The 143584-nt window shown below is 43.7% G+C and overlaps 3 protein-coding genes across 6 annotated transcripts; 1 reads left to right on the top strand and 2 right to left on the bottom strand.

The window, feature by feature from the left end:
* Positions 1-25148: 25148 nt before the first annotated feature.
* WDR18 (WD repeat domain 18) lies at positions 25149-101541 on the bottom strand. 2 transcript variants are annotated; one of them, XM_070944019.1, is made up of 10 exons: positions 101263-101541; positions 92577-92687; positions 66650-66783; positions 65540-65681; positions 62064-62207; positions 59374-59438; positions 57943-58067; positions 41342-41508; positions 28693-28761; positions 25149-27330 (listed from the first exon to the last, which is right to left on the bottom strand). In XM_070944019.1, the coding sequence occupies exons 1-10, from the start codon at positions 101536-101538 to the stop codon at positions 27202-27204; spliced, it is 1362 nt and encodes a 453-aa protein (XP_070800120.1). In that variant the 5' UTR covers positions 101539-101541; the 3' UTR covers positions 25149-27201. The 2 variants fall into 2 exon arrangements, 1 of the variants encoding a protein (XP_070800120.1); XR_011600409.1 differs by lacking the exons at positions 25149-27330; positions 28693-28761; positions 41342-41508; ... (4 more) ...; positions 92577-92687; positions 101263-101541 and adding an exon at positions 80481-83738 and having other exon boundaries at positions 66716-66783.
* Positions 101542-102754: 1213 nt separating this feature from the next.
* On the bottom strand, positions 102755-112684 carry KXD1 (KxDL motif containing 1). Its single transcript, XM_070931816.1, has 5 exons — positions 112486-112684; positions 109608-109721; positions 107793-107945; positions 106727-106773; positions 102755-104431 (listed from the first exon to the last, which is right to left on the bottom strand). The coding sequence occupies exons 2-5, from the start codon at positions 109700-109702 to the stop codon at positions 104205-104207; spliced, it is 522 nt and encodes a 173-aa protein (XP_070787917.1). The 5' UTR covers positions 109703-109721; positions 112486-112684; the 3' UTR covers positions 102755-104204.
* A 211-nt stretch (positions 112685-112895) lies between these two features.
* Positions 112896-142474, top strand: FKBP8 (FKBP prolyl isomerase 8). Of its 3 annotated transcripts, XM_070943996.1 has the most exons (10): positions 112901-112984; positions 127070-127218; positions 127653-127960; positions 129586-129755; positions 131753-131841; positions 133612-133829; positions 134699-134871; positions 135938-136015; positions 138872-139009; positions 141239-142474. In XM_070943996.1, the coding sequence occupies exons 3-10, from the start codon at positions 127681-127683 to the stop codon at positions 141323-141325; spliced, it is 1233 nt and encodes a 410-aa protein (XP_070800097.1). In that variant the 5' UTR covers positions 112901-112984; positions 127070-127218; positions 127653-127680; the 3' UTR covers positions 141326-142474. The 3 variants fall into 3 exon arrangements, with proteins under 3 accessions (XP_070800090.1, XP_070800097.1, XP_070800104.1); XM_070943989.1 differs by lacking the exon at positions 127070-127218 and having other exon boundaries at positions 112896-112984; XM_070944003.1 differs by lacking the exons at positions 112901-112984; positions 127070-127218 and adding an exon at positions 117631-117665.
* The last annotated feature ends 1110 nt before the right edge of the window (positions 142475-143584 follow it).

The following is a 143584-nucleotide window of genomic DNA, read 5'->3' as shown; positions in this document are numbered from 1 at the left end:
AATGCCAGTTTGAGGTAAAACCATCATAAAATGTGGTCACACAACCGCGGGAACATCACAAACATCTGTAAACGTGAGCCAGCTGTTGAGTGCCCAGCATGCAGTCATGTGACTATGTAGGTGGGTGGGGCGGCCATTGGAATGTCAGAACTGGGAATTTCATAAGTACCCCCAGGTAGATCCATTCTAACTCTGAACGGTCACTAAGCATAAATGGAAGACTACCTGGATTTTTTAAAAATCTGACTTTGTGAATACCCTGAAAGAGTCTCGGGGGGCCTCCAGGCAGTGGTGAAATCCAATTTTTTTTACTACCGGTTCTGTGGGCGTGGCTTGGTGGCCGTGGCAGGGGAAGGATACTGCAAAATCTCCATTCCCATCTCATTCTGGGGCCAGCCAGAGGTGGTATTTGCCGGTTCTCCGAACTGCTCAAAATTTCCGCTACCGGTTCTCCAGAACCTGCCAGAACCTGCTGGATTTCACCCCTGCCTCCAGGGGTCCCCATTCCCTACATTTTGAGAACTACCGTTGTAGAGCAATGCTGAGCGTTCCCATCTGCTTCCCTCTGTGGGGTTCAGAAGCAGGTGATTGACCAGTTGCTAAATTAAATTGTGTTTAATCTTGCAAATGAAACTCAGCGTGTGTGTTTTCAAATGAGTCTTGAGATCCCGGTAAGAACATGGATAATTCTGTGATGTTTTCTAAGCACGTTTCCAGAAGCGACTTGCCCTTGCTGTCTTCTTTCTAGGGCTGAGCGAGAGGGACTGGCTCAAGGTCACCCAGAGCTGGCTATTGTGCCTAGGGCGGGATTAAAACTTGCAATCTCTCAGCTTCCAGTCCAATGCTTTGAATCACTACCACTAAACAGGCTCAGAACACCAAGAATAGAGTTATATTATCTACTTCTGAATGCGAGCACCTGGGGGGGGGACCATGTTGCTTTGCCCCTCTGATTTATGGAACTTCCTGGAAGCATCGAGGCAGCATATGGAGAATTCTGATTTTTCTGTAGCACTTTTAAATATTTTACAAATGCTTTCAAATTACTTCAGTTAATGGATAATACCTGGAGAGCTCCTGGAGATTATCAAAGCCAACTCCTTCATCAACCTACAAAAAGAATCTTAAACAACATTTTTCATGGCTTGCCTCTTTGACAGGATAAGACTGAGGAGAAAAACACAGTGAAGTCAAATGTTGCTAATCACATGCTGGCAAATTAAGTCTGAATATTATTTCAGAAATTCTTCTAGTTAAATGCCAGAATTTCTCAAATGAGGGGCGGGGGGGGGCAAGCTTCTCAAAAAGCAAACATATATTTTTCTTCAACATCTTAAAGGCTAGAAAGATAGAGAAAAACCGTACCAATTGTCTTATTGCTGAATTTTGCATCCATATCTTTCAGATATTTATGACACAGTCAAAGACTGAAGACCGAACCAAGGAGGGTTGTAACTACATGACTTTGTTCGGAAGTTTCTTATTTTGTGGTGGTGGTTCAGTGGTTAAGATGCTGGGCTTGTTGGCTAGAAAGCTGGCAGCCCAGGTTCGAGACCCTGAGTTCCACATGATTGGGTGAGCTCCTAAACTCACTCCAGCTCCTGTTTTTTTATTTTTTTTTATTTATATGCCGCCCTTCTCCGGAGACTCAGGGCAGCTTACAATGCGTTAGGCAATAGCCTTCATACTTTTGTATATTTATACAAAGTCACCTTATTGCCCCCACAAACTGGGTCCTCATTTAACCTACCTTAGAAAGGATGGAAGGCTGAGTCAACCTTGAGCCTGGTGAGATTCAAACTTACAGTAATTGCAGACAGCTGGTGTTAATCACAATGCTTTAATCTGCTGAGCTACCAGGCTCTTCTGTTAACCTAACAGTCCGAAAGCATGCAAATGCAAATAGATAAATAGGTACCAATTTGGTGGGAAGGTAACAATGCTCTGTGATGTCATGCTGGTCACATGATCGCAGAAATGTCTTCGGACAGTGCTGGCTCAATGGCTTTGAAATGGTGATGAGCAGCGTCCCCTAGAGTTGGCAACAACTACCAGAATAAAATCCTTTAACAGAATAACACAGTTGGAAGAGACCTTCAAGGTCTTCTAGTCCAATCGCCTGCTCAGGCAGGAAATGCTATACCATTGATGGCGAACCTTTTCAGCATCGTGTGCCCAAACCGGAACATGCCCCGGAAACTCAAAGACCAGCCACCTGGTCTTCTGGTTTCCAGCATGCACATGGGCACCAGCCAGCTGGTCTTTGGGTTTCCGGGGCTCCAGCACGTGCGAAGATCAGCTGGCTGGCACACATACATGTGCCAGAAACCAAAAGATCAGGTGGCCAGAACACAGGCCCACAGAGAGGGCTCTGTGTGCCACCTCTGGCAGTCATGCCATAGGTTCGCCATCATGGCTCTATACCATTTCAGCCAATGGTTGTCCAATCTCCAAACAAGGTTGAAGAAGTGCCTGTGAGACTTGGAGAGCGCCAGAGAATCAATGAGAGAGAGAGAGAGACAGAGACAGAGACAGAGACAGAGACAGAGACAGAGAAAGATGAGAGAGAGAGAGCGGGGAGAGAGAGGAGAGAGAAAGAGAGATGAGAGAAGACAGACAGAGGGTGAGAGAGAAAAAGAAAGAGATGAGAGACAGACAAAGAGAGAGGGAGAGAGGAGAGAGAGAAAGAAATGAGAGAGAAAGAGATGAGAGGGAGGGAGAGAGAGAGAGAAAGAGAGATGAGAGAGAAAAAGATGAGAAAGAGAGACAGAAAAAGAGGGGAGGAGAGAGAGAGAGAAAGAGAGATGAGAGAGAAAAAGATGAGAAAGAGAGAGAGACAGAAAAAGAGGGGAGGAGAGAGAGAGAGAGATAAAGAGAGATTTTTCTTTCTTTCTTAGACCAAACTAAGTGCCTGAAGGACCCCATCCCGTCAGCAAGTGGCACACTGGATTCATATTAGTGGTCCGCAGGATTTAAAATTATGAATTTAGTGGTCCCTGAGGTCCGAAAGCTTTGGAGAATAGTTTGACTCCCTCTTCTCTGTGGCAACCCCTGAGATATTGGAATACTGCTATCATGTCACCCCTAGTCCTCCATTAAACTAGACATACCCACTTCCAGCAACCAACAACCTAAACCTAATCTCGTGTAGCTTCTTCTCCGGTAATATCACACTACTAACAAGAGCATACAAAACATTTGCTAGACCAAGTCTTGAATACAGCTCATCTGTCTGGAACCCGCACTGCATATTGGACATTAATACAATTGAGAGAGTCCAGAGATATTTCACGAGAAGAGTCCTCCATTCCTCTACCAGCAATAAAATACCTTATGCCACCAGACTTGAAATTCTGGGCTTAGAAAACTTAGAAGTACGCCGCCTTCGGTATGACCTAAGCATAGCTCATAAAATTATCTGCTACAATGTCCTACCTGTCAATGACTATTTCAGCTTCAACCACAACAATACAGGAGCACACAATAGATACAAACTTAAAGTGAACCATTCCAAACTCGATTGTAGAAAATATGACTTCAGCAACAGAGTGGTCAATGCCTGGAATACACTACCTGACTCTGTGGTTTCATCCCAAACCCCCCAAAATTTTAACCTAATACTATCTACTGTTGACCTCACCCCATTCCTAAGAGGTCCGTAAGGGGCATGCATAAGAGCACCAGCGTGCCTACCGTCCCTGTCCTAATGTTTCCTCTATTTATATCTATTTTATGTATCCAATCTATGTTTATTATCTATACTTACTATCTAATACGTTCTTGACAAATAAAATAAAAATAAAAATCCCTCTCACAGTAATTACTATTGTGCCAGGTACCACCTATACTATACCTGTGCATTTTGTTTTTCTTGCCTAAAAACCTTACTTTTTTCACCATTGAATTTCATTTTGTTAGATAGTGCCTTCTGTATCTTAAGCCTATCTTCTGGGTTATTGACTATTCCTGCTAACTTGGTGTCATCTGCAAATTTGATGTGTTCCCCATCTATCCTCTTGTCCAAATCATTGATGAAGATGTTGAAGAATACTGGGCTTAAAACAGAGCCTTGGGGGCACCTCACTGCATATTTCCCTCCATGTAGATGCAGTTCCATTGAGGACTACACATTGAGTGAGGTTGGTCAGCCAGTTATGAATCCATCTGGTGGTGATGCTGTCCAACTCACATTTTTCTATCTTATCAAGTAGTAGGTTATGTCTACTTTATCAAATGCTTTACTGAAGTCCAAGTAAATTATATCCTCAGCATTTCTTTACCTTCTGCTAATGTATTTTTTTTTCTTGTGCTTGTGTTTCCTACATTATGCCACATTTTTTCATTCCTTTACTTATTATCTTTATTTCACATCTTTCCTTCCACATTCTTTCATGCATGCCAATCTTAAATCTTTGCATTAGATGGAGAAAAGGGAGGGAAATAAACTGCAGCCTATAGGAGGAAGGATAAAAGCTATTTTGCATCCTTAATCACCAGCTGCTACAGATAGAAGAGGTGATGGGGATGTCCTGTAATATACAGGTAGTTCTCAATTTACAACCACAACTGGGAAAAACATTTCTGATGCTAAGCACAGTGGTTGTTAAGTGAATCGAGCCTAATTTTGCTGGGAAAGCCGAGAAAGTCACATATAGCTGGGAAAGTCACATATGTGGCTCACATGACCTTAGGATGCTGCAACCCTTGTAAATACAGGTTGCCAACTGCCTGAATTTTGATCACGTGATCCTGGGGTTGTTGTGACGGTCATTAGTGTGAGGACTGCAAGTAATTTTTTTCAGTGTCATTATAACTTTGAATGGTTGCTAAATGAATGATTGTAATTCAAGGATGACCTCCATAACGAATTTCCTTTCTTGCCATGGCCTTTAGGTTCTCTGAGAATAATTATCTAAGGAGAATCCTTATCTCACTTCCCTGGATGAAATACTTTCAAATTCTGTGAACAATGAAGTATAAGACAGACAGGTACCGTATTTTTCGGAGTATAAGACGCACCGGAGTAACTAACGCAGCTTAGTTTTTGGGGAGGAAAATAGGAAAAAACAAATCTGCCTGCCAGGTATTCATCTACCACCAATAGCCTCCCACCGACCAGTACGCTTCCATAGAGAGGGGCTCCTCTGGGTGCCGTCGGCCAAACAATGTCGACTGGCGGCCCCCAGGGGGAGAGCCTTCTCTGTGGGGGACCTACTATCTGGAACGAGCTCCCCCCAGAGATACGGAGGATCCCAGATCTGCGTACCTTCCGTCGCGCGCTCAAGACTTTCTTATTTCATCAATCCGGCCTGACCTAAGTCTTTTCCCTTTTTAAATAGAAATGTTAAATTTGGTTTTAAATTATTGGGGTTTTAAATTTGTTCAGCCAAATTATTTAATTCGTTTTAGTCTATTTTAAATTTTGTATTTATATGTTTTATTCTATGGCTGTTCACTGCCCTGAGTCCTTCGGGAGTAGGGCGGTATACAAATTCAATAAAATAAAATAAAATAAAATAAATAAAATCTGGCTAGCATCCTTAGTCTGGTCAGCTTCAGCACATTAGTTTGCTGGTTTTTTATCCCCTGCTTGGGGATAAAAAACATCTTCTAAGGCACAGCTGAGAGGAAGCAGCAATGAGAAAAGCAGGCAAAGCAATGGGGGAGATTGCTTCACTCGGCTAGCACCTAGTTAGGGCTGGAAAAAAGCTTCTAAAGAACAGCTGAGAGTCGGAGCAAAGCATGGAGATCGCTTCACTCACTAGCGCCTCATTAAAGCACAGTGGAGAGTCCAGGGAGCAGGCAAAGCTGGTAAGATCGCTGGCTAGTGCCTCGCTAGCGATTCGTTAGGGCTGAAAAAAGCTTTGAAAAAGCTACATTCAGAGTATAAGATGCATCCAAATTTTCAGCCTCTTTTAGGGGGGAAAAAGGTGTGTCTTATACTCTGAAAAATATGGTAATCTTACAGTAAAACAAAAGGAGGCATGCTTTCTGAGCCTTGATAAAAGCGTAAATGCTCAAATAAAATATTCTGATTCCATATCATAAAAATATTCTTACACGGGTTAGAAACCTTAATTTGTTTGAAGGCTACATTCTTTTGAAATTGGGATTTCCATACATTTTTATCCTGAATTGGAATATGTACATGGAATTGTCGAGCAAAAAGATGCTGGCTGATAAAAGAGAATTTAGGTTAAATATTAGAAGGAATTTCTTTGTGAGGTGAAGAGTTGCAATTGCGTGCATAGTATGAATTCTTTTGAAGTAGAAAGTAGTGGATTCTTTTTTCTTGAAGATCTTTAACCAGAGTTTGGATGTCCACCAACCACAAAGGCCGGGGCAGCGAGTGTCCTATGTCAGCAAATAGCTGGATTAGATGATCTTTAGAGTTTCCTTCTCACTGTGTGATTGTATAAACACATTCGGCATTTGCTGTTAGAGCTCCTGGTCTATTTTTCTATCTATCGTGAACTCATCAATTTTATTAGATGTAACCCCCTTTTATTTTTACACTAAAAATCCTCTTATTTTTTTATAAAGCCCTCTGCTTTATTTAAACACGGGCGAATAAAAGCTAGTGGAAACCGATTGCCATTTGAAGAATTAATGTCCGTGAAGGACAGCATATTTCAGCTTTCTGGTGTTTACCTTGAAAGCATCCCAAATTGTTTTTCAGACATTGGGGATGGCAGAGATCCAAAAGTCGTGGAGAGAAGCAGCCTGAAGGGAGATGAGAGGCCCTTTCAAAGGTTCCAAAACATCTCAAGGATGATAAAATAAATTAGAAAGAGGGGAAACTCTACTGACTTCGGAGGGAGGAGCAAATCCCAAATTTCTGATCCATGAAACTGAATGAATGGTCATGGGCCAATATTTTTTCAACCAAGCTCATAGAGCTTATTATTATTATTATTATTATTATTATTATTATTATTATTATTATTTATTTATTTATTTATTTATTTATTTATTTATTTATTTTTATCCAGTCTTTATTATTCATGTAGAAGATGTCAGGGTTTCAAGTAATAGACCCATAGCAAGCAAAACTCCAAGGCAATTGGATTCCTCAAAAGGGTAGCTTTATTGGAAATATCATATTGACACATATCTGGTGAAAACCGACTCTGAGGGTTCCCGAGGATTTCACCTACCATATTTTTCGGAGTATAAGATGCACCGGAGTATACGACGCACCTTAGTTTTTGGGGAGGAAAATAAGAAAAAAACTGATTGGCAGGTGGATCTGCCTCCCAGAATACCCCCAATCAGCTGTTCCTTGAGGTGAATTTTAGCAACAGGTTCCTTGGTTGTGAGCTCTGTGCCTTGCTCTTTTTTTTTTTTTTTTTTTGCTTTTTTTTCTGCCTCTGAAAGCCTCCAAAACAGAGCTTCAGAAAAAAAGCCTCTGAAGCTCTGTTTTTGGGCTTTTTTTCTGAAGCTCTGTTTCGGGGCTTCTTTTCTGAAGCTTCGTTTCTGAGGCTTTTTTCAGCCTCTGAAACCTCAGTTTGAGAAGCTGGGCAAGGCTACATTCAGAGTATAAGACTCACCCAGATTTTCACCCTCTTTTGGTGGTGGTGGGGGAAAGGTGCGTCTTATACTCCAAAAAATATGGTAATTAAAAGCAACCCTTTTTCACTTTCTCAAAATGATCAGTAACATGGTCCAATCACAGCTCCGTCTGGTAACATCACTCCTCCTTCCAGGGACCAGGTGTGAGAATGTCCTTGGTTCTCAAGAGAAAGTATTTTGTTTTGGCTACAAAGTTCCAACTATCTCAATTCCCTCCTCCCTATCCCTCAGCTCCAGTGTGGCAGCACTGAAGCTCCAAAATGGCTTCAGTCAGGTCAGCTTCAAGGTTGACAGAAGACAGTGAAGATACCTAATGCTCATTCCTCCTCTTCCTGTTTTCCCCACAGCAACAACCCTGTGAGGTAGGTTGGGTTGAGAAGAGAGGGACTGGCCCAGTCACCCAGCTGGCTTACATACCTATAGCAGGTAGATGTGAGTCTTTTGGTGATTGGCCCACAGTCACCCAGTCAGCTTTCATGCCTAAGGTGGGAGTAGAACTTACCGTCTCCTGGTGATTGGCCCAAAGACACTCAGCCAGTTTTTTGTGTTCCAGGCAGGACTAGAACTTATCGTCTCTTGGTGATTGGCCCAAAGTCACCCAGTCAGCTTTCATGCCTAAGGCAGGAGTAGACCTCACTCCTGGTGATTGGCTCAAAGATATTCAGCCAGTTTTCATGCCCCAGGTGGGACTAGAACTTACCGTCTCTTGGTGATTGGCCCACAGTCACCCAGTCAGCTTTCATGCCTAAGGTGGGAGTAGACTTCACAGTCTCCTGGTGATTGGCTCAAAAACATTCAGCCAGTTTTCATGGCCCAGGCAGGACTAGAACTTACCGTCTCTTGGTGATTGGCCCAAAGTCACCCAGTCGGCTTTCATGCCTAAGGCGGGAGTAGACTTCACAGTCTCCTGGTGATTGGCTCAAAAACATTCAGCCAGTTTTCATGGCCCAGGCAGGACTAGAACTTACCGTCTCTTGGTGATTGGCCCAAAGTCACCCAGTCGGCTTTCATGCCTAAGGCGGGAGTAGACTTCACAGTCTCCTGGTGATTGGCTCAAAAACATTCAGCCAGTTTTCATGGCCCAGGCGGGACTAGAACTTACCGTCTCTTGGTGATTGGTCCAAAGTCACCTAGTTGGCTTTCATGCCTAATGCAAGAGTAGAATTCATAGTCCTCAGCGTCTGAACAGAATAGAATAAGAGAGTTGGAAGGGACCTCGGAGATCTTCTAGTCCAGCCCCCTGCTCAAGCAGGAGACCCTATACGATTTCAGACAAATGGTTGTCCAATTTCTTCTTAAAAACTTTCAGTGTCGGAGCACCCACAACTTCTGGAGGCAAATCATTCCACCCACGTGTGTCCATGTCAAAAAAGTCAAGATGGCTACATGTACATGTGCAAAAAAGGTAGGTCCTTCGTTTGGTTGGCTGCAGCCACTATTTTATTCCCCCTGCGCCATCTTGTGGCTTGATGTAAGGTGCCCGCTGCAAATGACATAAAACAAAGAAACTGCAAAAGGCAATGATTCTTGCAACTGATTTGGAGAGAGGAAAATTCCAAAGATGCTAAATTTATGTTCAGTAATTTCAGTGGCAGCATCATCCACAAAATGGCAAACTTCCCTTTGCAATGAGATCTAGAGCCTTGCTTTTATTTTATTTTTTTTAAAAAAAAGATGCATGCTGGTTCTTTTTCCTGGGTCAAGAAAAGTTTACAATATTTTTAAAAGTTTCTTTTTGTCCTTCCTGTATTCTGAATGCCACCTTTGAACCAATCCTTTTTAGAAGAAGAAGAGCACAGTGGATATTTTAAATGCCACTTTGAACAGCTCCTTTAGAAATACAGTAGGCTAAAACTTTTCTTAATTAAGGTGACGCTTGATCTGTTCCATTGATGAATCCTCATTAAGCTGGAAAACTTTTAACAAGGGGGCTGTTCTGTGTTCTGCTTGATTAGGAGTGGGTGTTAACTTTGATAAACTAACAAACAAAGACCAAGACTGTTCAATGTCTTCATAAAGGGACAACTGACCCTATTTTCCAAAGCACAGGAAGGCAAAACAAGAAGCAATGGTTGGAAACTAACCAAGGAGAGAAGCAACCTAGAACTAAGGAGAAATTACCTGACAGTGAGAACAATTAATCAGTGGAATGACTTGACTCCAGAAGTTGTGAATGCTCCAACACTGGAAGGTTTTAAGAAGAGATGGGACAACCACTTGTCTCAACTGGTATAGGGTTTCCTATCTGAGCAGGGGATTGGAAGAATAGAGTAGAGTAGAGTAGAGTAGAGTAGAGTAAAATAGAGAGTTGAAAGGGACCTTGGAGGTCTTCTCTTCCAACCCTCTGCTCAGACAGGAAGCCCTATATACCCTTTCAGACAAATGGTTGTCCGATCTCTTCTTAAAAACCTCCAGTGTTGGAGCATTCACAACTTCTGGAGGCAAGTTGTTCCACTGATCAATTGTTCTAACTGTCAGGAAATTTCTCCTTAGTTCTAGGTTGCTTCTCTCCTTGATTAGTTTCCACCCATTGCTTCTTGTCCTGCCCTCAGGTGCTTTGGAGAATAGCTTGACTCTCTCTTCTTTGTGGCAGCCCCTGAGATATTGGGAGACTGCTATCATGTCTCCCCTAGTCCTTCTTTTCATTAAACCAGACATACCCAGTTCCAGCAACCGTTCTTCATATGTTTTAGCCTCCAGTCCCCTAATCATCTTTGTTGCTCTTCTCTGCCCTCTTACTAGAGAGTCTCAACATCTTTTTTACATTGTGGTGACCAAAACTGGATGCAGTATTCCAAGTGTGGTCTTATGAAGGCATTATAAAGTGGTACTAACACTTCACGTGATCTTGATTCTATCCCTCTGTTAATGCAGCCTAGAACTGTGTTGGGTTTTGGCAGCTGCAGCAGACTTCTGACTCAATTGAATTGAATTGAATTCAAATCTTTATTGTCAGTGCACAACATATGTACAATGAGATGACAGTCATATTTAAGTGACTGTCTAGAAGACCTCCAAGATACCTTCCAACTCTGATGATGTTCTGCGTTCTATGTTGTTCTAAGAGAATGGAGGACATGCACAACTGAGTGACATAGTTTAATATCTTCCCCAATGGCATGATTAAAATATCCAATTTTGGAAAATCAATGAGTCCAAGTTTTAAGAATTGTAAACCAGGGGTGAAATGCTCCCGGTTTGGACTGGCTCGGGCGAGTAGATAGCGATGGTGGTGGGCACTTCGGAGAACCAGTAGCAAAAATCCCTCCCCCCCCCCAGCCTCCAGCTTGCTTACCTTAGCTGCTGGTCGCAATGCCTGCCTTGCTTCACTTGCTCCCTGCAATCCATTGCATCAGCAAGCAACTGAATCTCCCTGCCTGCAATCAAGCTCATCGGTGAGCAGCTCTATCTGCCTGCTTTGCTGGCTGAGGAATTTTGGGAGTTGAAGTCCACAAGTCTTAAAGTTGCCAAGGTTGGAGACCCCCGTTCTATTGGGTAAGTTTTTTTCCCCTTTGGGAGCTTTAAAAGAAATAATTAATTGGGGTTTTTTTTAGTTGTTCTTTTTTTAGACCTAGCCATTTAAAGTTTAGGAAGTTTTAAATTTAGCTGTTTTTATATAAAAATAAAAATAAAATAAAATAATATTTGTGCAGCTTTCTGAGATTTTGTGTGTTTCTGTAGTATTTCACTCTAACGACACAAACACACAAAATCTCACAAAGCTGTATGTGGAATTTTGTGTGTAAAGTGTGAAAGTTGGTTTTTTGGGCTTTTTGTGGCTGTGTGAGGTTCCTGTTTGTTGCAGGGGCCATTTTGGGTCTAGCACAGCTGCTTTTACATTGTGGGTGAGCCAGTTGTGTTGTGTTGTGTTTTGTAGGTTAAAAGAGGGCAAAGAAGTGACATGAACTTGGCCACGCCCACCTGACCAACAAACCACGCCCACCCAGTCACCTTAACACCAAGCCCCGCCCACTAATTAAGCCACGCCCACAGAACCGGTAGCAAACATTTTTAGATTTCACCCGTTGTAAACATATCTCTCATAGTTTAACAATGAAGTCAATACATCAGAAAATAATCTTAAAGAATATTTTTAAAAGGTTGGATATTAAATAACTTTCTTGGCATTGCAAAAAATGGCAGGACTCGATACAATTTGGTCTTGTCTAGCCATTGTCCCGTTTTGGCTTAATTTAATACCTAAAGATGTAAGTGCAATATTGCATTACACTCCTAAAATATGGAATATGAAATTTGATGAAGAACTTGGCACTCAGCGAGGAGAACTATTGGATATAGATGGAAAGAAATTTGTTTCCCCTGCGTTAAAAAGTGGATTCAAAATATGTTTTTGTTACGAAGGTTGGATGTTTTTATATTTTATATTCCACAAATAAGATGGAACATTTTTCCAAATGGTATCTATTTAATAAGCTTAAGGATTGAATTAATCCTATAGTGATATTATACAGCTCTTCTTTCCTCTCTTTTTCCTTTTCTACTCTGTGTTTTCACTTTAATCACCAACATATATAGGGGTTGTTTTTTTTGTACAATTGCTGCAATTTTTATTGTACTGTACACCACAAATCATACTTCATACATACACATGTACCATACATACATATATTTAAACATAAATAAACGGAAGAAGCCTTCATCCTGCAGTAGGATAGACAATGGCTAAAATGAGGAGGAGGTTGATATATATAAATATATAAAAGGAATTGATGTATCTGATCAATATACCAATTGCAGCTCTACCTGGAGCAAGGACTAATTCACAGTGTGATTACTACAGCTAGGCTTTGACTTAGAAGCAGTTGCTTAGCGACCATTTGAAGGTATGATGGACCTAATGGGGCCTACTTATGACCCAGTTTCAAAGTGTTGAGACTCTGGAAAGAGTGCAGAGAAGAGCAACAAAGATGATTAGGGGACTGGAGGCTAAAACATATGAAGAACGATTGGTGGAATTGGATATGTCTCAGTGGTGGGTTTCAAATTTTTTTACTACCGGTTCTGTGGGTGTGGCTTGGTGTGCATGGCAGGGGAAGGATACTGTAAACTCTCCATTCCCACCCCACTCCAAGGGAAGGATACTGTAAAATCTTCATAGAGCCTTGGTGGCGCAGCAGACTAAAGCACTGTTAAGTAACACCAGTCGCCTGCAATTACTGCGAGTTCAAATCTCACCAGGCTCAAGGTTGACTCAGCCTTCCTTCCATCCTTTCGAGGTAGGTAAAATGAGGACCCGGTTTGTGGGGGCAATAAGCTGACTTTGTATAAAAAAGAACACCGCTTGGGGGAGGGGGGCGAAAGCTCTACTAAGCAGGTATATACAAAAGTATGAAGGTTATTGCTTAACACATTGTAAGCCACCCTGAGTCTCCAGAAAAGGGTGGCATATAAATCAAACCAATAAAATAAATAAATAAATCCCCATTTCCTCCCAATCAGCTGGGACTTGGGAGGCAGAGAATACATGGGGGTGGGGCCAGTCAGAATTTTTACTACCTGTTCTCCGAACCACTCAAAATTTCCGCTACCGGTTCTCCAGAACTGGTCAGAATCTGCTGAAACCCACCTCTGATATGTCTAGTTTAATGAAAATGACTAGGGGAGACATGATAGCAGTGTTCAGATATCTCAGGGGTTGCCACAAAGAAGAGAGAGTCAAGCTATTCTCTAAAGCACCTGAAGGCAAGACAAGAAGCAATGGATGCAAACTTATCAAGGAGAGAAGCAACCTAGAAGTAAGGAGAAATTTCCTGACGGTTAGAACAATTAACCAGTGGAACAACTTGCCTCCAGAAGTTGTGAATGCTCCAACACTGGAAGTTTTTAAGAAGAGATCGGACAACCATTTGTCTGAAATGGTATATAAGGCTTCCTGTCTGAGCAGGGGGAACCAAGTTACCTTTCCACTCTGCTACTCTGTTATTCTGATAAATCCTACAGGGCTTTGACACTTAGGTACCTTCAGAGCTGTCATTTGCAGTAAGACTCAGTCCATCCAACTTCTCGGTCAAACTCACCTCACAGGATTGTTGTGAGAAGGAATATTGTGTGTGTGTTTGCCACCTTGAGTTATTTATAAAAATAATAATCTCTTCTGGATAGTATTTGATGGGCAAAGTCTATGTATTTTTGTTGTTTTGTGCAGCTGTGATTACTTTTTTCCTAACTCCATTTATTTCAAGTCTTCATCTTTTATTAATTTATTTTGGAAATAGTTGATATGAAAATTTATAATGGAGGTTTTAATTACATTACAGTAAAACTGTTTTAACTGGCAGGAAGTCTGATTAGATTAGAGCATTACAATAGATTATGGCCTCATGTGCATAAATAACCCAAAGGCAGAAGTGTGATTAAAGAGGATCTTAATTTTATTTTTAATTTTATTTTCTCTTCTTAAGATAAGACCCAAAACCCAACAACTTCCAGTGATAAAAATAAGGATTACAAGTAACTGTGATGAAAAATTTCCTAGCCTACTGGTATTTCCCTCAGTGGAAAAGGGCTTTAAAAAACGTATTAGGATTTTTTAAAATATATGGTACAAAACAGATACACACTTTATTTTTAACATGGCACTTGACTTACGACTGCAATTGGGACCAGAATTTCCGTTGCTAAGCAAGGCAGTTGTTGATTGAATCATGCCTGATTTCATTATCTTTTTTTGCCACTTCGTTAAGTGAATTATTGCAGTTGTTATGTCAATCAGGCAGTCATTAAGCGAATCCAGCTTCCCCCATTGACTTTGCTTGTCGGAATCAGTCTGGTAAGGTTGTCAATAGCAATCATGTGACCCGGTGATACTGCAACTGTCGCATGTACATGCCAGTTGCCAAGCATTTAAATTTTGATCATGTGACTATGGGGTTTTAAGTGTGAGGACTGGTTGCAAGATGCTTTTTTTTCAGAGCCATTGCAACTTCAAACAGTTGCTAAACAAATGATTGTAAGTCGAGGACTAAGTCTTCGGCTTTCGACCACATTTGAGTCCAACATTTCTATTGTTAAGCGAGACATTTGTTGAGGGAATTTTGCAGTTGTGGGTTCCTCCCGGTTCAGCCCAGTTCTCCCAAGCCAGTAGCAGTGACGATATGATGTCACCGAACCAGTTCTGCCCCCCCCCGCATCCCCCACCACCCACCACCCCCGTTATTCTTACCTTTTATTTGGCCCCACCCCCAATCTATTGCTGCCTCCTGAGTCCCAGCTGATGGCTAAAGGGAAAAAAAGTGTTTAAACTGTTGCCGCGGGGCTTCAAAGGGCCGCCCTACAGCTGATCAGTGTTAAAAGAAAACAAATGAGTAGACTGGTGCCTGCAAAAATACATGGGTAGATCGGTACAGCTCTGCAAGCAGTTAAAAGCCTGGTAGACCAGTACCTCTGCTAAATCCTAAATAATTGTCACATGACCATCAAGCCACACCCACAAAATAAGCCACGCCCACAGAACTGGTAGTAAAAAAATTTAGAACCCACCCCTGGTTATAAGTCAATTTTTTCAGTGCCATTGTAACTTCGGTCACTAAATGAACTTTTCTAAGTCAAGACTACCTGAACTTCTGAGTTATTGGTCTTAGGGCTGGAATTTCTCTTTGTTGAGTGTCTATATTTGTGATGACCCGGGACAAGGCATGAAAGTCACACAGCCAGCTGAGAATTCAAACTCACCTTTAATGCTCCAAATGTCCTTTCAAATGTTCCCACGTTCTTGGCAAGTCCCAGAACAGGGGTGTCAAACTTGATTTCATTGAGGGCCGCATCAGGGTTGTGTTTGACCTCGGGGGGCCGGCGTGGGCGTGGCTGGGGTGGGCGTTTGACACAGGCTCAAGATGCATTTTCCCCCCCTTTGCATTCAAAACAGTTGTTCCAGACAAAGGTAGATTTACTTTCTGGCACAAATAGTCTCAATTCCATAATGTAAAGACATGTAGAGTCCCCAGCTGCTATAGGGCTTGACTCTTTTGTATAGGAGCAGATCTGAATATGTGCATAATATTGTCAGAACAGAGATGTTCAAAAGCCTAAAAACCATTTTGGCCGGAAGAGGCACTGTGGCAGTGGTGGGTTGCCCCGGTTTGGACCGGTTCGCAAGAACCGGTAGTAAAACCAGTGGGAGGCCCCACCCACCGCCCCGGATGTTGTCGTCGTCGATCTGCGCAGAAGCAAGGCGTGTGCACGAGTGACACGAGCATGCGCACGATCCCATTGCAAACCGGTAGTAAAGGTAAGTAGAACCCACCCCTGCACTGTGGGCCAGTTCTTTGATAATTCCAGGCCGGCCCCGTGGGCCAGATCTAAGCAACCCATGGGCCGCATCCGGCCCACGGGCCTTGAGTTTGACATCCCTGTCCCAGAGCAAAGCGCATACCTACCCACATACGTAGCAGTCTCTGGCTGTGCCCAGTCCAGCAAAACAAAGGAACAGGGAAATGAGTCCACGAAATAAGGAACAAACAATGAGTCCACAAAGTCAGGAACAAGGCACCGAGAGCACAAGTAAGGAAGAAGCAAGCAGTCCTGCAAACTCCAAATATCTGTACCGGCACACCAAACTCTACCAATTCAGTGTTTGTTCCTGACAAATGCCCCTCCCCACAGCGTCTCCTTAAATCTCAGTCCCCTCAGGTATGCTTTGTGAAGAGGGGCAGGTTGCTCTCCTCCCGAGTTGTCGGTCAGCCTGCGCTGTTCCTGCCTTCTCTCCACTCTCCATGCTCGGGATCAGGAGGGGGTGGTCCTTGTTCATCGCCTGAGCTCTGCCGCTCCTCCTGTCCACTGTTTGCCCTCTCTCGATCATCCTCCCTGCTAACAAGCCATCCCAATCCTGAGGGGCCCTGGGGCTGCCTCGGCCTGCTCCTCCCCACATTCCTCTGAAGCCAGTGAAGCCGCCCCCTCGATCTCTCTGGCTTTAGCTCTGGCTCGTCCTCCTCTGCAGATTCAGGCTCCAACGGGGGCATGACAATATTCTTGACATAATTCCTTTCTTGACACAACCACACACACACATACTTACTTCCATTTCTTTTTTCTTTTTTTTAATAAAACAAACTCTCTAATGAAGAAGACGGTGAGGCTGTTTCAACCCTCTTCCCAGGTAGCACCGAAACTCTGGATCACAGGTGGCAAGTTCATCTTCGAGAAACCTTCAAGACCAACTTCTGCCACCAATAGCCTCCCACAGGCCAGTTCGCTCCCACAGAGAGGGTCTCCTCAGGGTGCCATCGGCCAAGTTATGTCGGCTGGCGACACCCAGGGGGAGGGCCTTCTCTGTGGGAGCCCCAGCCCTGTGGAATGAACTGCCCCCGGAAATTCGTAAGATCTCCGACCTCCAGGTATTTCGCTGTGCACTGAAGACCCTGTTGTTCCGCCAGGCCGGGCTATCAATATAACAATTTTAAATTGGGGTATTTTAAATTTTTGGGGTTTTAAATTCAGCCAAATTTATTTAATAATTTTAAATTTTTAATTTATGTTTGTCTTGTGTTTTTAAATAGGCTGTACACCGCCCTGAGTCCTTCGGGAGAAGGGCGGTATAGAAATAAAATTATACTTAATTATACTTATACTTAGAAGATTTTTAAATACGGAGACTATAGGCGAGACTATGCGAAATGACATTCCCTAGAGTGGCAGGGGGCTGGATTGGATGATCTTTGAGGTATCTTTCATCCTGATAATATCATAAAGGTTTGGGAAGCAAAAAAGAGTCACCCGCTTCCAAAAAGAAAAGAAAAGAAAAAAAAAAGACATAATGTTGGTACAGCAGCCCTGGGAATTTGCCTTAACCAAAAATTAGCAACAAGGCCAAATAAGCTATTAAGCAAATTCTCAAGATGGATAGTTTATCTGCCCAGGGGCTGGCAGTTAATTAAGGAAATTGATTGTGGCCGGGACGGATCCCCCCTTCAGCTTTTTTGGCATCTTTAAATAAGCCAGGAAAATACCGTGCAAACCATTAAAAATGACTCAGGTTTATCCGGAGTGGATGTGGTGAGGAGAGGGAAGGAAGGAGGGAGGGACACTGGGATTAGTGAGTGTTGCTCGTCAGGCAAGAAGACTTCACATTAGCCGAAACGAAGGCCTCACCCCCTCCGAGCTGCAATGCATGGTGCATCCTTCACCTTCACTGCCTTGGCATCTTAAAGTGAGATTGATCAGGTATCCTTGAGTTGTGTGGAAGGAAGAGGGACTAGGACAGTGTTGTCTCCGTCAGAGATTCCTGCCTTTCCTGTCTCTGGTGTACGAAGACAGGACATCATTTCTCAAGTCCTGTCAGCTGAAGGGAAGTTATTATAGAAGTAAATGATGCTGCAGAAAATAGAAGGAAAGGCACCTTCGACTCAAGATTGGTTCCTGCTTCCTCTATTCCTCAACCTTGGCAACTCTTTAAGATGGGTGGACTTCAACTCCCAGAATTCCCCAGCCCAAGGAATTCTGGGAATTGAAGTCCACCCATCTTAAGACTTGCCAAGGTTGAGCAACAGTGCTCTTAATGCAATCTTTTGGGCAAGGTGGCTTGCCATTTAGGCTTTGTAAGGTAAAGGTAAAGGTTCCCCTCGCATGTATGTGCTAGTCGTTCCCGACTCTAGAGGGCGGTGCTCTTCTCCGTTTCAAAGCCAAAGAGTGCTCCAATGGCTACACCTGTCCATCAACTCCTATTTATTTATTTATTATTTATTTATTAATCAAATTTCTATACTGCCCTACTCCCGAAGGACTCAGGGAGGTGAACAGCCAAGATAAAATACAGATAATACAAATATTAAAAAATCCCTTAAAATTATTAAATATTTTAGCCGAAACACAGATTAAAACACCCAATTCATAAAATCACACGAATTAAAATTTAAAAGAGGAGAGTTAGGCCAGGCCAGCCTGCTGAAATAAAAAAGTTTTGAGAGCACGATGAAACGTGCGCAGGTCCGGGATCCTCCGTATCTCTGGGGGGAGCTCGTTCCAGATGGTAGGTGCCCCCACAGAGAAGGCTCTCCCCCTGGGGGCCACCAGTCGACACTGTTTGGCCGACGGCACCCTGAGAAGCCCCTCTCTATGGGAGCGTACTGGTCGGTGAGAGGCTATTGGTAGCAGAAGGCGGTCTTGTAAATACCCCGGTCCGATGCCATGGAGCGCTCTAAAGGTGGTAACCAATAACCTTGAAGCACACCTGGAAGACCACTGGGAGCCAGTGCAGCTCGCGCAGGAGGAGGGTCACATGGGAGCGCCACGTCGCTCCCATAACCACCCGCGCAGCCACATTCTGGACCAGCTGGAGCCTCCGGGTGCTCCTCAAGGGGAGCCCCATGTGATCCCCCTTTTAATAAAAGCCCACCAGCTTCATGCCTCTCAGGAAACTAACATGCTGGTTGGAAAGGCAATACAGTAGCCTTCCATCCCTCTGCTCTATGAGAAAGGTATTCTTTTGCAGGCGAATTGCATGCTGCCCAAAGTAACTTGGCCTGCTAAATCTCAAGGAATACGCGTGTCAGTATTCTCTCCCTGCTATGAACTGGCTGTTTTCAGATCTAGGGTAGAGATTGTGAAACCCAGACTTAGAGATTACAGCAGGGAATTGGTGCAAACCAATATATAGGCTGATGTTCAGTCCAGAAGAAGAGAAAACTGCGGAGAAATATGACAGCTGTCTTCAAGTGTCTCTCATGTAGCAGACAGGGCAAAATCATTCAGAGTTGTTCCAGAAGGCAAGAAAAGAAGCAGGATGTTTCAATTTACTGCATAAGGAAATAGATTGGACATCAGGAAAAAAAATTCCTAAAACTTAAAAAGAATTGTTTCATACAGGAAGTCCTCAGTTTACAACCATTTGTTTAGGGACTGTTTGAAGTTACAACAGCACTGAAAAAGTGACTTGTGATTGTTGCAGCATCCCCCATGGCCACGTGATCAAAATTTGGATGATTGGCAACTGGCATGTTTTTATTGTGGTTGCTGTGTCCTGGAGTCGTGTGATCAGCTTTTGTGACCGTCTGACAAGCAAATTCAATGTGGAAGCCAGATTCACTTTAGCAACCATCTTACCAACTTACCAACCATCCAGTGATTCACTTAACAACTGTGACAAGAAAGGTCAATAAAAAGGAGCAAAACTCACTTAACAACTGTCTTGCTTAGCAATGGAAATGTGGGGTTCAATTGTGGTCAGAAGCCGAGGACTATCTGTAATGAAACAGGCTGTTTTGGGAGATGTAGGATATTCCTCCGCTGGAAAGATTTAAATCGAGGCTGGACAGCCTTCCACCAGAAATATTATAGTAATGGCAGAGCGTTGGACTAGATGACCTCTAGAGTTCCTTCCAATGAAACTATGACTCTGCTATTTGCACAGATCTGAAGATGGATAAGGCTTTTTTTTTTTTTTTTTTTTTTTTTGCTAGAGGAATGTTTCGGCAGCTTAAAGAGGCATGGACTTCGATTCCCAGAATTCCTCTGCCAACCTGACTCCCGGGGGAATTCTGGGAATTGAAGTCCATGCCTCTTAAAAGTTGCCAAGGTTGAAAAACTCTGTGCTGGAACATCACTTTTAAAAGTTTGCTTCTTTGGCCATTTGGGAATCCAGGGTATCTGGACTTCTATTTCATATAGATGTTAAAGAGCCTCCCACACCAGCTCCTAGACGGAACACACAACAAAGGAGAAGCGACAGTTATTAAGCTAAAAGCATTATCTAAAGATCTTGGCTTTCGAATAGGGCTTGTGGCTCAGACATTTTGGATTATTAAACGACACTTTAAATCAAACAGGTTTTCCTTTGGGGGCTGTAATCTGGACAGCTCTGCTACTTTGCCTTAAAATTGGCGGAGGTACTGTCTGGGTGTGTCAGGGAACACAATTTCTTGTGGGTGGTGGGATTGCTGAGAGACTGCCTAGCCAGAGGTGGGATTCAGACGATTAGGACCAGTTCCGGCGAACTGCATGCTAATTTTACATCTGGTTCACTGAACCAGTAGTTGTAAGGACTGGCTGGCCACGCCCACCCCTCCCCTCCTAGGAGTCTCCACGCGACCCATTTTGGATGCCAGGTAAGTGCAGGGCCCACACGGAGGCTCTGGGAGGGCGAAAAAACGGGCTTCCCAGAAGTTCTGGAGGTCCGGAAATGGATCCGTTTCCGACCTCTGGAGCCCGGGGGTGACCATTTTTGCCCTCACGGAGGTGCAAGAAAAGCCTCTGGAGCCTGGGGAGGGTAAAAACGCCCCTCACCGTGGTGCAGGAGGCCGAGTAGGCCACACCCACCATGGCCACGCCCACTCACTGGGCAGAGAACCAGTTGCTAAAATTTTTGAATCCCACCCGTGTGCCTAGCTCAGTTTCTGTCTCACTTTATCCTAAATCAGAGTTTCTCAACCTTGTTAAGTTTAAGAAGGGTGGACTTTGCTGGCTGGGGAATTTTGGGAGTTGAAGTCCACCCCTCCTAAAGTGGCCAAGGTTGAGAAACACTGTCCTAAACAAATCAAAGTAGGCTTAAGTTTCTCTTCCTTGCTTCCATTTCTGCAAATGCCCCTTAATTCTTGCTTATTCTTTCCGTTTGCAAGATTAGCTCTACCTTCCTTCACAATAACCGCTTAAGGCCCAGCAGATTTTCTGACTGAGGCAGCCACAGTCCTCTGCCCAATAGCAATAGCACTTAGACTTATATACCGCTTCACAGTACTTTACAGCCCTCTTTAAGCGGTTTACAGAGTCAGCCTATTGCCCCCAACAATCTGGCTCATTTTACCCACCTCAGAAGGATGGAAGCAGGGGGGGCGGCTGGGGGTTCCGGGAGAATCTTTAGCTAAGATTCTGTGCAGTTCAGAGAACCCCCAAATCCCACTCCTGGCTGGCCCCACCCACCTCTCCCAGGAGTCCCCACGCGGCCCGTTTTGGGTGCAGGTAAGTGCATGGTGCATGCGGAGGCTCGGGGAGGGCGAAAAACGGGTATACCGGAAGTTCAGGAAGGCTGGAAATGGGCCTGTTTCCAGCCTTCAGAGCCTGGGGAGGTTGTTTTCGCCCTCCCGGAGGCCCGACAACAGCCACACATCTCCCCCCCCCCCACCATGGTGCAGGTGGCTGACTAGGCCACACCCATAGCCACACCCACCCAGCAACCGGGCAGAGTGCCCCTTGCTAAAATTTTGGAAGGCCATCCCTGGATGGAAGGCTCAGTCAACTTTGAGCCGGTGAGACTCGAACTGCCAAACTGCAGGCAGTCGGCAGTCAGCAGAAATAGCCCGTTTTTAACTCTTGCCCCTTGTTAGAAGTTGGATTGTAATAAATTACCTTTGCAATCCTTTCTTCTCCTTACAGAGATCGGGTTTCCTTGCTTCTTAAGGTGGGCTTCCCTCCCCAGTGGTGGGTTGCCCCCGGTTCAGACCGATTTGCAAGAACTGGTATTAAAACCAGTGGGAGGCTCCGCCTACCGACCCCGACGTCATCAGAGAGTTTCTGCGCATGCGGCCCCGTTGCGAACCGGTACCCTGCTATTCTTTCAGCTTCTTTTCCCTCGGGACACACGTCATGTCCCCCTCCTTTCCCAGGGGATATCAGTGTCCCTTCATTCTCTGCTTGCAGGAGATAAGAGGATTTTTGAGATAAATCTGGTTCTTAAGTTATAGTAGCAAGTATGTCACCTCCGCTCCCTCCTTCTATAGTCCCGCATTTGGGGGGGGGGGCTACTCAGTAGGCTAGGCCGAGGCGTCATGGATTTCCTGCCTCAGTAACCTTGTTAAGTTCTCATTTTGAAAGTGCAAAGCAGAATAAATGCTTCAGGCATCATCTTTGCTTTCAAGGACCTCTCCGAGTCCAACAGCATCTTAGAATATTTTTTTTTTAAAAAAGTGTTAGCCTTAGTTCAGGATTTCATTTTTCTGAGAGATGGGCTTTCTTAGCGTTTGTCCTGCTTAGCTGTGTGATTCTAGCTGCACTTGTTTGTTCTTACCTGCGAGCGTATCCGTACATGATGTAACAAAGGTTTTTTTTTTCTTTTTAAAAAAACCTGGCTTGTTGCAGAACCCCACAGTGATTTGGGCTGAGTGACGGGTCCAAGGTCACCCAGCTGGTTTCTTCTGGTGAAATCTCCAGCTAGACTGGAGGGAGGTGTTAAGAGTGGGCCGAGTTTAGAGTCCTTGCACTGCAGAAAGCTGCAGCAGAGGCCAGGCATCCCCAGAATCCTTGCCCAAGCCTTATTCCCTTCCCAAGGGAATCCAGTCAATCTGGAGATATTCTTGTAACACAAGCAACTATCAATGAATCTTCTGCTTGAGACTATTCATTAGTAGTTCTTGTTGCTTGTGCCTGACACGGCTCTACGGAAGAAACTAGAATTTGGGGGTCTCCTGCTTAGAATCTGGTATCTTTCGGCATAAACCATACTGACTAAAACTATCCACCTATTTATCCACCCATCCACCTGATGGCATTACCTAGTTTGGTAATGAAAGGTCAGCAAGAAAACAAGCTCAGAGAGCATTGTGGACCCCAGTTCAACCCTGAACGTCAAATATTCAAAAAATAAATTTGGAATGGGTGGAAATCAATCTCACGGGCTTCCCTGCTGTTAACTGTATTTTGGGAGTGGCCAGAACCCCCCCCCAAGTATAAAACCATAAAAACCCCTTTCCAAATCTATGGCAACCTTGAGAGAGTAACTGCAATTCCCAAATGTGCCCAAATTAAAGACAGTCCTTCATCGAGCCCCTCGTATTTTTTTCAGCATAGACCTTTCTAGGTCTATTAAGAAAATGACCTAGCTGTCTTCAAACAACCAATATTCAGGGGGTATACTGCCCCTTAACATGGGGTCTTCATATATAAGCCATCATGTTAATATTGCCCGATGCCTTCCTCTCCCCAATTAATGTCTTAAAAAAATATTCAAGGAGCTCAGGATAGCCCTGGACCTCCTTTTCTTTCGCTGCGAACTGAAGACGTGGCTCTTCCGTCAAATAACTTGATCTGCTAGGGGTTGCACAAACTGTAATAATTTTAAATATGGTTTTAAGGGGTTTTTAACTTGTTTTACTATTTTGTGATTTGCATTATTGATTGTTGTTGTAAGCCGCCCTGAGTCCTTCGGGAGAATGGCGGCATATAAATCGCAAAAATAAATAAATAAATAAATAAATAAATAAATAAATAAATAAATAAATAAATAAATAAATGAAAGAAAGAAACAAGAGGACCCCAAAGTTGAAAACAGGAATAACCAGGAAAAAAAATCAAATTAAAAGGCAGCACTAATTTTCACATGAAGTAAAGCAAAATAGGTGGGAGGAGGAAGATCATGCTGTGATTGGCGAGAGTCAATCTCCGGGTTTCTTAAAAGGCATTGTAACAATCGTCTCGTACCTACTACTGCAAGTCACGTAAATAACAACTGAACTACCTGGGTAAATAGTTTGAAGGGCTCTAAGGCAGCATTCTAATATTCCCATAAAGACAAGAGCTCTGCAAAGGGAGCATGCTTTGCATGTAGAATATCCCAAGGGATATTCTTCCCAAGGGAAGGAGGAATTCTGAGTCAGAGCCACCGTCTGTTTCTCAAGACACCAGGCAGGGCAAATTGCCCTGTCAGATACACGGCGGCTTCCAACATTCCTGGCTCTGATGAAGCAATGCTGCAGAATTCTCGTAGAAACCCAAAGTGAAAATGCAGGTTCCATCATTCCACTAAAAATGGAAGGCAAGAGATGGGATTCTTAGCTGCCTGGTAGATCTTCTTGGGTCTGTGACAATTCGCCACGGCCAACTCGCTGCAGGACAACTCACTGCGGGACAAGAGTTACATGAATATCAAAGAAATGGTGGAACAGAATCGTTAAAGAAAGGATGCAAAAGGAGAGACAGATGCGAACGGCAAAAATTAAAATAGTTTTTATTTTATTTAAAATAACTAAATAGAATCGTTAAATTGTCCTGCAGAGTGTTATCCCATGGCGAGTTATCCTGTGGCTAGCTGGCCACGGCGAGTTGTCCTGCGGTGAGTTGTCCACGATGAGTTATCCTGCGGCGAGCTGGCCACGATGAGTTCTCCTGCAGTGAGTTGGCCGCAGTAAGCTGTCCCATTCCCAGTCTTCTGACCCAAGCCATGCTGGCAAGGCAGAGGTTAAGGAGGGTCCATTTATGGCTCACTTATTGCAGTCACAAATGACCCACCTTCCATCAGGTCAGCCGGCCCCCAGCCCCGGCCCACTGCCAGATGGCCCTGGGACCGCCTTGTCCTCAGCCCTTGGACTCTCAACTCTCGTTTGGGAGACGACCGTGTCCTCTCCTTCGGATTCCGGTTCCAATTCCTCCTCCTCCTCTGAACCAGGATCTAACAAGAGCCATGATACTAAATTCCCTGCCTTGATAAAAAAACGTGGCACTGGAGTGGGAAAGGGGAGGGGGACGGGGAACAGGCAGCTACGACTGAAAAAGGGACCTTGCTGTCTTGACCAAGAGCTGTGGGAGTTTCATCCCCTGCTGTTTAAGGCAGTGTTTCTCAACCTTGGTAGCTTGAAGATGGGTGGACTTCAACTCCCAGAATCCCCCAGCCAGCAGCGCTGGCTGGGGGATTCTGGGAGTTGAAGTCCACCCATCTTCAAGCTACCAAGGTTGAGAAACACTGGTTTAAGGCGAGCTTCTTGTCTCCTTCGGAGGCCTCGTCTTCTTTTATGCATGGCTAGGAAATGAAGGGGACAAGAACGCTGGCCCTGCTAAGCAGAACGAATAGCTGCAGTTCAAAACAAATGGAATTATGTTGCCTTCCTTATGCCAGATGTCTCCATCAATATCGCAGGCTGCCAATTTGGAGCAATCGAGCCTTGAAAAGGGTAAAGTCATCATCTGGGTCTGGGAGAAACAAGCCGAGGACCAGGGGTTTTCCCTCCTCCTCCTCCTCCTCCACCACCACCAAGGGCTTGCTAAGGACAACTTTCTGCTTCTCGTCTCCCTCCCACGCAGAGCGTCAAAGCTGATTTCACTTTCTATGCAATTAAAGAGAAATCCCTGCCTTTTCTTCAGTTTGCAAAAAAATAAATAAAATAAAATAAAATAAAATAAAGCCAATTGTTCTTGGGCAACGATTTATGGTTGCAGTTCGTGCTTGGCAGGACCCAACTTCTTTCCGGCCAGATGTTGCTGGGAAAATTCAGCAACAGGCCATATGGTAAAGGAAAGAAGCGATTTGCTCTTTCTCCACGGAGCAATGCTGCTCCTGAACATGTGGCCTACAATGTTTGCTCTCGTTTTTTAGGCCCCATTAATAAGATCGCAAAAATCAGCTCGCTGGATCCATTATCGCCATCTAGAATTACCCGCTCGATAGCCTAAGAAGTCTGTCAACAGGGCTGAACAGCCACACTCCTTCTATTTGCGGCTTGCGATTGGTGTTCTGAGATGGACTGTTTCCTGAAGGTGAACATTTCACTTAATTGTCATTCCACTTAAGCCCAGCAGCCTCCTTTCCACTGGTGTTCAGCAGATGCTCTGGAAGCCTCCCAAACAGGACACAGTAATAGAACCATTTGCTAGGAGACAGACAATATTATTAAAGGGGATGGGGTGGAGGGGTGGGAATCAAATACTTGTGTTAACAGTTTTTGTTTCGGAGTTTTGTTTTTTTAAAAAAAGTGTAATACAACAAACAACAATTTGGCTGAAGACAGAACCAGAGGGGTATTTTTCCTCTAAAGAAAAAGAATTAAACTAGATAACCCAATGTAAATCTGCTACATGGCAAATGCATCCTGAGGCTGGTGCTGAAGCCTGCAACTGTACGGAAGCCAAAGGAGCTGGCTTGAAAGAAGCCTAACTAGACATCCGGTTGGCTAAAGATCTGTGCATAAGTTGGTAGAATGATGGACCAGACAAAAAGTCCTGCAATTCTTCTGCAGGAAGAGTAGCAGGTCAGTTAAAAAGACCCATTTTTTTTTTTTGCTGATCTGTGACCTTTTTCCTTATCATGCCAGCTCAACTTTGCAGGGAAGGTTTTCCCACCATTTCCAAATGAGGAAAACATGATCTTCCCCATCTCTCCCATTTTTTTTCCCCCAGCAGGATCTTGAGGATAGGAAGCCTCTGTGCTCAGTTCCAGCTACACAGGTCATTCTTCATGATAGTCAATTGTCCCTCTCCCTGGCCAGTTACAATGAGGGCACACTATTGTGTGTGATGCCTTCGAAGCCCATGGTTGTCTTCAATCCCCAGAAGTTCCCAAGTACAAGAGGAATTCTAAAAGCAGCCACGTGATTTCCGACTGGAGAAAAGGGGGTGGTGGCATCTTGAAGAAGATCTACAGCTGGTTCTGTTTGAGGAATGAAAGGACCTTGTAGGATGGAAGAAGCTGCACTGTAAAAGAAAGAGTCATAGTTTTTCCCTTCTGGATTATTCTCCTTCCATACCGTGTGCTGTTACCCATAAAGATATTTTTTGGGGGGGTAGGGCTCCACCCAAAACACCTAGATGCTAGAGACTTCCATGTCCAGCCCTGAAGTTAGACATGGTTACGAGAGGGTATCTCTGCAACCGTATAAGTTCCCATCTAACATTGCCATGGAGGAAATGGCTGTGTCCAAGATGAATCCCGACTGGCTTGTCTCTCCTTCCACCGCTAGCTGGGCTTCAGAAGCTGTTCTATTTGGGTGAGGTGATGATAGAGCTGGAGAAGTCGAAGAGATTCTTGTTGATCTTCCGCAGGGTGTTGACTTCCTCCTCCAGTTCTGTCACCTGAATTTTCAGTTGCTCTTGGTCGCCCATCAAATTCTATGACGAGAGAACAAACCATAAGAATCTAGAAAGGGGACATGGGGGAACCTACTCGGGTGGGTTTCAAAAATTTTAGCAAGGGGTTCTCTGCTTGGTTGCTGGGTGGGCGTGGCCATAGTGGGCGTGGCGGGGGGGGCAATTTTGCCCTCCCTGGGCTCTGGAGGCTTTCATCGAGCCTCCAGGAGGGCAAAAATGGCCTCCCCAGGTTCTGGAGGCCCTTTGGAGGCCGGTAACAGGCCTGTTTCTGGCCTTCCCGAGCCTCCGTGCGCGCCCTGCACTTACCTGCACCCAAAACAGACCACGTGGGGACTCCTGGAAGGGGCGGATTGGGGTGGGGGTGGCCAGCCAGGAGTGGGATTTGGGGGTTCTCCGAACTGCACAGAATCTTAGCTAGAGCTTCTCCCAAACCCCTGCGAACCCCCAGCAGCCCACTCCTGGACCTACCTAGGTCTTTCTGCATCTCAACAACATTAAGATGGGTAGACTTCAATTCTCAAAATTCTAGGGAATTCTGGGCTTTGAAGTTCACCCATCCTAAAGTTAATGGGATGGAAAAGGTGTGACTTACCAGCGGTAGGATTAAGATCTGGAAGAATTGGGTCAATTTTGCTATTTTAAGGCCAAGAAAATTACCAGATTTTTAATGGTTAAAAAAAATGCCTTCCCTTGTGTGGTCAAGGGAAGAAAAAGCAATTGTTTATACAGGTAGCCCTCAACTGAGCCCAAAATTTATGTTGCTAAATGAGAAATTTCTGAAGTGAGTTTGTTCCATTTTATGACTTTTCTCGCCTCAGGTGTTTTGGGATCTGTAAGGGCAACAAAACAGGTGAGGAAATTCTGCAGCCACCTACCCAGGTCCCAACCTCCTGAGGCCAAAGCGTAGGTTAAAACGAATGACTTTTCCCAATGTACTTGAGTGCTCTTTCGTGACACAGATAATAAGTAGTCCTCAACTTACAACCGTAATGGAGACTGCCCATACCGGTCGTAAATCAGGTTGCTCCCAATGACTGACCCAATGTTGCAATCTTTGCGTGGCGGTTATTAAATGAAATCTGCAGGACTGGGTTTTTGCCGACAACAAATTTCAGCAAAAATGCCACGAAAGTTGGACACGTAGTTGCGGGACACTGCGAACAGCTGATTGCTGAGAGTGCCTGCAATGCAGTCATGTGACTTCTGCGCGTGCGTGATCCAGTTCTGTTGTCACTATTCCCGGGGAGGCCTGTGGGACCTTTGACCAGTTGCTAAGCGACTGGTCATAAATTGAGGACTACTTGTATTGCGAAGCAGGTTTGCACTGGGTCCCGACACTTCTGTGGGGTTGCAGGCAGGAGGGTGGATGCCAGGGTGCCTCACCTTTTCTCTCGTTGAGCACATCTGGAGATATAAGCGCTCTGTTCTCTCCAGGTAACTCTCTCCCGAACCCTGTGGAAGAAGGAAGAGAAGAAGAAGAGAGGCATCAAAGGGTTAAGCCTCCGTAGAGATGCTTCAGCTGAGCTTTGCCGAAGGGAGCCTGAAGTCAAAGCTGCGAACATGTTTTACAATGAAGCCTGGCGAAAGGAACAAGTGATCTCTAAGTAGCTCTTGACAAAATGGTGACACTAAGGAATGGATCATCTCTTAATGGACAGCTGGGTTTTAGAATTCAGGAAAGGAAAGATTAACCAGGAGGAAAAGTCACAAATGGGTTTTATCAAGAAGGCTTTCTTCAGAATATGAGCTCACAGGGTAAGTGAGACTGAACACAACAGACAAGGTTAATGAGGGGGTCCTTAGTGCTCTCTGAGCTTGCTTGTTTTCTTACAAATGTTTCACTACCCTAACTAGGTAACATCACGCCGTGGTGGCGCAGTGGTTGAAGAGCAGTACTGCAGGCTAATTCTGCTGACTGCCAGCTGCCTGCAATTTGGCAATTCGAATCTCAGCAGGCTCAAGGTTGACTCAGCCTTCCATCCTTCCAAGGTGGGTAAAATGAGGAGCCAAATTGTTGGGGACAATAAGCTGACTCTGTAAAACCGCTTAGAGTAAAGCACTGGGACCAGAAGTTGGCAAACAGGCCGTTTTCGGCTTCCGGAGGACCTCCAGGGGGTGGGTGGGGAAGGCCGTTTTCATGCTCCCCAGACTCCTAGAGAGGCTCTGGAGGCTGGGGACAGCAAAAAACAGGCCTTCCGGTCCCACCGGAAGTTGGCAAAGGGGCCGTTCTGGCCTCTGGGGGGCCTCTGGAGGGGTAGGGAAGGCTGTTTTTGCCCTCCCCAGACTGCTAGAAAGGCTCTGGAGACAGGTAAGAGAGAAAAACAGGCTTGCCGGGCCATCGCGTGCCAGAAGCGGGGTGAGCAGGTGGTGGGGTGCTTAGAATTATGGGTATGGGCACACGCCCCCCACCCCCCCCCCTTCTTCAGCTTCTTGCACGAGAAATGAAACATCTTCAAAGAAAAACTAGAAAGTCCAGCTGCCTCTTGAAAAAGCACCTTTGGGACAACCAGGACCTGGATGACTGAGACTCTCCATAGACATTCAGGGTTGAACTCTTGGGTTCTTGGTGCCCTCTGAGCTTATTTTTTTTTTTTAATTTGATTTATATGCCGCCCTTCTCCGGAGACTCAGCTTACAATGCGCTAAGCAATAGCCTTCATCCTTTTGTATATTTATACAAAGTCAGCTTATTGCCCCCACAACTGGGTCCTCAATTTACCTACCTTAGAAAGGATGGAAGGCTGAGTCAACCTTGAGCCTAGGCGAGATTCGAACCTGCAGTAATTGCAGGCAGCTGGTCTTAATAACAGGGTGCTTTAGACCACTGTACTACCAGGGCTCCACTGTACTACCAAAACAACCAAGTTGTTTTCTTGCCGAGGTTTCTCTACCAGGCGAGGGAACCTCTAAGTGTGAAGGAGAGGGGTGTGTGGTGGTGTTTCAAATGGTGATGTTATTTTGCCCAATAATGAAATTTCTGCTGAAAGGACCACAACGACACACACTTTATTACTGTATATAACCTCAGACAAATTTACCAAAAAAGGGAATCATGAGTTGGGTGGGATCCAGAGGTTGGCTGCTGCCGGTTCACACTGGTTCAAGCAAACCGATAGTTAAGATTCTGCGCAGTTTGGCAAACCAGCAAATCCCATCACTGGCTGGTCCCGCCCCCACTCATTTTTTGGCTTGTTTCGGCCCGGAAAACGCCCCCCAAAACAGGACGAAAAATGGGTTGGGCCAGCCAGTGGTGGAATTAGCCCCAACCAATTGAATCCTACCTCTGCCTTTGAGACGAGTGGCTGGGAGGCGGGGCTGGGTATGATAAGTGACATCACCTGCCAAGTCACATGACCAACGGCCACGCCTACCCAGTCAGAGAACCGGTTGTTAAGTTATTCAAGTCCCACCACTGGTGGGATCTGATCCAGCTAGCCAAGGCTCTTCCTTAGACTTTGGAACACTTTTTCTGTGGCTAAACCCAAACAGCTACAGGTAGTCCTCGACTTACAACCACAACTGAGCCCAAAATTTCTGTTGCTAAGTGAGACATTTGTTAAGTGATTGTTTTGCTCCATTTTACAATTGTTCTTGCCACAACTATTAAGTGAACCACTGCAGGTGCTAAAGTGAACCACTTAACACAGCTGTTAAGTGAATTTAATGGCTTCCCCATTGACTCTGATCGTCAGAAAGTGGCAAAAGGGGATCAGGTGACCCTGGGATGCTGCAACTCGTCATAAATACGAGTCAGTTGCCCAGCGTTTCAATTTTGATCAGGTGACCACAGGGATGTCGCTTCCGTCATGTGAAAAACAGTCATGAGTCACTTTTCCCCCCCAATGCCCCTGTAACTTCAAATGGTCACTAAATGAACCGTTGTAAGTCAAGGACAACCTGTAATTGGCCAGATTGTGGATAATTTGAATTATCCTCAATTGCAAGTGGGAAGAAAGGAGTCCAGAAGAAAAGAGGCTGCCCTTCAAGCCGTCTTCCATATTTGCAGCAGGGACCAAAGAAAGTCGACATCCCTGAGAAGGAGAGAAGGACACCCCCCACTCTCCCCCCCCCCCTTTGCACCCCAGTGAACGACAGCAATTCATCAGGAACTCCAGACACGCAACCTTGAGAGCTGCTGCCGTTCGAGTTTGGGAGCCGACATGGCGCTGATAAAAGGAGACAGCCGATCTTTATCTCTCGCAGGCTGGCTCCTGGGATCTGCAGAAGCAATCGGGCCCTCCAGCTTCCTCTTAGAAGACCCAGCAATTGGTATTATTGCGGTGTCTTCCAAGATGAAGACAGAACACCACCGAGGTCTCCCTCCCTCCCTCCTTCCCTCTCTTATGAGCCACGGGGAAACAGCACCAGCAACTTTGCTGCAATCTACACTTTATGGACAAAAACAAGCAGAATTGGGACCCCCCCCCCCCCCGTTTTTTCAAAAACCTTTCCGTGATCCGCAGCCAAAAAAAAAAAGCTAATACGATCCTGGGTTGTATAAACAAGAGGCATAGAAATCAAAAATCACGTGAAGTATGAGCACAGCTGTATAAAGCTTTAGTAAGGCCACACCTGGAATACTTGCATCCAGTTTTGGACACCAGATTTTAAAAAAAAGATGTCGAGGCTTTGGAAAAAGTGCAAAGAAGAGCAGCTAAGATGATTAAAGGCCTGGAGACTAAAACATCTGTGCCCTCAGGGTCACCTGAGTAATGCTGCTGGTTCCTGTGACCCCACTATCCTGTCAGAGCTGAAGAAGCTTCTTGGATGAGGAGTGAAATGTCTTCAAGCAAGTCCAGTTATTGCCTCCTCAAAAAGCACCTTTGGGACAACCATGACCTGGATGACTGAGAATCTCTACAATAGTCCAGGGATATTCCAATAACAAAGTCTTCTTACCAGTTGTTGTAGTCATACACAATAAACAGTTGCAAACAGTAGCAAACACAGCAAATAGCAGTAACGATCAATAATGGTCAGCAAAGATCAGCAGAGAGTAGCAGAGAGAGACTAACCAGGTTTCAAGCTCCCTCTTAAGGACACTGGCTACAGAGCTAACCAATCAGGACACAGTATGATGCAATGCAGCAATAAAGCTATATTGAGGTTTATATATTGCCAACCCAACAAGTGAGTAAATTATCATTTCCTAACAGACTTCATGGAAAAAGATGTTACTCTGGACATACAAAAGAAACTACCTGATGTCTTAATAATTAAAAGGATAAAGAAGCAACAAGAACGGCTGCAGGATTTGGGTTTGGCTAGTCTAGAGAAAAGACGGACTAGGGGTGACATGATAGCAATATTCCAGTATTTGAGAGGCTGCCACAAAGAAGAGGGGGTCAATTTATTTTCCAAAGCACCCGAGGGCAGGACAAGAAACTATGAATGGAAGCTAATCAAGGAGAGAAGCAACCTGGAACTGAGGAGAAACTTCCTAACAGTGAGGACAATTAACCAGTGGAACAGCTTGACTTCAGAAATTGTGGGTGCTTCATCACTGGAGGTTTTTAAGAAAAGACTGGACAATCATTTCCCTGAAATGGTAGGATCTCCTGCTTGAGCAGGGGGCTGAACTAGAAGATCTCTGAGGTTCCTTCCAGCTCTGTTCTGATTGACCCCCATGCCAGAGGACTCAATCTCAGGGTTGCCCTGAAAAGGGGTTTGATTGATACATGGTCTAGGAATTGACAGACAGCCCCAGTTAACACTGTTGTGGCCCGTCAGCAGCCTGTGCAGCTAGTAACTGATTCAGACAGCGAGGAGGCTGGTGTGGTGCTGCGCCAGTAGCCTGTGCAGCTGGCACTCGAGTCAGACAATGAGGAGGCTGGAGAAGATGTGGTGCCAGAGGCGGGGATTCAGCCAGGGCCTTCAGAACCTCCAGAAGCTCCCTTAAGTGAAGAGGACGAAGAAGAGAAGCCTCTTCTCAATGCACAGGTGCACAGAGCTGCCAAAAGGCAAGAGTGGCTCCTCAGGAGGAGGTCTCCTCGAGAGTAAGGCTTGGGGCTAATTGGCCACTCCTTTAGCCTATTTAAGGAGGAATGCCGACTGAAGCAATTTGCAGGGAACAACTTCATTCACATACCTTCGTGTCTTGTCTTGCTTATCTTATCAGCTTCCTGCAAATTGCTTCTGGGCTTTCTGCCAATCCTAGTAAGATTACGATTATTTGTTCTTTGGATTCTTGTAGGCTGTTAAGAAAGTTAATTAACAGCTTTTGTTTGAAAAAGACTGATTTAATTTAGTAAACTAAGGTTTGTACAGACTTTGTGTGTGCTGCGTTCTTTGGGTCCGTAGCTGGGGCAGAACAGTTTAGCAATTGCAATCAAAGTTACACTGGCACTGAAAAAAGTGGTGTAAGATCAGTCCTCGTACTTATGACCATTGTAGCATCCCACGGTCACATGATCAAAACTCGGGTGCTCGGTAACAGGCATTTACAATAGTTGCAGCATCCAGAGATCATGTGATCACCATTTGCGAACCTCCCAGCTGGCTTCCCACAAGCAAAGCCAGTGAAGGAATTAACAACTGCCTGATTCACTCAACAACTGTGGCAAAAAGGTTGTAAAAGCAGGCGTGACTCACTTAACAACAGAATTTCTGGTCCCAGTTGTAGTCATAAGTCAAGGACTACCTGTATTGATCCCAGTACACAAGAAACCCACCCTTATCTAGCCTCTTGCTCAGAGAGATTTCTGATGAAGCCAGTGACACATTCCCCTCCTAGACCCACATTACACACCCCAATACACACCTTAAACGACACCCCTCATGACTCAGCCTTTATGCTGAGGTACAAAAAGTACTGCACAATAATAGTACGTTCATAAATTAATTAAGTTTGTGCCCAAGAAACTTTGGGTTGGCTGTGCAATAGGAATACCCATGTTTCTTTTTTTTGTGTGTGTGTGTGGAAAATGTTTTTGAATCCTTTGAATTGCTTCCCTGTTGCTGGTGACAAATGCATCTTTGCTTGTCCGGCTAATGCTAATGGAAGCCCTTGCAAGCTCATCTGGTAAGATGTTGTCAAAGATTACATAGAACTCTTGATCCATTTAGCCGGCTATGATTTATTTATTTTTTTAAAAAAAGCAACGGACCATTTCTGAGTCTTCCCTACTTGGTTCTTTAATAAATGTGGTCAGTTGATAACGGTATGTGATGGAATTCTTCAGCCCAGCCTGGAAAAAGAGATTTGAGTCGTCTATGAGCTTCATCTTCACACGATTGTTATAGGGCTGTGATGGCGAATCTGTGGCACGCGTGCCACAGGTGACATGCGTAGCCATATCGGTGGGACCGCGAGCTCAGCTCCGGCCCCATCAGAAGTAGGGAAACAAGTTGTTTCCTGTCTCCGGAGAGCCTCGGGGGGTGGTGGGGAAGGCCCGTTTTTCTCTCTCCCCAGCCTCCAGAGCCTTTCTAGGAGCCTGGGGAGGGCGAAAACAACCTCCCCCACCCCCTGGAGGCCAGAAACGGCCCATTTGCCAACTTCCGGTGGGATCTCAGCCAGCTTTGCTCAATTCAGGGAGTTGAAGTTCACAAGTCTTAATCGCCAAGACTGGACACCCCTGGGTTAGGTGAAAGCGGTGAAAAGGGGTCTTGGGTTGTTGGTTTGAGCTCCGAGCTTGGCAATTTGGTTGCAAACGTTTCGTCACCATTCGAGGAGACATCGTCAGTGGGCTTTGAATTGTGCTCGTCAGTCAGAACACTGGCCTTTAAATACCTGTTTTATGTGATGGAAATTAGCATGAATGTTGCTTGTACAGCTGCTTCTGGGTAGGGGTCTTCTCTTTTTTCCTGGGGGGGGGCAGTTCATTGATTGGATGCTCATCCATTTAGTTTTAGAGGCTCCAGTATCCCGGGAGTTTAGCTGCCTGCTGAACCTTCTGCCTATTTGTCACAATTCTTCCTTGCCATCACAATGGAGACTGCCTAGCCGACTTCACCACCTCCCAGGGGACACTCTCTAATTCTCTTTCAAAGTTGTCTACCTAGCATCTCAAGGCAACGAGTCTCACAAATTAATTGCCCGTTTGTGCAACGACAAAGGGCTCTTATGTCTCTCCCTAACCTATAATCTGTGGATTTGATTTTACGATCTCCCCTCCAATTCTAGTTATACGAGAGGAGGGGGGGAACCCACAGAGAACCCTACCTACTTCTTCCCGCACCGTGCATAATTGTACCATAAATAAATCATAATAATACATACATTTATTCATAAACTTTATTTATAGGCTGCCGTAATTCAACATATATAATCCTCTAGTAAGCCAGCCTTTTGTCTTCCTGGTGCTTTCCTGAATAATGCTGGGCTGGATTCAGTTCCCATCATCCCCGGCTCTGTGGGCTGGGGATGAAGGGAACTGAAGGATAACGCAGTAAACCCAAGGACTGCCGGAGGGAGATTGCCCAGTGCTTTCTGTCAATCCTAGACCTCTCGATATTGAAAATACTGTGGCGGCTGTCCTTGGCCGCAAGGCACCTATTTTCTTCTATAAAATGCTCTATTCACCCTACCTTTCATTCCCCAACCCCCCCTCCCCCCAACGGTCTCTTTTCCTTTCTTAAAACATCATTATCGGTGGCATCGGATCTGGAGTGTGAGGAGCATTATTAAATTGGAGTTATCACTTATGAATGCAGAGGAAGGCTGGAAAAGGGGACGGGGAAGTTCTCACATTTCGGAAAAGAACAGATTTTTAATATCGGGCTTGAGCACAGAGAAGAGGGGAGGGGGGCGCGTGGCAGCACAATGGTCTCTTTGGGAGCCACAGGCAATCTGGGGTTTTTTTGAGGTCATACCTCTCTCTGAGATTCTTTGGATTGGAAAAATCAGAAGCCCTCGTGCATTCAGGACTTGGGACCTATAGGTGGTATAACCTATACCACCTCCGCGCTTTCCGAAAGGCCCTGAAGACTTATTTATTCCAGCAAGCTGGCCTAGCTTAAAATGGTTTTAATGGGGTTTTTAAATTTTCGATTTTATTGATTCTGGGTTTTAAATTGGGAACTTTTTGATTTTGTAGATCTGGGATTTTAAATTGGAAATGCCGATGGTTTAATTTATTTTTAGTTTTTTCTTAACTTTTGTATTATATGTGTTTTAAGTTTGGCTGTTCACCGCCCTGAGTCCCCTTGGGGAGAAGGGCGGTATACAAGTTGAATTAATAATAATAATAATAATAATAATAATAATAATAATAATAATAATGAAGATAAGCAGCAAGAAAAAATCACAAAGTACCGAGATTTGCAAATTGAAGTTGAGCGACTGTGGAAAAAGAAATCGTGTGTTGTCCCGATTGTAATTGGAGCCCTCGGAGCAATACCCAAAGGGCTACCCCGCTATTTAGAAATTCTAAATTTGCCGGACTTGAACATTTTGACTCTACAAAAAACCACCTTACTCGGAACAGCTTACATCCTCCGACGATACCTTAACAGTTCCTAGGTCCTTGGTTAGGACTCGAGCTGCTGAGCTATTAACCAGCCTCAAAGGCTGTGAATCTCACTAAAGATTAACCAATAAATAATAATAATAATAATAATAATAATAATAATAATAATAATAATAATAATAATAAGGCATGGGTCTCCAACCTTGGCAACTTTAAGCCTGGCGGACTTCAACTCCCAGCAAAGCTGGCTGGGGAATTCTGGGAATTGAAGTCCATCAGGCTTAAAAGTTGCCAAGGTTGGATACCCCTGGTATAAAGGGCCATCCTAAACTTCTCCAGGTTGGAAGGCCACTTGATTGCCACAACTGGCATCTAAGTCTGCTCTGGAAATGGTTGATGGCCCCACAAAGAGCCACGCAGATGCCACCTGGGACTGGGTGTTGAGCAAGCACCTGGATGAGGTATGAAAGACTTGATTGTGTATGGAGATTCTCAATCATCCAAGTCATGGTTGTCCCAAAGGTGCTTTTTCCATAAAGGCAACTGGATTTTCTTAGGTTTTTTTTTTTTTCTTGAAAATGTTTTCGCTTCTTGGATGAGAAGCGAAACGTATTCAAGGAAAAAAAAAAAAAAAACAACCCAAGAAAATCCAGTTGCCTTTTGGAAAAAGCACCTTTGGGTAAAGATTTGGCAGCTTCTGGTTTACCTCCTGCCATAATGTTCATAAAGGTAAAGGCAAAGCTTCCCCTGGCACAAATCTGCCAGTTGTTCCCGACTCTAGGGGGCGGTGCTCATCTCTGTTTCAAAGCCGAAGAGCCAGCGCTGTCCGAAGACGTCTCCGTGGTCATGTGGCCGCCATAACTAAATGCCAAAGGCGCACAGAACGCTGTTACCTTCCCACCAAAGATGGTCCCTATTTTTCTACTTGCACTTTTTATGTGCTTTTCAACTGCTAGGTTGGAAGAAGCTGGGACAAATAACGAGCTCACCCCGTTACGTAGCACTAGGGATTCGAACCGCTGAACTGCCGACCTTTCGATCGACAAGTTCAGCGTCTTAGCCACTGAGGCACCGCAGTCCCTTTACCCACATATGTACGGCCCCAAACCAAAGATTTTTATTCGCTTAACTTTGAAGCTGACATACCATGCCCGACAGGAGCTGCAGCTTGATGACTGCCAGGAATATAAATCCTTCCATTCTCCGCCGTTCAGTCAGAGCTGAGGAAGCTTCTTGGATGAAAAGTGAAACGTCTTCAAGGGAAAAACAAAGCCCAGTTGCCTTTTGAAAAAGCGCTTTTGGGACAACCTGGACGACTGAGAATCTCCACAGACAATCAAGTCTTTCACACCTCATCCAGGTGCTTGCTCAACACCCAGTCCCAGGTGGCATCTGCGTGGCTATATCAGCAACTTCTTTTGCTGGACGTATACTGTAGCCGTGTCCCAAAGATGCTTTTTCAGGAGGCAACTGGACTTTCTGGTTTTTCTTTTGAAGACGATTCACTTCTCATCCAAGAAGCTTCTTCGGCTCTGACTGGAGGACGGTGGGGGATGGAAGGATTTATACTCCTTGCAGACAGCTGGTCATTTGCGTTCTTTGAGAGAGTCGCTGAGGCCACTTGGAGGTTTGTTTGTGTCCTCAGGGTCACCTGAGTGGTGCAAACAGGGGTGGAGCCTTCTTGGCTGCCCTGTGTCCCTTCACTGTTGAAAACAGGCGTAGGCTGTTGGGGATGAGTCTGTGCTGTCTGCATGACCTGGATGACTGAGAATCTCCATAGACACTACAGCCATGTGATAAGAGCCGAGGAGGCACAGTGGTTAGAGTGCAGTACTGCAGGCTACTTCGGCTGACTGCCGGCTGACTGCAATTTGGCAGTTTGAATCTCACCAGGCTCAAGGTTGACTCAGCCTTCCATCCTTCCAAGATGGGTAAAATGAGGACCCAGATTGTTGGGGGCAATACGTTGACTCTGTAAAGCGCTTAGAGAGGGCTGTAAAAGCACTATGAAGCAGTATATAAGTCTAAGTGCTATTGCTAATGTATGTGAACCCAGGGAAATGCACATTTGAGTTGTGGAAGTGCCAACCGTAACGCAACCTCGTTCCACCCTGTGGGCATCTCCTTTATTCAAATGTACATTTTTTTCCCTGGGATTATGTGGCACCAGGAGAGATCAGGAACAAATCGAGAGGTACAGCGTGCACCTTTTTGATTTCAAACCCAAAGCACTGCATGTCCTTAAGTTAATGCTTCAAACTGGCTTTAGAGTCCTTGTATCCTCCACTCTCCCCCATGAGAGTTAGCTCTGTCAATCTCATTGGAGGTGGGGAATGGGGGAGGCAAGAGACAAATAGGAGAGAAATCAGATGAAAGGGCTCTTGAAGGGGAAAAGAAGCAGATGGATGGACAAGAGGCCTTTGCAGTGAGTGATATTGAATAAGGTAAAGGTAAAGGTTTCCCTGCACATGCGTGCTGGACGTTTCCGGCTTTAGAGGGTAGTGCTCATCTCCGTTTCAAAGTCGAAGAGCCAGCGTTGTCCGAAAACGTCTCTGTGGTCATATGGCTGGCATGACTAAACGCCAAAGGCGCATGGAATGCTGTTACCTTCCCACCAAAGTGGTCCCTATTTTTCTACTTGCATTTTTTACGTGCTTCCGAACTGCTAGGTTGGCAGAAGCTGGGACCAGTAACGGGAGCTCACTCCGTTATGCGGCGCTAGCGATTCAAACCGCTGAACTGCCGACCTTTCGATCGACAAGCTCAGCATCTTAGCCACTGAGCCACCGTGTCCCTGTTGATATTGAATAGATCTATGCAAAGAAGGATGGACTATCCCCTCTTCGTGGTGCTTCTTTCCTCCTTCACCCTCAGGCTCAAGAGGAGGAAATCTATTCCACTGCTTCCTATTGGGCAGATTCCACCAAAGGCCACGGCACAGAGCAGTGGTGGCAAGGAAAGAGATATTGTAGGTTGTCATAAACTCATATAATCTGGCATCAGGAGTGTCACAGCAGCCAGCTGGAGGCCTCTGTGGAGGGCATGAGAGCCCCAGCCCCAGCAACCAGGCATTTGCTGGTCAGCCATCTCTTCTCTCTTAGATTCTGACGTTACAGAAACAGGTGCAGGGAGAGCTTTCCTTTGTGGATTCACCCAATCCCTCCTTAAAGACCGATGCAAAAATGAGAAAGGGGAATTTTTTTTTTTTCAGAGAAGTGGTCACTACAATATTGTTGAGGCTGTTTTTTTTTAAAAAAAAAATCCTCTAGATGTCCTAATCAGAGATAATATGTACTTAATTGTGCTTTGTTTTGCTTTTTAGTACTAACAGTGTACTTTGTTCCGTTCCACCTTGTCTCCTTTTCAAAGCCTGCTCTTCAACAAGACCGTAGCATTGATTTCAAGAACAAGATAATGCCGACTTTGTTGTTTAACATTAGAGACCCTGCTTTCGCGCATAGCCATGGGCTGTCGATGCGACCGCTTCAAATTCCGGACAAGCAAACCTGAAGCTGGTGAATGCAGATTTTCTGCACTCTGCCTGAAGCGTTTGTTGATACAGAATGACAAAACGAATATACACATCCGAGTTTTTCAAGCTGTGTTTCACTAAGGGCAAACAACAACAACAACAACAACAGCAAACCCCCAAAGAAAACCCACTCAAATCCAGCTAATTTTCTATCACTAGTATTTTATCTTTTGATCAGGGAGATTTTTGTTTTTTAACTAACAGGTTCTGGGGCTTTTACAAGTTTGAAAACCCCTCACATAAATAATCTCTTCAATCCTTGCAACTCCACCAGAGGAGTAGTTAAGTGAAAGTTAAACATGAATATGGAGTTATCTACTCTTTGCTATATACATTGGTCAGTAACAGTAACAGAGTTGGAAGGGACCTGTTCTGTCCCAGCTACAGACCCCAAAGAACGCAGCACACACAAAGTCTGTACAAACCTTAGTTTACTAAATTAAATAAGGGTTTTTTCCCAAACAAAGGTTGTTAATTAACTTTCTTAACAGCCTACAAAAATCCAAAGAATAAATAATCGTAATCTTACTATGATTGGCAGAAAGCCCAGAAGCAATTTGCAAAGAATGAAGATCAAGGCACGAAGGAGAGTGAACAAGTTGTTCCCTGCAAATTGCTTCAGTCGGTGAAAGCGCCACTTATTTATCACGGCTCTGGATTAAATGGTGTCCTCCTCTGTGCCACCCGATTTCCATTTACAGCTCATCCTAAAACACACACCTGTGGTCAAGTGCATGTCTGCCAAATTCAATTCCGAACATTTACGATCCTTCCCAGCGCAGTGAGCATGGGGTTCATTTCAAATCCCAAGAAACGCAGGTGTGGCGGCGGTGAAGTTTCAGCTTATTACTGCTTTAGTGCCCGTCAAGAGGATATAACTCATACCGATGCTCACAGCCCTTTTCTCATCCCCAGAGGAAGAACTACACCAGAACATTTAGCTAGGCCTGTTTCAGATCTGCATCACACCACCAGGGACTAGCCATCTGCTCAGGCTGCTCCCGCTTTGGCTGGAAGAATAAATGTCTCACACACCCCGCATATGTCTGGCCCAATTCATCTCCCGCCAATTCCTTCTGCTTCGTTTCCTTACCTTCTGATGGAGCCCCAGACACAGCGTCAGCCCCTCACTGGCAGAGTTTTCCATGCTCTCTGTGCTGTGAAGATGCCGGCTGAATTTGGGCAGTGGGATGCGAGGCTTGCTGTCTGGATTCAGCATGTTGGCAGGTGCCAGGATGATGAAAGCATTTGTGATCGGACCTACCGGAGCAGAAGGAATGGGTTACATGTAGGGTGCATACGCAGCTAGTAAGAACAACAGCTTTTGTGGAACATAAAACCTTGTGCGATAATAAATGGTTAGCCTGAGACACCCCAAGAGGCTGTTGTTTCTGCTGCAGAAGATAAACATGGCTTCCCTTTAGGAAAGAACTGATTAGCACAACTCAATATCCTTCCATTGCGGTGCTTAAATTCTTGCACTCCAAACAAACCACAGCTGCAACTGGACTCTTAAGCATCTCTTACCAAACGAGCCCGTTTACCAGGGAGGATTAATTTGCTTGGCTAATCTAGTGATGTTTGCCTGATCTCCAAAAAAAGAAAAAAAGAAAAAAAAAAGAAAAAGACAGACGTAGCTGCTATTAAGCAATTAAGGCTTTTAAAAGAGGTTGAAAGATCTCTGGCTGGCCTAAAGCCAAATTTATTTGGGCTCAAACCTAAATACCGTTTGGGAAATTTACAGGAAACCCCAGAAATCTCAGGTGGATCAGCAAATTGGGGGGGGAAAAAACACCAAATAAACAACTAAAAAGAAGTCAGTGGCAAACCATTTTGTACAGCTGCCAAGAAAATGACATGCCTGTGTCCATATAATCAAGAGGAATCAAGCTTGATTCTGAGATTTTTACCTTCCTTTCGGCTCAAAAAAGAATCCTTCCCAAGGATCTTCCCCAACTCTTTTATTGTAGGCCTTCCTGCATGCAGAGTAAGTATTTCAGTGTTTCACCGTCTTGGGGTTAAATTCTGCTGCAGGCATCCATAGACTTGGATGTCAATACACAGAGAGCTGTCTGTCTATTTGTGTTTAGGGCTCACAAGATGCAGTTCAATATTCAGTCATGGATTTCAAGGCACCAAGAGTGAAGCCGTTAATAGACAGCTTGACTTGTCAGGCAGAAAATGACAAAGCTCTGAAAGGCCCAGAAAACAGAGCCTTGTGGGTATTATGTTGGAAATAGGACCTCGAGACACACACAGGTATGCTTATTCGCCTAAAACTCTTCTTACCTGCTCAGTCTTTTGGAAGGGAAGCTTTATGGATGTCTGAAAATGCCCTGTACACTTGTCCTGGTATTTAGTACTGTGCTTTTTTTTTTTTACTGTTGCTATTGCTACCTTTAAAAAAAACAATTGTTGTGCGACATTGCTCGTACACATTATTGTACCTTGTTGTGTTCAACAGTGTGCTGTTTGTTTTCAATTTAGCTAACAAGTGAATTCACCTGTTATGTTTTATCGCTAAGGACCTCAACAGGCCACACATGGGCATTTAAACACCAAGCTCTTATTTTTAAAGGCTGCATGATGGATTGAAGGAGGAAAGAGGAAGAGGGCTGTTTAACCCACATTTTTGGGACAGTTACACAACAGGCCAAGAGAATTTACCCAAGTATGTACTGTGGATTAAAGCTCTCACTATACCCCATATTGACTTGAGGAGGATGGGAGCTGTAGTCCAGCGTACCTGGAAGAGTCCAAACCGAGGTTGACTATCATTTTGTAGGGGGTAGAGTCATCAAAGAGGCTTCCCCCCACCCCACCCCCAATACATTGGAATGATTTATTTTTCTATTTATTGCAATTATCTACCTTCTCTCTAAGATAAGAGTTCTCCAATCTTGGCAACCTTAAGACACGTGCTGGTTGGGGAATTCTGGGAGCTGGAAGTCCACACATCTTAAGGTTGCCAAGGTTGGGAAACCCTGCTCTAAGAGACCAAAAGAAATCTTCCCTATTTTTATTTCCAAAGCAACCTTGCAAGAGATCCAAGAAAACTCCATGGTCAGATGTAAGGATCTGTGCTCTTAGTGCTCTCTGGTTGTTTTCTTGCAGACGTTTCATTACCCAAGTAGGTAATGTCTTCTGTGCTAGACAAGAGTTGAGTTTAATCTGTTTATATACAGCGGCTTGCCCTGTCAGTATCCTAGACCAAGCGAAGCTAGAGTATTCTTGGAAGGTTGGTATTCAGACAAATTAACCACCAATAGGCACATACAGATAAACAACATTTACACACCATTCAATAGAGAAATCAAAAAGCTAAAAAGGAAACCAAAAGACCTAAACACCTCCCAGCCAGCAATCAACACCAGGGATTAACACCATGATTAATACCAGACCAACAATCAAACAGTGAACACTAGCCAATCAAGGAACTTCCAAGTAGAAAACAACACCTCAGCCGACACTGACAGTGGGCAATTCACTGTATATAAACAGAGAACAAATCCCACTCCTTTCTAGCGCTGATGATGTTATCTAGTTGGGTAGCAAGACATCTGCAAGAAAACAACTAAGCTCAGAGAGCACCAAAGACTCCACTGTTGAACCCTGAGCTACAAATATTCTCTTCTGTTGGTATAAAATGATTTGAATCTAACTCTCTCCTGTTCAAGTCGTGCTCCCTCCTGTTTTATACGGGAGCCAAAAATAGTTCTATGTCAAGTTTTTCATCTGTCAGCCTGCCTCTCCTTTGAATCAGGTGTTGGAACAATCGCTCAGTTCAGACTGAGCTGTCAGGAAGTGGCACTCTTTCAAAATTGTTGCAAATTGAATGCATTTTCCCCTTTACAGGGGAAGAGCAAGATTAAAAGACAATCCTGCTGCTAACAAGATGACTAGGTGGCACACTTATCCCGACCATAATTTGCACCTGCCCAATTCTGCTATTGAATTTTGAAGCCGGAGCACCCACTGACAAAGCAGAATAGCCAATTATATAAGAAGTAATGGGTTCTACAAGCTCTGCCTAGATTGATGTCCCAAATTGCACCGGGGTTGAACTATCCAAAGCCAGGACTCCCTCCTGCCTATATGAGTATTATTTTCTTCCCAATTTACTGTTCAGTTAGGTGTCCAAAGCTAACCAGGAGGAAAGATCCCCCTACGAGATCTCCCTGGAGCACCTGGATGTAATACTGAATTATGGCCTTGCTAGCATCCCCTGAGCAAGGCATCCATCATTGTGACTTTTGTAGCTGCCCACGGTGATGATGCCTCTTCCCCCTTCACCAGAGTTAATGAATGCTTTAATTACAGCATTTACCCACACAGCTGTTGGCTGCTGTTAGCATTTCCCTTGGCCTTAATTCACACTTACTCTCACATACAAGTACACTCAAGGCAACGGGTGATAAGGAAGATCCAGGAATGGCCTGGTGGGCAAGCAGAATGGGGTTAGTACTGGAAGAATTTAGCCCTGAGAAGATCATAGTCCTCTGTCAAGTAAACAGTTTCTTCACTTCTGCCTGCCACACTTCCCTTCCAGCCAGCCACTGGGACAAACACCAGAATGACCCCCAATTCTAAAGAAAATGTCTGAGAATGCCAGTTTAAGTGCTTATTCATAGTGGTTGAAAACTGCCAATCTCTCGCCTTTCCTCGTCTTTTCTCAAGACCAAAACTACTCTGCTCCTTTAATCATTGCTCATAGGATTTAATTTCCTGCTTGCCTCCCTGTTCTAGTTTCTTGAATCTTGCATAAAATGTGGGGCCTCGAATTCTGAGCAGTCAAAGTGGGGTCTGGCCAACTCCAAAGAAAGTGGAATGATGATTTCTCATGATTTGGGGATTAAACTTATGCTGATGTATGATGTATCCTAAAATTGCATTTGAACTTCTTGATGTTCTAAGTATACCTACTGCATTGATATTTATGGGCTGATAATCTGAGACAAACCTACCTTCTCAACGCTTATTTTTTGTGATATGTTTACATAAAGTAATGCTCCCACCCAATCTTATCAATGACTTTGATGTTAAAGTTTAGTAGGCACTGATAAAGTTTACAGATGACAAAAAAATGCAAAGCATGGCCAATACTTTAGATAAGAGAGAGGGGATGTTAAAACATCTAGAAAGTAGTGGGGCTAAAATGAAGAGAATTTAACAAGGAGAAATGCATCTACGTCTAAAAGGGAAAAGGACGAGGCACCTACGATCTACAAAGACCTAACTAAGCATGGTAGTAAAATATGTGAAAAATTTGGGGTGCTTTCGTTAACCACAAATTAAACATGAGCTACCAGTGGAATCGCTAGAAAGGCAAAGCCAATCTTGCCTTTAACAGGAACCTGTTAATAGGAATCCAGAGACCAAATCATGGAAAATAAATTGTTCCCTTCTGCCCTGATTTGGTTAGATGTTTTGGAGAATTGTACTCAATTCTGGCCAACACGGTTCAACAAGGGACGCAAGTTCAGATGAGGGCTACCACGCCGGAGAAGGATCTAGAAACCAAGTGCTTTGAGGGACAATTAAAGGAACTGGGAAAGTTTGGCCTACAGAAAAGATGACTAAGAGGAAATACGATGGCAGTCTTCATATATCTGAAGGGCTCACACTGAAGGAAGAGTGGACGTATTCCTTATTGCCCCAGCAGGCAGGATCAGAACTAATAGATTATAACCACAAAGAAGAGAATTCAAGATGGACATCAGGACCAATTTCCTGGCTTTGAGCTGTCAAGCCAGTGAAACACGCTGCCCACATGCCATGGCAATTTTTTCTTCACTAGAACTCTTCAAATGGAAGCTGGTTGTCTGTCAGAGATGCTGTGCTGGACTTCGCACTAAGCAGGAAGGTGGACTAGATCAGGGATCTCCAACCTTGGCAATTTTAAGACTTGGGGACTTCAACTCCCAGAATTCCTCAGCCAGCAATTCTGGGAGTTGAAGTCCACAAGTCTTAAAGTTGCCAAGGTTGGAGACCTCTGGACTAGATCAGTATTTCTCAACCTCAGCAAGTTGCTGGACCGACTGGGGAATTTCGGAAGTTGAGGTTTTAAAGTTGCTGAGGTTGAGAAATACAGATTGGGATCACCTCTATGGTCAGTCCAAGTCTGATTTTATGACTTTAAGAATCAGCAATAACTTATGACTTATAATACGCCTAATTACAGCTCTTCCTGGCTCTGAGTTCTATGGATAAGGTGACATTAGATACCCGAATAGGTTTCACATAAGGATATTTAATTTGCCTATAGGGCTCTTTTCTTCCCAAAATCTTTATCTTTTCCGTTTGTCTGTGAACAAATGCTTTTTTTTTTCCCCTTGGAAATTTTCTAGACCTGATTCATTAATATTCTGTTTCATTCCATTCCAGCCTTGGACCCCAATTCTCATCAATCTTGAGCACAGTGCTTCAGGAGGATAGCAAATATAGTCCCAACAGCTGAGGATCATGAGCATCTGGCCAAGCTTGATATTAATTAATAACTTTGTCATTGTATACAGTATACCCATACAACGAAATTCACTTAACACCCAAAGACCAGGTCCAACACACATAACAATCCCCAAACACACTCCCATTAACCACAATTCCCCACCCCTAAACCACCCAAACATCCACACAACAGACCAAGTAATGCTGTCCAACAGCTCACCAATAGTGGCCCTTTAGTTTGTTGTTGAGTGCAATTATAGCTCTGGGGTAAAAACTATTCAGAAAATGTGTGGTCTGAGTTTTAATTGTTCTGTATCTTCTGCCAGAAGGCAACAGTCCAAAAAGATTGTAAGCAGGATGGGAAGAGTCTCTGAGAATGTTATGCAACTTCCTCAAACAAGCGAGATTTGAAGATGTTGTCCAGGGCTAGTAGCTGGAGCCTGATGATATTCTGGGCAGTTTTAATGATTCTCTGTAGAGCATTTTTGTCCGCTACAGAGCTGCCCCCATACGATGCAAGAATGCCGTATGTCAGGACACTCTCAATGGTGCTGCGATAGTAGGACACAAGTAGACGCCAAGATAGATTTATCTTCCTGAGCATTCTCAGGAAGTACAGCCTCTTCTGTATGGCTCTCACCATATTAGGATGAGAGTTGAGCCCCTTATAACGGCGGTCCCTAACCTTTCTGGCTCCATGGTCTGGCAGTGGTGGGGGAGATAGGATGGTTTCGCGTGTGCCAGCCACTTGCACAAAGTGAGTTTCACGTGTTCGTTGTGTGGCCCAGTTCCCAACGGGCCACGGATTGGTGCTGGGCTGCGGACTGAGGGTTGGGGACCCTGCTTTATAGCATTTGACCTGTAGTAGCACTGAATGTCTTTTTCTGGATACGTTCTTTTCCTATTCATACTAGTTTTAATGCTGTAAAATGCCTCCCAGTGCCTTTATGGAGTTAGGCGGCCTTCTAAGTGTAATAAATAAAAAATGAACAAATCAGCAGGCGTCCCGGCAACCTTCGGAAGCTGGAAAAAAATGCAACGCTGAGGACCCCTCCTGATTTTTAAGTAAACTGCCTGTTTGGAAAGAGAATAATCCAGAACATTGACTTAAGTAAGGGGACTATGGGGAGATTGCTCTGCAATCTAATATGCAGGACCTATAGCCTGCAAGTAACTGAACTAAGCAGAGAAGTGGAAGAATAATTCATTTGACTTTTATAGCAATGGCATTTAGGCTTATATACCGCCTGATTATACTTTACAGCACTCACTGGGCAGTTTAAAATGTCAGCATTGTTTGCATATTGCCCCCCAAAATCTGGGTCCTCGTTTTACCAACCTGGGAAGGATGGAAGGCTTCCCAGTCCCATCAGGATCGAATTTCAGGCTGTGCGAAGAGTTTGCCTGCAATACTGCATTTCACCACTAGACCTCTATTTGATTATTTAGTCCTGACTTATTATCAGGGGTGAAATCCAGCAGGTACTGACAGGTTCTGGAGAACCGGTAGTGGAAATTTTGAATAGTTCAGAGAACCAGCAAATATCACCTCTGGCTGGCCCCAGAGCGGGGTGGGAATTGAGTTTTTGCAATATCTTTCCCCCAGGAGTAGGGAGGGAATGGGGATTTTGCAGTATCCTTCCCCTGCCACGCCCATCAAGCCATGCTCACAGTAAAAAAAACTTGGATTTCACCAGTGCTTATTATGGTACTTTATAAGTAATTCAAGACAAGAAATCTGCACAATACCCCTTCCTCCTTCTATTTTCCACACAATAAGAACCCTATGAGGTGGGTAGGGCTGAGAGAGACCATTCCAAAGTCAACCAGCCAGTTTTCATGTCTAAGGCAAAACTACAATTCACCGTCTCCTGGTTTCTTGGTCAGCACCCAAACCATTACACCAAACTGTCCCTAGACCAGAGCGGAACAAAGTCCCTTCCAGAAAATCAGCAAATTGGTATCCATGCGGTGAGCATTTTGAACTTACAGAACTTTGGGTCTTTTTAATTCAGTAACTTCTCATGGCCTTAGTTTCAGTGCAGGAAATAGAAATGACTAGAAATCATCTTCTTTTAATGACCCCATAATCCCTTGTGGGGTGGAGTCTGGGCAACTGAATGGAGCTAGCGGAGTGTTTTAATGGCCGGATGCCCTTCCTGTCACCAATGTGGAATTTTGTTCAGCAGATATATTCTCAGTATGCCCAGAGAGAGAAATATCTGCCTCTACCAAGGATCGAACTCACAACCTCCTGATTGTGAAGTGAGAGCTCCACCTCTAGGCCACTGCACCACTCCATAAAAATGAATAGAAATGTTTGCCCTAAATTGAACACAGGGCATGGTAAGTATTGATAGCAACTGATTAGAAATCCTACAGTTTCACTACCGCTAGTCTTAGCTGACAATTATCTTTCATTATGGACAAAGGTGGTTGTAGAGCAAAAATTAAGGCCAGAGGCATTTTTACAATCCGTAGATCACATCCAGTCCTTTTCCTGTCCTTGTCTGGCTAGCGGTTGGTGGTGGTGGGGCCAGCAGTGCATGGGGAGGGGGCAGTAGCAGTGCCCTCCACAAAACCCCCCGTTTCTTAGGTGACCCCCTTGGGAAAATTACCGTAACTGCCCACCTCTGCTGTAAATTCTGTATTCATATTATGTCCAGGCCAAAAAGTTAGTGTTACAAAGACTGGATAACTGAATTACCAATCGGAAGTCAACTCATTCATTCTTTCAATATTCCTGGTGTAGGCAAGACTTAGGCTTCCTGAGAAGCTGCCTGGTGTTTGTACATCATTATTTCCTCCAGCTGTAGGAAAGGATTTATCAGTGCCAGACAGAACATTCGTCCACCTGTGCTACTATTTGGCAGAGTTGCCAATATTTCCCAATCTCAATGCCATTTGCCCTTGTCATTCTGGGGAAATCAAATCAATTCAGCATGTCTTTATTTTATGATAACTTTTACAAGGATCTTCGAAACGACATCCTAACTCCTCTTTTACTAAGTGCACTGGTAGAACGGATGGTTTTTACACCCACGTTACACCTCCAGACTCAAAATAGTGAAATCACTTTAACGCGGTAACCACATTTTTGTTGTGGTTGCAGCACTTAAAACGGGGCGATACTTGACAATCAAATCTCCTCTGACAGTCCTTTCTCTTTCCTTTTGTCTGATTTCATTTGGCCGTTTCTACTGCTGATCCGGGATCATAAATTAAGAAATTGATTTGATATGAATCTAAATGTATTTCTTTTTCCCCGCTACAAGCAAATGCTCAAACCCAGCCTGCGCTTATTAAATAAACCTTAAGATAGATCTGTTAGGAGCCTGGTGGAAGAAAATACTATCAGACCTGGGAGTTATGTATTAAAATGACAGGCCCTGCAGCTAAGCTTTGAGGCATCTTATTAGCACTGTCTGGATTTTCTTCTTCTTTTTTTTCCTGCTTAAGAGGAATTTTTTTTTTTTTTGGACTCCTGTCCTGCAAGAACAGCCTCTAAGACCGAAAGCCGATGCTGAAGAAGGCTGGGAGGCATTCAGCAAATGTGAAACAGAAGCAGCCAAGTGGCTCTTTGAGGGACAGGGGTGGGAGGGATTTCCAAGAAGGCACGCAGATCTCCAAGGAAAGAGATATCACTGCCAGAGCTGTCACTGGCAGCTTCTTATCTCATGTTCTGCTAGGTTGAGATAAAGAATGTTAATAGCGTGACTTCCTAGGGGAGTGACAATAGCAAGCAATTGCCAGCCCGGGTGGAAGAGGCTTCTGCAGCAAACAGAAGTGGAGGGAAGTAATTAGACCCTGCAACAGGGAAACAGTTTTGTTAGGAACCAAGGAAAGCAAAGCTTCCTTGACCCCATTAAATTAAAAAAAAAAACACACCAAAATCCCTACGAGGCAGTTAACTAGCTTGGTTCAGAACAGCACGACCTGCTTCGCACTGGAGCAAAACCTCACAGCAAGTTCGTAGATTCCCACTCGGATGAAAGGGTCAGGGAGGGAGTGACCCGTGCCAGCTGTTAGGAGGCTGGGCCCAGCCAAAGTAAAGTTAATAAATAAATGGAAGGGGTAGGGAAGTAATTCAATGGAGGGACAAGCTAGGACCCAAGTACATGTTCAATTTATATCACTGCAGCAGCTATCCGATGTATCTTTTCATCTTTTTTTGAATCAGAAAATGGACTAAAGTTCCATTATGTGCAGAGTTTGTTATCTGTTTCTGAGCTGAAGGACGTCCCCACTTCAGCGTAAAAGCAGCTCTGAGCTGGAAGGAAGAGAGTCCACGGGAGCTGAGTGGCTAATACATTTCAATAAATAAAAATAAATAATTTGAAAAGAACAATAAATTTTAGAAGGCCGTGATGGTAGTCCTTGGTTTACAACCAACTGGTTGCTTAGCGGCCGTTTAAAAGTTCTGACAGATCTACCTGAGGGGATAGTTATGACCTGGATGCAAAGTTCTGACAGTCACCCCCCCCCCCATCACGTGTCAGCCACATTTACGGCCATTTGTAGCTCCATGACCACATTTTACAACTTTTCACTTGAAAATTGGCACCTATTTCAGGGTTTTGGCGAACCACTGGTTCGCTTAATGACTGTGGCGTTCGCTTAACAACCGCGGATTTGCTTAACGGCCATGTTGATTTTACTTAACAACCGCCACAAAAAAAGATTGTATTTTTATGAGTGTGTCAAGTTACAACCGTGATGGGCAGATTCCACTACGGTCGTAACTCAAGGACTATCTGTAATGCATTACCTGTAGAAAGGTACAATAAGAACTAAAAAGAAAGCCTTCACTGGCCTGAATTTCTATCGAGCCGAGTTTCAAACCATGTAGGAATAGAGCATGGTTAGTCTATGGCAGTGATGACGAACGCCAGAGGTGGCACGCAGCTCCCTTTCTGTGGGAACGCGAGCCGTTGCCCCAGCACAACTCCACCGTGCATGCGTGTGCACCTCCCACTGAGTCTTTGGGTCTCTGCCGCACATGCGGGGGGGGGAGGGTGCACGGGTGGGGCACATGCGGGGGTGCACATGCATGCACGGGGACAGAGGCATGAGCTCCTGCATGGGCTGCATGCATGGGCGGGGCACATGCAGGGGCATGAGTGCATGCACGGGGGGCAGGGCGCATTCAGGGGGCACAGGTACATGCACGGGGCACATTCACAGGGAGTGCGCACTCATTGCAATTTGGGGGGTTTGCACGTGTGCATTGGGCACTCGGTCTGGAAAAGTTTAGCCATCACTGGTCTATGGGGAAAAACATCAGGAGGGGTCTGGTAAGAGTTTTTTTCTGACTAACACATTTTATAAAAAAGCATAAGCATTCGTGAACAACTGCCAGACTTTCTTTGATCTATTTTCCTAAAGTGACCGGCTAAATGCCTCCAGGTATCCTGTGAAGCATCAGATGTTCCTTCTGAATGGTTAATTATCACAGATGATTACCAAAGATCCTCTCTTCCCCATGGATTCTATCTAAACCAGAGGCCTTCAAACTTGGCAGCTTTAAGACTTGTGGACTTCAACTCCCAGAATTCTCCAGCCAGCATAGCTGGCTAGAGAATTCTGGGAGTTTATTTATTTATTAGTTCGATTTATATGCTGCCCTTCTCCAGAGACTCAGGGCGGATTACAATGCATTAAACAATAGCCTTCATACTTTTGTATATACCTGCTTAGTAGGGCTTTCGGGGGCCCCCCAAGCAGTGTTCTATTTTATACAAAGTCAGTTTATTGCCCTCACAAACCGGGTCCTAATTTTACCTCCCTTGAAAGGATGGAAGGCTGAGTCAACCTTGTGCCTGGTGAGATTTGAACTCGCAGTAATTGCAGGCAGCTGGCAGCTAAGTGCTACTTTAACAGCAGCAGTTTAGTCTGCTGCGCCACCAGGAAGCAGTCCACAAGTCTTAAAGCTGCCAAGTTTGAAAACCTCTGATCTAAACTCTACTTTAAAACCTTTTTAGTATCCACTACGATAATATTAACATTGAGCTGTTCACAGCTTGTTTCCCCCCCGCCTCCACCACTGATTATGAAGCTGTTTTCAAATCAAAATAAATACCTACTAAATACAGGTAGTCCTCAACTTACAACGGTTTGTTTAGTGACTGAAGTTACAATGGCACTGAAAAAGTGACTTATGACCGTTTCTCACACTTAACGACCGTTGCAGCATCCTTATGGTCGCGTGATCAAAATTCAAACACTTGGGCAACTGATTCATATTTATGACGGTTGCAGTGTCCCGGGATCACGTGATTCCCTTTTGCGACCTTCTGACAAAAGTCAATGGGGAAGCCTGATTCACTTAACAGCCTAACATAACAACTGCACTGATTCAATTAACCACCGTGGCAAGGAAGGTGGTAAAATGGGGCAAAATTCATTTAACAATTGTCTTGCTTAGCAACAGAAATTTTGGGCTCAATTGTGGCCGTTTGTTGAGGAGTACCTGTACCCTCTAGGCCCGTGATGGCGAACCTATGGCACGCATGCCACCTGTGGCACACGGAGCCACATCTGTGGGCACGCGAGCGTTGCTCTAGCTCAGCTCCGGCACACATGCACGTGCTGGCCACCTGATTTTCAGGCCTTCTGGGCCCACCAGAAGTCGGCAAATGGGCCATTTCTGGCCTCTGGAGGGCCTCCGGGGGGTGCAGAAGGCCATTTTCGCCCTCCCCAGGCCCCAAGAAAGGCTCTGGAGCCTGGGGAGACCGAAAAAACGGGCCTACCAGGCCCACTGTGCTATCATGTGCCAAAAGCGGGTGTTAAGGTTAGGGGCTAGCGCGTGAGCGGTCGCGCGCACATGCACAGGGTGGTGGGATGCATTGAATTATGGGTGTGGGCACACATGCGTGTGACCCCCCCCACACTTCCCCCGCTTGTGGCACGCAACGGCAAAAAGGTTCGCCATCACTGCTCTAGGCATTTGCCTTGAACTCAGTATCTGGGTTCGGTACCCTGGTTTCTGTTCTTTTGTGGCGATTTTATAAATGTCCTTCCGCTTCCCTCATTTGTAACCCACCTTAGAAACATCTGAATCCAAGAACGGCGAACATAAATTTAGTAGAGCACATCGGAAAAATGTTCTCTGTGGCAGATATATAAAAACCTTTATCACGTTGACTGAATTTTGTCATTTTTTATACGGAGGGAAAAAAATCTCAAATGCTCAATTTGCACAAAGAGTATTATTGGTTGTAGATCATTTTGGATCCCTCCCATCCCCAGCTCTACTATCTCTCCCTTGCTTGCTTGCCGGCTTCTGACAAAGCAAACTCAATGTGGGAAGGCAGATTTGCTTAACAACTACAAGATTCACTTAACTGCAAAAAGGCCGTACATTGGATGCAACTCTCTTAACAACCACCTCGTTTAGCCATGAAGCATTCCAAAACTACATCCTAGAATGGTGTTTCTCAAGGACAGATAGTCCTCGACTTACGACTTCAATTGAGCAAAAAAAAATTCTGCTGGTGAAACCTTGTTAAGTGGCTTTTGCCCCATTTTATGGGGCACGACTTATCACAGCCGTTAAAATGAACCACTGTAATGATTAACTTAGTAACATGGTTGTTAAGTGAATCTGGCTTTGCCATTGACTTTGCTTGTCAGAAGGGTAGCAAAAGAGGAACACATGACCTCAGGACACTGCAACCGTCGTAAGAAAGGGTCAGTTGTCAAGTGTCTGAATTTTGATCACATGACCATGGGGATGCTGCAACGGTTGTAAGTGTAAAAAACAGTCATAAGTCGCTAAATAAACTGTTGTAAGTCAAGGACTACCTGTAATGATGGTCCATCCTTCTTAAAGTGTGGGAATGCGGTAGCCATGGTGTATGTGTAGACCAGTCTAGCTGGTTGGAACACATATGCGGAGCTTGGCTATGGAAGAAGAGTAAAATGGGAAAAGCGGGTTCAGCTAGATGATCACTGAAGGGCCCTTTCTCTCTTTGTTCATAATATTGTAGAACATAAACTGTGTAACAATCCCTTTGAACTAACATTCCTGACAACTGATCTCTGGTAATGGGGCCTCTCAGTTGGCAGGTGATGGGATGCTGGGAACGAAGCCAAATATGATAACATAGCAAGAGTTAAGTTTTGTTTCTGCCTTAGGTATCGCTTTCCTAGAATTCATGTGATTTACTGTAATATGGTAGGATATGAAAGTTATGTCCAGATATGGAGAAAATCCTTTGTATCACGGATGTAATATGAGAATGTATAGCTGTAATCATGCCTTCTGATACGCCCAATACCCTTGTTTAATAAAAGAGAGGTCTGGAGTCAGCTCGAGGCTCTCTCATCCCGAGAAACACTTGTCCTGTGTCTTCTCTAATCTGAACTCCTCATGGGGAGCCCGCCAGATGATTGCAACATTAAACTTGCCAAGATTGAGAACTACTGCCCTGGAAGAAATGTTATGTGGGCAGTTTTACAACTTCAAGCGAGCGATACGGCCTTTTTATACAAACAGAACTTCTACCGCGGTTTACATTGTGTGTTTAGCTAACTACCAAGCCATTCAGCACGATGAAGAATTTATGGTATCAAGTCCCATTATGATATTTAAGATTCAGCCATGCAAATTTTATATCCCTTTTGCTAACTTAATGTTTTAAGCCTTGCTTAGGCCGTTCAGAACATCCAAAATAAAGAGGAGTTGTAAATCATATTGCGATGGTAATGAACTGAAAAATACCAGTCTGCTTTCAAGGGAAGTTTGGGGAAATGAAGGTTTGATGCAACAATGGAGCTCTGATGCAGCAACTTGCATAACAGCGACTTGGATCCCTGCCCAGCCCCACCCAGGCTCAAAGTGAAGGAAATTTCCCAAGGAAAATTTTCAATCAAATTTGAGGGGAATTTCTCAAACCTATCTTCAGAAGAACCATCAAAGTTCATTATCTAGGGGTACACAAAAGGCTTACCCTTTTTTAAGCCTTACAACTGGTACAAATTCTTTTGAACCTGGCAGGGTAGCCAGAGCCAGAATGAGCCAGAATTGTAGGGCAAGGTTACAAATATGAATGAGAGCTGAATGCAATGAAATTTCATTTTAATGTATGTTGATTAGTGTACATTTAAAGTGACAATAAAATTCTATTTTCTATTATTTTCTATTTTCTATTTTCTATTTTCTATATTCTATTCTATTCTATTCTATTCTATTCTATTCTATTCTATTCTATTCTATTCTATTCTATTCTATTCTATTCTATTCTATTCTATTCTATTCTATTCTATTCTATTCTAAATATGCTGGGTGGCAGTTTAGAAGCAAAAAGAAAATTGGAACCCTGACATTGGGTTGAAAACAATAAAAATTGTAAGCCCGATTACAGGTTGTCCTCAACTTCCAACAATTCATTTAGTGACCGTTCAAAGTTACAACATCACTGAAAAAAAGCGACGTATGACTGGTTTTTCACTCTTACCACCGCTGCAGCATGCCTATGATCATGTGATCAAAATTCAGACGCTTGGCAATTGACCCATATTTATGACAGTAGCAGTGTCACTTTTTCTAACCTTCAGACTAGCAAAGTCAGTGGGAAAGCCAGATTCACTTAACAACTGTGTTACTAATTTAACAAGTGCAGTGATTCACTTAACAGCTGCGGCAAGAAAGGTCGTAAAATGGGGCAAAAGCCACTCACCATAGCAATAAAACTTTTGGGCTCAATTGTGGTTGTAAGACGAGAACTAACTACCCTGTTTCCCCGAAAATAAGACATCCCCTGATAACAAAGAGCCTGGTGGCGCAGCAGACTAATAGCCTGTTATTAACATCCAGCTGCCTGCAATTACTGCATGTTCGAATCTCCCCAGGCTCAAGGTTGACTCAGCCTTCCATCCTTTCAAAGGTAGGTAAATTGAGGACCCAGTTTGTGGGGGTAATAAGCTGACTTTGTATAAATATACAAAAGTATGAAGGCTATTGCTTAACGCATTGTAAGCTACCCTGAGTCTCCGGAGAAGGGCGGCATATAAATCAAATAAAAAATAAAAATAAAAAAAATAAGCCCAATCGGGCGCTAAAGTAAGCCTCCCCCTGAAAATAAGGCCTCCCCAAAAATATTTAAACGCAGAGCTGGAAATCAGTTAAGAAGGCAAGAGGAGCCCCATCTTGTTCCACGTGCCCCAAAATAATAAGACCTCCCCAAAAATAAGGCCAAGCGCTTATTTCAGGGTTGAAAAATATGTAAGTCAGGGTCTTATTTTCAGGGAAATACGGTACCTGTATTTATACTCTACAGCCTATACTAATGATCCAAAGAAACTCACCCCCTTGGGAGATTTAATCAAAACTGTGCTTACTGACTGCATTTAAAGACTACATTTACTTCTTTAAAAGCAACTTAGGCAAGAATTTTTTTTTTTTTTTTAATTTGATTTATATGCCGCCCTTCTCCGAAGACTCAGGGCGGCTTACAATGTGCTCAGCAATAGCCTTCATCCTTTTGTATATTTATACAAAGTCAGCTTATTGCCCCCACAAATTGGGTCCTCATTTCACCTACCTTAGAAAGGATGGAAGGCTGAGTCAACCTTGAGCCTTGGCGAGATTCGAACCCTGCAGTAATTGCAGGCAGCTGGTTTTAATAACCAGCTTAATAACCAGCTTAATAACAGGGTGCCTTAAACCCCTGTACTACCAAGGCTCTGAATGAAGCTGACTTGCTTGTTTGTTTATATATAAAAAAAAGTGACTTGCAGCCTGATGACTAAAAGCTTGATATATTTCAGGAGTACAAATTTTCTGGTATGCAATTCTTTCATACTTAATTATAAACCATGCAACCATACTCCTATGTTTTGCTTATGATTCAAAGGAAGATTCTGAAGATGGAGAGCTACATTTCTGTACGATCCAGATTCAGTAATAGGTTAAAAGATTAAGCTACTTCTATGTTAATTATTGTTATACAATCATTTATAATATTTTATGGAGCCATGTTGATGCAGTGGCTAGAATGCAGTACTGCAGGCTACGTCTGCTGCCTGCCGGCTGCCTGCAATTTAACAGTTCGAATCTCACCAGGCTCAAGGTTGACTCAGACTTCAGTTCCATTAGGGTGCCAGTATGAGATATTTTAGCAAAAGCTTCATGTTTTGAGCTTCCAGGTTTAAAATTTTCCTTTTCTTTTCCAATCCTTTCTTAAGAGCCAGCAGTTTCCCTTCTCCCACTAGGTAAGTTAAATATCTATACAGACAGGTACAGACCTTTGTAATTTACGGTGCGGAGACATTGTTTGCTCTGGATGTCCCACAGCCGAACTGTTTCATCATGCGAGCCAGAGAGCAGAAGGCTTCCATCGGTGGAGACGGAGAGACATGTCACCTGATTCCTACGGAAAGAACAAGACAGGGGCTTTACTTGAGGTTCTTCAATGTTTTCACAAGTGGTGCTTTCAAGAGAGGATTTGGGTCAAGATGTCCATGCTCTTGCTCAGCAGAACAAGGGGAAGGTCCTACTTCTTCAACATCTACAGTAAGTTGAAAAACAAATCATACACTTCACACTCTGAAGGGGACCCCCTCTTCCTGAATGGTCATACACATAGTCCTCATTTAAAGACTGCCTCATTCAGTTGACTGTCTGCAGTTGCAACAGTGAGGAAGAAGTAACTTTATGACCTTTGCAGGTCTGCAAAGCGAAAGAAATTCAGTCAGTTCTTCTCTCTCAGCCCAAATAGTGATGTCACAGTGAAAATGCTGGACTAAGAGCAGGGAAGGGAACTCCCTGGGGGATTCTGGGCCAGATGCTCTCCCTCAGCCCTTGTTGTGGTCCGCCAGCAGCCTGCGGAGCTGGCAGCGGAGTTGGACAGCGATGAGGCTGAGGAAGTACAGGGGCCAGTCCTGGAGGCTGGGGAAGGCCCGGATGAGGGCACTGCGTCGGAGGCAGAGATGGGACCAGGGACATCGGGGAGGCTGACAGTAGAAAGGCAGAAGAACAGGAGGAGCCTGTTCCTACTGCATGTATGAGAAGAGCTGCCAGAAGGCAAGAGCAGCTACAGCAAAGAGGACAACTCGGGAGTAGGGCCAAGAGATGATTGGCCCCTCCCATAAGGTTAAAAGACCAGCAACAGCTCTTGGGCTCTTTGTCAGAAAACAACATTGATAGATTTGTTTCTTGTCTTGCTGCATTTATTTCTTGTCGGCGTCTTCTGCTTCTGAACTTTTGCCAAGAAAAGCCTTTGGCAGGTTGCCTAATTAGACCAAGGTTGGTGATAAGGCTGAAGAATTGTGTTATGAAGAATTTGTTTTGAATTAGTTTGAACTTCATTGAGAATGAGTTAATTCTCAGCTGTTCCAATAAAGTCTGTTTGTTTTCAAACTGATTGCGTCTGATAATATCTACTTGGGCCTGGGTCACAACAAGAGCCAGTTCAGGTGGGCGGGCTCACCCGCGATTTCTGCTATCGGTTCAGGCAAACCGATCCAAACCGGCTGAGTACCACCTCTGATACTCAGCTCAAGAACCCATCTGAGACTCTTAAACACTTGAAAAATGTCAGCGGTATGATTTTTAATTGGGGTCTTGCTATTTTGGGATTATGTCAGACGTACATTCTTGCAGTAGGGAGCTGTGCTGGCCCAGGCTAATTCCAGTTGTGCCAGTTCAAGAAAGGAACAGAAAAGCGAGACGCTCACCTATGTCCTTTGAAGATCTTTCCGTTCTCCTGCTCAGACTGAAAACCTCTTTCTCTTTGCACAGGCTGAAAGGAAGGGGGGAAATTATATTTTAATGCACCATTCTGGATAATTAAACAGGAATGAAAGATTGAGGACGCTCCTTCCAAGTTAATAATCCACTATATTCCTTATATTTTACTCAGGCAGTAGTACTTTGGTAGAGAGACTTTCCCTTTATCTGTTACCTAAATACTTTTAAACTGGAGGTACTCAGGATCTTCCACTGAACTTTGGTTGCTAGAAGGAAACAGAGATCTGCTGTTGAAATTCACACCCAAATGTCTTTGGCATTTGAGGTACTGTAACCTTAAGGGTGCCCACCAACATTACTTTCCTCTCTGAAAATCAATTTATATTCCGTCCAGGTAGGAGAAGGAAAGTGTTCTGTCAAGATAGAATTAAGGTCATCTCTGGAAAACGAAAAGTAGCAGGCTATGGAAGAAGCAATGGCCCTTAAAAACCAAATCAAATCCGGAGGTGGTTTTGTTCCTTCTAACCCAATTAGGAGAAAGCGGGATTTGGGGGTGACTTGTGCTATTGAGCTGATCTGCAGGAACACAAAGTCCAAAAGACAACAGCGCTACGCTCCAGTCACATTTTAATGAGGTATATTGTATTGGTTAATGATGGCTTCCTTTCTCCTTTTCTTTGGTGGCCTGCTTAGAGCCCCATGGCTTCTGTTCGGTGGCCGTATTAATAAGAAACTAATGGGAAGAAAGCATGGGCCATACAGATCTGACTTTCCATTCCTGACTTAACAGATTCAGCAGACCCACAAAATGTGGCGTTTTTTATTCACAATGTAAGGAAGGACCTTCTGTTTCCTTTATAGCAATAGCAATAGCACTTAGACTTATATACCACTTCATAAGCCCTCTCTAAGCGGTTTTACAGAGTCAGTATATTGTCCCCAACAATCTGGGTCTTCATTTTATCGACCTCGGAAGGATGGAAGCCTGAGTCAATCTTGAGCCGTTCAGGATCGAACTCCCGGCAGTGGGCAGAGTTAGCCTGCAATACTGTTTTCTAACCACTGCATGTTCTGCCCCAGCTACAGACCCCAAAGAACGCAGCACACACAAAGTCCGTACAAACCTTAGTTTACTAATTAAGGACTACTAATGAGCTTTCTTAGTAGTTGTTCGAACGCAAGTACAGTTTAAATCAGTCTTTTCTGAACAAGGGCTGTTAATTTAATTTCATTAACAGCCGACAAGAATCCAAAGAATAATAACTCAATTCTGAGGCAGAGTATTTCAGATAACCATAATCTTACTGTGGTTGGCAGAATGCCCAGAAGCAGTTTGCAGGAAAACTGACAAGAGATAAACAAGAGCCGAATCAAACGTTTCTGGAATCAAGACACGAAGGAATATGAACGAAGTTGTTTCCTGCAAATTGCATCAGTCGTCATCCTTCCTTAAATAGGCTAGGGGAGTGGCCAATTAGCCCTAAGCCTTACTCTCGAGAAGACCTCCTCCTGAGGAGCCACTCCTGCCTTTTAACAGCTCTGCGTGCTCATGAATCGAGAAGAGGCTCCTCCTCTTCCTCCTCTTCACTTATGGGAGCTTCTGGAGGTTCTGAAGGCCCTGGCTGAATCCCTGCCTCTGGCACCACATCTTCTTTAGCCTCCTCATTGTCTGACTCGAGCGTCAGCTGCACAGGCTGCTAGCGCAGCACCACACCAGCCTACTTGCTGTCGGAATCAGCTACTAACTGCACAGGCCGCTGACGGGCCACAACACTGCACCACCACAGCTTATATTAGCATGGAAAGCTTTTGTGGACTGCTGTGTAAATCAGTAACTGTCAATGTGCTTATTCATGAGTGCCAAAATATAGGAGAATGTTTGTACGGTTGCCTCAGGACCTTAGAAATCATTAATATTTTAAAAGATTTTTTAAAAAAATGCTTGAAACCTGGCAAAGGTATAAATCATGTAAGACCGCACTCCTCACCTCAAGTTCAAGTAGACCTTGATTTACGATCGTAAATGAGCCTGAAATTACAGTCCTAAGTCATTGTGATCATAGCTCAACGCATCGTGTGACCGGATTCAAAGTTATAACCATTTTTATGGCCATTAAGTGAACACCATGGTTGTTAAGCAAATCTAGTTCCCCCAATGTACATTTTTTTTTTTTTGCTGGAATCTAAATGCTGGGAAATAGCTAAAAATGTCGCAAATTGTGATCACATGACTGCAGGATGCTGCAAACTGCTGTAAAGATGAGCTGGTTGCCAATCGCCCAAAATGCGATCATATGACTGGGTGTGTGTGTGTGTGTGTGTGTGTGTGTACAGCATAATTCCAAAACTGGATCATAAGTCACTCTGGGGAGACCCATTGTAACTTTGAATGGTTAAGAAATCAGTCTCAGGTCAAGGACTATCTGTATCATGAGATTTATAAAGCAAGAAGAGAGGAAAAAATTTCACAGGGTTTGGTAATCCTGTGAGGTTTGGACCATTTGTTCATTTAATTTTACTTTTTTATATTTTTGCATCCATGCATCAATAGACTCCCTGAATATCTATTCTAGATTTCTATAGAACACAATGATCCTAAAAGGTCTGAGATTCCATCCCATTGCACTGCCCAAGGCACCTGTGATGCTTACGAGATACTGCGCAAAATGGGACCTACCCAGGAGCAGAGGTCAACCTGGAAGATGGAACCATCCAGCCCGCCACAGAACATGTGGTATTCCGCAAGGTCGAGGGTCACCGACATGATGCTCACATCGAAGACGACAGAGAGGAGAAGGTTCCCGGAGGAGATCTCCCACAACTGAGAATGGGAAAAGGTGCAGATTAAAATCCAGATTTTAGCTGTAATGCTACAAAATTAAACCTGGGGCCAGTCTAGGAATATGACATGCGTTACATATCATTAGCCCCCGACCTTTGCTCTTTCCGCCATGGCCTGAAAACGTGGCTATTTCACCTGGCCGCTTTGGACTGATGGGGGTTTTAATAGAATTTTAACTGGGTTTTTATTGAATTTTTGTTAATTTTAACCTGGATTTTTGTTTTGTTTCAATTGTTGTGAGCCGCCCCGAGTCCATTGGAGATAGGGCGGCATACAAGTTCCATTAATAAATTAGCAGTACAGTGGGATTTTTACATAGGGAGAGAAAGCTCTTCTTTTCAGAGATTCTAGAAAAAGGTTCGGGAAGCAAGAAGAAAAGATGAAATCTTATAAATGCATCTTCCCCAACCTGGCATTGATCCACACACTATTCCTTCCCCTGAAATTAAGCCCACGTGTTGAGCACAGAGCTTTCTGCTGTTCTTTGTCCTCGCTTGTGCCTTATAATCCAGATGGAATTTTATGTGACCCAACCTTGGGGGGAAACAGCCGCAGCTTCAGTTAGACAGGCTGAGGGCTCACTGGTACTGCCAATTGTATAAAAGCTTGGAAGGAAACCTGGGATATCCGAAGGAGTACCAAGTCACTTTAAGCTTTGAGCTACTTTGCATACAGGCAATCCTCGTTGAACGGCCACTCGTTTGGTGACCGTTCCATGTTGAGATGGTGCTGAATGAGGGGTATTTATGACAAATCCTCATAGTTGCGGCTGTTTGCAAAATCCCTCGTTGCAAGTCAGGCGCTTGGAGACCGGCTTTAAATTATGACATTGCAGCGTCCCAGGATCATGTGATTGTCATTTTTAAAACCTCCACTTCCAGCTTCCATCAAGCAAAGTCAATAGGGAAGCCAGCAGGAGGTTAGAAATGGTGATTACACCTCCAGGAAATGCTGTGGGATTTGCTTAACGATGGCAATTGGGATGGCTGGAACTATCATTGTAAATTGGCCACAGTCACATGAAGCTGTGCCTTACAACTGCGTTGCTTAGTGACAGAGTTCCCAATCCCAATTACTGTGGTTAAATGAGGACCTGCTGCCCCGTGAGAACTGTAGTTGTTGAAAGTTGTACAGTCCCAAAGGTGCTTTTTTTCAAGAGGCAACTGAACTTTCTGGTTTTTCTTTGAAGACGTTTCGCTTCTCATCCAAGAAGCTTCTTCAGCTCTGACTGGAGGGTGGGGAAAAAAACTGACTGGACGGTGGGTTTTCCCCCCACCATCCAGTCAGAGCTGAAGAAGCTTCTTGGATGAGAAGCGAAACGTCTTCAAAGAAAAACCAGAAAGTCCAGTTGCCTCTTGAAAAAAGCATCTTTGGGACAACCATCATCTGGATGACTGAGAATCTTCATAGACACTTGTAGACTGTCCGTAACACAGAACAGTAATAGGCACCATGACTGTGAAAGGTTACCAGCTTTGAGCTCAGGGGTTCATTTTTCCTACATTCCAGCTAAATGCCAAAGATATGGTGCTCTTTTTTTTCCCAGTCCTTGAATCGGGGACATCCAGCATTTAACTCAACTGTCTCTTTTCCCAATTTTTTTTTGCTCTCCTGGTATCCTGAGACTAATTAGAATACATAGTTATTTTACAATACGTTCAGTTCCACGACCCATTTCTGAACTGTGTTATACATAGGACAGAAAAAAATCCATGTTGAAAACAGGCTCTAAATTATAGCCGGGGGGGGGGGGGGGGGTTGGGGGGGATTATATTGCCCCCTCCCTCCCCAGCAGGATGTGTGTCCAGAAACGTTTAGAAAAGCATTAGGAAAGGATTTGTTATATGTAAACAAAAGGTTTCCATTTCCAGACCTACTAAGTATACCAGCAGAAATGAATATGCATAGGTACATATTTGCCAAGCAGTGGTTATGATTTCCTACCTTAAAAAGGATTCGGCATGAACAAAGCAATTCATTTCCCTAGCCGTGTGCAAAATTATGCAATCCGGTTTGGGAACATTCCATTTTTCTCCTAAAACAGATTGAACTGCCTTTTCTGCATATAGTTTGCTGTTTTTCAAAAAAAAAAATGGCTCTTTAGGAACAGTACATTATTTGTGCTGTCCTGGTCAAATTCAATTGCAGAGAAACACTGTAACAGTTTAACTGGAGAATTTTTGAAGAAAATCAGAACATCCCAAGGAACTATTTGCACAAAACTATAATGCAGCTAGTCCTCAGCTAATGACCACAATTGAGCCCAACATTTCTGTGGCTAAGCGAAACAGTTGTTCAATGAGTTTTGCCCCATTTAACAACCTTTCTTGCCACGGTTGTTAAGCGAATCACTGCAGTTGTTAATCTAGGAACACAGTTGTTAAGTAAATCTGGCTTCCCCATTGACTTTGCTCGTCAGAAAGTCGCAAAAGGTGATCACATGATACCAGGACACTGCAACTGTCATAAATATGAACCAGTTGTCAGATATCCAAATTCTGATCTTTTGACCAAGGGGATCCTGCAACAGTCATAAGTGTGAAAAACAGTCATGTCACTTTTTTCAATGCCGTTGTCAACCCTGAAGCTGACCTGACCGAAGCCATCTTGGGAGCTTCAGTGTTGCCATACTGGAGATGAGGGATAGGGAGGGGGGGGGATTAGAGATAGCTGGGATTTTGTAGCCAAAATAAAATACTTTCTCTTGGGAACCAAGGACATTCTCACACCTGGCCGGAGGAAGGAGAAGCGATGTCAACAGGCAACCAGACAGCGCCTTGATTGGACCATGTGACTGATGGTTTGGGGAGGGGGAAAAACTTTTACTTTTAATTAGGTGAAAACCGTGGGAAACTTCAGAGTCGGTTTTTACCAGCCTGTGCCAATATGACAAATCAAATAAAACTATTCTTTGAGGAATCTACCTGCCTCTGAGTTTTGTTTGCTGTGGGTATGTTACTTGGAACCTTGACAGCTGTATCTTTGAACGGTCGCTAAACTAATGGTTATAGGTTGAGAACTATCTATCACCATCATCTTTTTTTAACAACCCCATAATCCCTTGCGGGGTGGAGTCTGGGCAACTGAATGGAGCTAGCAGAGTGTTTTAATGGCTGGATGCCTTTCCTGTCACCAATGCGGAGTTTTGTTCAGCAGATATATTCTTGGTGTGCCCAGAGAGAGAAATATCTACCTTTACCTAAGATCAAACTCACAACCTCCTGATTGTGAGGCGAGAGCTCCACCTCTAGGCCACCGTACCACTCCAAGTTGAGAACTATCTATGCTGCTTCCAAATTGAATATTTGTACCTTTGCTGTTTGGTCCAAAGAGCCTGTGGCAGCTCTGGCCAAGGGGCCACCAACACCGCAGCAGAGATCTGTGATGGGAAGGCTGTGCCGTGACCACACGTGGCGGGGCTCAGGGCTTTGGCCGTGTTCCACCTGTAGCACACTGAGAAATGATTCAGTTTTAACACAATAAATAGGAAAGTTGTACGCAAGGATGGATTTGGAGCTGCAAACATGCACTCCATTTAACCGCTAAAGCAATAATGCTAAAAATGAGTGTTAGGGAATTTAGGTGGGAATCAATTGAGCAGATAATTACAGGCTGCCCATTTTATTTGCAGCTTTTTTTTTTTTTTGATAAAGTCTAAATCTTTAGGCTTCTTCTTCTTCCAGTTGTCTCTACCTTCCATTTTAGATCAACGTATCAAAATCCGACTAAAGGAAGAAAAGGAAGTTTGTCAGCTTCCTGCGGACACTGAATAATATCAGAATTCATTCACTGGGGTGTGTTTGGGGAAATTTTTCCCATCCACAAGAATCTTTCCTTTTTTTCCTGACCTTAAGAGGCTTTTATGTTATGCTTTTTAGCCAAAGCAAGCAGCCTTACTTTCATCTGTGACACATGCCACTGAGGATGCTAACTAAAGAGAAGATTCTGTAGAGGTATCCCCTAACATCCTGGCCCGTAACACTCTCCCTAAATATCAGTATAAAAATGGCATTCTTGTCTTTTTGCAAAACTTGTTCAATTCTACAAAGTTTTTCGATCAAGGTATATGGCCTTATTGTTTAAACTACCAAGGAGATAATGTGATTTTGATGAATCCAAACTTAAAGGTACTTCTTTAAAACAAATATTAATAATTAAGTAATCCATAATTAAAAGTAATTTAACTTAAAGCTTAACTAGGACATCGTTTAGCTGGACATATTTGTGAAGATAATACAAAAGGGTTGTCAAGGATCTCTTCCTGCACAAAAGCGGAACATACCTCCTCTAAAGCTCAGAACACTCCCAATATGTTAAAAGTTGGTGCCCAAAATAATATTCTCATGCAGGAGCACTGGTAAATGCAGTGATGCTGACCTTGTGGGCAGAATCGGGAAGTGGGAGGCCATTTCGATTCATACCTGTATAGGCTCCAGACTATGACAAGACAGTCTTTGGCTCCAGAGAGAAAATGGCTGCTGTCGTCCGTGAAGGCCAAGCAGCTTAAGTCCTGATAATGTCGATTCAGGATAGCAAGTAGATTCCCACTAGATACCTGTAGCCAAAAAAAAAAAAAAAAGAGCAGGAATAGAAATAAAGAGATGAAACAGAAGGTCTGGAACTTCTCCTTCAAGTGAACAGGTCTATATATCTCTAAAATTCTGATACCGTTAACATTTAACTGTGTGAAATTTTGCACCATAGGGCAAGAGTATTTCAGCCACGGTACCTCAAAAGGTACCTAACCTACAGAATGCATCCAAAAATCCAGGACCTGAGACTCAAGTGGAATTGAAATTTGGCAAATTTTATACAATATTTTATGACATAAAAATTATCACAAAACAATTTATGACGTATCACAAAATGTCTTATTAACATTCCCCGTGCTGATGTTTGAGTGTGCGTGTGTGCAAATAAATGATAGACAGATAGACAGAGTGAGTGAGTAACATAATTCAATATGGGCTATTTTCAAGGCAGAGACATCTCTGAATATATCCCAAAATTTTAAAGATTTTTTTCCAGTGAAGTCGGTATATTAGAAGCTCTGCCATTGCTGAAGGCTTTGAGGAATCTAGTAAGGAAACAAAATAATCAAAATGGGTTGTTTCCAAGGCAGAGACGCCTCTGAATATCCTCCAGAATTTATTTATTTAACACATTTATATAGCTGCTCATCTTTCAACTAACTTCGGGCGGCTCCAATCAAAAGTTAACATATAAAATCATATGAAAAGGGGGAAAGGGGGGGGGGGAAATGAAAAAAGTGTTATTATATAAATGTACATTAATGATGATATATGCATAACCAGTAAAATAGAAAAGAAATTGAAAGGAAAATGCATGTAAATAGAAAATCAGAGTTGTTTGAACACTATCTTGAAAATATATTGAATTGAAAAGAAAAACAACCGAGAGAGAATGGAGAGAGGAGTAGAGGGATAGAAAGGAAGAAGAGGAAAGAAGAGAGGAAAGGAGAGAGAGGGATAGAAGAAAGGGGAAAGGAGAGGAAGAAAGAGAGGGGAAACAAGAGTAGGAGAGAAGTTTAGAAAGGGAGGAAGAGGGGAGGAGTGGAGGAGGACAGAAGAAAGTGGAAAAGAATAGAAGAAGGGAGGGAAGGGGAAGAGGGGAGAAGGAGAGGAAGGGTTGTTGTGAAATACGGAAGATATGGAATGGAAGACAAGCAACCCCGAGTATACTTTAAAATTTTAGGAGGAAGACTGAACAAATATGAAAATCAAAAGATAATATCTATGATTAATAATGGCTAAGAGATTGTACATTTGTGTATGTTTATGAGAAATGAAAATAAAAAACTTTCAAAAAAAATCATATCAAAACTGTAAAATCAATGATTAATAAAACATTAACAGTAACTTTAGGAAGTTTTACTTCACAGAAAGAGTAGTGGAAGGTTGGTAACAAATCCCAGAGGAGGTAATGGGTCAATCATCAGTACCTGAGTTTAAACATGCTTCGGATAAACACAGGTCCATCATCCCACAAAAAATAAACAAACAACAATAATAAAATAAATAATACATCTGTAACACCATCAAAGAGGGATACGGTGGCTCAGTGGCTAAGACACTGAGCTTGTCAATCGAAAGTTCGGCAGTTCAGCAGTTCGAATCCCTAGTGCCGCGTAACGGGGTGAGCTCCCGTTACTTGTCCCAGCTTCTGCCAACCTAGCAGTTCGAAAGCACGTAAAAAATGCAAGTAGAAAAATAGGGACCACCTTTGGTGGGAAGGTAACAGTGTTCCGTGTGCCTTTGGCGTTTAGTCATGCCGGCCACATGACCACGGAGACGTATTCGGACAGCGCTGGCTCTTTGGCTTTGAAACGGAGATGAACACTGCCCCCTAGAGTCGGGAACGACTAGCACATATGTGCGAGGGGAACTTTTACCTTTACCTAACACCATCAAACATCCATATCTGCCTATCGCAGGTCTTTGGGAAGGACTTGAAAGGCAGACAAAAATGTCAAATCCAGCCTGAACATCTGGCTGACTGTGCAGTGGACCATAAAATTAATAATTAAAAATGAATTAGTTAATTAATTAAAAAGAAAACAAAAACAAAAACTCAAAGGGCAGACTAGATGGACCACTGGGTCTTTTCCTGACATCAGTTTTCTATGTTTCTATTAAAACAACAAAAACCTGGCACCAAATCAAAACTTCTAACATGCATTTTTCTAGCCTTATCCCAGGCCTTGGGGGGGAAAGCCAGATTTTTTTTAAAAAAAGAAAACTTTTCCAGGGAAGGCAATACATCTTTTATTCATGCGGATAAACAAAAACCAAACGTAATTAGTCTCAACAAACCTGGTTCTGGCCAAGGAATTCGAATTTGCTGTATATTAGGAAACAAACGGTTGTCTATGACAACCAGCCACTCCCAAACCCCTACTATTTACGGTATTTTTCGGAGTATAAGACTCACCTACCTTTTTTGGTGAGGAAAAGAAGAAAAAGAAATCTGAGCAATTTTGCCTCCTTGCAACAAACAGCGAACAGCCTGCTTTACTTTCATTTTCGTTTTCAGCATAGCTTGATTAGCACAAGGGGGGAAAAAATCTGCTCCAGCAATTTACTTCTTTGCAGCAAGCAGCAGAGCCCTGCGCAAAACAGCTGAAAGCAAATCAGCTGAGTGTTGGGAGGCCGATCCAATCAACTTGTGCTAATTAGGTTGTGCTGAAGCTGAAAGGAGCTGTTTTTTCTTGTTATTTGCTTGCAAGGAGGTAACTGCTGCGAGGCAGAGGCAAAAAGGGTAAGGGCCAGTGGGTGGGCAGGGCTACATTCGGTGTATAAGATGCACCTAAATTTTCACCCCCTTTTGGGGGGGGGAAGTGCGTCTTATACTCTGAAAAATATGGTATTTCCCAGCCAGGGAAGGCCTGGCTTGTGTCCATGTCTGCTTTTCCCTGAGAGCCGGCTTATTGTTTTCCTTTGCTCTCCTCTCCTTTCCTCTCTGCACATACGCGCATCTGGGATGGGTCCCATCTGTTCCTCCCTCTCACTTAGCACAGGCCCCGAAGACAGCTGCCTCTCCACCTGGGGGAGGACGGAAGGCCCCAGCTCTGCCTCTGCCTCTGATGCTGTTTCCTTATCAAAGCCTTCCAAAGGCTCCGAAGCTGGCCCAGGCTCACCCTCAACCTCCTCCTCTACCTCTGCTGGCAGCCTAAGGGCCACAACACAATGGCTCACACGGTTCTCTAGTACAGGGGTCAGCAACCTGCGGATCTGGAGCCGCATGTGGCTCTTTCACCCCTCTGCTGTGGCTCCCTGTCACTCAAAATATGCGTCACAACCGTCAATGTGTGACACCCACCGGCATGCAATTTATTGAGCTTTTCAACCCCCGGTAGGCCAACCATGGATAAATCCAAGAAAAGAAAAATTTCAGAAGAAAACGGAATGTTTAATTCAACTACATATGCTAGTTTTGTGGCCGCTCAGGAAATAGTCAGGCACAGGAAGGGTTTTGTGGCTCCCAGTGTTTTCTTTTCTGTGGGAAACGGGTCCAAATGGCTCTTTGAGTGTTTAAGGTTGCAGACCCCTGCTCTAGTATAAACAAGCATGCAGCTACAGAAAGCCACAAGATGCATCATAGCAATGTACCTAATAGAGTCGATTAAGAGGCCATAAAATGACCGTGTCAGATTTGGTAGTAGCTGTGGATGTCATCTCTCCGACCTACTTTGCAAGAGAGGATCCTTGCACGGCAAGAGGCAGTGACAGCAGCTTTGACAAATGGTCACTGGGGACAAACTTGTTGTCACCGAAACTCTTTCCTGTCCCATTTTACATGGAGCTCCTTCCTGGCAAGGAATCTCAGAAATTCAAACACTCATTTATTATTTTTGTGAAGTAACAAATTAAACACAAGGAAACTTGTTTTCAGGCCCATTTGGATAAGCATGCGAAAGAGTGGCAAGCTGTAGCTATCCAACATAATCATATTAATCTGCAATACAGCACTGTATAGTAATTGACTTTTCAGGAACTTTAGACACTGATTTACTTTTATTTAAAAGGGACGCAGTGACTCAGTGGCTAAGACGCTGAGCTTGTCGATCAAAAGGTCGGCAGTTCAGCGGTTCGAATCCCTAGCGCCATGTAACGGAGTGAGCTCCCGTTACTTGTCCCAGCTTCTGCCAACCTAGCAGTTCGAAAGCACGTAAAAAATGCAAGTAGAAAAATAGGGACCACCTCTGGTGGGAAGGTAACAGCGCTCTGTGCACCTTCGGAGTTTAGTCATGCCAGCCACATGACCACAGAGACGTCTTCGGACAGTGCTGGCTCTTCAGCTTTGAAATGGAGATGAGCACTGCCCCCTAGAGTCAGGAACGACTAGCACATATGTGCGAGGGGAACCTTTACCTTTACTTTACTTCAGTTTGGGGCCAGTATTATATATACTCTTTTCTCCAAATTTTATCCCTTCAAATAGCGAGATTGCTGTAATAGGAATGAAACTATTTGTGGACTGATTTATTTGCCTGAGGCCTTTTGTGACCTGCAAGGGATCACAAGATGACGGACAGCAAGCTCATCCTCATGGCTGAGTGTTTCATTTAAGAACCCCGGATAAATTCCTGAGGATCACTATACTTTGTGTTATGAGGGCTAACCAGCATCCTGATCCGACTGGAAAGGTTAAGTGATGCACAACAATATCCAGACAGAAAAAAAAGAAGCTTTTGAACTCTTTTCCATTCCAAAATCAGGCCACTCCAATGCTAATGAGGTTTAACTCTGGTTCTGTATAACTGCAGACAAATCCTTTTTTGACTGACAGGCTACTGTGAACCAGGAATCGTAACATTCTGATTGCAAACCGTTATCCTTTGCAAACCACGGTTTGTGCTAACAGTTAATTCATGGAATCACAGCCATAGAGACAATGTGGCAATAGAGAAATTAATGAAGTGGTCTTGCCAACTGCTACTTTTTATCGGAGCAGCTTTCTTCCAGATAGATAGGAATCACTTCAAGTGGCTCAGCTTAAAACAATGGCTAACGATTCAGCAGACACAATACAAATGAAGAAAAGAGACAAGAGAAAGAGAAAAATCATCTAATGTCTCTGGCTAAAGCAGGAAGCTGTTAAGAGACGTTCTGGAGACACTGCCTTCTATGAACCTTCGGAAGATTAAGTGGTAGAGCTATAGCCTTGAACCATCCAACCAAATGGTTTCCAGGTTTCCACCTACCCCAAAATATAATGATCGCAATGGAAACTGCTTCCAGCTAAAGAATGAGGAGTGGCAGACGCCTCCTGATGCAGCCATCTGGAAAGGTGCTTTTGGAAGCAAGTAAAGAAAGCAGGGGGTTGGACTAGAAGACCTCCGAGAGCCCTTCCAACCTTATGATTCTATGAGGGGTCCTTGGTGCCCTCTGAGCTTGCTTGTTTTCTCGCAGATGTTTCATTACCCAAACTAGGTAACATCATCAGTGCTAGTAAGGAACTTATGCCAGTAGTAAGGATAAGAGCCGAGGTGGCGCAGTGGTTGGAGTGCAGTTTTGCAGGCTGCTTCTGCTGACTGCGAGCTGCAGTTCGGCAGTTCAAATCTCACCGGCTCAAGGTTGACTCAGCTTTCCGTCCTTCCGAGGTGGGTAAAATGAGGACCCAGATTGTTGGGGACAATAGGCTGACTCTGTAAACCGTTTAAAGAGGGCTGTAAAAGCACTGGGAAGCGGTATAATAAGTCTAAGTGCTATTCTATTGCTATAAGCTTTTTACTACCACTGATGATGCTACTTAGTTTGGTTAATGAAACGTCTGCCAGAAAACAAGCAGAGAGCACCAAGGACCCCTCATGTCAACCCTGAGCTATAAATATTCTCCTTTATTGGTACTATGATTCTATGTTCTAAAGCAGGGGGGTGTTGCATCTGGCCCCTTGAGTTTGACAGCCCTGTTCTAAAGGAAAAACCTGACAGCCTGAGTTTGCCAAGGGAACGTGGGAAATTCTTGTTATCAGATGCAAAAAAGTGGGAAGGCTGATGGAGTAGAACCATCTCCCCCCCTCCCCCGACGCATCTGGGCAGGATGGATGGGATTCTTCTGAAGATGACAAAAGAGCTACCTTGTCAGAAAGGGAGCTTGTTGTGGCCCGCCAGCAGCCAGCGGATCTGGCAGCAGATTCGGACAGTGAAGAGGAACATGGGTTAGTCCTGGAGTCTGGGGAAGGCTCTGACAAGTGCTCTGCGTCAGAGGCAGAGAGGGGGCCAGGGCCGGATGCCAGTTATTAGCTGCCTTTGGAGTCAGACATCAGTGAGGCAGATGATCAGCTGGAGCCTGTTCCCACTGTGCGCATGCGCAGAGTTGCCAGACGAAGGGAACAGCTAAAGAACAAGGGTCAACTTGGGAGTAAGGCTACAGGTGGACGATGAATGGCCCCTCCCAGAGGGAATAAAAGAGGAACGAAAGGGGAGTGGAGTTTGCAGGAGACAATTGGTTCATTACTGCATTCTTGCCAAGTATTGCGACATCTGAATGATATCCCCTGAGTCCCTTCAGGGAGAAGGGCGGTATATAAATTCAATAAATAATAATAATAATAATAATAATAATAATAATAATAATAATAATAATAATAATAATATTGCCCTGGCCACTCTCCAAGCCTGATAAAGGTCGGTAATTGTGAACTATCTTGAAAGACTGTGGGAGAGGAAAGACTTTGCTGGAGAGGAATTCACTGTAAATTAAATAAAAGGGTTTTATCGGGACGAGGACTCGGCTTTGTGCTGCTGGGGAAGCCTAGGTCAGAAAAGAGCTGTCAAAAAATGGTAGTGGTATATATGGCATTATTCTGTGCCCTTTGCAGGCTTCCTCAAAACATGAACCTGGTTGTTGTATGGAAACAAGAATTATGGGACAGTTAATCTTTGCACAGGAACACCTCCATATAAGCTGACAAAGTCAGAAGTCAGGAAAAAACCCAACCTGTTTTAATTTCATCTCCCTTCTTAAAGAGTCCACAGAACACAAAAATGCTTCGTAGACAAACAAAAGAAAAAGCCAACAATCCTAAGTAGTGTCAATCTTGCATAAGATGCTCCGAGAGCCATTGCGGACAGAGTGCAGAATAAAAAAAAAATGCTTTAAATAAATAAATGCTTTGTTCTTGTTCTGGATTTGGAATCGCAATCCTTGCGCAGGATAGTAAGTTATGATTGAGTCAATAAACTGGTTGCTGGTTTGTTTCCAGGTCCAAGTTTAAGGTGTTGGTTTTCACCCTTATGGCATCTCGCCCCAATCTCGCCCCAATGGGATTGGTCTGCCCCACCCACTCTGGCAGAAGAGGTATATTTTGGACCCAATCAGCCAAAAAAAAAAAAAAAATGGTTGACAGAGTCCAGAAGAGCCTTTTCTGCCATGTCTATGGAGATTCTCAGTCATCCAGGTTATGGTTTGTCAGAATATTCATGAACTGGCAGAGACATGGTAACAAAGTCAGCCAATGAATACGCATCGCAACTGGATCAGCCAATGAGGACTGTTTGGAAACAGAAACTTAAGCAAGACGTCTGGGCGTGGCTTAGCTCTGTGCTGAACTCTAAAATGAAACTAGTCTGTCTGCAACTCAGAACTGAAAACTGTTCTCTACTCTGGTGTTGGTATTGTATATTTATTTCATGTGTTATAATACATATAAAGAGAAGTTCATGAATCCTGCTGAATCAGTTACCTGCGTGTGCTTTCTGGATTTGATTTTTGCAACAAACTATGACATGGTTGTCCCAAGGGTGCTTTTTCAAGAGGCAACTGGACTTTACAGGTTTTTCTTTTGAAGACGTTTTGCTTATCATCCAAGAAGCTTCTTCAGCTCTGACTGGATAGTGGGGAATGGAAGGATTTATACTCCTTGCAGACAGCTGGTTATTTGCATTCTTTTTAGAGAGTCCTTGAGGCCACTTGGAGGTTCATCTGTGTCCTCAGAATCACCTGAGTGGTGCAAATAGGTGTGGAGCCCTCTTGGAACTGCTGAAAGGACTGTGTTGTAGCTTCCCCCTCTGTTGAAAGAGGGCTGTTCAATTTTGACATAGATGGCCTCTGACCCCTCTTTCAAACCAGGGGTCCTCTCTGTCCAAAATAGCAATACCACTTAGGACTTATATACTGCTTCACAGTGCAGCACTCTCTAAGTGGTTTATAGAGTCAACATATTGCCCTCAGCAACCTGGGTTCTCATTTTATCGACCTCGGAAGGATGGAAGGTCGAGTCAAACTTTGCTGTCTTCAAAAGAGTGGCCTCTGTCTTTTCTGCCATGGCTCCATGGAACCAAGAGCCTTGGTAGTACAGTGGTCTAAAGCACCTTGTTCTTAAGACCAGCTGCCTGCAATTACTGCAGGTTCGAATCTCGCCAAGGCTCAAGGTTGACTCAGCCTTCCATCCTTTCTAAGGTAGGTAAATTGAGGACCCAGTTGTGGGGGCAATAAGCTGACTTTGTATAAATATACAAAAGGATGAAGGCTATTGCTGAGCACATTGTAAGCCGCCCTGAGTCTCCGGAGAAGGGCGGCATATAAGTCAAATTAAAAATAAAATAAATAAATAAATAAAAAACTTTGTGCCCCTCAAGGTGAGATATGCCCCCACCTGCTTGGCCTTCCGAAAGGGCCCCAAAACCTGGCCTAATGGAAGCATCCTCCTTTGGAGGATGGTTAATAGATTACAAGATTCCAATTCCATTCTGTTCTTGTATTGGTCTCTTTTATCTAGACTTAGTTCATTTTAAATGTTTTAATTCTTAATGCTGAAGGCTTTTCATGTTCTTATTGTTTCTATATTGTATTTTTATATTGTTGTCAGCCGCCCAGAGTTTGCTTGACAGTGAGATGAGTGGCATATAAACTTAATAAAATATAGCTGGTAGTTTGAAGTGGACATTACAGGGATGTTCACCACAAGTCTTATAGTCCTCGACTTACAACCATTCATTTAGTGACCAATGGCACTGAAAAAAGTGTCTGATGACTGTTTTTCACACTGATGACAGTTGCAGCATTCCCATGGGTTACCAGATCAAAATTTGGACGTTTGGCAACTGACATGTGTTTGTGGCCGTTGCAGTGTCCCAGAGTCATGTGATCAAAATCAATGCGTGAACAGTGTGGCACCTGGGCACCATACATTCCAATACAAATGAAATTGATCAGATTAAACATAATTATTACATTCAATCAACTTATGTATCTCTAGTAACAATACACATCTATGTTAGGTTGCAGTCTATCATTATTCAATTATTCCACATTTTCTCATTATTACTTTCATTTTATAAAATAAAAATGTATACATTAATATTCCCCTTATTTCTATCACTTATTCTAGCTTTTAATCATGTCACCCTTTATTAAGAAACTTTTTCTTTCTTTCCTGCCTAACTTCTAATCATGTCACCTGCCTAAAGAAAAAAAGAAAAAAAAAAAGAATAGAGAGGAGTAGAAGCAATTCAGAACAACAACAAAAAAAAAAGGATCATCCATCCATCATCTCTTGCCCGCTTCATACTTTAATTGCTCTGCTTTAAAAGAAAGAGGAAAAATGAAAAATGAATCAGAACAACAATAAACAAGAAAATCATCGTCTATCCATCGTCTCTTGCCTGCTTCAATACTTTAATTGCTATGCTTTTTTTTTTTACTAACTTAACACCTGCAATGATTTGCTTAATAATTGTGGTAAAAAGAAAAAGTTGTGAAATGGGGTAAAATTCCACTTAACAACTGTCTTACTTTAGCCTTAACAACTTTGTGCTTGACCCCAGAAACTTTGGGCTCAATTGCAGTTGTAAGTCGAGGACTAGCTATAATTGTGATAACAAATCAAGGGATATGGAGTCATAATTCTAAAAGTTTGAGGTGTGACAGGAGGAAGAACAAGTGCAGAGACCCTCAGAGGATGGCCACTCCCCCCTTTCTTCTCCAATTAGAGCACACTTGAAATATTTAATCACAACACACTCAAAGAGGCTGAAAGGAAGCATGACAACGTTTTCATTACCTATTGTTCACCCAAGACGGATCTGAATTTGAAAGCACACTAAATATTGCTGTTATAAAAATAACATTTGCACTCTTTTCACAGTGGATGGAAGCCTGCGGTATTCTCATTAACCCTGGGTGAGAGCATTATCTGGTACAGACAAAAAAAAATGAAGGAAAAAAAAAAGAAAGAAAGAAAAAAAGACATCTGCAATCCTGGGAAGACTTTGCATTTAAATTATTCATCTTCTCTTGCCCACCCAGTATCCAGATAGAAAAAAAGAGAGAAAAGAATAGAAAAATATTCAAAAACAGTCCGTGAAGCAAAGAAGGAATATGTAGCCAAGTGGAACAGATTCTTGAATGGGGTAATAAAATGTGGCATTAAATTTATGGGATAGAAAAATATGAGGATAATATAAGGATCTGTCGCGTGCCAAGAATTATCTACTGATCTGATAGCAACTCTCCAGCATGAAGAGAGAGAGAAAAAAACCCACATCATTTATTATTGTGTCTTCTCTACTTAAAAGAGAAGTGGGGCCTTTCAAAGGCCCTTTGCAGCTGTCACACCATCACTTTCTCTACAATTTTTCCTAAAAACAGGCGAAGCTGAAGAGAAGTTGTCTCATCCTGAAATCTCTAGGGCAGGCCTTTTGAGGAGTGGATCAACCAGCAATCTTTTCAAAACCACCCACTCCCAAAACTTCACGAATAGCATCAAAGTGGTATTGTCTCTCACCTCAACTTGTCCACCAAATGTGGAGCAAATAAGTGCAATTTTTGTAGAGAGACCAGCACATTTTGTATTCACAGAATCTTTCTGATACTGTCAGGGGAAAACTTCTTGATGGCACATTCTTCACAACAGTGGAAATCCTCTTACAAAGGCTGTAGATTCTCTGTTCCTGGAAGTGTTAAAAGGCTGGACTTCTTGACAATTTTGAAATCTATCTTCTCTTCTCTTCTCTTCTCTTCTCTTCTCTTCTCTTCTCTTCTCTTCTCTTCTCTTCTCTTCTCTTCTAGAAAACCATTTGTCTGAAATGGTGTAGGGTTTCCTGCCTGAGCAGGGGGTTGGACTAGAAGACCTCCAAGGTCCCTTCCAACTCTGTTATTCTGTTCTGTTCAATATAATCTTATTTATTAGAGTCATGATTGATCTGTAAATGACACGTCCTTCCTATAGATAAAAGGAACTATGCAGTTCCTACCTCCTACCTAAATAAATTAGAAGAACATTTTTGTTAGTTATATAGTTCTCCCTCATTTTATTCTGGGAATGTGCCAATTCGATCATTCCAGGGATAAGTCCATCATTTTCTGGAAGTGACTCTTCCAAAACAGAAAGTCCTGGATAGTGTTCTAGAACATCCTGGATCACCTTGGAAAGTTCCAGGAATACAACATGGAATTCCACATACAATTCTTTTGAATGGATTTTGATTTTCTAACAACAGAGTAGATTGCTTCCAGAGGTGATGATCTCTTTTTGACTTAACTACTCTCTTTTTGGGACCCACTATACTTGCAGCTGTTGCACTGAATTAGGAATTAGGGAGTTGATTAGATGGATTTTAATGTACTTTCCAATCCATGGATCTTAAAAAAAAAAAAAAACCCACATTCCACACAAATTTTCAATTCCTCTGACTCAAATAAAACCTGATTTTATATTTCTCCAGGATGTTAAGGAGTACAGAGCCAAAAAGCACAGCAACTTAATGTTTGCAGAGAGCAAATCCAGAGAGAAGAGAGACTGGGGGAAGAGCAGTGAACCTTGCTGAGATGTATTAAGTAAAATAAAATTGTTATAGAACGTGGGGTGGGGGGAAGGAAGGGAGAAATGGCATTTTTAGCTCTATTTAAAGTGGTGGTGGTGGGGGGGGGAAGATTACTGAGCAACAAATCATGGTGTCCTTCCAGACCAGTTCAGAAGACTGTGCTTGGTTACCAATGCCCATTACACCATTTGGTATTGGTGTAATGTGTTTAGGCTTCAATATTGGCAGAAAGACTCAAAAGATACTTAAATAATTTCATACGCTCTGATCAAAATGGGTTTCTGCCAAAAAGACAGATTAAAGACAACATGAGGATAATTTTGGAACACTTTGGAATATTATGAGGCACATCCTGAAAAACAAATGGCTTCGATATTTTTAGATGCAAAGAAAGCCTACAGAGTCAGCATATTGTTCCCAACAATCTGGGTCCTCATTTTACTGATCTTGGAAGGATGGAAGGCTGAGTCAATCTTGAGCCCATGAAAAACAAACTCCTGGCAGTTTGCAATACAGGTAGTCCTCGACTTTACAACAGTTCATTTATTGACTGGTTCAAAGTTACAACGGCACTGAAAAAAGTGACTTACAACCATTTTTCACACTTACACTCGTTGTAGCATCCCCATGGTTATGTGATTTACATTCGGATGCTTGACAACTGATTCACATTTATGACGGTTGCAGCGTCCCGGAGTTGATCCCCTTTTGTGACCTTCTGACAAGCAAAGTCAACAGGGAAAACCAGATTCACTTAACAACCATGTTACTAATTTAAGAACTGCAGTGATCCAGTTAACAAATGTGGCAAGAAAGGAAGGAAAATGGAGCAAACTCACTTAACAAATTTCTCACTTAATAACATAAATTTTGAGCTCAATTGTGGTCGTAAATTGAGGACTAATTGTACTGCATTCTAACCACTGCGCCACTATGGCTCATATTGACGATACGGTTATATTCCTTTGCCTAAACTGAACTAATGATGCTGTCTTGCTTTTCTCCTAGTGCCTGGAAGCTACTGGGGGTGTCCAGATGAGGAAAAACAAGCTCAACTATATTAGGTGGAAACCATTCAAGGAGAGAAGCAACCTAGAACTAAGGAGAAATTTCCTGACAGTTCGAACAATTAACCAGTGTTAAGTTGCCTCCAGAAGTTGTGAATGTTGCAATTTTTAAGAAGAGATTGGACAACCATTTGTCTGAAATGATATAGGGTTTCCTGCCTAAGCAGGGGGTTGGATTAGAAGACCTCCAAGGTCTCTCCAAACTCTATTATTCCATTCCATTTTTATTTCTATTCACAAGACTGAAAGATTGTGTGGTGGGTCTTTCAGGAACTGGTTTTGGGAATTTTCCACGCTGGCTCTGAGAAGAATTGTGGTTCCACCCCGATATGCAATTTGGGGCTCCTCATGGACTTCCTTCTTCTATGAATCCATTGTGATTCTAGGGAGTCTGAGGACCAGCTGGCCTCTGTGGTCAAGAGAGCTTTTATGCAACTTTTGTCTTATTTCTGCAGTGCACTCTATTTGGGGGCTGCCCTTGGAAACCACTTGGAAGCTGCCGGTCGTTCAGAATGCAACAAGATGGGCAGCAATGAACATCCCTCAGTGTGGCCCTTAAAATACCACTACTGTGTGAACTGCACTGGCTGCCAATAGACTTCCAGGTGTAAGATCCTGGTGGTGATTATTTATTTATTTATTCATTCATTCATTCATTCATTCATTCATTCATTCATTTATTTATAGCTAGCAACATTCATCTAACCCAGGTCCTTGGAAAGGACCCAATAGGTGGACAAAAAGGCCATATCTGTGTGCGATCAACCAATAATAATTTATGAATTGTACAGTATATGCCACATGACTCCCATCAAGTTATCACCTATGAAGCTAAGGTGGCTTAAGACATGTTTTTTCTGTTGTCAAGTCTGCCCTTTGAAATGGTCGTTGCTTACCTGAACGACCCTTTTGTACTCGACGTTCAGACACTCCTCATTCTGGGTTACGATCACTCCTATTTGCACAGCTGAGTGTCAATCAAATCCCTCTGGAGCTGCATCCTCCTCACTTCCTGCTTCCTCCTCAGACTTTTCACGAAGACAACTTGGCTCAATAGCAGCAGGATCGACCATTAGAAACTCCATCAGGTAGACACACAGGAAGCAGACAGCTACAGAGGGAGAAAAAGCAGACCTCCACCAAAGCCAGGCACGGCCAAGAAAGGGAGGGACGGAGTGTCTGAACGTCGAGTACAAAAGGGTCGTTCAGGTAAGCAACGACCATTTTCCTACTCGCCGTTCAGACACTCCTCATTCTGGGATATACCCAAGTTAGAAAGGAAGGGAGGGAATTAAGCCGTAGACTGGCCTTGTGGAGAGATTACAGCCTGTAATACCCTTCTGCCAAAGGCAGCATCTGCAGAAGCAAACTTATCCAGCCTATAGTGACTTACAAAGGATGAAAGGGAAGACCATGTGGCCGCCCGGCAAATATCATCTACCGAAGCCTGGGTAGCCCAAGCCGCAGAGGTTGCGGCGCTACGGGTAGAATGGGGCAATATACCACCCGGGACAGGGGCCTCCCTTAAGTCATATGCCTTAGAAATACAGGCTTTGAGCCACCTTCCTACTGTGGTTGAAGAGACCTTCTGACCCAGGGAAGAGGGAAGGAAGGACACCAACAGAGCCTCAGTCTTTCGAAAAGGGGCAGTCCTTTTAAGATATCTCCTCAATGCCCGTCTCACATCTAGAGTATGCCACCGCTTCTCAGCAGGATGACGCGGGTTCGGGCAAAAGTTAGGCAAAACGAGTTCTTGGGCTCGATGAAAACGAGTATTCACTTTAGGAACAAAAGCCGGGTCGAGGCGTAGAACAACCCGGTCAGGATAGAAGATGCAGAGATCACTTCTCATGGACAAGGCAGCAATTTCGGATACTCTGCGCGCCGAAGTTATTGCTAACAAAAAGGCCATCTTCAAAGACAAGTGGCGTAGACTGGACGAAGCGATGGGTTCGAACGGTGGACCCGTCAAGGCCTGCAACACCAAGGTAAGGTCCCAAGTGGGGTAGCGATGAATTGGCGGAGGCCGCAAATTTGAGACCCCTTGGAGGAAGGAACGGATCCTGGGGTCCTGAGACAAAGGAACACGAGATTCTCCTGACAGGACAGTGGCAAGAGCCGCCACCTGTCGGCGTAGAGTCGCGGGGGCCAAGCCCTTGGAGAAACCCGCATGCAGAAAACACAGAATGTCCGGAACAGAAGCAGTTGTGGGGTCTACGTGATGATCTCCGCACCATCTCGTGAAGGCAGTCCATGAGGCATTATAAATACGAATTGTTGATGGCCTTCGAGCTGCCTGAATAATGGAGATAACATCGGCAGACAAATTGTCCTTAATGAGCTTTATGCGCTCAAATGCCACACGGCTAATCGAAGCCATTCTGGTTCCGGATGACGGATGGCTCCTTGAGTTAGTACTATCTTGTCGGGTGGAATCCTCCACGGTGGTTCGACTGATAAGTTCTTGAGATCGGCGAACCACTCTCGACGGGGCCAATACGGTGCAACTAGTAGAAGGTTCGCCCGTTCGTGAATGACCTTCCGCACAACCTTTGGGATGACAGGAAGGGGAGGGAAGGCATAAAGAAGGCCCCTGGGCCACTGACTCCGAAGAGCATCCAGCCCCTCCGCAGCTGGACATGGATAGCGGGAAAAGAATCTCGGCAATTGGGTATTCTTTGCCGTCGCAAACAGGTCCACTAGGGGAAGGCCGAACCTCCTGGACAGGTCCTGGAACAAGCTGGGGTCCAACCTCCACTCGGCATGATCTATTTGGTCTCTGCTGAGCCAATCTGCTTCTCGATTGAGAGTCCCCGAGATGTGTTCGGCTTTTATCGACGAGAGGTGGAGCTCTGCCCATGACAGAAGACGCTCCGTCTCCTGCATCAGAACCCAGGAGCGGGTCCCCCCTTGTTTGTTGATATGGGCCTTGGTGGCCACATTGTCTGTTAGAATCAGAAGGTCCTGGTGATATACAAGGCGTTTGAAGTGTATCACGGCGAGACGGACCGCTCTGAGCTCTAGCCAATTTATATTGTGCAGTTTTTCCGCCGATGACCAGGCACCTTGGGCTAGCTGACGGTCGAGGTGAGCCCCCCAGCCTCGCAGACTTGCGTCCGTGGTCAACACCATCCGAGCTGGTTCGAGAAAGGGAGAACCCTTGTTGAGGGCTGGAGATAGCCACCACCTCAGGGAAAGGCGAACTGGAGCTGGAACCTTTACCTTGAGAAGAGACTCCGCTCGACCTTGTCTCTGGTAAGGGAGTAGGAACCATTGGAGGCGACGAAGATGGAAACGCGCCCACGGAACAATGTCTAAGCAAGATATCAACTTCCCCAGAAGCTGGGAGAGAGACAGCAAGGTCACAGTCCGGTGTAGTAAGACTTGAGATGTCAGTTCCCGAATGCTGGCTTGTCTGTCGGGAGATAGGGAGACCACACACAGTGTTGAATCTATTGTTGCTCCGAGATGTAGGATACTCGATGTGGGAACAAGATGGCTTTTGGCAAGGTTCAAAGTGAACCCGTGGTTTTGAAGGGACTGAAGTACTAGCTCCCGGTCCTGGGTCGCCTGTTCGGGAGAAGACGACAGGATCAAAATGTCGTCGAGGTAGCACGCCAGACGAACAGGAATCTTTCTGAGCGACGCCGCTACTGCCGCTAGCAACTTTGTAAACGTCCTCGGAGCGGACGAAAGGCCAAAAGGCATCGCCCGATATTGAAAATGGTGGTCTCCAAACGCAAACCGGAGGAACTTCCTGTGCGACTGATGAATAGGGACGTGCAGGTACGCTTCCTTTAGATCTACAGATTGCATCAGATCTCCCGGACGAATGCAACCCAGCAGAGACTTGAGGGAATGCATCTTGAACCGACGGTACAAGATGTGTTGATTGAGACGTCGAAGGTTCAAAATGCCTCTCCAATCGCCCGAGGATTTCGGTACCAGGAATAGTGTTGAATAAAAGCCGGTTTTGAGTTGATGCAATGGAACCTGTTCTATGGCCTGGATTTGCAACAAATGGTGAATTTCGAGCAACAGAAGAGACCGCTTCTCCGGCTGAAGTGGCCAAGGGCATTGAAGGTAAAAGTCCTGTGGCATGGTGGTGAATTCCAAACGTAACCCTTCGGTGACAGTTTGGACAATCCAGGCATCCGAGGTGGTAGATGGCCACAGGTGAGAGAATGCCTGGAGCCTGCCCCCGATTGGGACCAGAGGCGGTGAGTCACTTACCGCGCCTGGAAAAACGGCCCGCTGACTGTCTGAAAGGTCGCCTGAAGTTGGATTGTCGGCGACCGCGGTCACGAAAGGGCGCCCTGTCCGAAGTTGGTTGGTACTGAGACTGCGAAGATCTGTAGTAAGAGGCGCCTCCGGCGCCCTGCTCCTGTCGAAAGGGCTGTCGATTATAAGGTACATAGCGCCTGTCCTGACGTCGGAAGGACGTGGGTAACACCTTCTTCTTATCCCTATTCTCGACCAGCACAGAGTCCAGGGATGAGCCAAATAAGGCAGGGCCTTTGTACGGGGCAGCAGTCAAGCGCCACTTGGACTTGGCGTCAGCTCTCCAGTTACGGAGCCACAAGAGACGTCTTGAAGATACAGTCGAAGCTAAGGCCCTGGAAGCAAACTTAGCTGCGTCTAAGGACGCGTCAGCCGAATATTCAGCAGCTGCGACCAGTTTGGCCAGGTCCTGCTGTAATCGTGCGTCCTCAGGGGGAAGCCTGTCCTTCAATTGACGCAACCACACCAGCGATGCCCGATTAAAGAATGATGAGGAGGTTGCAGCACGAATGGCCCAAGCCGCCGCTTGGTGTGTTTTGCGAAACCCCATTTCGGCTCGTTTGTCCTCAAACTTGAGACCATCCCCAGCCTCACCTACCAGGATGGAAGACGATGTAAGACTCGCCACCGGATCATCAATCGAAGGTAACTGCAGGAGGGCATCCAGCGCAGGGGCCGAGGCATAGAGCTTTCGATCAAATGAATTCGGACCCGACAACGAGGCGGGGCGGTCCCAAGGCTTTTGAACAACCTGGCAGAAAAGATCCGGACAGGGAACAAAGTCCTCATCAGGTTGAGGTAGATTGAACAGGTTACTGTTGGGACCAGATGGATTAGAAGAAGAGGAGCCCTGAAGAGGTGTGGAATCCATATTAGTGGCAGCTTTCGCCTTGCGTAGGAGAGAGCGAAACAATGAAGGCTTAAATAGACCCGGAAATGCCGGCTTGTCCTGAATCTCTTCTTCATCCTCCGACATCTCAAAATCTTCCAGGAAATCGTCCTCCCGGGCTGATTCAGGCACAAGGCTACAGTCAACAGATCTCTGCTGATGTTGTGCACCAGGGGGATGCATGGAAAAGGCCGAAGTGGTAGGGCACGTAGGAGCAGGGAAGGCACCAGAGGCTTGTTGCAACCCCATTTGATACATATGGGACATGGCCTGAGTAAAAAAGGACTGAAAATCCACAGGCTGAGGAACCCCTGGGCCCGCTTCAGGGCGGAGGCCTGCTGCAGTGGGTGTAAAAGTAGCTTCAGGGCCTGGCCTAGAAGCTTGAGAAAAATGGCTTGCAAAACTAGAGGAGCGGGACCTAACACTGGCCCTTGACTGATTAGTCGCAGACATTGGAGCCTCCTGAGAGTTAGATGGGCCATCCTCCCTCAGACCACTGACCAACAATTCTACATTATGAGAGGCCGAGGGCTCACAGGTCACCTCATGGCCCAAGCCTTCAGGAATTGGTCCTTGACCAGGGTCCTGGGCCCGTTGCCTAGCCTTAGCAAACTGCTTTTCTAGTGCTTTATGCCTCCTTTGGGCATCTTTATCTGCTGTGGCAGATTTGGAGGACTTTGTCTGCTTGGAAGCCTTAGATTTCTTCCCCCTGAGCTGTCTAGGGGAAGGTACTGGGGAGGGAGAGAGACTCCTGTCCATATCAGAGGAAAGGGCACCTTCCTCCCTGTCATCCATGATCAATCACCCCAATGAATTATTAATTAAGTAATGAATTAATTGTAAAGAGAACCTATCAATTCTATATATATGATTGAATATTAGCAATATAATTGTAATATATATATCTATATGCTCTGTTATTATTATATTATATATATATATATATATATATATATATATATATATATATATATATATTTATCTTTTAATTGTAATAAATGCAATAAATATGTACAATCACAACCAGTTTATCAATATAACAAGGCAACAGCCCCCCCCCCCCTTTTTTTTTTTTTTTTTTTTTTAAATAAAAATGTAAATTAATTTAAGCAATGTGTACTTCCCTGAACTTTCAGGCGCCCCTCTGCAGGCCGTTGTTAATTGCAGGTACGATCAGGACAGCGTCCCCACCTGCCAGCAACCTAGCGACCCTGGAAACCAAAGCCCAGGTCGCTATGGCCACGGAGATCCAAAAACGGAGCCGATGATCAGGGCTCAAAATGGCGGCCCGCGAGGGGAATTTCCAGAAGTCCTAAGCCAGGCGAAACACAGCGCCTGCGGCCGGACTGAAGCTGCAGCAAAAAAGCAGTCACAATATTCAAAGGCAGCTGATGAGTATGCCAGCCGGCAGGGACTCAAGCCGCTCGATCCAATGGCCACTAAGGCAAACCGGAGCCTCGCAAAGTGACTGGCAGCAAAATGGCGGCAATGGCTGCAAACGGCGGGAAAAAACGTTAGAAATGAAGCGCCAGCCAAGCCAAGCCGCAAGCGGCGGCCGGAGCCCCGAACCGCCGCTACGCGCTTTAACCTCCTCCAAACGAAGGCAAAAGAAGCGCAGCACCTTTAAACAATAAATAACTAATATTTAGCCAATTCAGAAGGAAATAACTAAATGAAGAACGAAATGCAATCAAGAGAACAGACACTCGATGCTATAGCAATGGCTGAGTGAAAAAGTCTGGGGAGGAAGCAGGAAGTGAGGAGGATGCAGCTCCAGAGGGATTTGATTGACACTCAGCTGTGCAAATAGGAGTGATCGTAACCCAGAATGAGGAGTGTCTGAACGGCGAGTAGGAAAATGTCCCTCCTCACTGCTGACCAAGATAGCTGAACTCTAATGGTCTCACATAGAGACATAAAAGACCCGGCTTTTCTCCCATCCGAGACTGGTATGGTATACAAGCCAGTTCTGCAGTGAGACTATATGTTATTATTAGCTGTCTCGATTAAGTGCCATTTGTTTTGGTCTTGCATAGTATTTTCTTCTTTGATCCTGATTTTCTTTTTGATTTTTTTTGGTGTCTGCCACTTAAGAGTTAAACTGGGAGAGCGGCAGCTTTATAAATCTTTTAAACAAACATCTATATAAAAGTCTGACTCAGCGAGTCTGTTTGCCAAGTCCTGGCTGTTGGCTGTTCGATAGAATTAAATGTACAGTTGCAATTTTAATCACTTGATTATTGGTTTTGATAATTTCCCATTATAATGCATTCCAAGAGAAAGAGGGAGGCCATCACGGCCTTCGGAAAGTGGGATGAGGATAAGAGGACTTACTTCCTGTAGCTTTATTAATATGTAACACTCAACATGGATTATCACCCCAGCCTACTTTTTAGAATAGAATAACAGAGTTGGAAGGGACCTTGGAGGTCTTCTAGTCCAACCCCCTGCCCAGGTAGGAAACCTTATACCATTTCAGACAAATGGTTATCTAATTTCTTCTTAAAAACTTACAGTGTTGGAGCATTCACAACTGCTAGAGGCAACTTGTTCCACTGGTTAATTGTTCTAACTGTCAGGAAATTTCTCCTTAGTTCTAAGTTGCTTCTCTCCTTGATTAGTTTCCACCCATTGCTTCTTGTCCTGACCTCAGGTGCTTTGGGGAATAGGTTGTCTCCCTCTTCTTTGTGGCAACCTCTGAGATATTGGGAGACTGCTATCATGTCTCCCTTAGTCCTTCTTTTCATTAAACTAGACACACCCAGTTCCTGCAACCGTTCTTCATATGTTTTAGCTTCCAGTCCCCTAATCATCTTTGTTACTCTTCTCTGCTCTGTTTCTAGAGTCTCGTCATCTTTTTTACATCGTGGCGACCAAAACTGGATGTAGTAGTCCAAATGTGGCCTTACCAGGGCATTATAAAGTGGTATTAACACTTCACGTGATCTTGATTCTATCCCTCTGTTTATGCAGCCTAGAACTGTGTTGGCTTTTTTGGTGGCTGCAGCACACTGCTGGCTCATATTTAAGTGATTGTCCAAAGGACTCCAAGATCCCTCTCACAGTTACTACTATTGAGTGAGGTAGCACATATTTATTTATTATTTTATTTATTTTATTAAATTTTATACCGCCCTTCTCCTGCTGGACTCAGGGCGGTGCACAGCCTAGAATAAAAAACATCCCAATACAAAATTTAAAATTTTAAAAGAATTAAACAAATTTTGGCCCAAAATTTAAAACCTCCCGACTAAAATCCATTTACAATTAAAAATATCTATTATTACAGTATTACAGTAATATACTGCACCTGTGCATTTTGTTTTTCTTGCCTAAATGTAGAACTTCACTTTTTTCACTGTTTTATACTAACAGGATAAAAACAAGGAACAAGGACTTACTTGAGTTTCTATTGCTCCCTATAATGGGACATTGAAAACAAGACTGAACAGAATATTGTATCAGTCTCTTTTCAGGCTGGATCACAAATTTAAACTGAAGGATTGTTACTTAGCAGCAGTTCTGCCTGATTGCAGAAGTTGTACACCTCCAGAAGAGCAAGTCCATAATTTTGGGGTGTTTCTCTACTTAGTACATAATACGTACATGAGTATGATAGCAAGGAATGATTTCTATCAGCTGCATTTATCAACTTTGCCCAATTTATCCAACACTGAATAGTGCTAACTTACACAAAATATTTAACAAAACTTCTGATATACAGATACTTGACTTACAACGGTTCATTTAGCAACTGTTTAAAGTTACAGTGGCACAGGAAAAAAAGTGACTTATGACTGTTTTTCACACTTACGAACATTACAGCATCCCTGATCAAAAATCAGACGCTTGGCAACTGACTCATTTATGACAATTGCAGTATCCTGTGGTCATGTGATCATCTTTTATGACCTTTTGTCAAGCAAAGTCAACGGGAAAGCCAGATTCACCCAAGTGCTTCTAACTTAACAACTGCAGTGATTCACTTAACAACTGTGGCACAAAAGGTTGTAAAATGAAACAAAATTAGCTTAATAACTGTCTCATTAGGAACTGAATTTTGGGCTCAATTGTGGTCGTAAGTCGAGGACTACCTGTATTAATAAAATGGTAAAACAGGGGTCACCTAAGGTAACTTTAGATTGATTTTTTAATTGGCCATTTGACTGAATCTAGAAGAGTAAGGTAAAGGTAAAGGTTCCCCTCGCACATATGTGCTAGTTGTTCCTGACTCTAGGGGGCGGTGCTCATCTCCATTTCAAAGCTGAAGAGCCAGCGCTGTCTGAAGACCTCTCCGTGGTCATGTGGCCGGCATGACTAAACACAAAAGGCGCACAGAACATTGTTACCTTCCCACCAAAGATGGTCTCTATTCTTCTATTTGCATTTTTACATGCTTTCAAACTGCTAGGTTGAAAGAAGCTGGGACAAGTCACGGGAGCTCACCCCATTACGCGGCACTAGGGATTCGAACCCCTGAACTGCCGACCTTTTGATCGACAAGCTCAGTGTCTTAGCCACTGAGCCACCGCGTCCCCAAATAATTTCATATCAGACTGGAGAATAGAATCCAGCGGAGTGAAACGGGGCTCTGTCTTGGGTGCTGTGTTGTTTAACGTTTTTATTGGTGATTTGGGTAAAAGAGTCGAGGGACGGATCACCTGCAGATGACACTAAATTAAGGGACTGGCTTATACTTCAAGAGAGAAAGGGAAGATTAAAAAAGGATTAGGCTTTAGCAGTGGGTTGAAATCAATATGATGAAATTTAACAGGGAAAAATGCAAAGTCTTGAAATTGGCAAAAAAAAAAGGAAGGCTGTAGGATGGGAGGGACTTGGCTGTACTGTATGCGAAAAAGAACTGGGCTTTCTAAAATGTAGTGACTACACACACACAAAGGTTGAGGATGTATGTGAGGGGTAACTTTATTGTCTTACATAGTGACATTATATAGTTTGTTACTTTCAAGTTACAGTGTACTTGGCAGCATCTCATTGGCTACAGAATCTTCCAGGTAACTAGAGTCTTTGGTTAACCATTACTGCTTTGCTTAAGCACTTCCAATATTTGGCTATAATTAAAATCTAACACACATCCCACTTCCTCTCCTCCTGTTCCTCTTGTTTACAGAATTAGGGTCTTATCTTCTAATGTAATTTCCTGGTGCTTACGTGCAAGTAACCTTCCTTATCTGAGGTTTGCCATCCAAGACAGGAAAATCCCTACACATATGCAGATTGCAGATTCCTACACTAAAAGATCACAAGTTGAACATGAGCCAACAAAATGAAACGGCCGCTAAAAAAGAAAACACTACGTTGGAAAGTATCACCAGGAATACACAATCCAGATTGTGAAAAATAATTGCCCCACTCTGCTTTGCTATATTCAGATCCCACATAAAACCATCTCTCCGGTTCGCGCACTGCGAAAAGGACATGAGCAAAGAGGAATATGTTCAGAGACGGCGAGGGGACTGGAAATTAAGTCCTACAAAGAATGGCTGCAGGGACTAAATATGTTTGGCCTGCAAACAAGAAGACAAGAGGATAGGCATGACAGCAATCTTCCAAAACTTAAAAAAAGAGTTTCAATAAAGAAGGGAATGGACTTGTTCTTTATTGACCAAGAGATCATAACTAATGAGTTGAAACTACAGGGAAATAGGATGCCTCACAAATTGGCACAGTCCTTTTTACCAGAGATCTTCAAACGAACGCTGGATAGCTTATCTGCCCAAAATATTTTAACAGATTCTGCAGCGAGTGGGTTGGAGGAATTGATTTCTGAGCTTTTTTGAACTTTATGATCTGGCCTTTCTGATCCAAACTGGTTGCCTCCAATAGATTGCTGTTATAGTTTCTATTTGGGGATGTCTTTGAAAGAAATTCAGAAGCTGCAGCAGGTCCAGAATGTAGCAGCCAGGCTTCTGTGACATATTCCTCATCGGGGGCATGCGACACCAGTCCTGGATCAGGTTTATTGATTATGAAATAAATCCATCCACCAGGGCTGAGAATATTATTCTATTCTATTCTATTCTATTCTATTCTATTCTATTCTATTCTATTCTATTCTATTCTATTCTATTCTATTCTATTCTATTCTATTCTATTCCATTCCATTCCATTCCATTCCATTCCATTCCATTCCATTCTATTATTCTATTCCATTCCATTCCACTCCACTCCACATTTTCTATTCTATTCTATTCTATTCTGTTCTGTTCTGTTCTGTTCTGTTCTGTTCTGTTCTATTCTATTCCATTCCACTCCACATTTTCTTTTCTATTCTATTCTATTCTATTCTATTCTATTCTATTCTATTCTATTCTATTCTATTCCATTCCATTCCATTCCATTCTATTCTATTCCACTCCACATTTTCTATTCTATTCTATTATTCTATTCTATTCTATTCTATTCTATTCTATTCTATTCTATTCTATTCTATTCTATTCCATTCCACTCCACTCCTCCATTCCATTCCACATTTTCTATTCTATTCTATTCTATTCTATTCTATTCTATTCTATTCTATTCTATTCTATTCTATTCTATTCTATTCTATTCTATTCTATTCTAATTCCATTCCATTCCACTCCACTCCACTCCACTCCACATTTTCTATTCTATGCAATTTGAAAAACCATTCTAAGCTGACTTCTCTGTGTGTACTTCATGCCATTTTTGATGGCTGTTTTAAGAATGGTGCTATAAGGATTCATTGTTATTTATTGACTCATCTATTTTTGTTAACTAAATATGTTAATAGTCATAATCTGACTTTGGTGGAAGTGAATGAGTTTTAAATAAAACAGATTAATACAAAACCAAAGTATTAAGGCATCAGACTAGAAAACATGACATTCTAGTCCCACCTTAAATCATGAAATCCAGCCAGATGGCTTTTGGCCAGTCACTCTCCTAGCCCAACAGACCTCAGAAGGTTGTTGTTGTGGGGAAAATAGGAGGAGGAAGGAGTTATTAGGCCTGTGCACCATCTTTATTATTATTAAAAAATAATAAAGGCAGGATATATACATGCATACACATATGTATTACAGTATATAAATATCATATTCATATACACACATACAAGAGGGCAGGGTAGATTTGATTTAAATCGAGTTGATTTAAATCACAATTTAAATCATGATTTAAATCACTAGTAAAAAGGCTTGATTTAAATCAACTCAATTTAAATCATAATTTTTAAAGAGCAACTGTCATCTCTGCTACTCTTTTGACCCACTGTTGACTCACCGATAGTCCCAGGGTTGCAGAATATACAGCCTCATGCTACATAACTAAGCTCCATTTCATGCTGAATAAACTATTTATGTATCTTAAATAGAAAACTATCTTATGATAGATTTTTACCCCAAAAGTTTTTTATTAAAATAAATTCGATAAAAATCAAAAAAATCCAATTTAAATCAAAAACATCTGATTTTTTTTTATTTTTTAAAAAAATCATTGATTTTTATCCACCCTACAAGAGGGGGAGAGGGAGGGAGGGAGAGGGAGAGGGAGAGGGAGAGGGAGAGGGAGAGAGAGAGAGAGAGAGAGAGAGAGAGAGAGAGAGAGAGAGAGAGAGAGAGAGAGAGATTTCCCACTCTCACTGAATTAAAGAACACCTCCAGGTTCTCACTGTGTATGGTTGATCTTTAACTTTAGCAAATGTACTCTAACATAGGGGAGAACAGCAAGTCCAACTCTTCCACTAGTGTTTCAGCTTCTTAAACTTTCAGCCCTCTCTCTCCTTGAGCAGCCAAAACAACCAGACTGCATTCCACACCAATGCTACTAACTCCCTTACCTCCCAGAGGTAGATGCTTTCAGCAATACCTGCCAAGATGTAGAGACCATTGGGAGCAGCTGTCAGGCAAGCCACTGGACCCGGGCATATTATCTTCTGCTGGAGTTGATCCTAGAGACACAGAAAAAAGAATGCCGATGAGCACGGATACACTTGACCTGAAAAGGATTTCAACAGGGATCAGAGGGAGCAAGCCCTACCTGACAAACAAAAGGAGAAGATAAGAGCGTGTGCCAGGTTTGAGAGGGAGAAATTGTCACTCAGTGGTAGAACACACACTTGAGTTGCATGCAGAATATTCCAGATTCAATCATCCGGTTAAAAAAAGGACAGGCAGCTGGTGACAGAAAACCATCTCTATGGATGCTAAGTGAGAACAATGTAAGATAAACATGTACAATTCGGATGCTGCAGTAAGACTAGAGGCATCCAGAATAACCCATCTGTTTCCCATTTACAACATAGGCTTGGAGATGCATTAGGAAGCCCACAAATGAGATACTAAGTCAATGGCTCTCTCCTACTGGTGCTCCCCTGCGTTTGGAGTGTAATTATTTTCAACCTTGGAGCTGCAGAGTTAATCCAAATACAGTCATTATCGCTGATAAAAATTCCACTTTCTTAGCACTCCTCTAAGAATCCAATGGCCATTCTTGCATTAGAAGGAAATGCGTCTCTAAGATACACCATGTGCAAAGAAGTCCTTTATTAATTTCTTGCCGAATGAGCCCCTAAATAATCAAGCTGTAGCATTATAAGGAGCAAAATACCTTCCCACTTACTCTTTATTGCTTGACCGAATGCCAAACACTAAATTGCACCTAAATGAGAACTCCTACAAACAGGATTAAAAGTGTTCTGTGCCTTCCATACAATCTGAGATTGTCAACTCTAAATCTTCCAGGTGTAAAATACTCCAGGTTTGGGTGATGGGCCATTTAAAGAGAGAGATCAATTCACAGAAGATAAATCTTAATTACCAGAGGCCAAGGTAGCTTCTAAGTAGGACATTGGAATCTCTCCATCCCCGAGATCCAACGAAGCCATTTTTATGTTCATAAAAGGCACAAGGGAATGTTAGCAATACCAAACTCTTTCCCTATTGCGGAATAGCAACATTTTAGTATTTTTAAAATAAGAGGTAATTTTGATGAGTTGCATTAAATACATATCCCACATTGGGGCAATGTTCCTTTCCTCCTGTTGTTTTTCTTTCCTGTTTTATCATGTTCTATCACATCCAATTTTACTTTTTTATGTTCTACTGGTTTTTTCTTTATTGTTGGCTTGCGTTTATCTAATTTGTATTCAGACAGTTAACAATTACTAATGTGCTACTCACAGCAAGATGATTTTTTTTTTGTTACTACAAGACTACTTTATAATACACATTAAGATACACTTCAGCTTTTACAAAAATTGATATTGGAATGATAGTTATTTATGGGCCATCAGAATTCATTTAACAGAATTTCGTTAGGCTTAAGATAAAAGGGTTGGAAGAATGTTTCTATGGATACTGCTAGATGGGAGTCATTAAATCTTAATTCCCAGGATAGGAAAAACAATTTTTAAATTGAAATTGCAGGGTACTTTATATTTTGTATGGACTTCCTTATATACGCGTTCTGAAAACACTGTACCGTTTCATATATTTCGATGTGGTTTTCTAATTCTGAAGTTATCTTTGAAGAAGATGCAACTGTCAATTCAAGATGAATGTTTCATTTTTCCAAATCTTGACTCAGAGTACTATGCATGCCTTTCAACTGGCATCAAATTCTGCTCATTTTCATGCAGCATAAATTCTTCATCCTCGACACTTTTGGAATATCTGTACAGTATACAGATAGTCCTTGACCTATGACTGCAATTGAGGCCAAAATTTCCGTTACTAAGCACGGAAGTTGTTAAGTGAGTTTTGCCCCACTTTACAGACTTTTTGCCACAGTTGTTAAATGAATCACTGCAGTTGTTGACTGCATCTCTAACGATCCATCAGTGAACAGTGTCATTCAAGACAATGATGAATCCGCATACAGACGGAAGCTTGAACAACTAGCCTCGTGGTGTGACCGGAACAATCTGGAACTGAACACACTCAAAACCATAGAAATGATGATAGACTTTAGGAGAAACCCTTCCATACTTCCACCTCTCACAATACTAAACAACACAGTATCAACAGTAGAGACCTTCAAATTTCCAGGTTCTACCATATCACAAGATCTAAAATGGGCACCTAACATCAAAAAAGTTATCAAAAAAGCGCAACAAAGAATGTTCTTTCTGCGCCAACTCAAAAAGCTCAAACTGCCCAAGGAGCTGCTGATACAGCTCTACAGAGGAATTATTGAGTCTGTCATCTGCACCTCTATAACTGTCTGCTTTGGCTCTGCAACCCAACAAGACAGACACAGACTTCAGAGGATAATTAGAACTGCAGAAAAAAACAATTGCTACCAACCTGCCTTCCATTGAGGACCGGTAAACTGCACCAGTCAAAAAGAGGGCTGTGAAAATATTTACAGACCTGTCGCATCCTGGACATAAACTGTTTCAACTCCTACCCTCAAATCAGCGCTATAGAGCACTGCACACCAGAACAACCAGACACAAGAACAGTTTTTTCCCGAACGCCATCACTCTGCTAAACAAATAATTCCCTCAACACTGTCAAACTAGTTACTAAGTCTGCACTATTAATCTTCTCATCGTTCCCACCACCCATCTCCTTCCACTTATGACTGTAATTTTGTTGCTTGTATCCTTAGGATTTATATTGATATTGTTTCCTGATTGCTTATTTGTACCCTATGATTAAGTGTTGTACCTTATGATTCTTGATGAACATATCTTTTCTTTTATGTACACTGAGAGCGTATGCACCTAGACAAATCCTTGTGTGTCCAATCACACTTGGCCAATAGAAAATTCTATTCTATTCTATTCTATTCTATTCTATTCTATTCTATTCTATTCTATTCTATTCTATTCTATTGTTAAGTGAAACATTTGGTCATTTAATGATACCGGCTTCCCCATTGACTTAGCTTGTTGAAAGCTGGCTAGGAAGGTTACAAATGATCGCATCACTCCAGGACAGTGCAACTCATGCCAGTTGCCAAGCACCCTAATTTTGATCTTGTAACTATGGGGATGCTGTGATGGTTATAACTGTGAAAACCAGTCAGAAGTTTTCAGTGCCATTGTAACTTCGTATGGTCACTAAACGAATGGTTGTAAGTTCAGGACTGCCTGTACAATGCCTTAAGTAATTGGACAATTTCAAAATCAAGATATTTTAAATTTTGTTATATATTCTACTACTGAATATCATACTATCCTATTTCTGGAAAAATGGATTTAATCCTTTTTCTCGTGCTAAATTGATGCAATAGCCCAGATCTCAAAACTGATTTAAAAATGACTTTACCGAAGGTATTAATGTTGTGAACTTTACATTAGCTCAACTAGCAGATGATAACAAGGAGTTTTAATTTCTATGTTACGAGATATACGGTAGTAAATACCATTTGTCAGTTGCCACCCTGTGGCAGCATCTACAATTACATTAACTGCCATCTCAATTTGGACCAGAGGCATTTTCAGCCTCAAAGAAATCTAAAGTATTAGATGGGAGCATTAAATCCTATAAGACCATAAAAGCCCAGTCTTCATAAATAGCTATTATCAAATCAATCTGATATGAAAACTTTAAAGTGAGAATGCAATAAGGAACGGACTCCCAATTTGCTCAAACGACAAAGAAAATATTTTAACCTCAATACTAAACGTCTCATTAGATCTTAGATTACATCTTATACGACAAAAAAATAATTATTTCAATCCAGCTGGGTCCTACTGCATTTGTGCAGAAAAGGGATAAATATATTCACCAGAATAGCACTTCATGAAAATATACACTGTTGTAATGACCTAAAAACAGAGGGGACAGCAGAGACAGAAAGTGGATATAGTGGGAAAGGAAAGTGCAGAGGTGCTATAGAGAGGTAGAGTGAATGGACAGGTGTAGGGTGCTGCAGAGAAGTCAAGTTTCGGACGAGTGGACAAGCCCAGGCGGGTAAGCAACAGTTGAATCTGAAGTGAAGAAACATAAGGAAAAGATGCTGAGAACACCCAAAGGTGCTTTTTCAAGAGGCAACTGGACTTTTTCTTTGAAGACGTTTCGTTTCTCATCCAAGAAGGTTCTTCAGCTCTGACTTCTTGGATGAGAAGCGAAACATCTTCAAAGAAAAAACAGGAAAGTTCAATTACCTCCTGAAAAAGCACCTTTGGGACAACCATGACTGGATGACTGAGAATCTCTACAGACTTTATTTTATTTATTTTATTTTATTTTCCAATTTCTATACTGCCCTTCTCCCTGAGGACTCAGGGCGGTGAACAGCCAGAATTAAAAACATGCAATACAAATATTAAAAACAATTAAAATATATATAAATTTGGCCCAGCAAATTAAAAATCACTACCAATTAAAACATTTAAAAAAATTTCTTCTTAAGCCAGTCCGGCTTGCTGGAAAAAATGGGTTTTAAGGGCACAGCGGAAGGCACTGAGGTCTTGGATTCTCCTTATCTCTGGGGGCAACTGATTCCAGAGGGTAGGTGCCCCCACAGAGAAGGCCCTCCCCCTGGGGGTCACCAGCCTGCACTGTTTGGCTGATGGCACCCCGAGGAGGCCCTCTCTGTGGGAGCGCACGGGTCGAGGGGAGGTCGTCGGTAGCAGCAGGCTGTCTCGAAGATAGCTAGGCCCTATGCCATGGAGCGCTTTCAAGGTGATGACCAACACCTTGAAGCGCACCCGGAAGACCACCGGGAGCCAGTGCAGCTCGCGCAGGAGCGGTGTTACATGGGAGCGCTAGGCTGCTCCCGTCACTACCCGCACTGCTGCGTTCTGGACCAGTTGGAGCCTCCGGGTGCTCTTCAAGGGGAGCCCCATGTAGAGAGTGTTGCAGTAGTCAAGGCGAGAGGTGAGGAGGGCATGAGTGACTGTGCACAGGGAATCCCGATCAAGAAAGGGCCGCAACTGGTGAATCAGGCGAACCTGACAAACGGTCCCCCTGGTTACAGCCGTCAGATGTTCCTCCAAGGACAGCTGCATATCCAGGAGGACTCCCAGATTGCGAGCCCTCTCTGTGGGGGCCAAAGACTCGCCCCCAATAGTCAGTGATGGAGTCAACTGACTATATCGGGATGCCGGGAGCCACAGCCACTCAGTCTTGGAAGGGTTGAGCTTGAGCCTGTTCCTCCCCATCCAGATCCGCACAGCCTCCAGGCACTGGGACATCACTTCAAGGGCATCGTTGGGGTGGCCTGGGATGAGGAGACTTACCCTGAGAACACTGACAGATGGGATGGTACGCAGGCCACATGGAAGAGGATGAAAGACGTACATCTGCACTGCATATTTGCCTCTCTCTCTGATTTGTCTTGGCTACAATCTGAATTAACCCATGTCAGTGATGCCTAACCTTTTCTGGACCAAGTGCCCAAAGCGTGCCAGAACCCCCAAAATACAATGTGTGCGCAGCGCCCATGAATGTGCCCCCCCGCATGTGTGTGCGGCCGTCCGCATAAACCCTGACCCCCCGCATGCGCGGCAGACCTGAAGACCAGCTGGCTGGTGGGATCGCGTGCCCACAGGTTCGCGTGCCATAGGTTCGCCATCACGGACCTAGGTAATCAGTGTTTTGCTTTGGCAGCAAAATGTGTTTTTATTTTGCACAAATTGCTGCTTCAAATGTCTGGCACGAACGAAATGTTGGGAAAATAAATTGTCAATAATTAAACTTTTGAGAAGAAAAGAAGGATTACATCTGTTCATCCCTGTTTCCTGTTCCCCACCAAATTCAAATTCAATTCAAATCTTTATTGTCAGTGCACAACATATGTACGAGATTGGTTGAACTCTCTCAGTGCACTCCCCACAACACAATACAACTCATAGTGAAGACAGAAAATCCCGAACCCAATAAATTATATTAACAAAACATCCAGTCCTATTGCACCAGTGTGAACATGTTACACCATCTTTCTCTTTATTATCACAGGTAAGTTGCAACAAACAACCCTCAAGAAAAGCAGATGTCAGCCAAAGAAATGATGTTACCCCTGCTTTAGGGGATTCTCTTGCCATTCCTGTAACCACAGGTGAGGATTTTGGTCACGCATAAGAACTACTGTATAAGCTCTATTCTTCTGGCTCTAACACAATCCTTCCTGTGACAAGCAAAGTCAATAGGGTGAGTCAAATTTGCTGTGTGATTCACTTAACAATTGCAGTGATTTGTGTTAACAACCGTGGCAAGAAAGGTTTTAAAATTGCGCATGACTCATTTAATAACTGTCTTGTTTAGCAACAGGTGCCAACTGTGGTTATAAGGATAACTACTTGTAATCTTCTATTCATAAATAAGTCAATAAATTATGACTAGGTTAATCATGAGTTAAGGTATTGTATGAATACAGTGTATGAGCAACCTGTTATTCTGGAATCAGGTGGCACTGAGTTCATAAAATAAAAAAACTCTTTTTCCCAAGGGGAAAAAACTTAAACTGTGAAGTACAGTAGTGGCCAAAATTGTGGAAACCTTTTGGGAAAAGTGTATTTTCTAAAACTAGCAAATAACACCACTCTTTTTTTGGAGTAGTACCATAAAATTATATATCAATGGAAAGATAATTTAATCAAGAATGTAATGCAATAACTTTTATGAAGGACTTGCTATTAGAATAGCAGTTACAATATAAAGAAGAAAAGTGAAACACGTAGAAAAAATGAGATATACAAAAATTATCTCGTCAGTTAATAGTTGAGTAACCTTTAGCATGAATTACGGCCTTATAACATCTTCCCATGGAGTGAACCAAGTCTTTTAGTTTTGCAGCTGTTATAATGTGAAACCAAGATTGAGTGATTGCTTCTATTAACTGGGTTTTATTGCTGGGTTGTTTCTAACTAACAAGTTTCTTTAGTCAGCTCCATAGATTTTCAATTGGGTTACGGTCTGGGCTATTCCCAAGCCATTCCAGCAATGGAATATGATTATCTTGAAACTCCCCCCAAAAAAGTGATGTTATTAGCCATCAAACCTCAAAAATACACTTTTCCCAAAAGGTTTCTACAATTTTGGCCACTACTGTAGAGAGAACTAGCATTTACCAGATTCAATCAAAACCAGGCTGAGGGAAGCAAGTGGTTAGGGTCCATCTCATTTGGAAAGAGGTTGCAGCTCAGTGTATCTGTTTTGCAGGTAAAAAAATTCTAATCCCTGATCAGCAGAACTGTGAAAAACTCCTGCTATATCTTGGACAGTAACACATTAGACAAATAATGAACTAGATGGATGAACGTCTAGGTTCTATTTCAAGTGTTTATTATGGGATGTATACGTTTAGAATTCATACTGTGTAGAAACACAACTTCTGCATATATGCACAAAATACTGAATCATGAGGAACATTTTCACATCAGAAACGAGAATAGCTTGGGGACATATGAGGCGGGGAATTATTACTAGAGTCTTCTTATGTGGGCCACGCTACGAAGAAGTTTGAATCAGAGAGGTGCTAGGAAAAGAGGTTCCTACTGAAACACCTTTATGTTAGTGATTCTTTCTGAAAATATTCGCACCAGGGGAGAAACGCACACAGGGAATATATAATTAAACTTTTCTAACAAGATTTTTGTTCTTGAAGTTGCCTTCAGAACGAAGATCTCTGTGGAGAGTACTCCTGGAATGCTGGAACAAGTTCCCAAAGAGATAAGATATTTTTATGGAGTATTTCCTACACAGGGAGCTTTAGCATTTTCAGTGAAGGAACCAAATGACAACTCTTTAAAAGGTTACTGTGGAAGGCTTATATCTCAGACACTCCAGTTTAAATCTCCTCTCACCCTCCAAAACTTTTCACAAGCTTTGGATCCATCTCTCTCTTTCGATTCAACCTACTAGACAAGGTTGCATTTTGGAGAAAAATTTAAGGATTATATTATTATTCCTATTATATAGGGAAATGACCGTCATCTTGAACTCTAGAGAGAAAGGCAGATTATAAATATGAGCAGATGTATACAGGTAGTCCTTGACTTACAACCACAATTGAGGCCAACATTTCTGTTGTTAAGTGACACATTTGTTAAGTGAGTTTTGCCCCTTTTTACAACCTTTCTTGCTACAGTTGTTAAGTGAATCACTATACAGCTGATGAGATAATAATCTGGTTGTTAAGTGAATCTGGCTTCCCCATCAACTTTGCTGGTCAGAAAAGGTGATCACATGACCTTGGGAAACAGCAAACGGTCATAAATATGAACCAGTTGCCAAGCATCTTAATTTTGATCCTGTGCCCATGGGGAGGCTGCAAAGGTCGTAACTGGGAAAAACGGTTATAAGTCACATTTTTTCAGTGCCCTTGTGACTTTGAACAGCCGCCAAATGAACTGTTGTAACTCGAAGACTACCTGTAGTTATGCATGCACGCATACACGTGTATTAGTATCACGTGCACTCGTGGATCTACGTAATGCGTGTCAATACATACAGACGACTATAGCATGCAATAGCAATGTTGCATTGTATAGCGAAGGCTTGGAGGGAAAAGTCAACTTCTTCCCGAAATAATATCTGTCTCCGAGAGTCACTCCTCATCCTCCGCCTTACCTTCCTCTGGAGCTCCCAGGCTCCCACGCAGGCCTTGCCGAGCTGCGCCCCGAGAAGATGCTCCCCGCCTAGCAGCGTCAGCCCACGAGGGGCGCAGCAGCCCCCGCGGTAGCCGGCTACCGATGCCCCGGAGCCCACTTCCCACACCGAGCAGCAGCCGCTACCCGACGAGTTCGAAGAGGAGCCGCCGCTACCGGGTCCCAAAGAGGTCTCGCCCGCCGCTGCCACCACCGCCACTTCCACGGGACCCCCCAGACCTCCGCCGGCGACCGCCATCTTGGCCAACCCGCCGGACCGCGCCGACACACCCCCTCCTCCTCCTCAATCGTGCGCAGGCGCAGCAGGAAGTCGCGGTCTCGAGGAGGCAAGTTGTTGACCATAGAGTTGAAAATCCTAGACCGCACTTCCGCCCTTGAGAATTGTAGATCTAGCTGAGAATAAGCTTTCCTATCAGAGCGGGAAAAACTGTTGCAATAAAATGTTATGTACAACAATAACAAACATTGGGTGTTAATAAACTCTGGAAGGCTGGAAAGACAGAAATGGTAAACCCATACAGCACAATATTTTCTTTTTCTGCTGTGCATTCAGTAAAGAATCAGAACATAGAACTGTGATATAATACACAATGTTTTCTCAACTGTGGCAACTTTAAAGATGAGTGGACTTCAACTCCCAGCATTCCACCATCAGCCATGCTGGCTTGGGAATGCTGGGAGTTGAAGTCCACTCATCTTACAGTTGCCAAGGTTGAGAAACTGGCCAATACATTGTGTGGCTGTAAGATCAACATATTCAAAAACTCTCACTCTTTTTCAGTGGTGTATCAGTGGTGGGCATCCTGAAAACTGAGAAATTAAGGTGTCTGTGAATCCAAATCAAAATATTTTATATTTCTTTGTAACTTTTTGTTTGAGGTGTAGGTTTCCTAAAATACATGCAGCGGTCAAGCATTTTAGGTAATTGTATTAAATAGGACAACCTAGGTCATTCACACTCAATAATATAAATAAAATGGCAGAAGACATCACTTTTGTTGATCACAGCAAGGGTACTGCCACAATTTTTACAGTGTAGAATTAAATCCTATATAAGTCTCTCTCTCTCACACACACACACACACACAATACTTCTTAGTGTAACATATCCTAGGAATGAGTGATGATAAGTTTTATCTTCCAGGCTAAGTTGGAATTAAGGTGGGCATCTAAACCAGCCAACTATCTTATCTGATACAAATAAGAGGGTTACATGGCAAGTTTCTGTGGTGCATTATCTGTCAGCAATATGCACCAATCTGGTAAGAACGTTGGTGTCATTAATTCCTTCAGTCTGCTTTTAAAAGCAACAAATTCATTTTGCTTCACTGGCTAGTTAAACTAAAAGTTGACCCTTCCTTCAGCCCTTCTATAACTTTCTATCAGAAAATTTTGTTTATTGGGTAGTTTTAAAAACGTCAAAAACAACAACTCCACTTACTATCAAGCAAGTGAGCTCTCGGGTAATTTGTTTATTGGTTATTATCTTATTAACCTCTGTAAACTTACAGCAGTACAAAAATATTTTTTTCTTTGAATTAGAACGCATTTCACAAGATTACATTAGAGGAAAGAGGCCAGTTCACCACATCCCCCAAGCAACACATCTAGTTTTGCTAAGTTCCAGCACAGGGAACTATCAAAAACCAAACAAAAACATTCATTGGCATTACAGTAACTGAAAGTGTGGTAAAAGAGAATGAGATGTTTATAAACACACAGGAAAATTATTTGAATATTAAATATGACATGTAACAGTGAGTGTGGCAGACAAACTTAAGAAAATAGCACAAGGCAAGTGCAATGCAGCATATGGCCCTCATCTTTTTATAAGGTGCATCATTAGATGATAGAGGTTGTACAAAGTCAGCTTTGTTTTAGGGGGAGTTTTAGGAATGGGGAATACCAAACACTTCGACTGTTATTGACTTATCAGATCTACAACCAAAGATGAGCAATAGCTCGAGAGGACGGTGGTAGCAGCAATTACTAAGAGGCACAATCCCCTGGAAATCTCACCCATGCTAGCCCCTCTGAAGTGAACAGATTGTAGCTTGCTTTAAACCCCATCCCCCACCCCACCCCACCAAACAGATTCTGATTCTGATCATCTGTATTCTGCATATAGAGGCCAATGGGAAGACTCAGCAATGGGGTCTTATGCCTAACAAAGAGAAGGGAAAACACAGGTATTTGTGTTCCTGAAGGCATCCTTGCCTGTTTTGAGTAAATTGTAGCTGGCTATTAGCAAAGCATTTCCTATGAACACCAAAGATTTTGGATAGTTTATCTGTTGCATAATTAATGGGATCAGGAATTGCAAGATGTTCAGCTCAATCTACTGTTGTCTATAAAACTTGGGCTGCAAGGCCTTTACTGAAGAAGCCTCCCGTAACTAATCAGTCTGTCCAAGAGAAGGGAGTGGTTTGGGCTGGAGCTCGCGAATATGCAACCGCTTATCTGCCGCCACTCCTGATTTGCTGCCTTGCCAATTGTGCACTGCCTAAACTAGTGTTTCTCAACCTTGACATTTTTTAAGATGGGTGAACTTTTAACGCCCAGAATTTCCCCAGCCAGGGGAAATGCTGGCTGGAGAAATTCTGGACATTAAAAGACCACCCATCTTAAAAGTTGTCAAGATTGAGAAACACTGTGGCCTAGACTCAAGGTTAGGTTTATTTGGCATCAGACACAGATCAGCACCCTGTGGATGATGGTGCTTCATGCAAAAGGCCCATCACCCATGCTTAGCCCTCTCTTCCCAGACAGAAACAGTTAGCCAAGACAATACAGAGAACATAGATTTTTTTTTTTAAAAAAAGAAGAAGTTTGCAGGTCTGTTAGCAGGTGGGCGGTGAGTGGGAAGAAAGTCCACCTCTGCTCCTATGACAGTTTCCATGGAGACTAGTCTGTCTCATTGTCCTCATCTGTTATGCTCTGCCCATTCACAGCCACTGAGTCGTAAGGGCCCTGGGACAGGTCTTCAAAGTCATGGCTGGTGGCAGGGGAGATGATGTCTGGACTGGTGTCACAGGACTCGGTGGTCTGCTCTGAGGTAGCAATGGTTGTGGCGGTACTTTTTGGGACAGGATCAAAGTCATCGTCTTCAAGGATGGGAGATTCGTGTACATCTGGAAATGGGGAGAAAACACTTGTTACAGAATTATCAGGAAGGCAGGAAAAGGCATTGGATCTACTGAGTTTGTTCAGCCTTTAGTACAGGCCCGCCAGTGGAACTAAACTGTTTTCTGGCCCTTAAATATCAGTCCCCATTTGACCTATGTCCTGCCTTACTGAACAGAACAGCTGTTAAGGTTATTAAGAAAATGAATATAAAGCAGTCTACCACATATAAATTGTAACTGGACTTTTATATTTAATGTACATAAAAACAGAGAATATTAACTGCAGCACTGAAACAAAAGGTCCAAAAGTGAAAAAGCCTTGGAAAAGAACAGTAGATTTCTCTGGGTGAACAAATGGGATACAGGTAGTTTTCAATTTATGACTGGTGGTCCATTAAATGTAACACTCACACAGTCACATGCAGGGGTGGGTTCTAATTTCTTTTTACTACCGGTTCTGTGGGCGTGGCTTATTTTGTGGGCGTGGCTTGATGATCATGTGACAATTATTTAGGATTTAGCAGAGGTACTGGTCTACCAGGCTTTTAACTGCTTACAGAGCTGTACCGGTCTGCCCATTTATTTTTTGCAGGCACTGATCTACTCATGTATTTTTGCAGGCACTGGTCTACTCATTTGTTTTCTTTTAACACTGATCAGCTGTAGGGCGGCCCTTTGAAGGCCCAGGGCAAGAGTTTAAACAGTTTTTTTCCCTCTAGCCATCAGCTGGGATTCAGGAGGCAGCAATAGATTGGGGGTGGGGCCAAATAAAAGGTAAGAATAATGTGGGGGTGGGGGGCAGAACCAGTTTGGTGATGTCATATTGTCACCGCTACCGGCTTGGGAGAACCAGGCCGAACCAGGAGGAACCCACCACTGGTCACATGACTATATTTAGGTGCTTGCCAAATAGCTTGCATTTATAATCAGATGTAGTGTCCCTTGGCCACATGACCATGATTTATGATTTTTATTTTTTTTGCCAGTTTCAGGAAGAATGGATTCACTTAACCACCACATGGTTTGCTTAACAACCACCATATGTAGTGATGGGTTGCCCCCAGTTCGGACCGGTTCACAAGAACCGGTAGTAAAACAGGTGGGAGGCTCCACCCATTGACCCATACATCATCATAGGTTATCTGCGCATGCACAGAAGCTTCTGCGATGTGTAAAAGAGCATGCATGAGCAAAGTGAGTGCACGCACGCAGGCATGATGCAAACCGGTAGTAAAGGTAAGAGAACCCACCCCTAGGTCAAAAAATTGGGCCTCGTCATGCGGTGCCTCGACTTAGGATCACAACAATTTACAACCAAAATTCTGGTCTCAATTATGGTTGTAAATCAAGATCATCTGTACTATCAAACCTTATTGTACAGATAGTACTTGTCTTACAACAGTTCATTTCATGACTGTTTGAAGTTACAACAGCACTGAAAAAAGTGACTTATGACTGTTTCCCCATACTTATGACCTTGCAGCATCCCCATGGTCGCATGATCAAAAGGTGCTTGGGAACTGACTCACTTTTATGACGGTTTTAATGTCCTGGGGTCATATGATCCCCTTTTGCAACCCTCTGACAAGCAAAGTCAATGGGGAAGGCACTTGACAACCGTTTTATTAATTTAACAACTGCAGTGTTTTACTTAACAACTGTGGCAGGAAAGGTTGTAAAATGGAGCAAGATTCACTTAAGAAGTGTCTCACTTAGCAACAAAAATTTGGGGCTCAACTGTGGTTGTAAATTGAGGACTACCTGTACTCAGTTCCTTTAGTTACTCAGAGTTAGTTACTTTAGGATGTGATGATCTCCAAGCTCCCTCACTGTTTATGAACCAGTTATGGAATTATTAGGCCATTCAGCCCACACTTAACTAATTTCTCAGTCAGTATCTCATAGATAGAAATGCTTTGCTGAAATAAAGATATATCCACAGCATTCACATAATCTGTCAAGGATGTATACATTAAATATTCATTTATCTAATAATAATAATTAACTGCAAGAAAACTTAAGCTTATCTTACACAGTACTGAAGTTCCTTTTTTGTAGCCTGGCTTTTTATCCAAAATTTCTGTTAATCAGGTCATTGTGAATTGGTTCACACATTAAGCCATAATAAGCAGTGTGTCCATCAGAGTAAGTCAAAACTAAATAAACCCCATGAAGATTTAGAGAAGCAAGGACCACTTCATGCTGTCACAAATACTGTTAAATACCATTACTATTTAATACTATTCATTTTTTAATTATAGTATCATTAGAAGAACTTGTATTGAAGAGAAGTCTACTTACTGCTAAATGCTTCTGGATACTGTTTTGCTAGCTTTCCTTTCAGAGTCCTGCAAGAAAAAGAAAAGAACTAATTATATCAGTTGTTTCAAAAGTGGGGGGGACGGGGGACAGGCGTGAATTGTCACTTAATAGTGCAAGGAAAAGAAAACAATATGCAAACTTTTTTCAGAAGACTGTTTCAAAGGTGTTTTTGTTTTTTGGAGGAGGAAGGAGGGAGAGGAGGAGGAGGAGGAAGAAAGAGAAGGAGAAGGAGAAGGAGAAGGAGGAGAAGGAGAAGGAGAAGGAGAAGGAGAAGGAGAAGGAGAAGGAGAAGGAGAAGGAGAAGAAGAAGAAGAAGAGGAAGAGGAAGAGGAAGAGGAAGAGGAAGAGGAAGAGGAAGAAGAAGAAGAAGAAGAAGAAGAAGAAGAAGAAGAAGAAGAAGAAGAAGAAGAAGAAGAAGAAGAAGAAGAAGAAGAAGAAGAAGCACCTGCTTCATCAGTTCTGGCAGGATAGTGAAGGCTATGGAAGGATTAGTTCTGACAGGATGGGGTGGTGGTGGAAGGATCATATTTCTTTGCAGTCCTCTGGTTGTTAGTATTCTCCCTGAGAATTCTTGAGGTGACTTGGGGGTTTATCTCTGCCCTAAACTCTAAACTCGCAAGTAGCCTCAAAAACTCTGAGGGAGAGTGCCAACAACCAGAGGCCTGCAAAGAAATATGACCCGTCCATCACCACCCCATCCTATCAGAATGAATCCTTCCATCGTCCCCACCATCCTGCCAAAACCGATGAAGCTCCTTGGATGAGAAGCGAAATGTCTTCTTCTTCCTCAAGGGAAAAAAAAAACAGTCCAGTTGCCTTTTGAAAAAGCACCTTTGAGACAACCATGACCTGGATGACTAAGAATCTCCACAGGCATCTTTTTTCAGAAGAATTATGCTACAACTCCCCTTCAATCTGTGTGGGCTTTCCCAAGATCCCATGTTCTGAAGAAAATTCAGAAATCATTGACGAAAATTTCAGAGCCAGAAGAGGAGCTTCTGGGGGCAAGAGAAGGGCTGGATGCCCGAAGAGGCGGTATATGTACCTGATCCTCCGAAAAATACTATCCAAATCTTTCTTCATCTCCACCAAGGTCCGGGTGTGGTGAAGGAAGCGTTCATTCATCTGCTGCATTCGGACCCCAGATAGGTTGTTAAAGTTGAGTAACATCTCGTTGGTTTTCTCAAATCGGTCAAGCCTGAACAGGAAGGCAAGAGGTCAAATTAGACGGGCACCAATAACTCTGTGATCATGATGAGGATCTTCTAACAAAAACACTACAGGTATTTGAAACTATTTGTTCAATGACCATTTGAAGCTCTAACAGCATTCAACGAAGGGACTTATGAACCATGCCCTAAGTTTCAGCTGTTGCAGCACCTCCAAGGTCACATGATCAAAATTCGGATATTTGGCAGCCCGAGGCAGCCTTATGACTGCAAGGGCACCACAACTTCCCTCATTCTCTGATTTCTCCCTCCAACATTTGTCCTTTTGGTCACCTTGCATAGTGGCATTCAGAGGCAATGTAAGAGCTGAGGCCCTGCTGTGCTTAAATGACCATCATTTTCTCCCGTTGCCAATGAGACACACTTGGCTTGACCTACATATGCAAGGCAGCTGCTGGCTGCACAAAGCCTCCTTCCCAGGGCCGCTTGCGCCATTCTCCAAATCGTGTGTGCCATGCATCGTCCAAATAGCACACCCCATTCTTGCAATACTTCAGAAAGCTTCTGAACTGTTCCCTAGGTTTCACAAGAACAGGCACACTACAGAAAGTCCTTGACTTATGACCACAATTGAGCCCAACGTATCTGTTGCTGAGACAGTTGTTAAGTGAGCTTTATCCCATTTTACAACCTTCCTTGCCACAGTCGTTAAGTGAATCGCTGCAGTTTTCAAGTTACTAACACGGTTCTTACCGTGAATCTGGCTTCCCCATTGACTCTGCTTGTCAGAAGGTGGAAAAAGGAGATCACATGACCTCGGGATACTGCAACTGTCATAAATATGAGTCAGTTGCCAAGCATCCAAATTTTGATCACATGGGTTTGCTGCAACGGTCGTAAGTGTGAAAAACGGTGCTGTTGTGACTTTGAATGGTCGCTAAACAAATGGTTGTAACTCAAGGACCACCTCTATTTGGAGAATCCATTCTTCAAGTGCTTTGCAATGCTTCCCAACAGTTTTGTCCAATGGGAAAGTGCCAAGGAGTTTGCTATTGCCAGCTCACTTCCTGCTTTTTTCACTTCTTGTCTTCCCCATTGGATGGCATTCTTACAGTATTTGCATCATACTGGGGCATCCTGGGGTGTGGCAAGCAGCCCCAAGCAGTTTCTCCACTGACACGCATCCTACAAATGGTTCCCCTTCCTTGTGGGACCTATGGGCTGAGTTGCTTATATATGATATTGGAATGTGGGTTTGTTTTTAAAAGGTTTTGAATAGGTGAGTACCTACTGGTTTGATCACTGGCAGGAGAGAAAATGAAGGAAAAGACATACCCAGTATGTCTTAGCCTCCTTTCCCTCTAAATCAGGGGTGTGAAACTCGTGTTGTCACCGTGGTGTCACGTGACATCGCGTTTTTTCCCCCTTCACTGAACCAGGCATGGCCGTGGCCAGCACGTGGGCATGGCCTTCACTAAACCAGGCGTGGGCGTGGCCAGCACGTGACACATCCAGCCCACGGCGCTGCAAGTTTGACAGCCCTGGCCTAGATGAAAACATCAAGAGTAAAGAATAAGTGATGCAAGAAGTGAATTATCAGCTGGCAAAAGGAGAGAGATTAATGACAGACAAAAGGAAAGTTTGCTAGGATCGAAGTAATACAACGCTGTGAAAAAATGTACAGCACTCACATGTTCTTCTGAGCCAAGATGATGGCATTTACATCTTCTGAGTTCACCATGCTGAGCACACGGCTGCAGAAGACGCCCGAGGCAGTAGGTTCCATCTTAGGCAGACACTGAAATCTGCCCAACACCAGAGAGGGAAGAAAGATACACGATGAGTAAGAAGACTTCCTCTAGGCTTAGGGAGGTATACAGCCTCATATGATCTGAGAAAAAAAGCTTTCTATTATCTATAAGAAAGAAGGAAAGCATCCTCAAAGAAAATAATACCAGTGAGGAACATAAACTATACACAGTGCTGGAAAAGGGGAAGGAGAAAAAGAAAGTCCTGTCAGGCCTGTCCCAACTAGATCCCTAGGAAAGAAAGACCCTCGACTCCATTTGGCTGAAGTGATAGGTTCTTTTACTGAGGGTTAGTAGTTGCAGCAAGGCAAGGTCTGAGTATTCCTCCGCAAAGATACAAAGTTTTCCCTTTATTTGTGGCCCTCCCCCTTGACTGGTCCGTCAGTGTCCAATGGCATCCCGACTTGATGTTTTGGGAACAGCTTTGATGGTAGGCGCATCTAGGAGAGGCTTTGCATTCTTTCCCAGATCAGGCGTCCTTGAGGTGGTGGAATCTGGCCACTTGTCACCTCTGGTTCCTGGCAATGTCCTCCCTCCCCTCCTTACACCCCTCTTCACATCACCCTGCACAACTTCCTTAGCTTCCCCTGCCCCCTCCCTTTGTTTGTGGCAGGATGCCAGCAAGCTTAGCGAAGATGGCAGAGCTGACAAGCCATATTTCCAATATACTGACTTAATCACCAACTCTTCAAGAACTCACATTTTTTTCCATGCCATAAATAAATGTATTGATGTAGAACCTTACAGGGAAAATGTCAGTGAGAAAAGTGTGCATCCTTCTCCCTCACCTGTTACCTTCAAGGGTGAGAAAATTTGACCATATGACTATGGGGATGATGCAAACTTTGTAAGTGCAAGGACCAGTCATAAGTCACTTTTTTCAGTGACATTGTAACTTTGAATGGTTGCTAAAGGAATAGTTGTAAGTCAAGGACTATCTGTACTTAGTTTGGGCCTTAATACATCCAATGAAGGCCGGCCCACCTTCTGATTGGGTCATTGGCACCACTGCCAAATTAGTACCAATAATCAAAGGCGCCTTGGGTGCAATCCCAAAACAACTGGAGCACCACTTGATTGTTGGGGGCAATATGCGGAATTTGTAAACCGAGGGCTGTAAAGCACTATGAAGCAGGATATAAAGCTAAGTGCTATTACTACTGCTATCATCGCCACTGATAAATTGATTATCAGTCAATTGCAAAAGGCAGCTTTACTTGTTGCAGCTTACATCCTGCAACAATATCTGTAACACTATCAAACATCCACATCTGCCTATCCCAGGTCCTTGGGAAGTTCTCGACATGCAGATCCAAGATTCCAACCCAGTCTGAACACCTGTCTGTTCGACCAAACATGATGTATTGCCTTTATTATATGCCACCCAACTTCCAGCAACTCTGTTTTTTTATTCTTCTTACACTTCAGGAATCTTTGCCACGTTCAATCAAAATCACCCTTCTTGCAATAACACGATTCTCTGACCATATCCCGAACTCTTAAGGGCAGAGTTTCTCAATTTCAGCCAAGTCGATGACAGGCGGACTTCCAACTCCCAGAATTCCCCAGCCAGCGTGGGAGTTGAAGTCCACTTATCCTCTCCCACTTGCTGAGTGTTGAGAAACGCTGCCCTAGACTAAGAGCCATGGGAACCAGGCCTCCCAGCTGGGATACAGTTCCACCAGTAGGTGCAACCCCCTCCCCCCAAGCCAGCACTTGTACTGAGAGTGAGAGCAGGTATAATTGTCCAATTTGCACCCATAATCTTGGGACGATGGGAATTGTAGTTTACTTTATCCAAGTGTTACCAGACGGGGCAGGGGTACCCCAAACTTGGCAGCTTTAAGACTTGTGGACTTCAATTCCCAGAATTCCCCAGCCAGCGTGGGAGTTGAAATCCACTTATCCTCTCCCACTTGCTGAGTGTTGAGAAACGCTGAGCCATGGAATCAGACCCCCCAGCTGGGATACAGTTCCACCAGTAGGTGCAAACCCCCCCAGCCAGCACTCTTGTGCTGAGAGTGGGAGCAGGTATAATTGTCCAATTTGCATCCATAATCTTGGGATGATGGGAATTGTAGTTTACTTTATCCAAGTGTTACCAGACGGGGCAGGGGTCCCCCAAACTTGGCAGCTTTAAGACTTGTGGACTTCAACTCCCAGAATTCCCCAGCCAGCGTGGGAATTGAAGTCCACTTGCTAATATAAACTGTGGGCGGTGCAGTGGTTAGAATGCAGTATTGCAGGCTAACTCTGCCCAATGCCTGGAGTTCGATCCTGAACGGCTCAAGGTTGACTCAGGCTTCCATCCTTCCTTCCGAGGTCGATAAAATGAAGACCCAGATTGTTGGGGACAATATACTGACTCTGTAAAACCGCTTAGAGAGGGCTTACAAAGTGGTATGTAAGTCTTAAGTGCTATTGCTATTGCTATTGCTATTGCTATTGCTATAAAGGAAACAGTTAGAACAGAGATCTTCAAACTTGGCAGCTTTAAGACTTGTGGACTTCAACTCCCAGAATTCTCCAGCCAGCAAAGCTGGCTGGAGAATTCTGGGAGTTGAAGTCCACAAGTCTTAAAGCTGCCAAGTTTGAAGACCTCTGAGATGGGGGGGGGGAATATAGCTGCTCTCGAGTTAGAAGCAGCGAACCTTCAAGTGGCTCCGCCCCTTTTCCCGCCAAGACCCCTCCCTCTCCCCCCCCCACGCGCAGGTATCCTCTGCCCGGGAGCAGGTATGACCACCACGCCTATTGTCCCTACCTGAAGGAGTGAACCAGCCAACGGATCACATGTCGGACGCTAAAAGGGGGATCCGCGGGCGGGCGGGAGCGAGCGAGCGAGGAGGGAGAGACCGGGGGGAAAAAAAAAAAAAAGTTTCCCTCTTTTCAAACCCACCACCGATTGTTAACTCGGGCCATAGACCCAGAGAGCAAGCCCGCTCACTTCCGGGTTGGGCTGGGTCACGTGACGCGCGCGCGCGCGCGACCTCGCTGGCGCTTTTTTTGCGTGCGAGCGAGTGGAGGGCGGCGTGGGGGGGGAGGCGGAAACGAAGGAGCCCACTTCAGCCCCGCCCCTCCCCTCCCCCGCCGTGCCCCGCCCCCTCCCTGTGTTCTCATTGGACAAAACGTTGCCCCGCCCCCAAAACACCCAGCTTTGGCTGAATTCTGAACGGGGAGATTGGGAAAGGCCCTTTAAAAGTGGCAGCGGGAGAAGAGGACCTCTGGGAATGGGCAGAGTGTATTTCTACGTAGACAGCAAGGTAGGCGCGACTTGGTCTCGGCGGGTTTCTTCCTCCCGATCTCCCCTTCCTTTCCTCCCCCCCAAAGTCCATCGAGCATGATTTTGCTACGCATGTGCAGAATGCGTTCTGTGCAATAAAATTACAGACGCCCAAGAATTGGGAATACAGTACGCAGAATGCATTTCTCGTGAAGCCATTGCAGAAAATGGGGGGGTGGGGTGGGGTGGGAGCTTGGCCTGTGTGCAATGCTTCTTTGGAAGGGGCGGTGGGGAGGCGGTGCAGCAAGATGGCATGAAGCACTCTATAGTTTGGCTGCAGAGGACAAGGTGTTTCCCCCCCCCCCCCAGGAATTCAGAAAAGGATCTTTTTTTTTTATCTTTACTAGATAGCAGGACCGGACGCGTAGAATTAGAAATTATGCACAGTGCCATGCTTTGTATGCAGTAAACATAACTGCTTTGCCGGGTTTCTGGGCATGTACAGAATGTAGGCTTTCTTCTCAGGCAGCAAGATGGCTGTGTCTCTCCTGCAGATCCTTGAAATGCATTCCACCAGCAGTTGGAGCTGCAGCGGGCACACGACTGTTGTTTACTCAAACCAAGGCTTGTTTTCCAAATAATTAAAAAGTATCTGTTGAAAGATCTGGTAGGTGTGCATGTAAGGATGTCCAGTAGATTTTCTCTCCGGAATCTTCTATCAAAATCTTGCAACAGGGGTCATGCATTATAAATAGCCAGCTAACGCAATAAAGGAGGATGTTTGAAATGAGGGGTCTTTGGTACTCTCTGAGCTTGGTTGGTTTCTTGCAGATGTTTCATTACCCAAAGTAGATAACATCATCAGGTTTGCAGGATCTGATCTGGGTTGGTCAAACCAGAGGTTTTGTCTTCCGAGCTTTCGGACTCGTGCTGGAGCCCATCTAGCTAGACTAGAGAGAAGTTTCCTGAAGATGGGCTCCAGCACGAGTCCAAAAGCTCAGAAGACAAAATCTCTGGTCTGACCAACCCAGATCGAATCCTGCAGCATTATCCTGGGACATGTATGTTCACCTTCATTCGTGATCATCAGGTTTGGGTAACAGGATGCTAAGCCATATGTACTGAATTGTGACAGATGTGTCACACACAGATGTGTAAATCCAGCTGCCATGTCATTTTTTATTACCTCTGGTCTTCAACAAACTCTCCTTTCACTATCTCCTTTAAAAAGAGCCTTCTTACTGATGATGCCTGGTTCTGGAATGTTCTCCCTAAATACATTTGCTTGGTGACTAATTCATTGCCTTTGCAGTGAGAAGACTGTTTATTTTCCTGAGTTTTTAAAATGCAATGTTTATTTCACTGGCTATATTATGCCACTATTAAAAATCCTAGCTTTGGGGAAGATTGGGGGTGTGTGGGGTTGGTGGGTGTGCTTTCATTTCAACTTTTATTATTTTTGCAAGCCTTTCCTAAGAATATCACTGAAGTATATCCTAGAAATATTGAAGTGTAAAAATGTTTACAATAAATAACTACAGTGAGTTTCAGAGTCCCCCTTTTCTATTATGGCAGTAATCATTAGAGTTTTGTGACATTTCCCTTCCCACATGAGAGTAAAGTTACTATTTGACAGTATTTGATCATTTCCAAATGTTTGTTTTGGGCCAACAAATTCATGTATATATTTCTAAATTTACACAGTGAGAATAGTCGTAGAGTTGGACAGTTGGACATTAACTGTTAACAGTTAATGCTTAACTTTATGCTGACTAATCCTGAGGGTCTATTCTGGAAGACTGGCTAGGTGCTAAAATATTTCTTTTCAAGAGCAGAAGTTAATCTTGTCAAGTAAAATTCCCTAAAGGCATGAAAACAATCTCCCCTCTCTTCAACTAGTTAGCCTTGAAAGAAGTGGTCTATTAACCATTAAGCAGACTAAGCATGTACTTAGGACACCAGGCCCAAAGGGGGCACCACAAAGTTGAGAAGGAAAAAAAAACAACAATGAAGATTTATAAAAAATTCTTTGATAAAAATTGAATCTTGGAGCACCAAGATTTGTCAGTGCTTAGGGCACCAGTGAGGCTTAATCTGCCACTGCTTGAAAGTAAGATATCTCTGGGAAAACTCCGTTGTGGGTCATTGGTAGCAATTTAAAATAAAGATTGGGTTGCTGGAGATATTTAGAGTCTAATGTGGAATTATCATTTTTTTTTCATTGTGTATGAGATTTCCCCCATTGTTTTGAAAGTTAATTATTAAAGGCATCTTTGGTTTAGAATATTAAAAACAACTCAAGAATTTTTTGACCCAGAAAAGACTGGTTTCTCTACCTTCTCTTTTCTTTTTCCAACATGGAATCCTTCTGCCTTCCCTATTTGTCCAGATTTGGCTAGAATTCATGATGCTGCCTTCACAACAGCCTTGTAAGATAGGGAGATAGGACCATTCCATCAGATCCTGCAGGAGAGGTATGTTAGGGATATTGTCTAGTAAGGAATATCATTTGATGAAACCCAAGAAGAGGCAGTGCCCTGCTCTAGCACCCCTCCTTTGGAACATCATTCACCCAGAACTTAGGTTGGTTTCTATCCTTTTGGGCTTTAAGAAGGGCCTGAAAACATGGCTGTGCCATGGTGCTTGAGGTCTGGTGATAGTGGTCAGACATGATTATATTAAATGGGTTCTATTGCTTGTATTTGCCTGCTAACTCTGCTTAGGTTTTGTGTTTAATAGTGGTTTTAACAGAGTTATATGATGTTTTTATTTATATTTGTATTGTACTCACTATTGTTTTTAATCGCTCTGAGGTTCTCAGAGCCACATTTCACTAATAATAACAGAATAGTGTTGGAAGGAACCTTGGAGGTCATCTAGTCCAACCCCCGGCTCAATCAGGAGACCCTATATCAGTAACAGCTAACCTTTTCAGCACCAAGTGCCGAAACTGGAGTGTGCGTGCCAGAGCACCAGAACCTGGAAGAGGGCAGCTGGCTGGTGCACACGTGCATGCCAGAACCCGGAAGAGAGCATCTGGCCAGTGTGCATGCGCACTAGGGAGCCCGGAAAAGCAGCTGGCGATGGCGCTACTGCTCTTCCAGGTTCTGTTGCGCTGGTCCAGCTGGCGCGCTAGAACCCAGAAGAGAGCAGCTAGTCAGTGCCCATGCGCACAATGGAACCCGGAAGAGCAGCAGGCGATGGCGCGCTTGCCCACAGAGAGAGCTCTGCATGCCACCTCTGGCATGCGTGCCATAGGTTCGCCATCCTGGCCCTATACCAGGGGTGAAATGTAAAATTTGTTACTACTGGTTCTGTGGGCATGGCTTGGTGGGGGGGGGTGTAATGTGACTGGGTGGGCGTGGCCAACTTTTTTAAAAAAAAAAACTTTTCAAAGCATTTTTTCTAATGCTTTGAAAAGCCTCTGCCGATCAGGCAACTCAGCTGGGATCGTCAGAGACTTTTCAAAGCATTTTTTTACCACCTTTTTGGCCAAGTGGTTGCAGAAAAAAAATGCTTTGAAAAGCCTCTGACCCAGCTGAGCCGCACGATCATCAGAGGCTTTTTTTTTTTTTACATTTAAAAGCATTTTTTCGTCAGAAGAGGTTGTAGAAAAAATGCTTTTAAAAGTAAAAAAAAAAAGCCTCTGATGATCGTGTGGCTCAGCTGGGCATGGGGTGGGGGGGTGCAGGGATTTTTGCTACCGGTTCTCCGAACCACCCGCCGCCATCACTACCGGATCAGGCGATCCGGTCCGAACCGGGAGCATTTCACCCCTTCCCTATACCATTCCAGACAAGTGACTGTCCAGTCTCTTCTTAAAAGCCTCCAGTAATGGAGCACCCACAACTTCTGAAGGCAAGCTTTTCCATCGGTTAATTGTTCTCTGTCAGGAAATTCCTCCTTAGTTCTAAGTTAGATCTCTCCTTGATTAGTTTCTACCCATTGCTTCTTTTCCTGCCTTCAGGTGCTTTGGAACAGTGGTCACCAATCAGTGGTTTGCATTTTTATATTGCCCTAAATACTATTTATCTTTTAAAAAAAATCATATTAGTGGTCCTTGGGATTTAAAGTTATGAATTTAGTGGTCCCTGAGGTCCGAAAGGTTTGTGACCCCTGCTTTGGAAAATAGGTTGTCCCTCTCTTCTTTGTGGAAGCCCCTGAGGTATTGGAACACTGCTATCATGTCTCCCCTAGTCCTTCTTTTCATTAGTCATACCCAAATCCTGCAACCATTCTCCATATGTTTTAGCCTCCATGTGAGATGGGTTACTATACGAATTTAATAAATAAGTTATACATTCCTACAGTTCATGTAGTTTTCAGAAGACCTAAAACTGCAACTAAAAAAGAAAAATATATATGTATACAAATTAAATTAATAATAAATAAAAACCAAAGATGAAAACCAAACATTGAACCCCCCAGCTTAAAAGTAGCAATGCTTTATCAAATTTCCCCCACTTCTTCTCCTGCTTTGATCTAGCCCAAGGTAAGGATTCTGATAAAATAATGAACTTTCCCCTAAAACTTCCTACTTTTTCCTCTGTGCCTGTCCCTGTCCCTTTAATAGGCGTAGGTGGCAGAAGGAATGGGAGGCTGTGACTTTCAGTCTTTGAGTAACAGCTGGGGAGGCCAATAGCATTGATTTCCTGTGGGCGCTGGAGGCACTCTGGGGAACTGAGGGGGCGGGGCTGAAACTGGATAATTCCTGAGTCCAGGTGAGTGTATTGAAAGGGGAGGGGGGTAGAGAGAGAGAGAAAGGGAGAAATGCTATAAGAACATCAGAATTAATGCAGAGCTTGGGTGGAGGTGCCAAGCGACACTAGCAGCTGCTTAGATTTTGCAGACTGTGGAGACCAGTCCTGTTTTCCTTTCCCCCTCCTCCCAGTTTTAAACTTTCAGATTATTTCAGGGTGGGGGGGGGGGGCTAAGGCTGATTAACCTTAGATTAAACCATCTTTAACCATTTTTCTATGCATTTTGGAGTCAGGCAGAGAAGGGGAAAAGAGAATGGGGCTGGCATTAGGCAGGCATCATTTTAACTTTTTCTTCCTTTGGATTATCAGGTTAAAATCTGACCCCGGGGTGGGCGACTAAAGTGTGTGGGTTGTTATTTATGGCCAGCTCGTGTTGTTTCCTCTCTGCTTTGCCCCCGGAAGCTTTTTCTTTTTCTTTTTTTTTTAAATTCATATTGATGTTCCTTCCTTTTTCTTTTATTTGGCGTGAGAGCCTGCCTTTTCTCCCTCCCCATTACATTGATTGTTAAGGCAAAGGAACACAAGCGTTGTGGTGTGGCTGGTTGGAGCGGGCAAAAAAATCTGGTTTGCAGTCCCTGCAAAGCTCAGTTTTCCCACGTTTGAAGACGATAAAGAGATAATTAGTTGTTTTGGCAAAAATAATAATAAATCAGTTGGATAGCACCTTTTCTGACTCGCAAATCGTATTAAAAGGCATCCTCTGTTATGTGCCACAGCTCACTTCTTCGGCCGTAGGTCATGAAAGCCAATATTTTTTAATAAAAGGTGCGAGTTGCTACCAAACTTCTAGTTTTTTTGTCCCATCCCTTAACATGGCTGTCCTACAGTCTATAACAAGAAACACTCTGGGGGTTTTGGCAGGTTTTTTTTTACTATCAGTTCTGTGGGCGTGGCTTGATGGTCATGTGACAATTCTTTAGGATTTAGCAGAGGTACTGGTCTACCAGGCTTTTAACTGCTTGCAGAGCTGTATCGGTCTACTCATTAGTTTTTGGAGGCACCAGTCTACCACCACACTACCTTTTAACACTGATCAGCTGTAGGGCGGCCCTTTGAATCCCCGCCGAAAGAGTTTAAACAGTTTTTTTTCCTTCTAGCCGATCAGCTGGGACTCAGGAGGCAGCAATAGATTGGGGGTGGGGCCAAATAAAAGGTAAGAATAATGCAGGGGGGTGGGGGGGGCAGAACCGGTTCGGTGACGTCATATCGTCACCGCTACCGTCTCGGCAGAACCGGGAGGAACCCACCACTCGGTTTTGGGCTGCAACAAAGTTTTAATACTTGTAGCCCTCGACTTACAACCACAATTGAGTCCAAAATCTCTGTTGCTAAGCAAGATAGGTGTTAAGTGAGTTTTGCCCTATTTTGGGGCTTTTCTTGCCACAGTTGTTAAGGGAACCACTGTAGTTGTTAAGTTAGTAACACTTGTTGTTAAGTGAGTCAAGCTTCCCCATTAACTCGGTCGCAAAAAGTGATCACATGGCCGCAGGACACTGTAACTATCATGAATATGAGCCAGATGTTGGCATCTGAATTTTATTCAAGTGACCATGGGGAGGCTGTAATGGCTGTAAAAATGGTCATAAATCACTTTTTTCAGCACTGCTGTAATTTTGAACAGTCACTAAACAAGTGTTTGTAAGTCGGGCACTACCTATATTGGTATTACAGATTTTGATTTCAGTAAGACTTTTTTCAGTGCTGAATTTGTAGCCCTTCGGATTATTTCGCCACCGTGTGGCCTCCGACCTGAGCCCACTTCCTGTGGGGATTTAATGCTAGCGAGTGCAACCTGGTTTGTAGATTTTTGCAACTTTTTCCTAAGACTTTTGAGGAGGCTTGGATTCATGAGCATTTACTTTCCGGTCAACCTGCATCTGGATCTAGCTCTTACTCCATTGTGTGCTTTGTGTAATACATAAGTATGAATATAGGGTTAAAAAAATAATAGGATCATATTAAATGACAAGATAAAATGTAACTGAGCCAGTGAGAGTATGCAAAGTGCTAATTCGTACAATGCAAGGCGAGTTAGTGAAATTGGTCTCTTTGTTTAAAAATTTACAACTATAGTCCCAGAAGTACACAGACCGCAAATTGTAGTTCTTAATGTGAAACATCTATGGAAATTCTCAATTATCCAGATCATGGTTGTCCCAAGGGTGCTTTTCCAAAAGGCAACTGGACATTCTTGTTTTGTTTTGTTTTTTTTTTTGAAAATATTTTGCTTCTCATCCAAGAAGCTTCTTCAGTTCTAACTTAATGTGAAAGAAGGGAAGAATTATTATATAGATGGGGGGAGTGATCATAATTCATTCTTTTTAATACTTCTGTGTTGATTAACTTTACATGCAGTGGATTTCATAGTCAAGGACCTGTTGGGATACGTCTGGCTGTTGTCTAAACAATTTGTCTGCATTTTATCTGCCATCCTTCATAACCCTTGACCACAATGAGGAACTAAGTTCCAACACATACGAAGGCCAACAAGATAGGGAAAGGAGAGGGAACAAATTGGTTAGATGAGGCCATTTTGTGAGTTTCTACATAGCAGAAAGTTGGATTTAACTGAATGATTTTCTTGACTGTAGTTCAGTGGTGATGCCATCCATGTAGTTTTTTTTTTTTTAATGTGATAGTTTCAACTGCTTTTGTTGGCCCCCAAAGAGTCCTTAAAATCAGAGGACATTCTTCTGCCTTTCAAAACTATTTTGCAAGTTGCTAGTCCACATGATACCACAGCTAAATCATGTGCTGGATTAAAATGTTTGTCCTTTCCTGGAAAATGATGCTCATCACAAATCACAAAGGCAATTTACCGTCTTACTTGGGTTTTTTTTCCCTCCTTTGCCTAGAAAAAAATGCAGGACCTGTCTGGCAGGTTTTATTTTGTTCTTGAGCAATTAGCTCTGTTGCTTCTCCTATTAATTATTTCTCACAATTTGCTGAACGGTGATGAGCCAGTAATAAATTGTATAAATAAAGCCAACCATTAGATATTAAAATGGGCTTCCATAAAACCAATATGTCTGTAATGTTTGTCCATTTGTCCTTATTGTGTGTTTGGGGTTTAAACAGGGTGATTTTATAGAGCTGTAATAGGTGCCAAGGAGCCTCTTTCTGTCACCTGTTATTTGGAATTTAGAAACCACCTGTCTCCAGATTGTCAAAACCAAAGTATTTTGTGGCTATTGATACATCTCTCCTTTGTTCTTTAAGCCACATAGTTACTGTAACATGACTGAGTCTTGTAGCAGGGAGTTCCACAAGCTTAATAACATGTTGTGGAAACACTTCCTGTTGTTTGCAACTTGAATCCTGTTGACACTGGAGTTTTCATGGCCGAGGAGATGGAGCAATAGCTTGGAGGATTTTTCACTGGGGTGAGCTGGAAGGTATCTCTGTATTTGTGTCTGAATGTAGATTTTAAAGGAATAGATATGTATCTCAGGGTGGAGTTGTTGAGCTAGTGATAAGTCTCATCCGCGGGAATTTATTTAGTAGCCTTGTAACCTGCCTTTCATACAGGAGCTCAAGGCGGCATACATTGTATGCTCCCTCCTACTTTTCCCCACAATGACCCTGTGAAGTAGATTCCGGTGAGTTAATAAGTGGGCCAGAATCTCTTCCCTTTTTAAATATGTAAATTTTAATCTGTTTTTAAATTGTTGGGGTATTTTAATTTGTCTGGGCCAAAAAGTTTAATTTGATTTTATCGGGTTTTTAAATTTTGTGTATTTATGTATTTTATTGTTGGCTGTTCACCGCCCTGAGTCCTTCGGGAGTAGGGCGGTATACAAATCAAATAAATAATAAATAATAATAAAGAATCACCTAAAGAGTTTCAGTGCCGGGGGGGGGGGGATTTCAATGTAGTTCTGCCCAATACAGCACCTTAACCTTAACTATTAGAAGTAGTGTTGGGCAATATATGAAACATTAAATTATGTTAAATTAATATGACAAACTGAAACACTTCTTTATGGAAATCTCGGTTTGTAGTGCTGGAAACTCTACTTTGTGTTGGCTAGAAATATAAATTCCACTTTCTTTTCAAAACCTGCTTGCTCTTAGCCTAGACCTACCCTGCAGTGCCATTGTGAATAAATACTTAGATAAAACGAGGACAAAGGGGCTGTGTTTCCTTCAAACTCATGGCACAAAGGATAAAGATCTCATAAATGTAAAAACTACAGATATTTTTCAACTTGTTAAACCAGTCGTTGGCAAAGAATCTGCTCCATCTAGGTAGATCTGTTTCTCCAGAGATATGATTGTTGACAAGTGGTGATTTTCAAATCCTCACATATTTGAAGCTAAGTTACAAGATTTTGGTGACCATATTCCCTACTGGCGAGAAATTAAATGAGGAACTGAGCCTTTTAAAGTGCATTTTAGGCCCTCTTCTTAAAGTTGATTTCAGACTGTAGTTGGAGGAACAGCATGCTCAGAAGATGGATGATGAATGTCATGTTTTGATGTGTTTTAAAATGGCTTTATCAATTATCTTGATTTCAGAAGAAAAAACTGAAAAGATGGATATGGTTTTTCAAACTATAGTTGCTGTATGTAACTTGCAACAAAGATGGCCTGTTCAACTTTTTTATTTAATCTCCTAGCATCAATGCTCGTTGTCTGAAATGTGAGGGGAAAATCTTGTATTTCATGAATCTGAAACTTGAAATGTTTCAGACAGGGTTACGATTCCCTATTGCAGTGATGGCGAACCTTTTAGGCACAGTGCCCAAACTGGAATGTGCACACATGTGTGCGTACCAGAGTGCCGGAAACTTGACGACCAGCTGATTGAGCTGGGGCGATGGCGTGCATGCCCACAGAGAGAGCTCTGACCTGGGGCGACGGCACGCATGCCCACAGAGAGGGCTCTGTGCTGGGGCAACGATGCGCGTGCCCACAGAGAGGGCTCTGTGCTGGGGCAACGACGCATATGCCCACAGAGAGGGCTCTAAACTGGGGCGACAGCGCACATGCCTACAGAGAGGGCTCTGTGCTGGGGCGACGATGCGCGTGCCCACAGAGAGGGCTCTGTGCTGGGGCAACGGCACATGTGCCCAAAGAGAGGGATCTGAGCTGGGGCGATGGTGTGCATGCCCACAGAGAGGGCTCTGTGCTGGGGCAACGACGCATATGCCCACAGAGAGGGCTCTAAACTGGGGCGACAGCGCACATGCCTACAGAGAGGGCTCTGTGCTGGGGCGACAATGCGCGTGCCCACAGAGAGGGCTCTGTGCTGGGGCAACGGCACATGTGCCCAAAGAGAGGGATCTGTACTGGGGTGACGGTGCTCGTGCCATAGGTTCGTCATCACGGCCCTATTGTGTTTAGAGCAGGGATCTCTAACCTTGGCAACTTTAAGACTTGTGGACTTCAACTCCCAGAATTCCTCAGCCAGCAAAGCTGGCAGTTAAAGTCCACAAGTCTTAAAGTTGCCAAAGTTGGAAACCAGGGGTGGGTTCTAAATTTTTTTACTACCGGTTCTGTGGGCGTGGCTTATTTTGTGGTTGTGGCTTGGAGGTCATGTGACTAGGTGGGCATGGCTAGCTGGTCAGAGTCATTTCTGGAAGGTCCTCGCACTTACGACCAGTCCTCGCACTTACGACCCGACTCATTTGTTTGCTTTTAACACTGATCAGCTGTAGGACGGCCCTTTGAAGCCCCGCGGCAAGAGTTTAAACAGTTGTTTTCCCTCTAGTCATCAGCTGGGACTCAGGAGGCAGCAATAGATTGGGGGTGGGACCAAATAAAAGGTAAGAATAACGTGGGGGGTGGGGGGGAAGAACCGGTTTGGTGACGTCATATCATCACCGCTACCGGCTCAGCCGAACCGGACCGAACCGGGAGGAACCCACCACTGTTGGAGACCCCTGGTTTAGAGAACAACCTGGAGTTGTATAAGTAGTCCTTGACTTATGAACATTTGAACTTACAGTGCATCTACCACAGGGATACGTATGACCCAGACTCAAAGTTCTAACAGATGGGGGGTCCCCCACACAGCCACTTGATTGAACTTCGAGCACTCGTCCACCAGGCCACATTTACAGTCGTTTGCAGCACCCTGTGGCCATACATTTTACAACGGTCTTGCTGAAAACCGGAAGTTGCTTCTGATTTTCGGCAAAACTGCACCTATAGCGAAACATTGCTTCCATTAATGACTGTAGTGTCTGCTTAACCACCACCACAAAAAAGGTTTGTAAAATTGGGTGGGTCACATTTTACGAAGATCATGATTTTGACAGGCAGGCTCCATCAAGATTGTAAATTGAAGACTACCTGTATACTGAACACATCTGTAAAAACCAAACACATCTGGATTGGGGAAGTTGTTTTTCCAGTGCCCCAAGTTAGGAAATTTTCCCCAAAAAAATCTCTGGTGGAAAATAATTTCCCTGGAAGAAATTCTTAGTTTTACAAAATTAGTGCTATAGCACAATGAAGGGGCAGCTGGAATGGATGATATTCTCTTCACTAACATTTTTCAGATCTTCCCTAAAAAAAGGTGAGATTCCAGATCTGGTCAGTATTTCAGTCTGAAATGAACATGTTGGTATTTCAGCAGCAGAGGTGGGTTTCAGCAGGTTCTGACCAGACAACCGGAAATTTTTAGTAGTTCGGAGAACCAGTAGTAAAAATTCTGACTGGCCCTGCCCCCATCTATTCTCTGCCTCCCGAGTCCCAGCTGATTGGGAGGAAATGGGGATTCTGCAGTAACCTTCTCATGGATTGGAGAGGGAATGGAGATTTTACAGTATCCATCCCCTGGAGTGGGGTGGGAATGGAGATTTTGCAATATCCTTTCCCTGCCACGCCCACCAAGCCACGCCACGCCCACTAAACTACACCCACAGAACTGGTACTAAAAATTTTTGAAACCCACCACTGTTCAGTACCTTTATCTACTTGCCCAAATGAAGTTTGAGTTCCTTTAAATTTATTTTTTTATATATAAGTAAAGCATTAATTCTGTACAGGTTTAACAAGCAAGTTTCACTGGATTCATCTGTGGTTGTTTTTGAGTTAGATACCTAGGACCACATTATAAGCCCACTGTTTTTTGTTTGATATTCCCATATTTCAGTTTAATTTAATGTAATTTATCACATTTCTATACCGCCCAACTCCCAAGGGACTCTTTGTTCATCTTGCCTTTGCTTATTGACCAGGTTTTTTCAAACGTTAAGATGTGTAGACCAACTCCCAGAATTCATGCTGGCTGGGGAATTCTGGGAGTTGAAGCCCACATATAATATTAATATAATTAATATTGCCAAGATTGAAAAACACTGAGATAGGCCCATTGCAATGATATAAAATTGTATATAAAATTCATATAAAAGAATGTAAAATTCACACAGTGGGTGCATGTGTATACATATGAAACACTGAAATATAAGCCAAATTTTGTCAAATCTCTGTTTGGGTCATGGAATCTTTTGTGGTTTTCTGGGCTTTCGTCATTCATTCTGTCTTATTTGGTGTTTAGAATGGATGAAATGTGTGCAAAACACTTTGGTCAAAAACACCCCATAAAAACTAACTGGTAGCAGATTTGGAGTTCAGAGGAGTTGCTGAGGTCACTATAATTTCATCTCCCTCTGGATAATTGTAGGATGTTTATTTTTCCCTAGAGTGATGAGGGAGAAAGCAGCGAAAATATAGCGTATTAGTACCACTTCTGCGGCAGTAAACAGTGTTGTTTCTGTTGTTAGTAATTTCAATATCTCTTAACTATTGAAGTTTGAAACCAGGATTGATTTTAATCTTTTTTTTTGGATACACCAGCAGTTATCAAATTGTTCAGATTTTAAGAAATGTTTGCCTTGAAACTCAGTCTCTACTACATTTTCTGCATAGGTTTTAAAGGTGTGAGTTGCCTGCTTCCTTTCTTTTCCTGTCCTGTCCTGTCCTATCTGTTCCTGTCCTGTCCTGTCTGTTCCTTTCCTTTCCTTTCCTTTCCTTTCCTTTCCTGTCCTGTCCTGTCTGTTCCTTTCCTGTCCTGTCCTGTCTGTTCCTTTCCTTTCCTGTCCTGTCCTGTCCTGTCTGTTCCTTTCCTGTCCTGTCCTGTCTGTTCCTTTCCTTTCTTTTCCTTTCTGTTCCTTTCCTTTCTTTTCCTTTCTTGTCCTGTCCTGTCCTGTCCTGTCCTGCCCTTCCCTTCCCCACTCTATATTGGAGTTTGATAGCCATAAAGCTGTAAAAAGGATATTCAAACCAGAAGTGAGACCATGCTATAGAAGCACACAGAGCAATTATTATAAGCATTACCTCCCATTATCCTCTCTTTTGTAACAGCGTTCAGATTGCAACTGTTTTGGTTTGTGTTCTTATCATTATTTTATACAGCACCACACTTACTCATTTATGCAGAAATACAGTAATATATTATGCAATATATTATGCTGCTGCTGTGCTCTTTGTCCACACGATAAGAGTATTTAGTTTGTTACCTCACATATGTGCCAAATAGCACATCTCACATACGTGCCAAATAGCACATCTCACATATGTGCCAAATAGCACATCGGAAAGATACTTGCAATGGAATTTGGGTCATGGCAGGGATGGGTAGCTTGTCAAAGGAGTTTCTTAACTTGTGGAACTCCAGGTCACAAGATGTGGCAATAACTGTTGATTGATACAATTTGTAATAGTTACCTTGAGGTAAAATGGGCGGTCTATAAACGTAATTAATTAATTAATAAGGATGAGTGAATTTCACAGAACAGGAGATTCAGTAAATGCATTGTTAGCAATTAACCATAATGGCTAAATGAATACTTCAGACTCTGTATCATAGAACAACTGCATGCAAAGGTAGTTTTTCCTTATCTCTGGGGGCCAGGCAAGTTTTTGGGTAGCTGTTGACATTTTATGAAATTCCTTTCTATCTGAGGGTTGTCAGACGCACACACAAAATTTTCAGTTGCAAAGCAAAGTGTTGCCTTTTGACAACTAGTTGAATTAGTTTCCTGAGTGATTTTCACCCTTTTGAATTAATGTTTTAATTAATAGCATCAATATTTTTAAACCTTCTCATCGAATTTTCATTGTTCTCATTAAATAAACATAATGTTTTTTGTTAGTTGTTTGCTTGGGTGCTTCTTTTTTTCGGGGGTGGGGGGTGGGAGAAGGAAGAAAAAATATTTTATATAAAATAAAAAATGTTCTGCAGTGTAGATTCCCTGAAATGTGAAAGAGAATGTTGAGCTGATAATCTAGTAGAGCTGTTCTTCATTCAGGGTCCTTTTAGAAAATTCCTGGACTTTGCAGCATATGTTTTGAATAGCTATTGGCATTTGTATTTTATTATTATTTTTTATTATTATTTTTTATTTTTTTATTAGTCATATTTCTATGCCGCCCACTCTCCGAGGACTCTGGGAGGACAGAGGACACCAAAGACAGTATACTAAATAGCATATTGCCCCCTAACAATCTGGGTCCTCATTTTACCCACCTCGGAAGGATGGAAGGCTGAGTCAACCTTGAGCCGGTGAGATTTGATCCACTGATCTGCTGAACTAGCAATTAGCTGAAGTAGCTGCAGTACTGCACTCTAACCACTGCGCCACCTCGGCTCTTATTTTATTTCTTTCATAAATAAAAGGAAAGAGTGATAGGAGAGAATAGTCGTAGCTCAGGATTGAACTGTGGGGTCCTTGGTCCTCTATGAGCTTGATGGTTTTCTTGCAGACCAAACTAGGTAATACCATCAGAGCACTGATGACAACACCTAGTTTGGTAATGAAACGTCTACAAGAAAACAACCAAGCTAAGAGTACCAAGGACCATATAAAGGAGGGAATTATTCATGCACGCTAGGAATGGGAGGTGGATTTCCTGGAACTGGAGCAAAGAATTTTAAAAAAAATCAGGGCCGCGTGTCGTCTTGACTTCTTTCTCTGTCCCGCCTTCTGCTTCTTGCAGCTCAGCTGATCAGTAGCACGCTGGCGCCATGGCTTCTGGAGGTGAAGACCTGGATGACTGGGCGGGCACCAGTCTGGTCGACCTGACCTCATCTGAACTGGCAGCCACCCAGGCTTCCATGATCGACAACGGGGAAGATTTTGAAGTCCTGGATAGTACGGATAGTACGGATGACGGGGATTTAAGCGGTCTCCCCCCACTGGAGGATGTCCCAACCAGCTCTGCCAAAAAGGATAACCAAGAAACGAAAGTGGGACATGCGGCTGAGGAAGAGTCAGAGGCGAGCCAAGAATGGCTTGATGTTTTAGGTGAGACATAGCTTTTATCCACCTCACTGCTGGTCTTCTAATCTCCCCCCCCCCCAACGTTCCCTGGATCTTTTCTAAGTGGTGGGGAAGAATTGTCACTGCATTTATGACTCATCTTTATTCACACGCACAGCCCCCACATCAGGAGTGAAGTGCACTACCGGATCGCCCAATCCGGTAGTGATGGAGGTGGATTGTTCGGAGAACAGGTAGCAAAAATCCCTGCCCCCCCCCCATTACCCAGCTGAGCCGCGCAATCATCAACCTCTTTGGCTGCAAAAATGCTTTTAAAAGTAAAAAAAAAAGCCTCTGATGATGGCCCAGCTCAGCTGGGATCATCAGAGGCTTTTAAAAGCATTTTTTTCTACAACCTCTTTGGCCGAAGGGGTTATAGAAAAAATGTTTTTAAAGGGGAAAAAAAGCCTCTGCTGATCAGGCAAGTCAGCTGGGATCATCAGAGGCTTTAAAAAAAAAAGAAAGCCTCTGCCGATCAGGCAAGTCAGCTGGGATCATCAGACATGATGGCATTTTTTTTACAACCTCTTCAGACGAAGAGGTTGTAGAAAAAATGGTTTTAAAAGTAAAAAAAAAAAAAAAAAAGTTGGCCACGCCCACTCAGTCATATTACCACCACCTATCAAGCGACGCCCACAGAACTGGTAGTAACAAATTTTACATTTCACCACTGCCCCACATCATCCGGCATGTACAGGTAGCCCTTGACTTAACGACCACAATGGACCCTGCACATCGCAGTCGTAAGTCATGATAATCGTAAATTGTCTCACCTGTGTTAAAACCAACACTGTCATTGTTAAGCAAGCCAATGCTTCACTGTGGGCCATTTTGGCTGAAAATCAGAAGTAAATGCCTCTCTTCAGCAAAAACTATTGTAAAACACGGTCATGTGATGAGGGGATGCTGCAAACAGCCATATATATATATATGTAGTCACGTGACTTCACCATTGGAACTTTGTAGGTACCCTCAGGGAGGTCCATTTTCTCTTTGGACAGTTGTTAAGGGGCTGGTTGTAAATTGAGGACTACTTATACTGTATGTTCCTTGAGGCAGTACCTCTAGGTTTGTATCAAACTCCTTCCCTGCGGATGGGATGGGATTCAGGATTCTCAGACCAGGTACCGTGGGACTTATAGTCTTTATAAAGGATGTCTTTCTGTTCTGCATATTTGCAGTCCTCAATTTCCAACCATTTGTTTAGTAAACATTCAACAACAGCACTCAAAAAACAGCACTGACAACTGCTCCTTGCACTTATGACCATCCCAGCATCTCCACAATCATGTGAATCAAAATTTGGGACTTTTGTATTTAGGATGGTTGCAGCGTTCTATACTCATGTGGTTGCTTATTTGTCACTTTCCCAGCTGGCATCTGACAAGCAAAGTCAATGGGGAAAGCTGGATTCACTTAACAGCCATGTGGGTCCTTTCACTGCAGTGATTCGCTTAACAACCATGGCAAAAAAAAGATTGTAAAATTGGGCCCGACTCACTTAGCTACTGAAATTCTGGTCTCAGTTCGGGTTGTAAGTCGAGAGCTACCTGTAGCTCTAAATTGGGGATTCTAACCAGTTACTCTTCTTCTCTTAATCCCATCTCCAGGGAATGGCTTACTGAAGAAGAAAGTCATCCTACCAGGCCAAGGTCAGGAGAGCCGGCCAGTCAAAGGCCAGGATGTGACTATCCGCTTTAAAGCAACGCTGGAGGATGGGACAGTGGTGCAGGAGGACCCCAGACTCACCTTCACGCTGGGGGATTGTGATGGCATCCAGGTGCATGTCTGTCATTGTCGTGACCAGCAATAGGCACTCCCACTGTCTCTCTAACTGAGGGAAAAAAATGGGGACTAGAAACTTATTTCCATGTGGATTAGATATTTAAAGGGGGTCAGCAGTTAAACATGCTTAGCTTGTCAGCTGCAAAGCGGACAGCCCGGGTTCGAGACCCGAGTGCTGTGTGACAGGGTGAGCTCCTGTTCCTTGCCCCAGCTCCTGCCCACCTAGCAGTTCGAAAGCACGTAAATGTGAGTAGATAAATAGGTGGGAAGGTAACAGTGTTCCATGCGCCTCCCTTGGCTAAGAAACGGAGATGAGTGCCACCCTCTAGAATTGGACATGGCACAGAAAACCTTTACCTTTAGATATTTAAAGGCAAGCCAGAGAGAATGGCAAGTTGGAATCGCTTGGCTTATACCTGTCTGGAAAAGTTATCATCATCCACACTTTTAGTATATAGCCTTTAGTTGAAGGACTGTAGCTCCATCCATTCCTTTTGAGAATAAATTGGTAGCTGGTGTCCTGAATTGTTATAAGCAGCAAATAAACAAGGAACCAAAGGAAAACATCTAACTGGGTGATAGATACTGTAAGCATCAAGTCTTTAGCTCCGTGTTACTCAGCCCTGGCAACTTTTTGGGATATTCAAAGAAATGAGTGGTATAACGAAATTTGGAGTATGGCAACAAATGATAGATTAACAACGGAAATTAAAGTTTAAAAAGGGATGATTAAAGTAAACAATTATAATGAAATATGGGGGGGATTTTACAAAATCAGTGTTGGTGGAAGGCAAAGAGAATAAACCTACTCAAGAATATATGTTGTTTTGGAGGGGATAAGGGAAGAGTTGGAATATATTGTATATCTTTTAGTTGTTATAGAAGAAGAAATATAAGGGAAAAAAGGTCTCCGGGGGGAGGGGGTGCACTGTAATATTTGTCTTTTTTATATATTTTTTTCCTCTTTTTTTGTATTTAGAGTTATATGTATTATGTTTGTATTATTTGTATGCGATATATATATATGTGTGTATGTATGTATATGTGTGTGTGTATATATATATATATACATATATATATATATATCAAATTTATATTTATACCAAATATAAATTTGGTATAAAATGGTTTGTCGTGAATGCGACTGCTTGAGGGCTCCTGGATTGGAGCTGAAAGGCAAAAGGGATGCAGTATGCTCCCTCCCACATGCTGGGGTAGACCAGGTGTCTTGATAGAAAAACACTTGATAGATATTTATTTTTATTTTATTTTATTATTTTATTTTATTTTATTTTATTTTTTTATTTTATTTTATTTTATTTTATTATTTTATTTTATTTTATTTTATTTTATTTTATTTTATTTTATTTTATTTTATTTTATTCTATTCTATTCTATTCTATTCTATTCTATTCTATTCTATTCATATTTCTATGCCGCCCACTCTCCGAGGACTCTGGGCGGCTTACACCAAAGATAGTATACTAAATAGCATATTGCCCCCAACAATCTGGGTCCTCATTTTACGCACCTTGGAAGGATGGAAGGCTGAGTCAACCTTGAGCCAGTGAGATCTGATCTGCTGAACTAACAGTCAGCTGAAGTAGCTGCAGTACTGCACCCTAACCACTGCGCCACCTCGGCTCCTAAAAATATAAAGATGATAGATAGATAGATAGATAGATAGATAGATAGATAGATAGATAGATAGATAGATGATAGATAGATAGATAGATAGATAGATAGATAGATGATAGGTAGGTAGGTAGGTAGGTAGGGTGGCAACTTTAAGTTGTGTGGACTTCAACTCCCAGAATTCCCTAACCAGCCATGCTGGCTGGGGAATTCTAGGAGTTGAAGTCCACACATCTCAAATGTGTTAAGGTTGAGAAAACACTGTTCTAATGAGGTTTCTGAATGATCATTTGTCTTCTCTGAACAACCTCTTACTCCCCAAATAATTTTCCTTTTCTTCCCCCTTCCTCTTCACAGGCCCTGGATCTCTGTGTGCAGCTGATGGACATGGGAGAGACAGCGCTCATCACTTCAGATGGGAAATACTGCTTTGGCCCACAGGGGAGGTACATGAGGAAGTGGCCAGAAGGCTGGGTTATTGACAAGAATGGGGTGTTTTAGCACCAGCAACTAGCAGCTAGCTATGCTACCTATAGGGAGTGTCTGTTTGGAGGAAGTCTCCCTGAATTTCCAGCTGGTGGACAGAAAATCCAGAAAGAGTTATTGTTCCTTAAACAGTTGACGTTTTTTGTCAGCTCAAGTTGGGCTAGGTGGATCCCTTGAGCTGTTTTCTAAAGGGGATTAAATAGATCTTCTCCTGCTCACCACCTCATGCGTAGAAGCAGCCCGCTTCAGAGAACAGGAGCATTAAGAGGCAACGGAGGCTGGAGTCTTTGGACTCTTACCTGTGGAATGTCCTGGAGGTACTTTGTTGGACACAGGTATAATAACAGTAATAGAGTTGGAAGGGACCTTGGAGATCATCTAGTCCAACCCCATGCCCACGTAGGAGACCTGTACTAGGGATTCGAACCGCCGAACTGCTGACTTTTCTGATTGAGAAGCTCAGTGTCTTAGCCACTGAGCCATCTAGTCAGGTTCTGGGTAACAACTTCCTAGGCTTAATCTCCTAGCCCATAATGCTTGGATCAGTCAGAAGGTCTGACTGTAGGTCAGAAATGGCGCTTCTGCTTCAGGAACTGACCTATGAAATATTGGGAAGAAATCCTTCATGGAATTGTCTGTTTGATACTCCTAGAATCACAGGGCTTGGCAGAATCACAAGGCGGGTTGGACTAGAAGGGAGACAACTATTTCTGACAAATAGTTGTCCAATCTTTCCTTGAAGATCTCCAGTGATGGAGCATCCGTAAACTGTTCCACTGCTTAATAGTTCTCACCATCAAGAAATTCCTCTTTATTTCCAGGTTGGAACTCACTCTGATGAGCTTCCACCCATTGCTTCTGGTCCTATCCTTAGTGTTATGGAGAGTAAATCGATGCCCTCTTCCCTTTAAATATTAGAAGACTGTTCTTTTCTCTCTTCTCAGTTTTCTCTTCATTAAGCTAAATGTATCTAGCTCCTTTCTATAGGATTAAGCTCAATCTTTTCTAACTAAATTACAATTTCCTATAAAGTCTAGGATAGGCTTTTTAAAAATTTATTTCTGCCTTTTGTAACTGGAGCCAAAGATTGTTTCCAGTTTTGATGACTAAACCGGCATTAAAATCCGGTTACCTGCTTTTTAATTATACGTTTAAACCAGCCAGGAAGTTGTCACCAAAGGAAACATGTCAAGGTTGGAAGTGACGTGGGAAAGTGAAGAGAAATGCTGGTTTGCTGTACTACAACGTAGCCTGTGCAGAGATCCAGATTCAAAGAAGAAAATGTGATTCAGAGAGTACAAGTCTTGTGGGTAGCTACTGTTGTGAACACTGGAAAGAAGAAGGAGCTGACGTGGGAAAAGAGACAGCTGCTTTCACGTTCCCAGCAGATAATCTGTATGTGTGCCCACATGCTCTATGACACACATTTTGTCTCTTGAATCCGTAAACGTGCACAGTTTTAGGAGATGATGGTTTTGTCCAGTGTTTCTCCACCTTTAGAACTTTAAGACTTGTGGACTTCCAACTCCCAGAATTGGCTGGGGAATTCTGGGAGTTGAAGTCCAAACAAGTTGCAAAGGTTGAGAAACGCTGGTTTAGTTCAGGTTGAAAAAGGTTGCCTAAATTTTTAATGCTCAATGAAAAGGACCATTCTTGGCAACTAAACGTTGCGTTGATTAAACCTTGGATCTCATCTGATCTGAATGCATCTGTTGATCTCTTCCGAGCAGGATTCCCGACATTCCTCCCAATGCTTCCTTAACTCTCGAGGTGGAGTTGTTGACGGCCCAGGAGGCTCCCGATTTGGAACTCCTCAGCGGGAAAGAGAAAGTCTCACTGGCTAACCGGAAGAGAGAACGTGGCAATTTCCACTACCAGCGAGCAAATTACGTTCTGGCCGCCAACTCCTATGACATTGCTCTCAAGGTCATCAACTCTAATACTAAAGGTACCTGGTTTCACCCCCTCCTCACCCCCACTCCCAGGAAGCCTGTCTTCTACCCAGAGCCCCGCCTGGGAGAGCAATTTGTTTTGTACCAAAGTGCTACTCAGTAGCTGAGAACTAGCAACTTAATCCTTATTTTTAAAAATGCCTTTTGAACTCTATAATATGGAGTAGGTGCTAATATGGATATTGGTAGCCCATGGCCTACGAGCACAATTGAGCCCAATATTTCTGTTGTTAAAGTGAGACATTTGTTAAGTGAGTCTTGCCCCATTTTATGACCTTTTTTGCCACAGTTGTTAAGTGAATCACTGCAGTTGTTAAGTTAGTAATAGGACTATTCAGTGAATCTGAGCAGGGGTGAAATTAAAAAAAATTAGCAAGGGGTTCTCTGCCCGGTTGCTGCATGGGCGTGGCCATGGTGGGTGTGGCCTAGTCAGCGTCCTGCACCACAGCGGGAGGGGGGGCTTTTTGCCCTCCCCGGGCTCCGGAAGCTTTCCTCAAGCCTCCAGGAGGGCAAAAACGGCCTCCCCAGGCTATGGAGGCTCTCTGGAAGCTGGAAACAGGCCCATTTTCGGCCTTCCCGAACTTCCGGTAGGCCCGTTTTTCACCCTCCCCGAGCCTCCGCACACACGCTGCACTTACCTGCATCCAAAACGGGCCATGTGGGGACTCCTGGGGGCCGGGGCAGCGTGGGTGGGGCCAGCCAGGAGTGGGATTTGGGGGTTTTCTGAACTACACAGAATCTTAGCTAAAGGTTCTCCCGAACCCCTGCGAACCCCAGCAGCCCACTCCTGAATTTGAGTCCCGTGCCCTGTTCTGAATCACAGCCTTTTCCCAGCCCTAGCTCTATTTCATTTCTCTCCCTGCAGTGGACTTCAGTGAGGAAGAAGAGGCAGAGCTGGTGGAAGTGAAAATAAAATGTTTGAATAATTTAGCAGCGTCCCATCTCAAGCTGGACCATTTTGAGGCCGCCCTGCGATCCTGCAATCAAGTGTTGGAGCAACAGCCAGATAACATCAAGGCTCTGTTCCGAAAGGGAAAGGTACCATGGGCTTTGGGGCTAAGGGTTTGACAATGAGCTCAAGGTCTGAGGATGATTGGCTGATGGAACTGCCCGTCAAATGACGGCAGCACTTGGCACCTCCTCCCAGGTTACATTCCAGTTCAGGCTATCCTTGATTTACAACTGTGATTAACAGAGTTGGAAGGGACCTTATAGGTCATCTAGTCCAACCCCCCGCCCAAGCAGGAGACCCTACACCATTTCTGACAGATGGCAGTCCAGTCTCTTCTTGAAAGCTCCCACAACTTCTGAAGGCAAGCTGCTCCATTGGTTGATTGTTCTCTCAGAAAATTTCTCCTTATTTCCAGGTTGAATCTCTCCTTGTTCAGTTTCCATCCATTATTCCTTGTCTGACCTTCAGGTGCCTTGGAAAATAGGTTGACTCCCTCCTCTCTGACAGGTCCTCAAATATTGGAAGACAGCTATCATGTCTCCCCTGGTCCTTCTCTTCACTAGACTAGCCATGCCCAGTTCCTGTAACCGTTCTTCATATGTTTTTGTCTCCATCCTGGAGACAAAATCAATAATCCTGGAGAGCAGTCATCCTGGTTGCTCTTCTCTGCACTCTGCACTAGAGTTGAACCTAGGACTTACAATTGTAAGTCATTGCAGTCATTAAGTGGGTCACCATGTGACCACATGAGATTTCAGGACCTTTTTTGTGGTGGTCGTTAAATGAACTCCGTCACTAAGCAAACACAGTGGTTGTTAAGCAAATCCATTTTTTGCATGGGTGTCTTTTGCCAGAAACCAGAAGTAACTGCTGGAAATTGGCAAAAAGCATTACTAATGGTGGTCACATCACCACAGGAAGCTGCAAACATCTATAAAGGTGAGCCAGTTGCCAAGCACCAAAAATACGATCACATGATCGTGTGTGTGTGTGTGTGTGGCCATTGTAAATTGGGTCATAAGTAGCTTTGGGGGGCGGGGGTGTCTGTTGTAACTTAGAATGGTTGCCATCAAATAGTTCTGGCAGAGGCTTTCAAAAGACCTGCATTAAGCCAGGGAATGCCCAACATTTTTCTCTTGTCTGCTAATCTAGGTTCTGGCTCAGCAAGGGGAATACAGTGGGGCGATCCCAATCTTAAAGGCCGCTCTGAAGCTGGAACCATCAAATAAGGTAAACCTTGGAATCTGATCATAACTGGGGCAGAGAATCTGAGATATCTGATTGTGAATGTATTAACAGCTGCTAGGATTGTGTTGGCTAAAAATTGGAAAAATGGGAAAATACCAACACAGGATGAAGTTATTAAAAAAATAATGGAATGTGCTGAAATGAGCAAATTGACCTTTGAAATTAGAGAACAAGAAGATAAACAGTACTATAAGATATGGGACCTATTTTATCAATGGTTAGATAAAAAAATATGGAAATGAAATACGGTAGAGACTTTCACATCACAAGAATTATAGAACTATGTGAAATATAACATACAGATGTATTATTATTGGATTGATTCAGGAGGAAGAAAGGAATGTTATACTAAAAATTAACTTAATCCTTAGAATATTTTGAATGACAATGAGGGAAGAAATAGTCGTAGTCCAATAAATGATTAATGAGGATAACAATATACAGATATATGTTAGGTTGACGATATGAGAAGCTAGGTAAACGGCAAATTGTAAGCTATGAATTTGGTGAATGAGGCACAAAAGACTTGTAGCCAACCGACACACTGTTATGCAATTGAAGATGGTTTTATGTATGTTTGTTTTAAAAATAAAAAAAAATATTTTCAAAAAAATAATAATAACTGGGGCAGAGAAAACAAGTAGGGGCTTATGAGCACCAAACAGCCCATAGGTGACTTCTTTAAAGGCTGCCAAGCTTCTGATCCCATCTGCCTCTATTTCTTTAAAAAAAATTCTTGCTTTATTTATTTAATAAATAAGAACAAAGAGGAAAGAATTAAAAGGGGGGGGAACAGCACAGCAATCACACTCACGCTCATATCAGGATGAAAATCTGGCTTTCCCCCATTGACTACGCTTGTCAAAAGCCGGCTGGGAAGGCTGCAAATGGTGATTTCATGACCCCCCCAGACTGATAAGAGATCAGTAAAAGAATCTCTGTAACTCAGAGTTGAACAAAGAGTTGAACAAAGAGTTGAACAAAGAACAAAGAGCCCTGGTGGCGCAGCAGATTAAAGCACTGTTATTAACATCAGCTGCCTGCAATTACTGCAAGTTCGACTCTTACCAGGCTCAAGGTTGACTCAGCCTTCCATCCTTTCTAAGGTAGGTTAAATGAGGACCCAGTTTGTGGGGGCAATAAGCTGACTTTGTATAAATATACAAAAAGTATGGAGGCTATTGCTTAACGCATTGTATGCCGCCCTGAGTCTCCGGAGAAGGGCAGCATATAAATCAAATACAAACAAACAGTGGAGTCCTTGGTGCTCTCTGAGCTTGGTTGTTTGCTTACGCAGATGTTTCATTACCAGACTAGGTAACATCATCAGTGCTGGTGAGTGTGGGTTTGCTCCCGGTTTATATATAATAATTGAACAATCAATGAACAATCAAACTCAGAGAACACCAAGGAGTGATAGAAGACACCTGGAAGGCCTGACATTGGAGAACATCCTTACCCATATTCCCTCTTACAAATGGTGCTTCTGTGACCATTTTTGGGAAGAAGATCTGTGTTCTGATCTAAGCTTCCCCAAAAAGCACGAAGCAAAATCCTGGTCCCGACAAAACCCCTTTTATTAAACAAACAGTGAACTCATTCACCTTCAGCAACTCTTTCAAGAGGGAATTTACAGTCACAGACCTTATCTGGCTTGGAGAGCTGCCAGGCTGATATCTTCAGAACTTGGCAAGAAGTCTCGGAGAGTCACAAACCAATTAGTTGAACTAACGTTCACTCCTCTTTTATTCCCTCTGGGAGGAGCCATTCATCGTCCACCTGTGGCCTTACTCCCAAGTCGACCCTTGTTCTTTAGCTGTTCCCTTCGTCTGGCAACTCTGCACATGCGCACACTGGAAACAGGTTCCATCTGTTCGTCTGCCTCACTGATGTCTGACTCTGAAGGCAGCTGATAACTGGCATCCAGCCCTGGCCCCCTCTCTGCCTCCGATGCAGAGCCCTCATCAGAGCCTTCCCCAGACTCCAGGACTGGCCCACGTTCCACCCCAACCTCCTCACTGTCTGAGTCTGCTGCCAGCTCTGCTAGCCGTTGGCGGGCCACAAGGACAGGAAAAACGTCAGAACTAAACACCCCCCCCCCATTGGGAGGGCAATAGTCAAAATCTGGTTCAGGTGACCTTCTCCTGTTCTAAGGCTGCCTATGCAGAACAGACCACAAGGAATGTTATAGCCCGCCAAGATGTTTTTCTGGAATTGTGTTGGCCAACTTTGCAGCAGACAGCTTGGTTTAGTGGTTAAGGCACCAGACTAGAAACCAGGAGACTGTGAGTTCTAGTCCTACCTTGGTCATGAGAAGCTGGCTGGTTGACTTGGGGCCAGTCTTTCTTTCTTAGCCCGACCCACTTTCACAGGGTTGCTGTTGTGGGGAAAATAGGACGAGGAAGGATTATTATCTAGGTTTACTGCCTTGCGCTTATAAAAAATGATAAAGGCGGGATATAAATTAAATAAATATATAACTCAGGCAGCCTGATGTATTTTTTTTAAAATTTGATTTATATGCCGCCCTTCTCCAGAGACTCAGGGCGGCTTACAATGCGTTAAGCAACAGCCTTCATACTTTTGTATATTTATACAAAGTCAGCTTATTGCCCCCACAAACTGGATCCTCATTTTACCTACCTTAGAAAAGATGGAAGGCTGAGTCAACCTTGAGCCTTGGCGAGATTCGAACTTACAGTAATTGCAGACAGCTGGTGTTAATCAAAATGCTTTTAGTCTGCTGAGCCACCAGGCCCTTCTCTAGAAGTGTCCTTCTTGCCTTCTTAATGGTACACCCCTCAGTCATGCCATATTCTGTTTTCCATTGGCCTCCAGACCATTCACACGGAGCTCTCGAAACTGGCCAAGAAGCATGCTGACCAAAAGAGCATCGAGGCAGAGATGTACCGCAAGATGCTGGGGAACCCTGGGTCCAGCAGCCTCCCAGCGAAGTGCAAAGATAAATCCTCCTGGGTAAGTGGCCAGGAAGAAGTATTCACTGAGCCAGAGAGGTAGGGAGAAAAAGGTAAATGGATTGGAAGTCTTGTGTACTAACAGTTGTACGATGAGCGTAGAGTGGGAACTTCTGCAGGCCCTTGTGACTTTCACCCTTAGAACCGATGCAGCGGCCTATAAAAATTGCCACTTGCTTTCCGTGCTCATTATAAAATAGAATAGAATAACAGAGTTGGAAGGGACCTTGGAGGTCTTCTAGTCCAACCCCCTGCTTAAGCAGGAAACCCTACACCACTTCAGACAAATAGTTGTCCAATCTCTTCTTAAAAACTTCCAGTGTTGGAGCATTCACAACTTCTGGAAACATCCATTCAAGATGTTGCTTTCCACCTTCAAAGGCTAAACAGGTTAAGGCCTGTTTGTCTAAGGCAATGGTTCTCAACTTTTTCTTCACCACCGACTCCTTTTTTAAATAGCTTTTGTGGCCACGGACGCCCAGGACTTAAATCATAACATTTTCCAAGACTTTGCGGACGCTGCCTGCCCCAATGACATCACAGCCCATAGAGGTCCGCGGACCACAGGTTGAGAACCACTGGTCTAAGGCCGCGTTTTTCAAACTTGGCAACTTGAAGAGATGTGGACCTCAATTCCCAGCAAAGCTGGCTGAGGAATTCTGGGAGTTGAAGTCCACATCTCTTCAACTTGCTATGTTTGAAAAATGGGGCGGATTAGGCGAAAATCAGAACAATATCCCAATGCACACAGGGTTGGGCTGCTGGGGGTTCGCAGGGGTTCGGGAGAACCTCTAGCTAAGATTCTGTGCAGTTCGGAGAACCCTCAAATCCCACTTCTGGCTGGCCCTGCCCACCCTGCCCCGCCCCTCCCAGGAGTCCACACGCAGCCCGTTTTGGATGCAGGTAACTGCAAGGTGCGCATGGAGCAGAGGTGGGTTTCAGCAGGTTCTGACCAGTTCTGGAGAACTGGTAGCGGAAATTTTGAGTAGTTCCGAGAACTGGTAGTAAAAATTCTGACTGGCCCCACCCCCATTTATTCTTTGCTTCCCAAGTCCCAGTTGATTGGGAGGAAATGGGGATTTTGCAGTAACCTTTCCCTGGATTGGGGAGGGAATAGGGATTTTGCAGTATCCTTCCCCTGCCACGCCCACCAAGCCATGCCATGCCCACCAAGCCACGCCCACAGAACCGGTAGTAAAAAATTTTGAAACCCACCACTGGCATGGAGGCTAGGGGAGTGTGAAAAACGGGCCTAATGTCAGAAAGGAGCCTGTTTCTGGCCTCCAGAGGGCCTCTGGAGCCTGGGGAGGACATTTTTGCCCTCCCGGAGGCTTGAAAAAAGCCTCCAGAGCCTGGGGAGGGCAAAAATGCCCCCCTCCCCATCATGGTGCAGGAGGCCAACTAGGCCAGGCCCACCATGTTCACGCCCACCCAGCAACCAGGCAGAGAACCCCTTGCTAAAATTTTTGAAGCCCACCCCTGCGTGCACGCCTCTGGGAGAGGTAGTGTGGAATATTTCCCACTCCTCCATTGTAAAATCTCCCCATTCCAAGGCCTGGGACCCAGAGTGGAGCTCTAATTGAGGATTCGGAAAGTATTTGCGGAATTTTTCCCAATGTGCTTACAAGAGTTGCTTGGCAGCTAACCTATTCCAAACATAACCTGCCTCAATGTTGGAGGAAGAAAATGAGAGGGGGGTGTTGGAAAAAACCAAATTTGCAAGTTTATGCTCTGGAGCAGCAAAATAGGACAAAAACATGAGGAGATTATATAAAACAGAGGTCCTCGGCTTGGCGGCCTGGCAGCGGGAGGGGATGGTTCCCTAGAAGTGGTAGGTGGCCGCACGTGAGCGTGTGCAGCTCTATTTATGTGAGTGGCGGGCTTGTGCAGCCTGGTTCCGAATGGGCCACGGCCCAAGTAGTGGGCCACAGCCCAGTGGTTGTGGACCCCCCTGATGTAAAAGGTCTGATTTTTAGTTATCTTGATTTAGCTCAATTCATAAACACATGCCCATCATCTGACAAACATTAAAAATAAAATAAAGAAAACATAAAAATAAGAAATAAAAACAAAAGACAAACTCAAAGGGACAGTCTTAATGGATCACTAGGTCTTTTTCTCCCATTTGTGTTCTGTTTTTCTCTGAGCTACTCAGGATATGCCAGTTCCCGAGTCATGTGTCTTCTGAATTTTGGCAGTCACTTTTACTTTATTTTTTTCTCCTTCCCAGACAATTCCATGGAAGTGGCTGTTTGGTGCCACTGCTGTAGCGCTGGGGGGCGTAGCCCTGTCAGTCATCATAGCAGCAAGAAACTAAGGCCAACCTGCGGTTGATGACTTTTGTGGAACCAGGCTTGGAGATTTGGCCCTTCCTTCCTCCCAGCTCCTGCCCCTCTTCCACCACCTGGCCCCTCAAGGACTGGCATACGACTTTGCACTGGTGTTCCCCCTTCTGGACTGTAGGTTGACTGAGTGGGGTGGGCACAGCAGACTTAGCTCCTCCTGCCCAGAAAGACTTTCCAGCCTCCAGAGTTGATCAGAACATCAATGAATCCTTTTTGCAGGAGATGCCCGGGGATGGCAAGAGAGATCTTTGCACCATCTGGAGCTGCAGAAGTGAGAAGAAACCCAGAGGGTCTGGGTATATTTTGCAGGAAAGGGCAGGAAAACGGGCCTTGGCTGGATGCTACCATTCACTTCTCTCTTTCTCTTTCTCTCTCTCTCTCTCTCTCTCTCTCTCTCTCTCTCTCTCTCTCTCTCTCTCTCTCTCTCTCTCTCTGTCTTTCTCGCTCGTGTGGGTTTTCTTCTCCTTGCGCTGTAGGTGGCCCCGCAAAGTATCCGTCAAAACAAAGGAAGGATATTGTTGGGGTCCGCCTGGCAGGGGGAAGAAACCAAGGACTGCCAAAAAAAAAAAAAAGTTGCATTGGCTTTAGAACAGATTTAGGAGGAGCAGCTTAGAAACTGTTTAGGCCTGGCCTTAGGCCAGGTGTAAGAGGTCACGACTGGGAAGATGCTCCTTTAGTGCTCAGGATTGGTTTGGGTGGTGTTAAGAGGGATTTTGGTTTGTTCAACCTCCTTCCATAAAAGCTTCCTTGGAGAACCTCAGATTCCATTCTGGTTTGTTCAGCTCTTCCCAGTTATTGAAAACATGCCGGCAAGGGAACGGGATCTGGGTAAAAATTACGTGGACTTGCTTTCTTTTAGTCGTCTTCGGGAAGCCAAAATCAGGAGCCAAGGAACCTCTCCATCTTTGCTCGAAATCTGCTTTGAAACTTTACTGGTGGCTTTTTTTCCCCCTGACTGTCTCCTTTTTTAAGCCACCCAACTGTTAAGTTAGCAGGACCGGGTGCCACTCGAACCCATGTTGCTTCTCTTTGGTACAGTTTTTCACACTCACTCTCTACATTTTAAACTGTGAACAGCTGCGACATCCTCATGTTCTAATAAAGCAACATCTCTCAGCAGATTTTCCTAGCCATTCCTTTATTCCGAGGGCCGTGGAATCGTTATTTGTTCACTTATTGTCCATTTATCTTCATTGAACTGTAAAGCTTGGGAATCCCAAAGTAATGGAACATGAACAGGGAAGTGTAAAGGGAGGAAGGAACAGCTTTTGGTATATTCTTTCCCCAATTTAGCACTCCCCTCCCCATGTGGGCAGGCAATAACCACTCCCAAAATTCCACAGCCAGGATGCTGTTCTTAAAATCTTTGTCTCTGTGTGTGTCTTACAGGGAGAGGGAAATGTTCTACTACTGAAAAACCAGATTCCCTGCAACTACCCAAACCTGGCCTGTATTACTATATCCTGCAGAATTCCCCCCCCCTCCCCATTTGATTTAGAGCAGGGGTCTCCAACCTTAGCAACTTTTAAGACTTGTGGACTTCAACTCCCAGAGTTCCCAGAGTTCCAACTCCCAGAGCTTTGTTGGCTGAGGAATTCTGGGAGTTGAAGTTCACAAGTCTTTTTTTTTTTTTAATTTGATTTATATGCCGCCCTTCTCCGGAGACTCAGGGCGGCTTCCAAGGCTAAGCAATAGCCTTCATACTTTTGTATATTTATACAAAGTCAGCTTATTGCCCCCACAAACTGGGTCCTCAATTTACCTACCTTAGAAAGGATGGAAGGCTGAGTCAAGTCTTAAAGTTGCCAAGGTTAGAGACCCCTGATTTAGAGTACAGGGAGTCCTCAACTGACGACCACAATTGAGCCCAAAATATATGTTGCTAAGTGAGACACTTATTTAGTGAGTTTTGCCCCATTTTACGACCTTTCTTTGCACGGTTGTTAAGTGAATCGTTGCAATTGTTAAGTTAGTCCCACGGTTGTTAAGTGAATCTGACTTCCCCATTGACTTCGCTTGTCAGAAAGTTGCAAAAGGTGATCACGTGACACCCCCCCCCCCCCCCCGGGACTCTGCCATCGTCATAAATGTGAGTCAGTTCCCAACTGTACGAATTTTGATCACGGGACTATGGGGATGCTGCAAAGGTCGTAAGTGTGAAAAATGGTCAGAAGTCACTTTTTTCAGTGATGATGTACCTTTGAAGAGTCACTAAGTGAGCGGTTGTAAGT

Source organism: Pituophis catenifer, unplaced genomic scaffold (assembly GCF_029215685.1).
Source record: "Pituophis catenifer annectens isolate HBS135680 unplaced genomic scaffold, rPitCat1.0.hap2 SCAF_1, whole genome shotgun sequence".
In the NCBI taxonomy this organism is placed as follows: domain Eukaryota; kingdom Metazoa; phylum Chordata; class Lepidosauria; order Squamata; family Colubridae; genus Pituophis; species Pituophis catenifer.
Note: the sequence above shows the minus strand (reverse complement) of the source record. Positions and strands in the feature narration are given on the sequence as shown.

What these genes read in the sequence shown, in the direction of transcription:
- WDR18 (XM_070944019.1), bottom strand. Translation starts at nt 101,538, where the DNA reads ATGGCGGTCGCCGGCGGAGGTCTGGGGGGTCCCGTGGAAGTGGCGGTG. An exon ending in ATAGTCTGGAGCCTATACAG is followed by an intron (nt 65,682 to 66,649) that starts GTATGAATCGAA and finishes ATCATTTCTCAG; the next exon opens with TGTGCTACAGGTGGAACACG. An exon ending in TGTGCTCAACGAGAGAAAAG is followed by an intron (nt 27,331 to 28,692) that starts GTGAGGCACCCT and finishes CTCTCGTCATAG; the next exon opens with AATTTGATGGGCGACCAAGA.
- KXD1 (XM_070931816.1), bottom strand. Translation starts at nt 109,702, where the DNA reads ATGGAACCTACTGCCTCGGGCGTCTTCTGCAGCCGTGTGCTCAGCATG. An exon ending in AGTATTTTTCGGAGGATCAG is followed by an intron (nt 106,774 to 107,792) that starts GTACATATACCG and finishes TTTTTCTTGCAG; the next exon opens with GACTCTGAAAGGAAAGCTAG. An exon ending in GTATCCAGAAGCATTTAGCA is followed by an intron (nt 104,432 to 106,726) that starts GTAAGTAGACTT and finishes CCCCATTTCCAG; the next exon opens with ATGTACACGAATCTCCCATC.
- FKBP8 (XM_070943989.1), top strand. Translation starts at nt 127,681, where the DNA reads ATGGCTTCTGGAGGTGAAGACCTGGATGACTGGGCGGGCACCAGTCTG. An exon ending in GGGATTGTGATGGCATCCAG is followed by an intron (nt 129,756 to 131,752) that starts GTGCATGTCTGT and finishes TCCTCTTCACAG; the next exon opens with GCCCTGGATCTCTGTGTGCA. An exon ending in CATCAACTCTAATACTAAAG is followed by an intron (nt 133,830 to 134,698) that starts GTACCTGGTTTC and finishes CTCTCCCTGCAG; the next exon opens with TGGACTTCAGTGAGGAAGAA.